Here is a 127,883-nt window from a genome sequence, read left to right as displayed (position 1 = left end):
TTTTATTCTATATACGACAGTAAAATTTTTTCCATTCACTCATCGCTCACAAAAATGCTTCCTTAATGTTTCTGCTTATATATTGGGTCAGATACGACCTATGCTAAGAATACGTGTTTTGTACAAAGAGGCACAGTAACAATTACCGTCGATATAGCTGTAAACTTAGTCATTCATCTCGGTACTGGAGCAACGTTCGATATGTATGCCCGGCCGCCGATTTCATATTTTCCTTGATGAACAGCTTTTACTAAAATACATGTGCACATGGCTTAACAAAAACAATTTAGCACTTTAACGATCGTGTCCGCACATCAGTCTTACTAAACGGAGAGTAGTATACACAGTAGCAGAATTGCGCGCCGTCTTTTACGCTGCGTGCAACTCCTGCCGCGTCGTCTGCTCCATCCTGGGCTGCGCGCGCCACTCGTCGGCAGCTTCGCGTACTAGCACGAACGGCGCCTTACAACGGCGTTTCCCGCGATTGAGCGGGCATGAAAAAAATAGAGGAGGCTATGCGCGAACCATGACGACTACAGAGGCAAGCCAGCCCGTTCACCTTCCAGTAAGTGCCCAGCCGCTGTTCTTCCATGCTCCGCGTATGCCCACGCCGTTCCATGGCGACAAATTTGAGGATGTTGAGGACTGGTTGACCAACTACGACCGGGTCGCTGCGTTTAATGCGTGGGACGAGGAGCGAAAGTTGCGGAACATTTATTTTTCACTTGAAGACGCCGCCAAGATGTGGTTCGAAAACCACGAGGCTACCATCACCACCTGGCAAGATTGCCGGCAAAAGCTGCTCAGCACATTCGGCAACGACGCAAGAAAAGAGATGGCTGAACTGGCTCTACAGTCCCGAGCGCAGCGGCCCAATGAGAGCGTCGCCATGTTTGTAGAAGAAATGACTCGGCTTTTCAACCGCGCGGATCCGTCCATGTCGGAGGCAAAGAAGGTGCGCCATCTTATGCGTGGCGTTAAAGAACAGATCTTTGTCGGCCTAGTACGTGACCCTCCATGTACTGTGGCTGATTTTAAGAAGGAGGCGATAAGTATGGAGCGTGCCCTACAACAGCGATTTGTGCAATTTGATCGTTCTGCTAACATCACTGCTGTGGACTTCCACTTGCCGATGAACGGTAGCGAGAGTGGCGCCCTTCGCGAGCTTGTCCGAAGCATCGTACGTGAAGAACTGCAAAAGATGCCCTTTCTCGAGCAACACCCGCGTGTTGGAGGCATCTCGGATGTTATACGTGAAGAGCTCCGGCAAGCAGTGCCATCAATGCCATCCCCCCAGCCGCCTGCGCCGCACGTCATGTCCTACAGCGACGCGTTGCGTACCCCTGCGCCAGCACCGCCGGCACCCTACAGGCCCGCTCCTCTCGTCCGTCCTGCACCCCGACATCCAGCTCCGGCTGATGCGCCCGACACTCGACCGCCCGTTCGCAAAGCACACGTGTGGCGTACGCCGAACAATCTACCGCTGTGCTTCCACTGCGGCGAAGCCGGACACGTACTGCGCCACTGTCCATACCGTCAGATGGGCTTGCGCGGATTCTCACCGGATGCCCCTCGGCCGCGCTATGGTGAACGACCTCGAGACATCGACCAGTACCTCAGCGCCAACGTCCCACCTGCGTCCCCACCGCGACGCCAGTCCAGGTCGCCATCGCCGCGACAGTTTTCCCCCAACCGGCGTACTTCCTTCAGGCAGTCCCCAAGTCCGCGCCGGGAAAACTGAGGACGGCGACTCTCGGAGGTAGAGCCGCCGTCGATGAGCACTACGACCAAGATCCTCCATTCGCCGATTCGATCAAACATTCCGACCTCCGACCCCCCACACCGACCAGCAGTCCGACCACTTTCCGACGATCGCCGCAGTCTTCCTCCGACGCCCCCAATCGACGCACCGAACGACCAACGAGTCCGACGACCTCCCGACGATCACAGAAGCTTACCTTCGACGCCGCACTTCGACGCACTGAACGACCCGTCAGTCCGACGATCCGTGATACGGCGCACTTCGTCGACGGTGAGCTTCTTTCCGCTGAGATACCGATCGCTGTTGACAACCACCATACGACTGCCCTTGTAGATACGGGCGCTGATTTTTGCGTTATGAGTCGTGGCCTTGCTACAATCCTACGCAAAGTCCTGACTCCTTGGCACGGCGCGCCGATAAGGACAGCCGGAGGGCATGTGCTGACGCCGCTAGGAGTGTGCTCCTCCCGAGTCGAGATTCGCCACGTAACTTTCTCTTGTTGCTTTGCTGTGCTGGCGGAGTGCTCCAAGGACCTGATCCTCGGTCTTGATTTTCTTCGAGAAAACGGCGCAATCATCGACCTCCGTGACCTCATGGTGACTTTTTCGACCCAGCGCGCAGTTTCCGACGACTACACAGCAGGTAGACCAGTTTTCCGTGTATGCGATGACCATGTCACACTACCTCCACGCACCAGCATGTTTGTTACAGTGCACTGCGGCAACCCTCCCGCCCTTCAAGGCCTCGCGGAAATTAATGTGAATTTATTGTTGAGCCTAGAAGTCTGCGTCGCTCGTGGGGTCTTTTCCTTGAGTAATAACCGAACTGAACTGCTTTTAACAAACTTTAGCGCCGAATACCGCCATTTACCGCAAGTGGCAGCCATCGCCTACTTTGATGAAGTCAGCGAGCCATCAGCCCACTGCGCCCTATCGTTGCTCAACAAGAACCCTCCCGAGAGCACTGCCCATACAGTTCGAACTGACGTGAATCCTGCTTTGCCTTTTGACCGGAAACGCCGCCTTCAAGCAATTCTTGACTCTTACCATGACTGTTTTGCTGTCACGTCCAAGGTGGGACAGACGTCAGTAGCAAAGCATCGCATTATAGTTGACCCCGCCGAACGCCCTATTCGCCAACACCCCTACCGAGTGTCGACTAAGGAACGCGAGGCTATTCGGGCGCAAGTTGATGAAATGCTTCGCGATGATGTGATCCAACCGTCCACAAGCCCATGGGCCTCACCTGTTGTGCTGGTCGCTAAAAAGGATGGAACACTCAGATTCTGCGTCGACTACAGGAGGCTCAACAAAATTACAAAAAAAGACGTCTACCCACTGCCTAGAATCGACGACTCGTTCGACCGACTCCGCCATGCCCGATACTTTTCATCGCTCGACCTACGCAGTGGCTATTGGCAGATCGAAGTCGATGAACGTGATCGTGAAAAGACGGCGTTCATTACTCCTGACGGCCTCTACGAATTTAAGGTGCTTCCCTTTGGTTTGTGCTCCGCCCCCGCGACCTTCCAAAGAATGATGGACACTGTCCTAGCCGGCCTCAAATGGCAGACGTGCCTCGTCTACCTTGATGACGTCGTCATTTTCTCTGCGACTTACGACGAGCATCTCAAGCGCTTGACGGCAGTCCTAAATGCCATCCGCGCGGCCGGCCTCTCACTAAAACCGGAAAAATGCCACTTTGCATTCCAACAGCTGAAGTTTCTGGGCCATGTCGTCAGCGCTGAGGGTATTAGCCCTGATCCAGAGAAGACGGCTGCCGTAGCTGCTTTCCCGACTCCTACTGATAAAAGTTCTGTTCGACGGTTTTTGGGCCTCTGTGCCTATTACAGACGCTTTGTCCATGACTTCTCCCGGATAGCCCAACCACTGACTCGTCTAACAAAGGACGACCAACCTTTCATCTCGGCCGACGAGCAGCAAAGGGCTTTCGAGGAGCTTCGCACACGCCTTCAAACAACCCCCATACTTGGCCACTTCGACGAGGAGGCGGATACAGCATTGCATACCGACGCCAGTAACGTTGGCCTCGGAGCAGTTCTCGTTCAGAGGCAAGATGGCGCTGAGCGGGTCATTGCTTACGCCAGTCGCACCCTCTCTCGTGCCGAAGCGAATTATTCTACTACCGAAAAGGAGTGCCTTGCAATTGTCTGGGCGGTGACAAAATTTAGGCCGTATTTGTATGGTCGGCCGTTTAGAGTGGTCAGTGATCACCACTCTCTCTGCTGGCTAGCCAACCTTACAGATCCTTCTGGCCGCTTAGCCCGTTGGAGTCTCCGCTTGCAGGAGTTCGACGTCACTATTGTGTACAAGTCCGGCAAGAAACACAGTGACGCTGACTGTCTATCCCGAGCCCCTATCCCGTGTTCTTCACCTGAAACAGATGACTCCGTTTTTCTCGGCGCTCTCACGACGCCTGATCTCGCTCAACAACAGCGAGATGACACCGAACTGCGGCGCCTCATCGATTACCTCGAGGGAGCCGCCTCATCGCCACCTCGCCTTTTTACGCGTGGCCTGTCGTCGTTCTGCTTGCGGGACGGCGTCCTTTACAAGAAAAACTACGCTTCCAAAGACACTCAGTACCTGCTGGTGGTCCCAACGCCGCTGCGTCCCGACGTTTTGCAGGCATGCCACGACGAGCTTTCTGCCGGCCATCTCGGTTTCTCACGGACCTTGGCTCGCGTACAACAAAAATACTACTGGCCCAAGCTTGCTGCTATTGTCCAGCGCTATGTTAAGACGTGCCGTGATTGCCAACGTCGGAAGACGCCGCCTGTCAAGCCGGCCGGTCTGCTGCAGCCTATTGGTCCTCCTCGAGTACCCTTTCACCAAGTCGGTATGGACTTGCTCGGGCCGTTTCCTACGTCATCTTTGGGCAACCGCTACATTATAGTCGCCACTGATTACCTCACCCGTTATTGTGAAACCAAAGCTCTTCCCAGCGGCACTTCTACTGATATTGCGAACTTTTTCATCTTTAACCTAGTCCTCCGTCATGGTGCCCCTGCGGTCGTTTTAACTGACAGAGGCACTGCATTTACTTCAGCTCTCACCCAGGAAGTTATGCGGCTCAGTGGCACTTGTCATCGCAGAACAACAGCTTACCATCCTCAGACGAATGGCCTTACTGAGCGACTGAATAAGACCATCGCCGATATGCTTTCAATGTACGTCGACGAAGACCATGAGAACTGGGACCAGGTACTACCGTATGCAACATTTGCGTATAATACCGCAGTCCAGGAAACGACCCGCTTCACCCCGTTTCGTTTGGTGTACGGTCGCGAAGCCGTTACCATGCTGGATGCAATGTTACTGCCCGATGTCGCCCTTCCATCAGTTGCCGGCGCTGACCAATTCGTCCAGCACGCTGAGGCCGCCCGTCAGCTTGCTCGAACGAGACTCCGGACGCAGCAGGTTAAAGACGCTCAACGCTATAACCTTCGTCACAGGGAGGTAATTTACAACCCTGGCGATAAAGTCTGGGTGTGGGTTCCTGTTCGCCAGCGGGGTCGCTCCTAGAAGCTTCTGCGCCGCTACTTCGGCCCGTACGAAGTGCTGCGCAAACTCAGCGACGTCACCTACGAAGTGATTCCGCAAGGAACTGTTCGTACGTCCCGACGACAAACACAATCGGAAGTCGTACACGTTGCCAGGATGAAGCCCTTCCACGCCCGCTAGGTCAAGCCTACGGTTCTGCTTGACCTCGCCACGCAGCATCGGGACGATGCTTTTTCCACCGGGAGGGGCAATGCCCCAACGCATTACTGGCGCCGCCTAGTAGTCGCGCTCAGGAGGCTGGCGCGCGCTCTTCTTCGCCCGTGAGCTCGCTCGCTAGTCGGTTAGCCGGCCGGGCCGTTTCCGCTGGCGCTTGGACGTTGTGGCAAATACAAACCTGCCTACCTGCTTCTGTGACAATATTGTGCCTTCGAAGTCGCTGCTGGTGAGGCTACGCACTCATCCATCGAAGTGCGTTCTGTGAACGCACTCCTACATTAGTGCGCACTTTGGCGAGTGCACTTATGTCACGCCGTTTAGCTGTGCTAGAGTGCACTTTTATCAAGTGACGCTCTTAGTAAGTGCACTTGATTTTACGCGCTTGATAGGAGTATTACACAGCCAAGAAAAGCTTGTCGCCGAGTTCAGTTGCACTCTGATATCGCTCACGTTTTTTGGGTGCTTGAAGGTGCCCCCTTCTTCACCGGGACTCTAGTTTGGGCTAGTTTCATGATTCACAAAGAAAACGCCGCGAAACACGGGGAGAAAAGAGAAAAATACACACGTCGCTGGACCTGCCGTGTATGTTTCTCTTTTCTCCCCGTATTTCGCGCCGTTTTTGATGATTCTTCACAGGCTTCTGTGCTCCCATTAGGCAGCGGCCGTGGCCTCCCTGGCTCTTCGTGCGGCTTTTGGGGGCTTCACGATCTGCCGCTTCTCTTATCTAAACAGCGCAATGGCTTTGCTTTACGGGTCGCTGCATTTCAGCTACCACAGATTTTCTTGCATGGGAGGCCGCTCAACGTTTCTCGCTGTATTCGCTCTTTGACGGCCGTAGCGTTCGTACGCTCTTCATCACCTTTATCAATGTGTTCGGCCGCCTATAGACAAAATGGCCTTTAGTGACATAGGCGACCCTTTCTGAAACCTCTTGACTGTACCCGGTAAAGCGCTCGGCCAGGGTGACAGAGTGGAAACGAGTGCTCAGAAACACTGAAAAAATGGAAGAAAGATGTGAAAGACGACCGTTTTCAAAGCGCAGCTCGAGAAGCTACCAGTTTTAACGAGATGGTCTGCGGGGATGGCAAAGTTGTGTAAGGCGTCAAAAACGAAGCTGCTTTTTTTTTTGCGTCGGCGCTAGTTCGAATGACTCTTACGCCTTTAAGTATGCCAGGTTTTGCAGCACCGCTGTTAACTCTTCACTTCTGGCTTGAGCGGTTTCGTGCGTAGTCTCTAGAAAGAGGATCAGAATGAAATAGATGAGGGTACCAGACATACCTGTTTTATACATAGCTCCCACAACTAATTAAAAATCAACCGGATGGTAGCCGATTTGTTACGAGCATCTCTGCACAAATGGGAGGCAGTGATTCAGAGCTGCTGCTTATTACTATAGTAGCCCAGGTTTCGCCCTCTTGTCTAGAAACAGTTGTATCTATAGCACCTTACAAACTGACAATTAGAGGAAGCTCAGGAGGCCGACGTCGTTAAGCTAAAGGAGGAAGTCCGCACTGCCTCATTTCTGACCCTAGCACTTCCCAGTTTTCAGTGCCCCACTATAACTCAACCAACTCTCCCTACGTCCTCCCAAACTAAACCTCTCTTTAAAAAAACTATTCCCTTCCCCCGGGCCGGCTATCTCTCGACAGCCCAAGTACTGACTGGGCGCGCGCATAACTGGCCCGAGGGAAGTGGGTGATGGCGGAGCATAGGAGAGAGAGTGGAAGTGGTCTGATTGGAGGTAAGGCTGCAGGGGCGTGACGGCGAGGAGCATAGATCATAGGAGAGCGTGGAGATGGGCATATTATATGCCATCCTCTTACCGACAACCATCAGCTGCATGGTAAATTCCGGTTACAGCAACGATCATAACAGTCGTCTGCATTTCTTTTTCTGCTGCCTCCATTTGGAACGGAAATGTTCGGGATGCTTTGAAAAAGTACTGCTTGATGTTTTTCTTCAGGCTCGGATGACGGCCGCCTGAGTCTGTCGAAAATGGCAGCCAAAATAATTTCGTGCGAGGTATGTTAGTGACGTGCGCCGCTGAGCGCAACCAAGGAGTCAAGACAGAACAACTGAGTTAACGTAACGGGGGCGAGGCCCCGGAAGACATGTATTTGAACCCGTTAGGAATACATTCCGCATTGCTTGAGTCTTCTCTTTGACTTAGATGGCAGGCGCAGGTCACTGAAGATCTCCACGGAGCTGGGCGTTCCATGGCTTTGACTGGACACCTCTTCAATCTGTGGGAGTGAAGTGAAAGTAAATTGCCACAAATAGGCGTTAGTGAAGTTAAGCCGTTGCAATTAACAGCGCAGAATAAAGGTTTATATACAAATTTAATAATGCGCTTACACGGCATCGCTTATTCCGCAGCGGCTGGATCATTGTTCCAAAAGCTGCATGCTGGTAAAACACTAACTACAGAATGCATCGTTATCTTGTCTAATCAAAAGACACAAAGATGTTTAGCGTCCTCCGTTGTTATTACCCATGAGCGTGGTAAAATCGATCTATGGAGCAAATTGCTCAATTAGGAGAAACTCACCATCGGTCTAAGACGAAGCACGACTAGAGATATTCAGTCGTTACATATTTCGGGCTGTGTGCAGTAGGCACACGATGCAACAAAAGCAGAGAAACAACTAAATGCACTGACTTAAGAATAGTTTTTACAAAGGCCAAGTTGGCTCGTGACCGCTGAGGGAAGATTCTCTCTTGGGAGACATCGCTCACACTGGGCTTTTGTTATATCCGTATTACAATAAAGGCTGCTAGAAGTCTTTTCCAATGAGGTGGCTAAGACTGCTCTTGTCTTGCTGCCGATGCGGCACCCAGCGCATTGCTCAAGCAAATTGGTTCGTCGACTCTCGCCGCCGTGGGTTATCTGTTACGTCTCTTCGAGTGCCTCTTTCGCTACTGATTGCTGATGTGATTGTCCATGCTGTTTATTGCCTAACAGGCTCATTCCAGGATAACTTTTTTAAATTAAAAATAGCATATCTTCAACTCATGTTCGTTCTCTAATGACGCATTCTCTTTGTCTTCCTTAATATCGTGCGCATGATTTCCTTCCCTTTTCTAAGTTGAGCCGAACGCTTAGTTCTATGCTAACTGCTCATACGTAGGTTCAAGGAAACAGTAGAAGAGGCTGTAGCCTACCTGTTTCAAGACAATGGGACGAACTCCTATTTGTGGTGCTTGACGAGCAGCAGCTTGCCGGCGACGGCACCACCGCCGAGGCCACCGCCGTAGCCTCCTCCGAGGCCGCCGCCGTAACCGCCGTAGCCGCCGTAGCCGCCGAGGCCTCCGGCTCCGAATCCAGCGCCGCCGAAGCCTCCTCCGAGACCACCGGCCCCAAAGCCTCCGAAACCAGCTCCTCCACCAACGCCTCCGAGGCCGGAGTGAGCGACAATGGCGCCTCCGCCGTGGACCTGGGACACGTGGTGCACGGTCCTAACCAGGAACGCTGGTCCAGCAACAGACTTCCTGGCACCCGCTGCACCGCCGCTCAGGAGGACAACGCTGCTGCCGACGCCGACGCGACCGGCACCGCCGCCGAGGCCGCCTCCCAGGCCTCCGCCAAAGCCTCCTCCATATCCACCCAGGCCTCCACCAAGACCCCCTCCGTAACCGCCCAGTCCTCCACCGTAGCCACCGCCAAGACCTCCGGCGCCTCCGCCTACGAATCCGCTAAGGGCGCTGCCCACCAGGGCGCTCAGGAAGACGGTGCAGACCTGTAACGACGAACGCGGCGCAGAGCTCCGGGTGAGAACGGCATAAGCGACACTATTTTGTGCTGCTCGCAGTTAGGCATTGTCTGTCAAACGTATCCCTTGACGACACGTGGAAAAATTGCGTTGAATACAGCTCGGAGACCTGGCTGGTCCATACCTGTCTGATCGTAGTTGAGCTCCTGGCCCGGTGAAAACGCAGGGATGACAGAACGGCGGTGCGATTCCTCAGTTGCAATCTTTTGACATAGTTCGCATTCAAGATTTGCATTCCTTTCAGCGTTACTAGTTCAGTAGGGGAGATAAAAGCTGGCGTGTAAAAAGCAATACGCGATACTGAAAGCCACCAGCTCCATTGATATGATGTCAAACCACCGTTTCGCATGCCATGTGTTAAAGGCGCTTTAGGCTTAGTGAGCCAAGAGAAGTTTGGGGGGGGGGTGTACTGGGGGGGAGGGTGGGGGGTTCACCTCTGAAGCTAAGAATTACATTCATAACAAAGTTATAGCTCATGCAATGCATATAGAGTATTAGGGACATTCGGACATTGTGAATGCTTAGACTTCTTCGTATGAAATAACACAGTTGCTTGAGTATATAACGAATATTTTCACGGGTGCCTACCGTGCCGTAACAAGCAACTATTTTTCGGAGTGAAGCTAGCGTGCAAAAGCCGACAACTCAGGCTTCAACGCAGCCGGAATCTCTCCACTTCAACATGTGAAGTAGAAGAAGTAGGGCTCTATTATAAAAACCGTTCGCGAGCACTGATATTTTTTCTCTATGTATTCTCACTCGTTATTCGGAAGCTACTCGCAAAAAGCCTCAAAATATAGAGAGTTGATTAAATCAATACCCACTGAAAATTCTAAAGAGAAGAAAAGTACATAATATTTTTTAAACTTTTACAAGTAATATTTTTAGATTCTTCATGGAGGCTGCATAAGATCACATCCTCTATGGTACTTGAAATGGTTATTCGCAACTGTGAGAGCATTAACTAGAGAGATCATCACCTAGCGATCAGATCCAATAAGGCCACTTTCACACATTGGTGTTTTATACTACATGCTTCTTAACTCTTATTTGTCCTAAATGATGAAGAAATTGCTCTGCATTTTCACTGGCTTCAAATACGTCTTGCCTTTGCGCAATTATACCATTGCTAACTTGTAGATTCCGTTGGAAGGTTAGTTTTCACTGCTTGTAGCATTTTCAAGTTCTAGCCACTTCCAACATGTTATTTAAAATTTCGCTACTAAAGAGGGCCATCATTGCTGTTAAATCTTAGTTGATGAGGAATGTGCAGAACTGAACCTATGCCATTGGTCTTCGAAGCTGACCCAAAACATTACATCACTTTAACAATAACTGGGAAAGGTTTGAAAGCGTTGATGAGTGCTAAAGAATCTTCCGAAACGTGTTAGGATTACTGTAGATGCAGTTGTATATGGTCTAACTCCCATACCGAATAATTCAAGTGCTGTTTGAGCTCCTAGAGCCATTCGGCTTCCTGTCGTTGTCCTGTTCTGCTCAGCCTCCCAATATGCTGTTGTCAAATACAAAGACAGTTCTAGCATGCGTAAGTTAGGCTAAAGGCAGAAGAAATTTTCAACAGTCTGAACTCGAGATAGCCACTCGAACAACTCAAAGTCGGACACATGTATCCAGCGACCGCTTGTATACTCAGTGGCAACCTTCGAGCCGCTATCCGAGGTCCTTACCAGGGCGTTCATTGCAGCTGCTGGAGTTGGTTGCTTGCTCTGACCACAAGGGAGCTTTGCTGGAGACTGTGCCTTCCGCCGGCTTCGGACAGGCTTATATACCTCGACAGGGGGCACCCCGGTGTGGCTCTCTGGCTACGTCACATACACAGGGATTGTGTGTGAGCGCGTACCACGTGGGACCAGCGCCCTCAACCTCTCCTACACCACATCACTTCCGACGGCTACCTCCTTCTCTCCTGTTCCTGGACACCCTAGGAGCCCCGTGCAGAGGACCGTCCCGCAAGCTTCCTCACGCAGCGCAAAGCGGCACCCCAGCGGTGGCCCTACAAGAAACAAAACGCGAAGCGCTCGAAAACCGCAAAAGCCCGCGCCTATCTAGATATAAAACCGTATTCAGACCATCGAGAAAGTGTAACGGCCGTACGCGAATCCTCCGCTCCGAAGACCCCCGTTGTACACTGTCGAGGTGGGAGAGGGAGCATCGTCTACAAGACCGCGCGCTGTGCTCCGCTGTTGCTCCCGCTCTGTCCTAAATCGGAATGCTCGGTCACTTTCTCTTCGCCACTTCCGACGCGGTCATAATTTCACTGCTGGCGCGCCCGTGTTTCTTTTTGTTTTCTTGTCAGAGATAGTGCTTCTTGTTCTCTTCACGTCACACGCGCCTTCTTTTCTGCGTGTAAGTTTCGCGTGCGCCGTTGTCCCGCTCGGCGCCGGAAGGAGCGAACGAGCTCGCGATATCGCGTACGTACATCTTCCGAGAGGCGCCGTCTGCATAAGCAAGTGACCGCACCGGGACAAACTCTCTCGCTGAGGAAGGGGGGAGAAGAGAAAGAAGGAAAGAGAGGAGAACGATGGATGCTCACTTCGGCGATGCCGGCGCGGTACACCGATCTCAGTCCTTCGGCTTCGGCTGTCGCGTGCACTGGCTTCCAGCTATGTCCGCCGTTTAGGGGCTGGTTTGGTTACGGCGCTGTTCTGGGAAGCAATTATTTAAGGCGCGCCAATATGGATGATATTGCAAGCGTTATTCAACAAGGATTACGGCTCCCTTCTCCAAGAGGCAGTGAAAGACATTAGTACGGAAGGAAGAAAACAGTGTGTTATCTTTAATGTCTTGATTGATGTGCTAAGAGGTGGTAATCATGAATTCAAAATGGAAGAGGATAGAAAGCGCCGAAGTGACGACCTCCATACGCCGCTTGCGCTGTGCCGTGAGTGCTACTGGTCATATTTCGCTTTTGTATAGCCGTTACGGGTTCTGCATATTTCGCTTCGTTTTTGTTGTCTAATTCGTTGGGACAGGGTACATAGGATGCATGTGGGGCACCACTGGTAACATGAGTCAAAAGGTGGGGGAAAATATGATGCATGTGGGGAAAATTATACCTCTGGAGGTATGTCCGCAGTTCCACTTTGAAAGCTACGCAGCGTTAGAAAGGAGGTAGAGATGAAAAAAGCTTCATTGCATAACATTAACTGAATAACTTCTTCTGAAGTTGCACGAAAAAGCCTGCGGATTTCGAAATGTGCATGGCAGGAGCTCGCGTCCTGAAAATCTCGCGAAATACAGTTCCTCTACCCTCAACCACCCCTTGCCGACTGGTCACTAGAAGCATAAGGTTGATGCCGCTATATAATAGACGATATCAGTAGCTGCTAATGCATTCTTCGTAATGCGCAAAAAACGTTCAGAATGGCGCTACCGCATCTCCTCGAACCTCAACCGTCCTCGAATTGGAAGCATATCCCTTAAAATTGGAATGGCAACAAAGGGAAAAAATGGTCCGCAAATTAAAAGCGGCCCAAACAGAAAAGTTAAGCGAAAACTTCAGCGACGAATTTGTTCATGCGAATACTCACCATGAATCACAGCTAAAGGTTGATTCAATGTGGTCACTAGATATTTATCACCCACTATTGTGGACCAAAACACGCGGATATCGATGCCATCAAACTTTATACGCTGCGTCTATGTACATAACAATCGCGGCGTATTTCTGTTCCTGAAAAGAGTCATTGTGGTGCCGCATCGCTGCAGAGGTATTTCATATTTTCGTCAGCCGAGTATATTCATTTCGTACACGTCGTATTCTTGAGGCTTTGGACATTAGATTAATTCTGCGCTTCTAGTAACACATCAAGCTTGAAAACCGGAGCGCCGTGAAACTGCTTCGGCAGAGGCATCGCGTTGTGGAACAAAGCGCGCGAGATATCACGCTAACGCTTCACTGAAAATAGCGAATTGGGGTAGTTAGGTTCCATTAAGAAAGGGGGTCTCAAACACACAGCGCAGGGATGCATACAGCCTGAAGATGTATGTCCTACGGTCCACTAAACCTAAACACTTTAGCCTTCGTTCTGAGAAAAGAGCGCTTCTTAACCCTCTAACGACCTACACTAAGTAAACGATTTCTCATTATCCAGTCGTGGTTGCCCAAGTGGATAGTAAACGTTTCCTGGGAAGAGCCTAGAAATTTTAAATATGAGTTTTAAAAAAAGTCAAAATATAAGAAACAAATTTTCTCTTCTTGTTTCAGGCGGGCCTCATTATTGGTTATTTTGGCACAATCGCTTGGATTTTTGGGCTTGGCTTTATATTTGCTTGGCTTTCTTACCTTTTCACGATTAAATTCTCTTTTTTTCTTGGACGCCTCCTTCATTTTCGTCTCCGGCTTTCGACTGCTGGCCTTTGAAAGACCAATTTCAGATAATGCTGCCCGCATTGCGAGATGAGCTTGAGGCAGTAGTCTTAAGGATACAGAACTCCCAACTTCTGTTATGGTCATTATGTTCTGTTCATTGCTTTGTAAATCGTAATTTTCCTGAAAAGCTAGCCAAGTGGAGATGATCTTGCGCGGTCATTTCTCAGTGTAAAGCCGAAAAAAAATTAGTGCAATTCGAGCTGCTACCTGAAACGGAAGATTGGGGCTATTTGGTGCAGCACTTTCGCATTGGAAGCGCCACCGAAAAAAAACTTCTACCTTACGCCTTCAAATAAGCAACAATAATAATCCCCCGCCCCGCAGCTCTCTTTCAGCTTTTTTGACGGGGAATGAATGCTTCGAATTATGATCCTATTTGTCCTCCTAAAGTTTCTCCTTTTAATGGCAAATCAGCGCTGCTAAACCAGAAGTAGGCGGGCTTTGCCTTTGACAAAACGAAATCTTAAGCAGTGATGACGCTTAAGTATCCGTGTCTTCATGCCCAAGCGGACCCCTAAGTGAGCCTTGAATCCGGGATTTAGTAAAAATTATCGGCTGAGATTGCACTCAATACTGAACATTTCATGTTACTGCGCCTTTTGCACGAAGACAGCTATATAAAAGCCCCGCCGCGGTGGCCCAGTGGTTAAGGCGCTCGGCTGCTGGCCCGGAAGACGCGGGTTCGATCCCGGCCGTGGCGGCCGAATTTCGATGGAGGTGAAATGCTAGAGGCCCGTGTACTGTGCGATGGCCAGTGCACGTTAAAGAACCCCAGGTGGTCGAAATTTCCGGAGCCCTCCACTACGGCGTCCCTCATAGCTTGAGTTGCTTTGGGACGTTAAACCCCAATAAACCAAACCAAACCAAGCTCTATAAAAGACATCTTTCGGGGTAGGTGGCGTCGAGTCCTAATAGTATGTCGTAGCCTAAAATTCGCGCGTCCACCTGCTTCCAGACAACAGTACTGCACAGATGGCGTTCAGCTTAAAAATAAATATGGGACATTGAGCGTGTACATTTAAGAGCTTTTTGATCGCTCCGACTGCGAAACTTCTGGCATGCCCCGCGCATGAAAATGCAATATTATCACTCGGCCAATCCAGTATTATCACTAAGCCGTTTGTCGCACAAACTCTCGGAAGCAAAAAAATAAACTGTGCGCAAACACTGCCTTCGATACGGTAGGAAGTCCTGACGTAGACGCATAAGACAAGAAAATCACTAAATAAAAAGGGCAGAAAAATTAAACAGCTGGAGAAATACTAACAGACAGTGCTGATGGCAGCAAACAGTGAGCGGTTTTATTTGCCAATTCATCCTGTTGCTTCCGGAAGTATGCCCACCTCAGCTTAGTTTCTGCATAGTAATATGCGATTGCGGTAGTACAGTTCAAGGGCTGGTATGATTAACGGCTCTGTGCGCACCAAGCAGAGCTGGGCATATTGTATACTACAGCTGGGCTGCGTACTTTCCATTGTTACCCGCAGCACCAATGAATAACTGCCAGCAAAAACATAATATAAAATCTTTGAAAATTGGAAAGCGCTGGTTTTTTTTCGGCGTTGTAAAGAGACTCCGTGGACACAATTCCATGCAGTTATTCTCAGTAAAAATTATCTGGCTCGTTCCGGCTGATTTCACGTGTGTCCAGCCGTAGAGGACGCATTTATTTCCTAGAACACTGAACTTAAAAATTCCCCCGCCAGTGGAGTGAAACTCGTGACGTCCGCACCGAAAAGTGCAGGTTTAAACTGCTTTGGAGTGAATGGCTGCGTACCATAGCCTCTGAGATTCACAATAAATTTGGTGTCCATGCAAGCATTTTAATTGCGAAATAGGCCGGTGATGGCGATATCTGTATTAAAGCGAAAGCCTTTAATGTCTCATGCTGTCGTGACCAAGCAATGTTAGCAAATGTGTCCGCGTTTCGGCGTCACTACTTAAAAGAAAACTGCGTCGAGGCTGGGAATCTAACCAGGGCCTTTGGCATTTGAAGTGGAGACGCTACCACTCCGCCACTAAGGCTCAGGGTTTGGGCATGAATAAAGGCGCATCTAGTGAATGCGTGATGGTTTTCATAAAATAAAAATAATAAAAACAAAAAAGAAAGTAATAAAAACCAAACAAAAATGAAAATAAAATAAAATAAATACAATGTGAAAAATAAATAAACACAGTGCGCCAGGAAACGCTTTCGCATTGCAGCACTCTAGAAGGCCAAAGTGCCCCCTGAATTTTTTTCGTTTTCTTCTGTCTTCAGTCCTATTAAAGCTAGAGAAAACCTGAAGAAGATGACAGTGGTCTCTTTGTGACCAGAGAGAGACTTGATCGGTATATTTTAACTTAATTTGTCCTCGGTTTTCTTCTAAGGCTGGTCGAAAACCATTTCGCGCAGAAACTTTACCGCTCCTTTCTTCATCAAAACACCGAAATGCTGACGGGCACTCAGAACAATACCGTCGATACTTTAAACCCATTTCGACGCCTATATTTCTTTGAGGCTTCGTTTCCGTCTTCAAGGATCTCAGGTGCAAGGAGAGAACCTAAGCGCATGCAGTCTACTCAATTGTAGGAATTTCTTTGAGTAGTAAGGAATTTAGGTCGTCGATGCGCGGAACCATTTTTTTTTTTTTGTTCTATGGCAAATAGAGCGTTCGGATTTGGCCGAGCTCATAAGCAAGAAGATTGGTAGTGTCGGCTGGATACTACCTGATCTCTGCTCTTGGGAAGAGCTGCCAATAACTACGGCTTAAGTTCAACGCTCTCTGTCATTTGTTAGGTCTTGAAAAGCGGAAGCTCTCTACAGTTCGCCCCCACGGTGGTTTCCTATCAGGCTCGCTCTGATGTTGTGTAACATAAGCGCGCAATTTTAAGCATGAAATGCTTTTAGCGCCCGTTGTCGGCAGTGTGGTGACGTCACGCCGAGACCGAGAGCCATCATCCGGGCTCTGAAACGAGAACATCCGGGCAACGTACGAGATTGATCGAGATTCAACGATACTCTCTAAGCCCTCCTACGGGACCGGCATACAAGCACCAGCTGCTCTCCAAACCAGTCCCAAAAAATAACTGCTGCCAGTGTCTTCTCAATGTTTATCAAGATATCAGTCGAGGTGTGCATTTGATAATGCGCGGAATTATAATATCCGATTTCTAATAACGCGTGCAAAAAGCACATACATGCCACAATACACTTCGTTGTCATACGTGATCTGTTAGGGGCTTTGATAGAAGGCCGCTTAGAGAAAGAGGGCAGCGCCAGGGCGAGAAGGGCTTTCGGCTGAAAAACTGCTTTCGCTTGCTCCCCAAGGATGGCGCTGCGGTCCTACACACGCATGTAGAAGACCGGCCGCAGGGTATTCATGCCCTTTCCCCCTCTGGCAGGCAGATGTATAGACCAGAATTTTGAGCCTCTCCTGGGCGCGGCCATTTTGCACCGACTGGCGCGCCGCGGTGCGGGCGTTTCTTTGGGGACTGCGGGGCTGCGGCAGTTCTGCGGCCGCGCCTGTATATAGCCGCGCTTCGGGCGCTAAAAAAACATTGTCGAGCATACTTCCGCTGCGTGGCTGTGTTGCACGAAGTATTTACGTTATCAAAGCGATAACATTGACGCGTTTTAATGACATTTAGTTTGACATTCAAGTCAATTGTGCCGGCGCTTAGAACGCGCTCGTGCTTATATCGAATTCCGTCTTAGTGCTCCACCGCAAAGAAACTTTTTGTTCAATATCAAGCATTAGGTGTGCGGCTAGCATGCAGTTCCAATTCCCATGCACTCTTATTCCTTCCTGCCGGCCGGCCATAAAGCCCTCCCTCCACAAACAGGGCTTTCTTGTCGCCGCGCCAGTTTATCAACAAATTACCGCTGTGAGCTCAGCTGAGTCGCAGCGCCAACAGAAAACAAATTTTGTCATGGTTTATGCACCCTGGTGCATAAAAACGTACTTTCGCTTATTTTATCAAAGCTTGAATAGATATGAGCAGCTAATCCAGCTTTCACTAGTTCTGAGGTCCGAAATCGCGTTATTTTATTCAGGAGCTCTCGCCGCGTGTGAGAGCGTTGCGTAGTCGTTTGGCTAAGTGTGGAAAATGTAATGAAATCGCGCATAGTATTTTCTTACGAATAAGGTAGATACCGCACCGCGGCGGTGGCTCAGTGGTTACGGCTCTCGGCTCTGGCCCAAAAGACGCGGGGTCGATCCCGGCCGCGGCGGCCGAATTTCGATGGAGGCGAAATTCTAGAGGCCCGTGTACTGTGCGATGTCAGTGCACGTTAAAGAACCCCAGGTGGTCGAAATTTCCGGAGCCCTTCACTACGGCGTCCCTCATAGCCTGAGTCGCTTTGGGACGTAAAACATTAATAAACCAAACCAAACTAGTGTAGGTATACCAACAGCAGAAAGATACTATAGATAAACCTTTACCCCCCAGATCCCTCTGACATGCGTGCGGAAAAAGCAGCTGAAATCGGTAGCGGTCGTGCTTACAATCCTGTGCATGAAATGTGTTTAATGGGAACAAGAGCAAGCTCAGCGCAAGGATGCCGAACACGTACTGGTGATCGAAAACACGCGCTCCGTCGGGACAACCTTCAGTCTGCAGCTCGCCCATCCAGTTACTACTCCACTGAATCAAATCAAATGATCTACAATCTGATGCATAAAAGTATCATAGAAGATATCGCACGTAAAAGGCGACAACAAACTAGACGACAGCGCAGAAATCTGCTTAGAAGTGCCGGTTTCCAGTCCGTACACTACCTGGTCGACTACCCTCGAATGTCACGTTAACGAGTAACTGCGCACAAGATAACCGCAGTACTGTCTGAAAGAGGGAAAATTTGAGTAGTGACGCACAGCACACACCCTCATACGTTAGCTGATGGAGCACAACAACGGCAGAAGCGAACCCGTAAACATGCGTTCTACGTGCGGCGCCGGCGCGACCCGCAGTCCCTCGGGCCGCGCGCGCCGACAGATGGCGACTGGCGTCGAGAGTAGGCGCGCGTCCGCAGCCTGCGTGCGAGGGTAAAAAAATCTGGTCTCCTGGGCGCGGCCATTTTCCGCCGACTGGTGCGCCGCGGTGCGGGCGTTTCTTTGGGGACTGCGGGGCTGCGGCAGCTCCGCGGCCGCGCCTGCATATAGCCGCGCTTCGGGCGCTAAAAAAACATTGCCGAGCATACTTCCGCAGTGTGGCTGTGCTGCAGGAAGTATTCACGTTATCAAATGTAGCACATTGATTTGTTTTAATGACATTTAGTTTGACATTCACGTGAATTGTGCTGACGCTTAGAACGCGCTCGTGCTTATATCGCTACCGTCTTGGTGCTCCACTGCAAAAAAAAACAGCTTTTTGTTCAATATCAAGTGTTAGGTGTACAGCTAGCATGCAGTTCCAATTCACATCATAAAGTACCACCCACAAACAGGGCTTTCTTGTCGCATGCGTGGTGCGCCAGCCTCAACAAATTACCGTTGTGAGCTTAACTGAGTCGCAGCGCCAACAAAAAACAAAATTTGTCATGGTTTATGCAACCTGGTGCATAAAAACGTACTTTCCTCAAATTATCAAAGCTTGAATAGATATTAGCAGGGAATCCAGCTTCCACGAATTCTGAGGACCGAGGTCGCGTTCATTTTATTCGGTAGCTCTTGCCGCGTGTGACAGCGTTGCGTAGGCGTTTGGCTAAGTGTGAATGAATGTATTAAAATCGCGCATATTTTCCTATGATTAAGGTAGATAGCAAAAGCAGAAAGACACTATGGTAAACCCTTTGCCCCCCCTTGATCCCTATGACATGCGTGCGGAAAGAGCAACTGAAATCGGTAGCGGTCGTTCTTACAATCCTCTGCATGAAATGTGTTTAATAGGAACTAGAGCAAGCTCAGCGCAAGGAGGTAATCGAAAACAAGCGCTTCGTCGGGACAACCTTCAGTCTGCAGCTCGCCTATCCAGTTACTACACCACTGAATCAAATCAATAAATCCACATTCCTGTGCCTAAAATTATCATAGATGATAGCGCACGTAAAAGACGGCAACAAACGACACGCCAGCGCAGAAATCTGATTAGAAGTGCCGGTTTCCAGTCCGCACACTACCTGGCCGACTACTCCGTGGGAAAACTCCTTGCTGTTTGCAATACTATTCCAGAATTTTCCGTAGCAGCGCCGCTGCACCAGCGGCTCGGTGGAGCAGCGTCGCCGCTGCGGTGCCAGCGTTTAGAATCCTGAGCCAGCAGAATATCATCATTGAAAAACGTAGCGCGAAAAACGAGACACAGAAAAGGTGAAGACAGGACACGAGCGCTAATCATCAATATCAATATCATCATGGTGGGCACAAACAACGTGACAGACGCGCACTGTCTCGCCGCACTTACTCACAACCAAATGAACGAAAAAAATCTCGGAGATGTCACGTTAACGACTAACTGCGCACAAGATAACCGTAGTACTGTCTGGTAGAGGGAAAATGTGAGTAGTGACGCACAGCACACACCCTCATACTTTAAGATGAAGCACTACAACGACAGAAGCAACACGAAAACATGCATTCTACGCGCGGCGCCGGCGCGACCCGCAGTCCATCGGGCCGCGCGCGCCGACAGATGGCGACTGGTGTCGAGAGTAGGAGCGCGCCAGCAACCTGCGTGTGAGGGTAAAAGAATCTGGTCTTATTCGAACGCGCTGCATATACATTCTTGTCAGGCCTGCGTCTCGTCGTGTCCGCGTCCGCGTACGCTTCTGCATCGTCCTGGATTTCAATGCCGCCAACGTCACAGCTGCTTAAGTCGAGGAATGTTTCGAACGCGCTGCATATTCATTCTTGTCAGGCATGCGTCTCGTCGTGTCCGCGAACGGTTCTGCATCGTCCTGGATTTCAATGCCGCCACCGTCACAGCTGTTTAAGCCGAGCAATGGAGCCTGTGTTAGGCCCGTAAACATTTCATGCTTACTCTACTCTCGGTTACGGGAGAGGCATTTTTTTTTTCTTTCCTGAACAGCACGGACGCCTTCAGAAGAGGAGCCAAAAGCTCAAAGCACATATCTAAGCTCCAGAATGTTCTCAACAACTTCTCAGAATAGCCTTTCTATGCGATACACCTGCCTTGTTACTAGAAGTTATGAAGGCGGTTCAGTAGGATGAAAATCTCGTATACGAGATATGTTCTCCCCTTTTGTGAAGCTTATCGCTCTACTAAAAAGGAGTAATCATGATCCTGTAGCCACTCACTGAACTGTGGACAGCATAATGAACGTCGTAGATGATAACCTAAGAATCTAGGTATCCGCATGTTTATAGCACTCTTTAATGTGTTTAGACAATTTTCCTAAGAACTGCTTAACACCGACTGTGGCATGCAGTGGACAGGTGACCCCTAGATCGACGTCAAAATTGTCGGCCCTTGTGGAAAATGAGCTCAGCAGAACAATTCGCCCGCTGTACTGTGAACAGATCAACAGTCTCAAAGTGCGGGACGAACGCAGCCTAACGAAGCTTCAGCCGGAGGTACAAACGCATTCGTATGAGGTGAGTGCTGTTGTCTCCGCTCCATTGTTTCGGAAACTACATGCTTGCGATTATCCCGTATCCTTTCGAGCGGCTTGTAACATATCAAGTACTAAAGTTGAACGAACATAATCGAAGCTGGGTCCTTTCAACGCAAACATGCATACACAATTAAACAGTTCAGCCAACAAGCCTTCTACTACAACCAACTTTGAATAGCGTGTGTATGAATGAGGTAAAAAAATGCTGCTCTTTTCTTTCATCAAACCTTTTATTAACTTAATTTTTTTAAATCACTTAAATCACCCCTTTTATCATTTGCAGTGCAGAACAAGCCGAAACGCACCGATTCTACCTGCCCCCCCCCCCCTCCCCTCCCGCCCAAAAAAGAAATAGACATCGGAAAACAATCGCAGATTGTCCCCAGAAGTCAGCTCCGGCAAGTAGGCGGCATAGTTGCAGTCAATGTTTGCAGTCTTTAAACAGATGAATGGCGAGACGTTGCGGCAATTTTCTGAAATATCAAGATCTTGATGACCGGCATTAAAATTCGCGAACTTCATGTTATTAGTGCAAGATGTGGTAACTGGGTATGTACATTTTTGTACTGCCCGCATAATATAAGAGAGAAACTAAAAGCGGGTGGAGCCATCACATATGGGCACACGTCACAGTACTTCCCGTGAAGAAGCAGAGTGCAAGGTTGATTCGCAGTCGATTATACTCATGTCATACGAATACATTACGTCAGTTGCTCATGGCGCGTACAAGGACTATGTCCCTTGCGTAATATCTTTCTCTTGGCGACACTGCTCAGTGAACGAGCAATGGCCAACCCTTGGTCTGGTTGGAGGACAACCGCTGCCCCTGAAAGGCGTGCCGTTGCGTGAGGCCACCGATGTAGCGGGTGATGAGTATGACGAGGATGCAGGCCAGGGTCACGACCACCATGATGGCCGCTATGCTGACCATGGCCTGCCTGGTGCCCATCTCGTGCGCCTCTTCGTCGTGAGAACAGAGGCAGTCTCCACAGGCCAGCGATGATCTCGATTCTGGCGTTGCAGGTGAATTGGCAGCTGCTGCAAAGGTGGTGAAAACAGTAGCCTGAGTGACACGGGGATCCTAACAGGTCTTGCGAACTAATTAAAACTTTAGCTTCCGGGTGAATAACGCGATAAAAAAAATGGGATGCAGCCAAAAACACTACAAAGTGAAAGCAGTGAGGACATTCGGATGTTTTCTTACTTATGTTTGCCTACCATGTTTCCGTGTTTGCCTTAATCGCGCTATTTTACTCATTGTTCCCACGTTCGGTGAGCACATTATCCTTAATTGTAGTGCTTTATTTTGTGCTGCGTATTCTTTTTTTTTTCAATTTTCCTGCTGTTATTTCCGCGTCGTTTCTTCTTCTCTATTAATTTATTGATATAATGTTTATCATGACTATATGTTTCCCTTTTGTTTCCTTTGTTTATTATTGCACTGTATAGATTTCTTTTTTTATCGTGATCGAAGGTTCCCTTTTGTTTCCTTTGGTTATTAATGCACTGTATTACATTTTTTTCGCCCTTTTACACAGTTCCCAAAGGGCCTGTAAGGTATTTCAAATAAATAAATAAAGAAATAAATAAATTTAAGTTGGTCATTAGTACGTACACGGAACCTGAAGATTCTTTGATGTTATTCAACACTCTTTAAAACCCAGTGCAATATTGGGAGAATGATGTTAAGAAAAAAACTTCATTAGACCACAATTATTTTAAAGTAGTAAATGTAGCGTGAATGTGTAATGATTGACTAACCGAACGGCGAGATTAGCAAAACTAAGATAATCTTGGCCTTTGCGGCATCGTGCTTAGAAAGGCAATCTGTATCTATCCATGCGATATCGTGACTCTGATGGCAGCGAATCTCGCCAGACAGCCGACGCCATCGTCTGATCGTCATGGAAACAGCCGAGCCTAGCTCAATAAAGGCCCTCCAAAAAGCGTGGATGTGTGCTTCATCCGTTCTGATTAAATATCGCCGCAATCACCATCGTTTGCACCAAAGCGTTGCTGTACTTTCTGTTCGTGCTAGATATCCTAATCGCTTCACATTAATTACTGATTTTTGTGAAGCAACTTGAAGCTCCCTTGCAACCTAATGTGTCTCTGTCAGTCGCATTGGCAATAGGCTATTTTCCGATAGGATGAATGGCCTTGAAGTCTTGAGGAAGCCAGAAATAGCTAGGCGCTTTATGAATTACACTGACAATAAGCGGACGGCTTTAAGCGTTCGAGGTATTCCTAGTGTACGGAAATAAATATGTGTCCTGTTTCGTCTTACTGTGCGCACTCATAAGCAGACGTCGCTTAACCCGCCATCGCAACCTATCCTTTTTTATGTGGCGTGGCAGAAACAATCATTGGACTCACCGGGTCGTTGATCGGAAAGCAAGTTCTTGTTTAAGCCACCTTTCTGTCTCTCAAAGTCTTCGTGCGGATCGGGCGGCTTAAGCAACTCGACCATGGGGTCGTTGGCCGCTGCAACCGGGTCCAGAACGCCGAGACCGTATTCAGGAGCGTCGAACAGCATGGCCAAAGTTGCAGGGTGCAGCTCTTCTTCTTCTTCATCCCCTTTACAATGGTACATACCCACTTGGGGGATTGGCTAAGGTATAGTGGTGTATAAATAAGGAAATTTCCATAGGATTACGACAAAATATCGGAGCCAAACGTGAATTTTGAAAAATGTATTCATGAAAAACGACAGGAGAATATTTGAAGTGAAATAACAACGAACATTTTCTCGCCTGACAATTAAACGTCTTCTTCCTCGCCGCAAGTCCATTCTTTCTTCCTCTTCGGTATTCATACCAACGTGCACGCAGGGAGACAAAATAAAGATGACAGAACTAAGAGTATTTTGTTTTATTCACTCTTAAAATAAAACGGTACCACTTCCTCAACACTTTTGGTTACTTTTTGTTGTGTAATGTTGCCCCGAACCGCAAAAAAAGCTAGGAACACATATAGAAAGTAAAGCATCCTAAAATTATTCGCCGCTCCTTGAAGAGAACTGGACATTGCCCGTCCCGAGTGTCCACTCAGCAAGAACAGAAATACTGAGGCCGGCATTCACCACCTCCTGCAGGTTTGCCCGGCGCTGAAGCCGACAAGAATTCCGCACCTGGCGGCAGCGGGTCTTTCGCTGAACGATCCTTATTCATATACCGCAGGGTCCACACCATCGTTCGCTCCTTGACTTCATTACATCAGCGAACCTTTTAAATTTGTTTAAGCATCCTCGCCATCCGTCATTAGATACCCTTTTATGCTTTCAGACAATAAACACTGCTTAAAAAAAAAAGAACTGGACATTATTGCTCTGCCCTACACCTCTCCAGAAAGCGCTCACACCAAACCATATCTGATGATGATGAAATGTTGTCTTTTATAATTCGAAATCCGGTACAAGAAGTTCTAGTGGAAACGGTCCTCCGGTGCCTAAACACCAAGACATTCCAAAAGAGGAAGTAAATAAAACTGAAAAATATATTGCGAACAAGCAATTTTAATGAGGAAAAGATGGGGAGAGGTCGGCCGGTAGTGACATAGCCCTGGCCTACTACTCCACAATTTGTTGTCTTTCGGGGAAGGTGAGCAAAACGCAGTGCAGATGCACTGGTTCGTTGTTTGCCAGTGATGACCCACTTTTATTACATGACATTAGGGCGCGCGATTCTTGAGACTTTAACCTAGGGAAGCATACTAAGATCATCTTGCTAAGAACACAAATATTGGCTTCGGTTTCCATTCCCCAATGAAGAGAACTTTTCCCTCGATTGTACGAATCAGCACATTTCCAATAAAGCATACAATTGCCGCAGATTGTTACCCGGTGCCAAATGTATTTGGCAGGACCCGCTCAACCAAGCGGGAACGGTACAGCGCGCTACCAGCATTCAGTTGAGCTTCCAGGAAATCCAGTCTGCGCGTGCTTGGCGGTCGCGCTGGGGCCGTCGTCGTCTTCTGCGGCCGGACCACGATGGCACGCTATACAACAATTACAACACATGCACACATATTTGCGGCACATGATGCATTCACCTGTGTACGTTTCTCCTGTACTACGTTTCTTGAAGCCGGTGCACCATGCAGGAGTTGATGCCCCGACAATAATCTTGTATTTTTAATGCTTACATAACTGAGGCTCCATCAGTGGACAAAGTTTCTCAAATGCCTAGCCAAACGTACACTGAAAGAGAAAGTTGTTTTCAGAAGGTCTAGATAACAATGATATGCCTCCAGTAGCAGGGCAAACTATCGGTATCATGCACCACATTTTCTTATGCCAACCATTTTAAACAAACACAACCTATACAAAACGATGTACACCCCTTTCGTTCCAAATAATTAAAATCTATTTATCAAATATAAATACGTACAGGTCTCCATCGGCAAATCCTTATCTTTATTGCAATGGTAATATCACTTGCGTCTCACTCTGTACGATTTTCAGCGCTGTGTACTTTGTTTCACCCAGTGCAGGTGTTAATTAGTCTTGTACCTGACCACCAGCTGTATGCCATGTCTGTGTGTGGGAATTCAGAAGCATAGAAACTGCTGCTTTGTATCTTTTCGTTGGGGTCTTTTTCTCTTGTAATAAAAAGGCAATAAAGGTTTGCACATAATTATCATTATCAATAATCGATAAAAATAAAACAGTGGCGTTTACAAGTACTCACACCGATGATGAGAGTGAAAATTGCGCGATATTGAACTGTATTATTTAGCTGGATTTTTATCTTTTGTTGGCCACCAATAGACCAGGGGCCCGGTGGAGGCCGTAGCAGTTAAACCCTCTGATATAATCTTTATGATGCATGAAGAAGGAATTCGCAAGTGGCATCCGCTATTCTATGCGTGTTAAGTGAAGGTATAACCAAGAAAAAGCATGTTAACAAAACGAAAATAATCAAACTTTCATAGAAAGTTTGAACATACCATTAGTTATTGCCGTAACCTACTCCCTGTTTCATAATAACGTGCTTGCAATACATATGTTGCGCTATTTGAAACTTTCTTACCATTGTAGAAACTGAAATCGTAGAGCAAAGCAAACAAGTTTCATTCCTATGAAAAATAGTTTTGTATAGAAAAGCCAAAAATTTAGCGGGAAAGAGATCGTTTATTTATAAAAATAACGTCAAAACCGAAGCAGGAAGTGTTTTAGATCGGTTTTATTACCCCCCCCCCCCCCCCACACACACACACCGCAATGTAGAAAGACACATATATGCAGGCGTGCAGCCGATTAAGGCCGTTGCTTCTGTTATGCACTTCGCGAGCATAATCGGAAGAGCAATTGTGCCTCATTAAAACGTTAACTAAGCTCGTGTCCAAAACACGCACCTCCTCTCAATGCCGACTCTGGCCCTATGGAGCGTCGCGTTTATAGTCTCTAGCAGAATAAGCACCACTCCAGTTTTCTAAGCAACATATAGTGAGAAATCGTCCCTCGTGGACAAAGGACACTAAATCACAAAATTTTGCAACAGTTTATACTTCAATACCTGTAGCCACCATAATTAGTGCTTTCAACAAGTAAGACGTCATCTGAACTTGTACTGCCAAGTGGATTAGTGGGCGCTGGGCATTTGGCGGATCCTTTGGATAAACACCTGTGTCGAAGAGGTAGTAGGAATTAGACAAGCTTATATTACGGCGCTTGCAAATTCCGTCAAGGGCAAACCTCGTTGATGTCCATTGCACTGCGCTGCAGAAAATGATCAGTTCGATTGTACTTTGAAGTTCCAGGACGTAACTTTTTTTGAAAAGGAGCTGGTAATATGGTTCTTTCATTGCACAGTTGAGCATTGGACCTTATAAGGACCGACTTATACTTTAGTACAGGTAAGCGATCTGCTAGAGTGTAAACTGTGGAAAATTACTGTCAAAGAGACGAATAAACATTATAATGGCATGAAACAAACCATGTAGAGACCTTATTTGCGCTCCGGTGTTTCCTTTGTAGCCCAAAAGTTGATCAAGCATGATATTGCAGCGAACTGAGGCAACAGCCGCGGATAGCGAATGAAAACGAGGCAGTAATATGCCTCTTTCTCTAGAAACAAGTTTCCGAGCAAATAAGCCTATCGCAAATCACACGCAGCAATCGGTAAAGCAATGACTGAACGAGGCCACAGAATATGCCCTGTTTTTGTGAGTGCCAAACAAATTGCAACTAGTTTCGTGAGCTGTTCGCAATGCATTGTGGTCATTTCTGTATCTGCGGGTGCCAATCTACACGCCTCATTATAAGGGACTTGTTCAAAAGGCGCCGGCTGCAAGCCAGCACCGGTTCATCCGACGGCATCAAACGTCAGGTAAGATCATCCCGTTGACTTCGCTCGAGTAAGCTTTTTAACGGCCCTAGGTTTAAGATTAAGGAGGTCCTATTTGTATCAACGGCGGTTTAATACTGTTAAACTAAATCATTTATGTACTTAAAACAGTGCGCAGGGACAGGACAAAGTCAAGAAACACACAGACACAGCACTGACTGACAACTGAGGAATTTACTGCTTTGCTTGCAATAAATACAGAAAGTATCGTCTAAAAATGCAAAGAAAGCCAAGGAATCGTCATTTTGTCACTTCTGTCGTGACAAAGTGCTACTTCCCTTGATCATAAATCATTTACTTGCAGTTTGTTATTCTGTAAATTCCCCGACTTGTGGCTTCAACCAATCTAAAGAAAATTCGATCTGCATCTGAATCTTTTCTTTGCACAATTAACCTTTATGCGCTATTCTGACTTGTCGCAACTGGTTACGGACAATGTACCGAGTTTATTCAAACTATTGATTTTCCCCCTTCACCACATGCTGAGATACCGCTGTCATCGTATGGATCAACCAGCTGGCTAGTATAAATACACAACTGAGCTGGCGTTTCAGATCTAAATCCTGTTGGAGTTATGGAGGGTTTTGCGGAAATGCTCTTACAAGTTTGCGGCGAAGCACCCTCTAGATGGGTGGAGAGAAAAAAATGACCTGATTAGACGAATACCGCACAAAAAGAGCTGGTATATTTATAAAATAAAGGCCATTGTTTTCTTTTTCTTTTTGTCGTTATTTAAGGCATTAATAGGCTCTTCAGGTGACAAAATCAATGGCATAGGGTATACGTCCTGTCCTCATCTTTCTGTGTTCTGTTTCAACGCTACGTTTGTTCGTTCAGATTATACAAGAGCGCAAAACCGAGCTCATGATCTGCGCCATCGTTAACGAGTACAGTTTAATGGCAGCTGCCGCTACAGTTGCTTTGAACATTGATGTAGCGTGCAGAACGCCGCGTATGTTGCAATGTCAGGACCAGAAGTGTCGTATACAGCTGTGCACTACCTTTCCACAGTGTCTGCTCTCGTGAGAGACCAGGAATGGACTGCTTCAAGCGATAGGTGGAATAAAACACGCGGCGTAAAAATAGGGTAGGTGTTGTGTAATGTCTTAAGCACGAAGCACGCAGTCCCGGCGTTCGGGAGACAAGCTTTGCGGAAGCTATATGAAGAGCCTAGCTCGAGGGAATCCCTAGGCAAGAGAGGCGGGAAAAACGAGTGAAGGCAAACGCGGCGAAGGCTTGACGGATGGAGAATCTAGTGGCACTTGATGCGACGTCGCAACGGGTTTTGCGGCGGAGGGCGGGTGACGTGCCCAGCAGTAGTTAGAGTGTCATGCCAGTAAGGTTACCCATGTAGACACAGAAAGTGGAACGATCACGGGCCAACGACAGAGATAATAAATAATTTATTCACATGCCCCAGGACCGAGGATCCAAAGCAGGGGTATCATTGGTATGGTGCAGCGTGCGTGAGGCCGAGTTCAAAGACGTGTCGCACCGGCTGCGCTGGTGGTCGCAGAGACAGACTAGTCTTCACACTCATCTAGAGTAGAGTAAAGACAAGGAACAAAAGATGAGAAAGAGTTGCGGGCTGTTGAGAAATGAGAGTGGTGCCGAAGGATGTGAAGGTTCTCGCCCGAAGATCCAGGCGGTTAGGCGTAAGTTCTGAGTAGTTAACAACTCAAGGGATGATATGAAAGTGCTTTTTACTGCACGTTAGACGCTGCTGTCCACGCGAGAATTGTTATAGTGCGCAGAGGGATGTAGGTTTACATGTTCCCACGCACATGATATGGAGGCGCTGGTAACGATATGTGTGCATTAGGTTATCGCCCAGAGCATGTAATTCCGTGTACTGGAAAGCAGTTCCCGGTAGGGTACCGCGGAAGCTGGCATGGGACAGCTCATTGCCACCGATATTGCAGTTAAACGGTGTTCGTCTCTTGTGTACCATGCTGTCCGCATGGGTGGACACGGTTTTTAGAAGGAAGTCGTAAATCGGTGCATCTAAAGTGAGCGGTAGGGTAATCACATCACCGATAGCTAACATTTCAACCGTGTCCCCTAATGGGCCGTTTCCACAAACGCCTTTGGTGAGAAGGAAATATTGAGACGCCACACTGTGCGATGGAGCAGGCCATGAGGAGAAGCATCGGTGTGCAGTATAGTGCACCCTCGTATCTCCACTGACAAGGACCGCGCTCGAGTGTGCCGCCTACCAGTCCGAAGGAGGTCCAGCAGGGAATAAATAGGATGGTGAGGTTAGTTATGTGAGTCCAAGGGACCCGTGTGAAGGAATAGGAGAGAGGGCTGCATGCGAGAAATCCGACACGGCTAGAAGGAGGCTCCCTATAATACAATTTTTTTAGCCATGTCTCGAGACCTTCTAAAGGCAGGTCAATAAGTTTTGGAAGGTCTCGCAATGGACAGGCTGCAATGGCCGGTGTGTTGTGCAAGCAAGGGAAGCCGATAACTTTTTTGGTCCCCTGGCGAAGGAATGTTTTCAGGAGACCTATTTGGCAGCGGGAGAGGGTGCTATAGAAATTTCGCAGAATAGAATACCCGCGAGTGTGTCATCAAGAGGGCCATGCACGTGGGATGGTATTCCTACATTCCGCGCTGGCAAGTCATCTCTCGGCGAGAGTGGTGGATGACCTGTGGTAGCTGTTTTTTGAGCTTAGTCGACCAAACTTACCGCTTGCGCTTGGCGTCTCTCATAGCCTAAGTCGCTTTGGGACGTTAAACCCCATAAACCAACCAACCAACCAACCTACTTACCTACCAGCAAAACCCAACGATACAAATACGTGACGTCAACAAATAGTAGAGCGACAGATGTGCAGACACAAGGGTTAGAGGTCCTGCTCGGCTGTGTTGGAGGGAAGGGCTGTTGCTCTCTACTACATATTCAGTTTTTCTGTGTTTTTGGGGAGCACTGCAGATCGATAGGGAGTGTGTACTGCGCAACAATAACCAGAAGAGATTGCAGTTTTTCTTCCACTGTACTGCTTGCTGCACGATTTCCACAGGGCGTTGTCCTTTGCGTTCAGTGTAAAACGCACATGGCCAACTTGGCGCAGGAGATGGAGGAAGGCCCCGGAGTTCCTGGTTAAAGATTGCCTGCGAATGAATAGAAACTTGCCGTGCCCCTATTGTGAAATATCTGAGCACGGATTGGCGCGCTTGGACAAAGAACATGAAAGTGGATTACGCATAAAGTCACTAACGTCGGAGAATAGTCGGAGGCTCAGAGTGATGAACTGAAGTACGCCTAGGAGTGGTTGGTCAGCAAAGGTATCGAAAGCTTCTTTGAGGGCTACGCCATCGACTCCGCGTAGTTGGCAAGAGCTAGAGATTCTGTATTTGACTTCACGCATGGTCAACATGGAATCTTGGGGGGGAAGGTAGCTATCAAATCGAAGGATTCGTGGTTGGAGTGACTAACGGCAACGAGCAAGGAGCGGCCAAAGTCGAGGCGACACTTGCTCGTGGTGCCTCATCTCTACTTCACTGTTGCAGGGTTGAGAAATGATCAGCACTCACTGGAGCTTTCCGCATTCACTTAGGCGAGCCTAACTGAAAACCATATAACCGCAGTCTCGTTCCCTCACCTCTTCCGAGAGGTGAGATTACTGCAATGGCCCAAAAATATAATACCCCCGCTACGAATGTTATCATTTCGCGTGACCGTTATCTGCCTCCTACCTATCAGTGAAATTGACACCAGAACAAAGCTAAACGTCTTTTGGATTTCTTAGTATAGAAGTATGCCAGTTTTCGCGCTGCTATCAATGGCGCTGAAGTTTGGAGAATACACCGGACAGAGTTGCTTCAGATCGAACCCCTTAACGGTGCGTCATGAAAACGACAGGATGCATTCACTGACCGAGTCAGGCATATTTCAGCTGAAAAATTGGAAACCATGCGGTTCTTATAAAAAGAAAAACCATGGCTTCCAAGGCATAAATAATCTTTTATTTAGTCTCTGTAAACAACAAAATTTTGTGGAATTCTTGACAACAATGCTGCGCAGACACCGCTTTGCCACGCCAACACGTGGTTCCGCTGTAATTACCCCTTTGCCAGAATCATTTTTTTGCCTGTTCCAGGGAGTGTAGCGGGAATATTTCGATTCAATAAAATCATTTTTTTTCTCATTTTAATTTCAGGCTGCAAGAATGTTCGTGCGCATAGCGGTCCTCCTCCTTTTTGCAGGTAAGTAGCCAAAGATAAAGCCGGTATAAACGTCATAGCAGAGAATCAATTACCGCCAGTGTTGGCGATGTTCCTGAACAATCCAGAGGGGACGCGTTTCACTCCAATAGTTAAAGTATATTGTGAACCCCTGCTTGTGCATTTAAACGTTTTTATCACCATGCCTGCGGTGTATTCTTGGTAACACTAAAATCCCGTCAACAAATTATGTTCTGTTGTTAAAGTTCTGGGTCTTTCGAATGTTCACGGTTCTGCATGTGGCGTGATCAACGTTATTTTTTTTCACCGTTCTGCACGCTAATTACTTCAGAGCTGCAGTCACGGCAGTCTAACTATGAAAATTGGCCCATGGTTCAGAAACAAACTGCGGCAGGCACGCGTATGTACGTACACACCAAAATTACTGGCCCCTTTTCCCCAAACACTCGAGTTTTCCATTGTCACCAAGGTCAGCACATTTGTCATTGAACTCGGTACACATACAGAGATGCCAGCGTTTAAACAAGTTTAAGCTGACCAGCTTGTAAACATCATCCATTACTCATTACTCTGCGGCATGTCTGCTCATCTAGAGCGTCGTCAACGGACGTTGCTAAGAAGGTTGAGTTTGTGGAGAAGTAAATGATCATTAAAAACAAACGTTGTACCCGCTCCACTAAAAGTGCAAAGTTCTTCGCGCCAGTTTCTGATTATTTATTTTTTGAAGGATGACATTGTAGCTGTTCTCTCTACCTACTACTGTTCTCATTCACTTTCCTTGGTGTGTACATACCGGGTGTCCCAGCTAACTTGAACCAAGGGTTTAAAAATGAAATATTGGAGTCAGGAGAGTGAAACTACATGCATATTGGTGATAGGCATTTGGCGCACCACGGGAAATTTTTTGTATCGCAATTACTTAACTAGTAATTAAGATAATTTTTTTAAATTTTTTAATATTGACTTTAGACACTAAATGTGATTCGCAAAGTTGGAGAGCACTTTCAGAAACCCGCATTCCATTATTCGCCATAAAGAAAACCTTACGTGTACCTCTTTTTCCGAGCTCGAAAGAAAGCCCGCGAAATACAAAAAAAATCACGTGACGAGCACATTTGCGCGTCGCGATCGTGCTGCTCTCAACCGTGCTTTCAGTGAACGAAATCAGCTCCGGCCTTTATTCGACGGCCCCGTTGCAGCGGCAGGCCGATATCTTGGCGGGGGTTTTTCGTCCGCGTCAGCTAGTTGGCACCCGGCGACGACGACTTAGTCCCAATCTGGTAAGATACTGAGATGGCGAGTCTGCTTTGTCACTCAGAAGCAAAAGAGAAATACAGGGAATAATGTTTCGCCGCGAGGTGTTGGCGGCTGTGTGTTGCAGTTTCCTAATGAGGATTTTGAAAGCTGGAAGCAGCGGTGAAGCACAGTTTGTCGTGTGCTCTTCTTATGCCACTCTCATGCGAGACTGAATCTTTGGTGTAGTGATTACTAGCACTGCAGACATGCCGTTTACAAATGAAGAGAAAGCAGACATGGTTCTGGCTCTAGGTGCATGTCATGGGAACAGAAGGCGCGCTGCAGACCTTATGCAACAATGGCACCCAGGCAGGCGGCCAAGTTCAGTAACGATCCTGCGTGCCTTCGAGACGCTGCGACGGATGGGCAGTTTTACGTCCACACGACACAGAGCACCTGTTTTTGACGAGGACTTCGAGACGCATATTTTATCGCTGTTCGCTCTGGAACCCCAAGCAAGCGTGCGCAGCGTGAGCGAGGATACCGGAGTCTCCAGGTCATCAGTTTGGCGAATACTGCGCAAACACCGCCTGCATCCGTACCACGTACAGCTTCATCAAAATCTGTTGCCACGGGACTTCCAAAACAGGACCGATTTTGCTAATTGGATTCTGATAAAGATGCAGGACGACCCGGATTTTTTGAACAAAGTGATATGGAGTGACGAAGCTAGTTTTTCGCGCAATTCACAGGTGAACCTGCACAATGCTCATTACTGGAGCGATTCAAATCCCTACTGGGTTTTACAGACGCAGCACCAGTACCAGTGGTCATTTAGTGTTTGGTGTGGACTTTTCGACGGTAGTTTGATCGGGCCTGTGTTTTTCGACCAGACGCTGACAGCAGATCGCTACACCAATGATATCCTCAGAGGACCCGTTGACGACTTCCTTTCGGATCTACCGCTCGCCAGGGCCACAAATGTGTGGTTTCAACACGATGGCGCCCCCGCGCACAGCAGCGCCAAGGCTCGGACCTGGCTCGACGCAGCGTTCCCGCAGAAATGGATAGGACGACTAGGTCCCGTGAACTGGCCAGCCAGGTCTCCTGATATGACACCTCTGGACTACTTTTTGTGGGGTCATATCAAGGACAAGGTGTACAGCACACCAACTTCCACACCGCAAGACCTTAAAGACAAAATAACGGAAGTCTGTTTAAACATGCCTGAGGCTGTCATACGAAATGCAACGGCTGATTTGGTTACAAGATGCCATAGCTGTATCGTCGCACAAGGTGACCTATTCGAGCACTTTTTATAATTGGTAAGAAACCGAAATGAAATGGAGTCAGGACAACCGCATGCCACGGCTGTCATCGCCGCACAGCCAAGCCATAAACCGCCACTTTTATTTTCTTTGCAACTGGCAAATAAAACTCCTCTCATTTGAAAACTTCGAGCTTGGCAGTCTTTATCGCGACTGCAAAGCGCAGCGCACTCGCTGCAATTTACACCGTCACGCGCGAACTGGCTGACACGGCCGAAGAAACCACCACCAAGATATCGGCCTGCCTCTGAAACGGGGCCGCCGAATGAATACCGGAGCTGATTTCGTTCACTGAAAGCACGGTTGAGAGCAGCACGATCGCGGCGCGCGAATGCGCTCGTCACGTGGTTTTTTTTGTATTTCGCGGGCTTTCTTTCGAGCTCGAAAAAAGAGGTACACGTAAGGTTTTCTTTATGGCGAATAATGGAATGGGGGTTTCTGAAAGTGCTCTCCAACTTTGCGAATCACACTTAGTGTCTAAAGTCAATATTAAAAATTTAAAAAAAATTATTTTAATTACTAGTTAAGTAATTGCAATACAAAAAATTTCCTGTGGTGCGCCAAATGCCTGTCACCAATATGCAGGTAGTTTCACTCTCCTGACCCCAATATTTCATTTTTAAACCCTTGGTTCAAGTTAGCTGGGACACCCGGTATAAACGCTGTTATCACTTCCGGCTTAAGAACCACGGATACTCTTTCACTTTTCCAACGGCAAAAACGCCACGCAAGAAATGGGCGTAGCTTCCACAAACAACATAGGAGCAGGCGACGATAAACGAATAAGACAAGCGTGCAGACTTTCCCCGCGATCTTCCTCCACCAACACAGCCGCTTATAGAAGTCCACTGTGGTAGCAGCGATAACAGCCTCACATTTCGGGCATTTCATATAAAGAGGTTTCTTTGTCACTAGTATGTCGTAGTCCATCCACCTACGCATACTCAGTTTTTCCTCGACTTTCGCCAGTGAATCTTCTAGTTAAGCATGAGCACATTTGAGGTGTCTTCGATCCCACCTCTTATTTCGTCTTTGCGTATCTGTCTCCGAATCCCGTCATACAAATAACGTGTTGACATCCATTCTGCTCTGTTTACCTACAACAGCTTGCACAATGGCCAGCGTGTGGCGTACCAACTACGTCATCGACCAGTTACTCAACAGCATCGGTACCCAAGAGGTTCCACTGGACAGAATCTCGTTCGACATAGACTACACGGACTGGAGCAAACCCGGTTTTATGGAGTTTCACCTGGAAAAAGGAGTGCTAGGCAACCTTCATCGAAGAGTGAGTGTTGTGTACGAGTTTGCTTTGTTTCAAAAGTTTTCAGACAGATGTGTTTTAGGATCTATGATGATATTCAGCCATCCATTATCACCCAAGAAGCACAAGTAAGCTGCCCAATATTGGACACATATTGGCAAAGACTGGTTCTATAAAGGACGGGAGTGAAACCATTCATTTTCAGTAATAGGTCGATTACCTGTTCTATTTGGGCTGTAGTGCTCGAGCAGAGTTTCCTTTACTAGCGGTAATTTTAAGTCAACAGTAGATTTTAGTATTAAAAGTCTTCAGAGAGTTGGGTGGCCTTCCGTAATGCTTCGGTTTTGTGTAGGCGCTTTCGGGAGCCTCCATCTTTCAATACAGCTTCGGTCCGTGCTATCTAAAAAGCCCAAGGCGCAAAATGAGGAATGCAAGGCAATTGGCATTATACGAAGGGTGTACTGCGCACACACTCAGCCATTACACTCTAGATTTAAGCATCGCCACCAGCCTGCCGACATAACCCGTAGCCAAACTTGTGGGATGCGAGTGGGAATTTGTGTATGCCTACCATCCACGAGCTCTGGAAAGCACTACTGTACAGAGCAAATAGTTGCTCAAAACCAAGCACTTCCACTGCTGAGCGTTGACGCGCTAAGATTCGCTTAATGCGAATCATTTGCATAATGACAACGCAAGTGGTGTCACGAACGGAACTGGCGTCGGACTGTATAGGCTGGCGTGTATGTAGTGTTTCCTTTTTTTTTCAGAACACGTTATGCGGTACACTGTTTAATCTTTTTTCAGAAGTACTGGCAATAAATTGTGACGAATGTTTAGGTCTCGTAGCGTACGAAGCGCTGTTTTTAAATCCTGACTATAAAGCTTGCGGGCTGTACTTTAGATAAGCAATGGCTCATAGGAACCAGATTTTGTCAAAGACAAAAAAAACTGCTAACGCGCCTATACCAGGTCAAGCAGGAAAGTCTTTCAAAAATATTTCGAGAAAATAGACCATATTTTTGGGCTAAAAGTATGGCTTTTGCGGAATAGTATTACCAGTGTTGGCGGACATCGGGAAAACGGTTAATTGTCTTAAATAGCAAGGGGGTCAACTAATTTCTGATAACTAACTTCTTAATTATCGCACGTAGTCAAACGGTGGCAATGAAAGATCTGTAGCCGGTCGCTAGTGATAGCGGTATCAGTTTTTGGAATTTCGAAAATGCGATCACCTCGCTGCAGTGGCTCGACGAAATTTGGATGCATCGTGCGAAAATACATCCGTTTTGGAAAGCGTGCAAGAAAAATGAACCCTGGACTGCACGTAACATGTCAAAAATCTAAATTTTGTTGAGCCACAGCGGCGTCGGTAATCTAGTTATCTCAATTACAAAAGCTATTACTAACCACCGGCCACAATTCTCTAATTGTAACTAGACGCACACCTCTACTAGTTACAAGTTCATTATTAAAACTTAGTTAGCCAGCTTACTACTTAAGGTGATACACGGGGTTCTGGTGTCCGCCAACGCTGGTAATACTATGCCGCAAAAGCCATATTTTTTACTCTAGCTAAAAAGCCTACTTTTGAAAATTTTTCACACTGTCCACTGAAACACCCGGTATGATCTTCTGTAGTCACTGTCCGCATCGCTAGATAAAGAGTGCTGAATTATAGCGCTACAAAACAGCATCACGAAGCGAAGAGCGCAATATGACACAGACGGAAGCACGAAGAACAAGACCAACACAGTGTTGTGTTCGTTTAGCTCTTGGTCCTGCTGTGTGCGTCTTTTAAAGGGAAGCTGGAACGGTTTTTTGAGAATTCAAGGTTATTCAAAAATTCGAATCTGTCAAGCTTCTAGATAAACCATGCAAAGTATTTTTGCACTACCATTTAAAATGGTGACATAATCGTCGATTAAACCTGCGACGATGTTTAGGCTTCTCGTCACTACGCTGGAGGAGTGCGAGGAAACTCGGCAGTGACGTCATTGTTGCCGAAATTTCAGATGCCCGCTGCTAACGCCTGCATGCTGCTGTGCGTCGTCAGATGGCGCCAAACAGTGCACCGAGAACTTCACCTTCTATGGCGACAACTTTCTTCCTTGGAATAACCGTTTCTTCGCTGGAAACGTAGTGCCGTCATACGTGGTGTCATTATCGGGGCCTCTGCCCGGCGCTGTGCACTTCAGAGAAGCCTGAATGCCGACGACGACTTTATTCGGCGATTACGCCAACATTTCAAATGCTAGAGCAAAACGATTTCGCAGGCTTTACCAGCACATTTCGCACATTCGGCAACCTTAAACTCATCGAATTCTAAAACCGCTTCAGTTGCCCTTTAAGGCGAAAGCCTTTAATACTTCGTTGTCGACAGAAGGTTGTCAGCAGAGGTGTCACGCTTTCGGTTGGTCGAAATGGTTATGACGACAAAGTGCGCTGATTCGCAGTAAAGAGATGACCCACGGATGCCTGACGCCCCCTTTTGGAGTAAACGACAACTAATAAAATAGTTGTCGTCCACTTCGACAGGGGGCAAAAGGCATCCGTGGGTGACCTCATTACATACCTCATTACTGCTAACAGAGCCATGGATACAACCGAACTCATCGATGCAGAGAGAGTCTTGCTAAAGAAGCAGTCAAAGTGTGTAATTGTAATGTGTTGTCAACGTGTAGTCAAATAAAGCACTAGTACAGCACAAACAGTCTCGCAGTCAATGCCAAACAGTGCGCCAGGAAAGGCTTTTGCCTTGCAGCACTTTAGAGAGCCAAAGTGCCCCCTGAATTTTTATTGCGCTGTTAGCTTCATTATACTGTACAACAAACTGGCCCTTCAAAACGACTTAACTCTAAATCGACGTTTTCCTGGTTGTCTCATAACAGCGTGTTCTGAGTAGCAGGGCACTCTGCCATTTTCGTGTCTGCGCACGAATCATCAAGAAGGGCTGTAAATGTCACCTTCATTGGTTGATCTAGCGTTTGCGGTTGGATGCCTGTCGACAGATTTGTTCGCTCTTATGAAGCGCCCATATTCAATGTGCAAAACCCCTCGCGTATCTATACATTAAAAAAATATATGAAGGTTCCAGAAATCTAAAGCTGAAAAAAAAAACAGCTTCTCCTCTTCAATAAGCAGGTCCCATTCTATCATCAGTATATGTTGTTGCTGATTGCCATTGTTCTCGTTTCTTACGTCATCCTCTCACTGCATAGGGTGTTCCACCTAAGACTTTATTTTTAAAAAGCACATTATGAGTTAGAAGAGTACATTTTTAAAGTATACCGCTGTCAGTGGTGTAGTACATTAATATACAGCTGAGGCGAGCTAACCAGCAAGCTGGCTAACTAATATTGTAACCATTAGGCTCCCCAATTATTGAAATGTGCGTAGCCCACCATAAGAAACCTCCATATCAGTTTTTATAATTTTATAAACATGGTCACCCTCGACCCTCGATGCTGTGGCCCAACAAATTTTGGCTATATCGACTTGTTAAGTGCACTGGAGAGGTCGCCTTGCCTGCAAGCGTCTCGAAAGCTGATGTAATTTGGCGCGATGCAGCCAAACTTTGTTGGGCAAAGGCGCTGAGGATAATGACGTTTTTGAATTTCTAGATACTGGTATGAATATTACTTAGGGTGGGCTACACGCCTCTCAATAATTGAGAAGCCTAACAGTAATAGTTAAAGGGTTCACTATTCAACACTGGCTAACCAGCCTGCTATGATCACATTTTATCTGTATTCGGATGTACTATAGCGCTGACAATGTTATGCCGAAAAAAAAAGGTCTTCTAACTCACAAAGCCTATTGTTAAAAATTGTGTAAAATCTAAAACAGCCTGTTTTTCAAACATGATAACCCAACAGAAACCGCTCGAGCTATCGTTTTAGTCAGTGTTTTTGCCAATCGCTAGTTTGAGTATTAAATTTCTTTCTACTCAAACTCTTTCTACTCAAACACCTTCAAGTATGTAAAATCTTGCTTTGCTTTCGCAGGTACGTCGGATGGGCGACTGCTCCTTTAAGGACTTCACATGGAGTAGCCAGCCCAAACACCTCATTTCCTGCAAACTCAGTCTGCGAGGCTTGGTCGCAAAGTACGACCTCGAGGTGACCGTCGACAGGAAGTCCAAGCATGCAGTCGTGGAAGTAGTCGTGGAGAACGGCGAACTTTTCGCCATTATGTACTCTTACATTGACAAGTGCACAAAATGTAAGTCATGCTCGCCTATGAAAGGTCAGTTACATAAAACTCCATCGCTCTTTATGAGCTAGGCAATTCTTCCTTTCCCCATACCAACATTAAGTGTGTTTATTTTCTTTAAAACTCCCCCACTTCCCTAAGTATTAAGTGCTTTGCTTCCAAATGTATGGGGAATCTTCAAAGCTGGAAGAGGCAGACCATATTCCGAAAATGTGACAAAAAAATCAGGCCACTGCGTTTCAAGAGTTCTTGTCGTTGTTTTAAAAAAATGTATTCGTTCCTTCCACAGTTTGGTAAGTCCCATATGCGAATCAAAAATTTATGTGGTGGTTTCAGGGTGATGTTAGTTGTCCTGCGTTGTCAAGTGGCATAAAAGGATTGTTTAAAATAAAACATATATTCTGTGTGCAATAAACTGAAGTTAAATATGGATCCGAAGGGCGGATACGCACGCATATAATGCCGGCTACTATCTGCGCTTGAGATAAAAAAAACGTTCAAATATATGAACAGTAAGTGTAAAGCTATGCTGCCACTTCTGCAGCCAGCAGCGGCAGGCTACCGGGCAAAAAATCTCCCGTTAAACAGTTCACAAATGCGAACTTGTCACCACAGACAACAAAGTAACATTGTGGTGGCGGTGGTTCGCCAACACTAGGCTGTCGTCGGTGACAGAATTCCGGGTGCTCCCGTCCACACTTTATACAAACTGTTTCACCTAATATTTTACACAATTTTGAAAAATAGGCTTTTTGAGTTACAAGAGTGCTTTTTTTCGGCTTTGCATTGCAAGCGGTGAAATATATCAGGATACAGCTAGCATGCTGGTTAACCAATATTAACTATTACTGGTAGGCTTCTCAATTATTGAGAGGTGTTTAGCCGACCAGAAAGTAATACTCATATTAGTTTTTAGAATTTTGAAAGCGAGGTTACCCTCGGTGCTGTGGCCCAACAAATTTGGCTACATCGCGCCAGAATACATGCGCTTTCAAGAAGCCTACAGGCAAAGCGCTCTTTCTAGTGCTTGTAACTCATTGAAATAGCCAAAATTTGTTGTTCCACACTGCAGACCGTAATCGCGTTTTCGAAATTCTAAAAGCTAATATAGATATTACTTACGCTGGTCTACACGTCTCTCCATGTGTAAGGATCCTAGCAGTAATAGCTAAAAAGTTTAGAATTCAATATTAGTTAACCATCATGCTAGATAGCACGTCTTGCCTGTATTCTGATGTACTTCGCCGCAGACAATGCTCTGCCGAAAAAAAAGCGTCCTTCTAACTCAAAAAATTCTATTTTAAAAAATGTGTAAAATCTTAGGTGAAACACCCCGTATATTGATGACCAAAAGCATTTCAGCTAGCACCCGCACAGCGCCGCAGACAGCGCTGAACGCTGGCGGAGCTGCCGCCCGTGATCCCAATACCCAAATAAGATGTAGTGGCATTCGGTCAGCACTAGAGCGATAACGCTGCTCAAACGACCAAAAGAACCCAAAAGAGCCCTGCATTGAGAGCAACAGAAAAAAAAACATAGAAAAAGTGCGTAGTAAAGAAGCTAGCATCATTATCTTCCTATTATAGAAGCATCGGCAAAGATACATTGAAAGAAAAAAATTGCTGTGGTTTAGCTCTGGTGAAACCTGGAGTGACGCGATAGCTACAGCTGGCCGAGTAGAACTCGCTCAGTCGAATTACAAAGCCAGTCTTCCGCCGCTGCGTTTCGCTGGGCGTTCCTTTTTCTTCATCTTTGGACGTGGATTCACTCTCTCACCTCTCCCCCTCCCCACTCCCCCATTGGGTTTCACCGGCTCGCCGCGCCGCCGGCAGCTGCTACGCACCACGTGACCAACCACGTGACAAGCCACGGCGCCACCACGCTGAAGGCTCGAAATGCTAGCGTAATGTAGGGTCGCGGCACAAACACCGGCTTCGTGCTCTGGCATCTATCCGCGCATGCGCTAAACTGACGATGCTGGCGGCCTCTGCTCCACCGTCGGCACAGGGCACGTGGCGCGCACACCAGCTGCGGGCTACAACCTCACTCCGCGCATGCGCACAGCTGGCGGAGCGGTGGTGCTACGGCTCAGCGCGCAGCCACGCTGAACTCGCTAAGCGGACGGCGTAGTGTAGCTATCGCTACAAAAATTGCAGCCACAAATTGCAAACAAAGAATAAAAACAAATGCACTCTTAGAGTCGTATTCCAGGCTGCAAAAGCGCAATATGGATTTTTGCGGTGTTGCGAGGCGCCCGATGAGCACTATTCCCGAAGGTACAGCCTTTGCTTCCAGGGGTTTGATTCCAAGGTGTGTAGTGTGGGCTGTTAAGCACATTTGACAATTCTAGGTTGGGAGGGTTGAGGACATAAGCTCTTTCCACCTTCGTGACATTAGGGTCCCTCAAAAAGCAACAGGAGCAGCGCTGCAAGGCTTAGAAGTAGTCCCCCTGGGCTGTTCATGGGGGAGCGGTTTATGGGAAGGACACAAAAACCAAGGGACGCCATATCGAACACAATGACTGTCAAGAGAGCGTGTTAGCGTTTTGGGAAGTTATGCTAATTTAACGCCGATTGTTACTTTTTTTTATGAGAGGAATTACTCTGAGTCTGTCTCCTATGCACGAGGTGCGGGTTTCAATCCTTAGTGCCCTCGGGTATCCACACGTGATGGATCTAATCATTCCCCTGGCTTGGTGTTCGGCTTCTAAGCGGTCGTAAAATTCTTGGAAATCGCCTTTGACTGTGTAAAAGACTGTGTAAAAGAAAAGACCAGAACGGGCTGCGCGGCACTAGATAGATTTTAGTCTCCGGGGGATAGATTTTTCATTGCGGGATATATTTTTCATATTTTTCTTTCAAGTGTTTGCGAAACGTATAATTATGTTAATCTTTGTCACCGTGCTTCATGAGCTTCCTTCTTCAACACTGCTACCTATATGGTAACGTCTAGGCCACCTGTACACGATTATATGCTCCTGCATAGGTTGTGCAGAAAAGAAATATGATGAACCTTTGCGCATATTTGCCTGTGTGGGTGGTCCTTTCGGTGCAATAAGAAGGTAAAGAAGAGCATCCTTCATTTTGCAGAAAATGGCACTTAATTTGTTGCAGCTAAGCAATATTCCTTCTTTCCGGTGTCTAACTGTACAGGTTTGTACCATATTAGACTTTACGAAAAAGGCGTCTTGCTTGTAGATTACGCGAAAAGGGGATGCTAAATGAAATGATGATTGCCGTCGTCAAATTCATAATTAAGCGAAAACATTTGATATGTTGCCTCAACGGAGACGTTTATGGTGAACTTAGGGGCAGCTGTGTTCTAAGGCTACTCCAATTCCTAAAATTGTCGTATAACACCGGTGTCCTGAAATATCTACCATCCCTTTTTGCACGGCGTACAAGTTTTTGCACTTACGACGTAGACGACTGGCGTGATACTATTCCCGGATATTACGCACCTACTTCTTACAACGCGCATTAAGTTAAGCTTGCGCTAAAGTGAAAGCCGTCAGTTATGCACAAATCGTGCTGCAAGATATCGTTGGCAGTTTAAATGGGACCTGAAGAGCTGGGTCACATCGGAACCAATTTCCCATCGATCTCTATTGCCTATCATGCTTAATAAAATAACTGAGCTAAAAATTTAAAGGCAAGTATTGCAAATCATTAGACTGCTAGAAATTTTCTAAACAACGGAATATTCTTCGTATATTATCACCGCTATATTTTAATAATATTGGTGGCAAGTGACCCCCCAAAAAGTGAAATGTTTAGTTTCGTTAACTCGCACGTTGACGACTCCGCTTACCTTCTCACTGTTTCCAGTGAGATGCTTAACCCACAAGGAAAACCGCCTTTCGTGTATTGTTCATCCCTCGTGATTTAAAAGTACAGGCCTAATTTTACACTCCGTTTATTCAGCTTGCTCTACCTCTAATCCCTGACCCAGAGAGGACAACAAATGATGGAAATCCCCCTCACCATTTTTTCCTCCGCTAAGCAATAGCACTGTGTTTACATCTCCGCAGGCACAGAACTTCAATACTTCGATGCGAAGGTGTCTGGCAGGATGTTGCCCCTCGAAACAGCCTTGGACCTTTCCCATGACGTCATCAAGCAGTTCAAGAAAGAAGTTGTTCGTAGAGCAGAGATAGCAATCGCTTTCGCACTTAACACAACCTACAAGCAGGCTTTTGTTGCAAAAACAGCCACACTGACAGTGGCTGACTTCACTGCTTAAGCCTGTGGACTTTCCTCAAGCAACTCCAAGGTATTAAAGAGCAGCCCATCATATTCGTAACTGAATAAAGGTATTTCCACTTCGGCACCGTTTCACTGCTTTCTTGCGTTCTCTAAAAACAACGGTCAATTTTGCCTTTAAGGGGTCAGTTTACAGAGTGATAAGGGTTATTCAGGCGATCAGTTCAATGAATGCGTTTCGCGTGCTCTCTCTGAAGTTACATAGTTCTCACCAAGCTATTGTGGAATTGATAAAAAAGCGCCGTTCAGTACAATATCAACAGCATGCACTGTTGTGAAGATTTTGGTTTCTCATCCTTAGTGACGGCTCTCTTGTCGACGTAAACGCAAGATTATGACAAATGGCAAACCTTAGTGACTCCCATGTGCCACTTCCCTTTCGTCATTCTGGAGATGAAATGATTTCGAAAAATATTCGAATATTTAGGACGCCTGGAGTGAAAGTGCATGGAAAGCTAATTACTATTTACGAAATATTGAAGAAATTTGAATTTCAGTTCACATAATAGCAGTATTTACTCGCTTCACCGCAGTGTTGAGACATAACCCTCATTTGGTCGTGTGTCCATGAATCACTGATGTTAACGACTGACCCATCGTCAAAGCGAACATTATTTTAATTAAAAAAAGGAATCGAAAATGCAAATGCGACCAATTTGTCAAGTGTTATGTTAAATGTTATGCAATGGCTTGGCAAAACTAGACTAGAGATCATTGAAATGTTTATCCGTCAGTTCTCGTTGAATTAAACGGTTTGCACCTGTCCTCACCACTTCACAGGTCCTAACAAGTTCGTCTGCAAATAGTAACTACCGTAATCTACGTTCGTTCACGCATAGATCTCGAGGCCCTCATCTACCCCATAGGGTTTTCTTGGGTCAATGTAAGGGTTATGCTTGCAGATTTGAAAGCCAAAAAAGATGTGGCGAATTGTGATATGACTACACTAGCAGCGTGATCGAGCATTATGGAATTTTTTAGCAGCAGTGTGAACAGGTGCCTTTTGCATAATTGTTCACTAGAAAACATTCCTGCCCATATGAACCTTTGTTGTTTGAGAGTATTAACCTATATAGGTTGTGCTTTTTACTTCCGATGAGAGTGACTCTTAAGATCATCGAGAAGCACGTATTTTCAAATATGATGTGGAAATTACTAAAGAAAACAACAACAATAATAACAATGTACGGCCCTAGCAAGAGCTTGCCGGCCCATTTGCCTCGGCCAACACTTCGACTAGCACCGTCTTGCGTCTCGGAAAATGCGGAGAGAAAAGTTTTACAACGGCCAGACGTCGGAGTATGTTGCTGCTCCCAGAGTTTCTCTATCCGTTCCCGCTTTCTTCGGCGCTTTTCGCTTCTCCCGAGTAACCGCTGCCACTTATGAGCGTTTTTCTCGAGTGGTTTTTGCCGTTTCAGACCCGCCCACGAGGGACCGCAGTTTAAACATGGGCCCTGTGGGAAGAAGACACTAATCTAATATGACTAAGACCCTTGCGTATAGAAATGTGTCCTACTGCTTCTTGAATTAGCGAGCTGCGAAGTTAGAAAGCTTCTCTTTACTGCAAGATAAAATTGTTTACCAGACTCAACGCTTCAAACCGAACGATATTCAGATCACATAATCCTTTACTCTGCAGGGAATCGCCTAACAGAACTCACAAAAGCGACTTGGACGAAATAGTCTAGAGGGTAAAAATGGCATCTGTGGGACACCAAGAAAATATAACATTCTTTCGCCCTGTAGATGGTCATTGCTGAGTTCGGGGTGTACTTAGGACCCAATGAAACCCCTAGCGACGTGGAAGAGAGGCAACGAGAGTTTGAACGCATGTTCTCAAGCACTGCAATCCAATGTCAAATAGTAAGAAATTGGAGGGGGTTTTTGAGCTCTTCTTTGGGGTATCATGCATCATCGTTAGAGGGCTAATGCCCGTATGTGCAAAACTGGTCAACTCTATTTGCACGTCGTACATATCCCTGCAAGTCCTGATACCACTCCTGTCGCAGTAGTGCAGCGGTTATGCAATGCGCAACTGATCTGCGATGGGACGGGCTGCCATCAATGGGACTCGTGCTACCAAGGCAGCTCTACGCTGGAAACCTCTTTAATCGTTAACTGCCACCTGCCAAGCTGCGAAGTTTGCTCACAGTCCGGTGGGCAGGTTGTGATAACGTCACAAGGTTACCTAACTTAGGCGGCCCATCTGCTTTCTAGGCTGCTTCTCTCGAGAATATTTACTTCCCTCGCAGCCTGTAAGTTGTCGTACCTCAGAGAGATACAGCTTTATAACGACACAACATTAAGCGTCCATAGCTAGCTATAGAATATCCTGTGCCATGGAGACCAAAGACAGCTGGTCAGAGGTTAGCCAGGCCTGCCACGTTGGCGGAGTGCGGTATGTACAATAGGTATTGAATCACAAAGGGTCTGGCGAGCAGGAGATTTTTGAGATTAGCGTGGGTTTGGGGGAAATTTGCAAATTCTGGTGTGTGTCCGAAGTGATGATGCTGTATGTGAAGCCGATCCCCCTAAGAGAGACTGAGCGCGGTAGTATTGCAGGCTACTGCCAAGGTGAAGGGCTTAAGACGTGTAGGCCTAGCTCTTCAACCAGCCATGCATTATTGCTTGAGCTCATTGTGGTACGTTCGCAAAGGATCGACCAGCATCCTATTCGGACACAAGTATCGGTCGACCTTCGTTCTCGAGTTCGTAGTGCCACTATCAAAAACGAATGCTTTCTGCATGAGTATGTGTTCAACACCTGTGGTGTTTGTAGTAGTTATCCTGGCTTGATGTTCTCATATTCTGCGCGGACGCAGCAGATAGGAGACAGCAACGATCCAATAAAGACAAGGATAATCTATTCCCCTCCCTTGCTGCCACAGAAACTTCCGGTGTACTAAAAGCGGCACGACGTGCAACTAGTAGGGCCAATTCACTGTTAAGCAGTAGGCACAGTCTTTGCAATAAATAACAAATAATGTAAAGAAATCCCCGCAGAAAAAATACAAAAAGGACAAGGGAGGAAATACATGTCAGGATTAACAAGCATCTAGCTTGACAATCATCATAAATCTCTCTTCCCTTGTCCTTTGTCTATTTCCGTGCAAATTTCTGTACAATATGCAACATCAACTAGACCAACAGCACGCTCTTCTAAAACAAAAATATGGGTGCCAAGTAGCGTCACCAAAAAATTAAATGTTTAGTTTCGTTAGCTCGCACTTTGACGACTGTGTTTACCTTCTCACTGTTTCCAGTGAGATGCATAGCCCACAAGGAAAACCGGCTTTCATGTGTTGTTCATTGCATGTGATTTAGAAGTACAGACCTACTTTTATTGCTGGAGCGGATGCTCCCGCAATAACCTCGTATTTTTACTGCTAAAATTACTGCGGCCCATCAGTTGAAAAAGTTTCTCAGATCCCTAGTCAAACGCACGCTGAAATAGAAAGTGGTTTTAAGAAGGTCTAGATAACAACGGGCTTTCTCCAGTAGGAGGGCAAACTATTGGTATCATAGACGGTATTTTCTTGTGCCAACCATTTTAAACAAATACAACCTGTACAAAACGAATGTACACCCCTTTCGTGCCTAAGAATTCAAATGTATTTATCAAAGATAAATACGTAGAGGTCTCCATCGGCAAATATTTCTCTTTATCGCAATTGCAAGGATAATTGCGTGTCACTTTTTCTGATTTTCAGCGGTGTGTACTTTGTTTCAGCCCGTGTAGGGGTAATTTGTCTTGTGCCTGACTACGAACTACGACCTGTATGCCATGTCTGTGTGTGGGACTTCAGACGCATTGAAAGCTCCTGCTTTGCAGCTTTTCTTTGGGGAATAAAGACTTACACGTAATCTTTGGGGTCTTTTTTTCTTGTAATAAAAAGGCATAAAGGTTTACATGTAATTATCATTAGCTTTAATGTATAAAAAAGAAAACAGTGGTGTTTACAAGTGCTCAGACCGACGATGATAGTGAAAATTGCGCGATCTTAATCTGTATTATTGACCAATATTTTTATCCTTTGTTGGCCCCTAGTAGACATGAGGCCCGATGGAAGCCGTAGCAGTTAAACCGTGTGATATAATCTTTATGATGCATGAAGAAGGGATTCGCAAGTGGCATCCGCCATTCTATGCGTGTTAAGTGAAGGTATAGCCATGAAAAAGTATGTAATCAAAAAGGAGAAAAAAATGAAGCTTTCATATTAAGTTCGAACACTCAATTTGTTATTGCCCTAACCTACTGCCTCCTTCGAAATGGAATGCTTGTAATACGTATATTACGCTATTTGAAATTTCCTTACTATAGTAGAAGTTCAAAGCTTAGTGCAACGCAAACAAGTCCCCTTTCTAAGAAAATTAGCTTTATATACAAAAGTCAAAAATTAAGAGGGAAAGAACTTGTTTTCTTATAAAATAACGACAAAATCGAAGCAGGAAATGTTTCACACCGATTTTACTATCCACACCCCCCCTCCCCCACACGGCAATGTATAATGACACATATATGTCAGGCGTGAGGACGAATAAGTCCCTTGCTGTTCAACGCTGCCTCTGCTTTGCACTTCCCGAAGAGAATCGGAAGATTAAATGTGCCACATTAAGACACTAGCAAAACTCGGCTCAAGCATAAACACCACTTGACGACGCCGACTCCGGCCCTATGGAGCCCGGCGTTAAATTTTCCAGTAGAAAAAGCACCGCTCCAGTTTTCTAAAAAAAAATGGTGAGAAAACGCCCCTCGTGGATGAAGGACACAATTTTACAATTCACAACCGAAAACCTTAATTGAACCTAATTATTACTTTTAAAATGTAAGACGGCACCTCAACTTGTAATGCGAAGTCGATTAGTGGGCGCTTGGTGTTTGGCGGATCCTTTGCATAATGTCCTGTGCCGAAGAGGTAGTAGGACTTTTGGCAAGAATATATCATGGCGCTTCCAAATTCCATCAGGGGCAAACCTCGATCTGGTCCATTGTGCTGCGTTAAATGCAATAATCAGTGCAACTGTACTTTCAAATTCAAGGATGTAAAAGAGCTGGTAATATGGTTCCTTCATTGCCCAGTTGGATGTTGGAGCTTAGAGCTTTACTTATACTTTGATACCGGTAAACGGTCAGCTAGAGTGTAAGCTGTGTAAACTTCCAGACAATCCGATGAATAAACATTGTATTGACGTAAAGCATACCACGTGGACACCTTATTTGCGCTCCAGTGTTTTTTTTAAATCCCGAGCGGTGATAGAACATCGCAGTGCTGCGAACTGTCGCAATAACAGCCGATAAGAAAGGAAGCCGGCGCAGTAATATGCTCCTTTCTATAGAAACAAGTTTCCGAGCAACAAGCCTATCGCTAAAGAGGCACAGCAATCGGTAAAGCAATGACTGGGCGAGGCCACAGGATATGCCGCGCTCTCGTGAGTGCCAACCATATTGCAATTAGTTTCGTGACCTGTTAGCAATGCATTGTGGTCGTTTCGGTATCTGCGGGTGCCAATCTGCACGCCTCATTATAAGTGACTTGTTCACAAGCGCTTGGTGCAAGCCAACGCCAGTTCATCCGATGACATCAAACCTCAGGTAAGATAATCCCGTTGACTTCACTCGAGTAAGCTTTTGCAGATGACTGCTAAAATAGCTCTATGTTTAAGATTAAGCTGATCCAATTTGTATCAGAGGCTGTTTGAGACTCCTAAATTAAATCATTTACTTAATGTTTGTTATTCTGGCAATTCCCCGAGCTGAGGCTTTAACCAATCTCAGAAAAAGCCGTTCTGCATCTGACACTTTAATTGGCACCAATTAACATTCGTGCGTTATCGTGACTTGCTGCAACTGGTTGACAATGCATTGATTTCATAATACTGAATTGATTCTCACCCTTCGCCACTGGCTTAGATACTTCTGTCATCTTAAGGAAAGCCAGTTAGGTAGTATTAATACACAGTGCAGTTCAATAGATTGCCTACCGGGCTCGGTTTTTATATATAGATCACGTTGGAGTTTTGGAGATTTTATATTTAAACTGTCTTACAATTTCGCGGCGAAGCGCCGTCTAAAGGGGCGGAGACAAATATATCTCTGATTCAATAAATGCCGAACAGAAATAGGTAATATATGTTTAAAAGAATGGCCATTCTTTTCTTTTCCGTTTTTAGCTTGTATGTCAAGTGAAACATTAATAGATTATTCAGGTGGCAATGAAGATCAATAAAGAGCGCAAAATCGAGCTCATGATCTACGCCATCGTTAACGTGTGTAGCCGCCGCAATATTTGCTTTGACCGTGTGCAATGAACCGTGTGCAATGAGCGTCTGTTGTAATGTCAGCACCGAAAGTTGTGTATACAGCTCTGCACTACTTTCCAGCAGGGCCTGCTCTCCTGCAGTGACGCTCTCCTGCTCTCCTGCAATGACTTTCCCGCAATGCCTGCTCTCGTGAAAGACTTGAAATGCACTTTTTTAAGCAATAGGTTTAATAAAATACGCCGCGTAAAAATAGCGTCGGTGTTGCGTAATGTCTCAAGCACAAAGCACGTAGCCCAGGCGTTCGGGAGACAAGCTTTACGGAAGCTGTATAAAGAGCCGAGGGCGAGGAAATAACAAGACAAGAGAGATGGGAAAAACCAGCGAAGGAAAACGCAGCGAAGGCTCGGCGGATGGCGCCAAGCCTTCGCGAATGGAGGGATGGCGAATGTAGGGGCACTTGCTGCGGCGTCGAGACGGGATTTGTGGCCGCCGCGGTAGCTCAGTGGTTATGGTGCTCGGCTGCTGGCCCGAAAGACGCGGGTTCGATCCCGGCCGCGGCGGTTGAATTTCGATGGAGGCGAAATTCTAGAGGCCCGTGTACTGTGCGATGTCAGTGCCCGTTAAAGAACCCCAGGCGGTCGAAATTTCCGGAGCCCTTCACTACGGCGTCCCTCATAGCCTGAGTCACTTTGGGACGTTAAACCCCATAACCAACCAACCAACGGGATTTGCGGCGGAGGGCGGGCAACGTGCCCAGCAGCAGTTAAGAGTGTCGTGCCAGTAAGGTTATCCAGGTGTGGCAGAGAGAGTGGAACGATGACGGACCAAGACACACAGAACAAACATTTATTCACACACCGAGGATCCAAAACAGGGGTATCATTGATATGCTGCAGCGTCCGAGAAGCTGAGTTCAAAGACGAGTCGCACCGGCTGCGCTGGTGGTCGCGGAGACAGACTAGTCTTCACGCACTTATCTAGAGTAGAGTAACGACAAGGAACAAAAGACGAGAAATAGTTGCGGGCTGGTGAGAAATGAGAGTGGTGCTGAAGGATGTGAAGGTCCTCGCCCGAAGAACCGGGTGGCTAGGCCTAAGTTCAGATTGGTTAACGACACAAGGGGTAAAAAGAAAGTGTTTTTCAACTGCAGTTTAGGCGCAGCTATCGACCCGTGAGGTGTTATAGTGAACACAGGGACGTAAGTTTAGATTGTTTCGACGCGCATCAAAATGGAGGCGCTGATAACGATGTGTGTTCATTAGGTTATCGGCCGGATAATTTAATTGCGTCTACTGAAAAGCGGGGCCCGATAGGGAACCGTAGAAGCTGTCGTGGGACAGCTCATTGCCAGCGATATTACAGTCAAACGGCGTTCACCTCTTGTGGACCAGGCTGTCCGCATGGGTGGACAGGCTTTTTTGAAGGAAGTCGTAAATCAGTGCATACACAATGAGCGGTGGAGTAATCGCATCAATGATAGCTAACATTTCAGCTATTTCCTCGTACGGGCCGTTTGCACAAATGACGTAGGTGAGAAGGAAATATTGAAAAGCCACAGTGTGCTGTGGGGCCGGCCATGAGGGGAAGCGTCAGCGTGCAGTAGAGGGCACCCTGGTATCTGCACTCGCAAGGAACGGTCTCGAGCGTGCTGCCTACCATTCGGAAGGAGATCCCACAGGGAATGGAGAGAATGGTGAGGTTAGTTATGTGAGTACAAGGGAGTAAAAGGGAGTAGTGTGAAGGAATAGGAGAGAGTGCTGCGAGTGAGAAAGCAACACAGCTAGAAGAGGCGCTCTATGGTAGAATTTTTTAGCCATGTGACGAAACTTTTTAGAGGTAGGTCGATGAGTTTTGGAAGGTCTGGCAATGGACAGGCTGCTATGCCCGGTGCGTTGCGTTGGGTCCTTGTGAACAGGGAAATTTTGTGCAGTTCTTGACAACAGGGCTCTACAGACGTTACTTTGGATCCGGCAACACGCTTCCTGGTTCGGCTGTATTTACACCTTTTTGAGACTAATTTTGTTCCCTGTTCCAGGGAGTGCCAGGTTTATATTTCTCATTAGTAAAGTAATTTTTTTAGTTTTAATTTCAGGCTGCAGGAATGCTCGTGCACATAGCGATCCTTCTTCTTTTTGCAGGTAAGCAATTACCGGTAAGGTGGTGGTGGTGGTGAAAACATTTATTAAGAATGAACAGGAGGTATGTTTTGATGAGCCCGTAAGAGACCGATCCTTACAAACACTAGGTGGAGGTCCCTAGTATGGGACCCCAGTGGCGATGGCCGCCGCCCGGGCGCGCCCGACTAAGGCTTGTTGGGCCTGGAAGTCGTGGCAGCCGAGCAGGGTCGCCTCCCAGTCCTCCCGGGTTAGGTTGGGGATGGGGAGAATAGCGGGGTTGGAGGGGCAGGCCCACACTATGTGATAGGTGTCAGAAGACACTGCACTACAGTGTGGGCAGCTGCCGCTAAAGGAGGGGTCAAAATGTTTTAGCGCTGCCGGGCACAGCAATGTATTGGTGAGAAGGCGGAGAAGGAGCCGCTCATCCGCCTTCTTGAGGCCTTTACATGGGCGAGGGTAAAGGCGATGACTGTTTTGATAGTAGGTTGTAATTTCTTGGAATGTATACTCCGGATTAAAATCGGATTCCTGATCGGGTGGGGAGGAGGAAACAGCCCGGTGAGAGAGCGCGCGGGCGGCTGCGTCTGCTGCCTCGTTTCCTTCCAACCCCTGATGAGCAGGGGCCCATATGAGGTAACGGTGTGCGGGGTCCGTATACCGTATGCAATTTTGGTATATTCGATAGGCTATGAAGGGAGTGCAGCCTTGTTCGACGTTCCGACAGGCCCCTCGCGAGTCGGTGATTATGTATTTTGAATCGGAATGTGAGGCCGCGAAGGCCGGCATGAATGTCATACCAGAGATTAATTACGGTCCGTATTGGCAATGTTCCTCAACAATACAGGAGGAATGCGTTTACCTCAAATGGTTAAAGTATGTTGTGAACCTACGCTATGTCTACGGTGCTTTCTTGACAACAATAAAATCCCGTTAACAATTTATGTTCGGCTCTTAAAGCGCTGGTGCTTTGAATGTTCGCGGTACTGCGTGCGGCGTGATTCCTTTTCACTATTCCGCACACTAATGACTTCAAAGTTGCAGACACGGCAATCTAGCTACAAAAATTGGCTCAAGGCAGACAACAAAACCTCGGCAGTTACGTGTATCTACGTATGTCCACCAAAATTACAGGCCGTTTTTCCCCAAATACCTCCGGTTGTCCAGTGTCGCCTATTTCCGCACATTTGCTGTCGAACTTGGTCACATACCCAGATACCAGCATTCAAGTAAGTTCAAGCTCCCCAGTGTGTAACCATCATACATTACTCATTACTCTACGGCATGTCTGCTCCTTTAGAGCGCAGTCGGCGGATATTGGTAAGAACGTTGGGTTTGTTGACAACCCAATGTGGTTTGACAACTGTAGCCATGTATTCTGAATTGTTTTTTATATGTCTTTTCACAACGCTGTATTTTGTACATTATTATTTATAGTGGGTTGTTATTCTTGTTTTACTTGTCTGTTTTCCGCCCTGCTAATCTATTTCATTCTCGTCATATAAATATTACCTATTTAAATTACCGTTGTTATTACTGCTAATTGTACCTGTCCATGATGCTGCTTGTTTTTTATTCAAGTTAGTATTAATCTACCGAAGGTCCCGTGACAGTCGCTGGACTTTGGCGCCCTCGCCTGTATGCTGAATTTATCTAACCAATATGTAGCCAATAAATTCTTATCTTAAAAAAAAAAGAAGAGCTTAAGAAAAAGGTATCGTAACTGCTGCAATCAGGTGTAAAATTCTTTGCGTTAGTATCTGTTTATTTTTCGGAAGGATGACATAGTTGGAGTTCTCTATTTCCTATTGTTCTATTAGCTTTCTTTGTTTTGTACAGATAAATGCTGTTGTACCCCCGCGGTGGCCTCGTCGTTTCAGCATCCGCTTCCCATGTTGGAGATGCGGGTTTCGATCCCCAGTGCCCCTAGGTACCCACCGGGGATACAATGGGTACAACCTGTCCCCTGCCTCGTGCTCGGCTTCTTTAGGGTGAAAATCTTGGGAAATGGGTCTTCCAACCCCCCCCCCCCCCCCTTGAGTAGAAGAAAACATCTTGTACCATGGCGTTCTTTCGCCACACACGCCCTTGCGCCATATAAATTGATCATAATCAGATAAATGCTGTTATCATTTCCTGCTTCGGAATTAGGGACACTTTACCACTTTTGCAACGACAAGTACAGTGCATGTATAAACATTGCTTGCACGCCACGCGACTGGCTTTGTGATAGTGGGAGCAGCTTCCACAGCCCACATTGGAGCACGCGATGATAAGGATATAAGATAAGCTCGCACACTTTCACCGAGATCTTTGTCCACCAACAAAGCGCCTTTTTTTTGTTCGTTGGAGCAAACCATTCATATCTCCCGTCAGGGGAAAACGGCTGTTGTCTCAGCCGTTGCGAACACGACCGACAACTCACCCTGGCCGGGCCATGCTAAAAACAGAACCTGCAAAGTTATAGCAAATCGAGGAGTATGGTTCAGTGACGTAGGTCGCGAAGGCGGGGCTCGATAACAGTCTAGAGCCAAGTGTGAGAGCAATCAACTGAAGAGTGGAACTAAGGCAGCAAAATTGGCGGCTAGGACGACAAAAGTTAGGCAAATATAATTCGTTATACACTTATATCTTTTTGACCACTTCAGACAACGCTGTAGCTGCTGGTCTTCGAAATGTTTTGACTGCGTATATTTGGTTCCAAAGTATAACGCATTTCGTGCAAAAAAAGATGGTAATGTTCTCGCTCTCTCAGAGCAGCGTGAAGCGGCTCTTATGCTATGTCAAATGAATTAGCTTCCAAGTGAAAAAATGTTGACATTGATAATTTGGCATGGTTTGCCGCTGTGGCGCAGTGGTTACGGCGCCCGACTGCTGTCCTTAAAGACGCGGTTTCGATCCCGGCCGCGGCTGTTGCATTTAGATGAAGGCGAAATTCTAGAGGCCCATGTACTATGCGATGTCAGTGCACGTTAAAGAACCCCAGATGGTCGAAATTTCCGGAGCCCTTCACTAAAGCGTCCGTCTTGGCCTGAGTCGCTTTTGGACGTTAAACCCCAACAAACCAATAAACCAAACCAATGTCGCCAATGACGCCATAAATTTAAAAAATAGTAACATTCCTCTATGATTTCCTGAGTTTCAGTGACCATTGGCTTCCTTCATGTTTTTAGCTCCACAGTTCATCTTTGCTCATGTTTATTTCTCACAATAAAACAATAAAATAAGGTTAAGTTGAGGCTGATTTATTGTGCACAAGTATGCTAGACTCTCCATCTAATTTGAATTATGCCACCGCGGTGGCTCAGTGACTATGGTGCTCGGCTGCTGACCCAAAAGACGCGGGTTCGATCCCGGCCGCGGCGGCTAGAATTTCTTTGGAGGAGAAATTCTTGAGGCCCGTGTACTATGCGATGTCAGTGCACGTTAAAGAACCCCAGATGGTCGAAATTTCCGGAGCCCTTCACTAAAGCGTCCGTCTTGGCCTGAGTCGCTTTTGGACGTTAAACCCCAACAAACCAATAAACCAAACCAATGTCGCCAATGACGCCATAAATTTAAAAAATAGTAACATTCCTCTATGATTTCCTGAGTTTCAGTGACCATTGGCTTCCTTCATGTTTTTAGCTCCACAGTTCATCTTTGCTCATGTTTATTTCTCACAATAAAACAATAAAATAAGGTTAAGTTGAGGCTGATTTATTGTGCACAAGTATGCTAGACTCTCCATCTAATTTGAATTATGCCACCGCGGTGGCTCAGTGGCTATGGTGCTCGGCTGCTGACCCAAAAGACGCGGGTTCGATCCCGGCCGCGGCGGCTAGAATTTCTTTGGAGGAGAAATTCTTGAGGCCCGTGTACTGTGCGATGTCAGTGCACGTTAAAGAACCCCAGGTGGTCGAAATTTCCGGAGCCCTCCACTACGGCGTCTCTCATAGCCTTAGTCGCTTTGGGACGTTAAACCCCATAAACCAAACCAAACCTAATTTGAATTATGTCGCACTCTTCATTTATTGCTTCCATATCCTAATGTGACGAATACTTATCAGGTGCGAATAAAATGTCTTTTTTAAGGAGCACATGCACAAAGTTCTGGTTGTATGGTGTACTCTTAGAAACGATTCATGAGGTATCAGTATGAGTTCATTACCTTGTGGTATTCAAACACCAAGGGTAAGTTTGTAAGAAATTTTCTTCTGGCATACTCTTTCCGTTTAAGTTGTGATGTGAAAGTTGAGTATAGGTCCCGTGAGGCAGGAAGACAGTGTGATACAACGGCTGCCTATTCATTTATTTAAATGCTTCCTGCTTTTATTGTGTCACGTCATCTGTTAAGAATTTTCATGCAACAGCAATTTTTCAGACATTCAAACCTAAACCGAAACATCTAACGAGAAGAAATTCAAATATAAATTACTCAGGGGTGGCACACAAATGCAGACTGGTCATTCATGACCTCGTATGCTGATGTGTTACATATCATTCCGAAGTAAAAAACCGGCAGCCTGATGTCTGGTGTCAGTACTCGAAGTGCCAGCATAGACAGCTCTATCTTGTTTTTGTTTGTAGTAAAACCAGATACTTATTCCTTCTAACGAATGGTACTGACATCTGTTGGGCAGCTAAAGAAGATGCATTGCAAGAAAAGTTTGAAGTTAAATATTAATCTTTTTTTTGCAACTCAGAATCAGTCTCATGCCGTTTATAAAGTATTCTAAGGTCTTCGGTTGACCTCGTTTTATTTTGCATGTTTAGATTAGTTTTTCTTAATTAAGCTGAAAATAAAGCTAATAAGAGCGAAGCAAATCTTGTCTAAATATCCCGGAGCCTAAACCTCTATTTTCTCGTTTATGCAACAAAAAAAAAATTGGCTAGTGCTAAACACAAACTATTGTGCCAAAGCAGTTTTTTGCACGCGGACACCGATCACGAGAGGCGTGATCGGCTGCGGCGATACCACAGCGCTCTCGTGCATTGGCCAGCGGAGCTGAGATTCCAGCCGGGACCTTATTTATTTTATTCATTTATGGTTTGTCCAAGGCTAGCTTCAAGGTAAAGCTTCACACTAACCACTAAGCCGGGTTGACCTCGCGAAGTAGCGTTCTCGCACTAAAAATCACGTCCTTGTTCTACCGCAGGTGTTAGTTATAGAAGCCCCTTGTGGCAGCCATAAATCTCTTCCTCTAATGGCTTTTCATAAAAGCAGTTTCTTTTTAACTAGAATCTCGCTGTCCATCGACCTTATGCATACTTCAGTTTTCCCTCAACTTCCGCGACTAACCTCCTAGTTTAGCATGAGCTGCAATTCATGGCAGATTTGAGGTGTGTCTTAGATACTCCCATTATATCCCTCTTGTGTACCTCTTTATGAATCCGTCCATGCAAATAAACGTGTTCACATCCCTTCTGCTCTCTTCGCCTGCAGCAGGTGCACAATGGCGAGCGTCTGGCGTGCCAACTACGTCATCGACCAGTTACTCCCCAGCGTCGGTTCGGAAGAGGTTGCACTGCCCAGAATCACGTTCGACGTGGATCACACGGAAGGGACCAACTCAGGATTTATTGAGTTTCACCTAGAAAACGGAGCCCTCGGCAACCTGCACCGAAGGGTGAGTCTCCTGTACGAGTTGACTTTGTTTCGAAAGTTTTTAGACAGATGTGCTTAAGGATCAGTAATGGTATCTAGCATGTCAAGTGTGCTCGTGCGAAGCATCCTTTACTAGTGATAACTCTAAGTAAAGAGTAGCTTTAATTATTAAACGCCTTCAGAGAGTTGGCTGCCGGGTTGGCTCACTAGATATGGCACTTAACTGCTGGCCCGAAAGATGCGTTTTCGATCGCGGTCACAGCGGTCAAATTTCAATGGAGGCGAAATTTCAGACGCCCGAGTACTGTGCGATGTCGGTGCACGTTAAAGAACTCCAGGTGGTCGATATTTACCAACCCCTTCACTATGGTGTCCCTGATAGCCTAAGTCACTTTGGGACATTAAACCCTATAAACCACCCAAACAATCTTAAGAGAGTCATGCGGCCTTCCTTAATCCTTCGGCTTTGTACAGGCACTTTCGGGAACCTTCCTCTTTCGGTACAGCTTCGCTCTCTGCTATTTAAAAAGATCAAGGCGTAAAATGTGGAATGGAAGCCATTTACATTATATGAAAGGTGTCCTGTTGACGCTATCATCACCGCGCTTTAGTTTTAAGGATCACCACAAGCCTGCCGACATAACGCGTATCCAAACTTGTGGGGAGTGAATGCGAAGTTATGTATGCGAACCATCCACGAAGAGAAAGCACCACTGGAAAGAGCAAACAGTTGCTCAAAACCAAGCACTTAAACTTACGATCCTTGACGCGACAAAATTTGCTGAATGAGGGGTACATCAGGGATGAAGAGGTGCAGTGTCATTTACAATAAGTCTGTGCAAGTGGCGGCATGAGCGGAACTGGCGTCGTACTGTATCGCCTGAGGTTCAAGTAGTATTTCTGTTCTTTCAAAATAGCTTTCTGGAGGCCGCCAACATTGGTTGGCCGCAATATGCCGCAAAAGGAATATTTTTACCCTATCTAAAAAGCTTATTTTTAAAATTTTTGAAAATGTTCACTTAATCACGCGGTATATTCTTCCGTAGTCACTGTTCGAATTACTAGATTAAGAGTTCACAATTTTAGTACTATGAAGCAGCATGACGAAGCTAAAAGCGCAATATGACACAGACGGAACGACGAAGAACAAAACCAACATAGCACTATGTTCGTATAGCTCTTCTTCCTGCTGATAAGCAAACAAGGGTAAGGGAATGAGGGGCTCGTTATAAATATGAGAGAAGCCAACAGCCACAGAAACCAAGGGGCACAGGGGAGTTTTTTTTTAATTTATTTATTTACTTTGTGCTGTTGATCAATTTAGAATATTACTGAATATGTTATCGCTTAAAGCTAATTGATTAGAAAAGCAGAAGAAAAAACAACCACATGCCGCCGGTGGGATCCGAACCCACGACCTCCGAAATACGCGTCCGGTGCTCTACCTCTGAGCTACGGTGACGGCTGTCAAACCTTCTGCTTTCGGGGGTATTAATATTTTTACAAATAACCTAACATTCAGAGTGTTCATCAGCGCCACCCACGTTCGTAAGCGGCGGACGTAGAACGTCCTGAGTTACCGCTGGTGTGATGTAGAACGTCATCGAACGGCGAGGGTGGAAGCTGTGTGAGAGCCCTCTTATGCTTCCTATGGCATCAAGACTGCCGGAACCGAGGCCCTCGCTAAGCAATTAAGCAAACAAGGGTAAGGGAATGAGGGGCTCGTTATAAATATGAGAGAAGCCAACAGCCACAGAAACCAAGTGGCACAGGGGAGTTTTTTTTTATTTATTTACTTTGTGGTGTTGATCAGTTTAGAATATTACTGAATATGGTATCGCTTAAAGCTAATTGATTAGAAAAGCAGAAGAAAAAACAACCACATGCCGCCGCTGCGATCCGAACCCACGACCTCCGAATTACGCGTCCGGTGCTCTACCTCTGAGCTACGGCGACGGCTGTCAAACCTTCTGCTTTCGGGGGTACCGGTGCTCTACCTCTGAGCTACGGCGACGGCTATCAAGCCTTCTGCTTTCGGGGGTATTTATGTTTTTACAAATAACCTAACATTGAGAGTGTTCATCAGCGCCACCCACGTTCGTAAGTGGCGGACGTAGAACGTCCAGAGTTACCGCTAGTGTGACTTAGAACGTCATCCAACAGCGAGGGTGGAAGCTGTGTGAGAACCCTCTTATGCTTCCTATGGCATCAAGACTGCCGGAACCGAGGCCCTCGCTAAGCAATTAAGCAAACAAGGGTAAGGGAATGAGGGGCTGGTTATAAATATGAGAGAAGCCAACAGCCACAGAAACCAAGGGGCACAGAGGAGTTTTTTTTTTTAATTTATTTATTTACTTTGCGGTGTTGATCAATTTAGAATATTACTGAATATGTTATCGCTTAAAGCTAATTGATTAGAAAAGCAGAAGAAAAAACAACCACATGCCGCTGGTGGGATCCGAACCCACGACCTCCGAATTACGCGTCCGGTGCTCTACCTCTGAGCTACGGCGACGGCTGTCAAACCTTCTGCTTTCGGGGGTATTTATGTTTTTACAAATAACCTAACATTGAGAGTGTTCATCAGCGCCACCCACGTTCGTAAGCGGCGGACGTAGAACGTCCTGAGTTACCGCTAGTGTGACGTAGAACGTCATCCAACGTTAGCTTCATTGCACTTCACAGCCAACTAGCCCTCCAAAACGTCCTAACTATAGATCAACATTTTCCTCGTTGCCTCATAACAGCCTGCTCTCAGTATCAGGCCAGTTTCCCGTTTCCCTGTCGGCGCACTAACTATCAAGAAGGGCTACAAATTTCACCTTCAGTGGTTTATCTAGCGCTCGTAGATGTCTGTAGCCAGATTTGGTCCCTCTTACGAAGCGTCTACATTTATGACCCGAAAACCATCGCATATTTTGTGCAATAAAAAAAGTAAAAGCTGTCATTTTCAGTTCTCGAATTCTGGACAAAAGTTTTGATTGTTGCACAATTTTAGAACCGCAAACGGTAGCTTTTACTCTTCAGTAAGTAAGTCCCATTCTTTCATCAGTAGCTGTTGTTGTTGATTGTCATTGTGCTCGTTTCCTGGGCCATCCCTTTTACGCTATAATCTCACGAAGCCTCCACTCGTTGTCTCACTTATATGAGCTTTTTAACTATGATAAACTAGCAGAAACCACCCGAGCTATCGTTTTATTCAGTGCTTTCACCAATCGCTTGGTTTCAATATTAGCTTTCTTCAAAAATAAATGCACGCGCACTATTTCTACTCAAACACCTCCAAGTGTGTAAAGCCCAGCTTTGCTTGCGCAGGTACGCCGCATCGGCGACTGCTCCTTTTCGGACTTCACATGGAGTACCCAGCCCAAATACATTATTGTCTGCAACTTAAGTCTGCGGGGCTTGGTCGCAAAGTACGACCTCGAGGTGACCGTCGACAGGAAGTCCAAGCATGCAGTCGTGGAAGTAGTCGTGGACAACGGCGAACTTTTCACCATTATGTACTCTTACATTGACAAGTGCACAAAATGTAAGTGATGTGCGCCTATGAAAGTTCAGTTACAAAAAACTCCATCGCCCTTTTTGAGCTCGGTTATCCTTCCTTTACCCATACCAACGTTAAGTGTGTTTATTTTGTTTCAAGCTCCTCCCCTTCCATAAGTTTCAAGTGCTTTCCTTCCAAATATTCGGAGAACCTTCAAAGCTGGAAAAGGCAGATAATATTCCCAAAAGGTGAAAAAAAAATCAAAGCACTGCGCTTCAAAAGTTCTTAAGAAGAAGATGTGTATCACTGGGTGTTGCTTTAAAAAAATGTATTCGTTCTTTCTATGGTTTGGTGAGTCCGGCATGCGACTCAATAATTTTATGCCCGTTGGCTTCAGGGTGATGCTAAATATCATCCGTTGTCTAGTGGCATACAAGGACTGTTTGCAATGAAAATAGTGTCTCCATGTGAAAAATCCATTCGAATACGGATTCCAAGGGCGGATACGCACGCGAATAACTCAAGCAATTATCGGCGCTTGGGATAAAAAAAGAAACTATGTAAATACGTGAACATTAAGCGTCAAAATATGCTGCCACTTCCACAGCCAGCTGCGGCAGGCTGCCGAGCAAAAAAATCTCCCGTGAAACAGTTTACAAGTGCGAACCTGTGACCACACAGACAACGAAGTAACATTGGCCATGGCGGTGGTACACCAACACTAGGCTGTCGTCGGAGACAAAATTTCGGGTGCTCTCGCCCACACTTTAAGTGCGCACGTAGCGCCCGCAAAGCCCCGCAAATAGCGCTGAACGTTGGCGAAGCTGTCGCTCGTTATCCCGAAGCCCCAAAAGAGGCATAGTCACGTTCAGTGAACACGAGAGCGATAACGCTCTTCAAATGGCCATAAGAACCCAAGAGGGCCCTGTGTCCAGCCCGACAGAAAAGATCATAGAAAAATCACACGGTACGTTAAACCCCATAAACCAACCAACATGGTTAAGAGGCTAGCGAAATTTTTCTCATAATATAGAAGCTTCGGCAAAATACATTGAAGAAAAAATTATAAACTCAAAGAAACAAAGAATGAAACCAAATGCGCTCATAGGCGCGTACTTACGGCTTCAAATGCGCAATATGTATTTATCAAGGCGCTGCGCGGCGCCCGATAAGTACCTTTTTTCCGAAGGTACAGTCTCAATCAAAAATTTAGAGCCCAAGCCATGTAGCACTTAAGCATGTTTTACAGTCCTAGACCTGGGAGGTTTGAACACTTAAGTTCCACCCGCCTTCGTGAGATTAGGGTCCCTCAGTATGCAACCGGTGCCGCGTTTCAGGGCTAGGAAGCAGACCCCCCGACTGTATAGTTTTTGAACGACTGCACATATCGTGTGCGCAATCCCCGTGATTTATGGGAAAGTGGTACGGAAGGCCCTTCAGATGAAAGTGAAGAAGCACAGTGTTCAAGACAACGTTACCAGTTCGAGGACGAAGGAACACAATCTCATGAAAGCCTAAACCAAATTCAGATGTTTGGATACCTATGCCGACAGCCGTTGCACTGTTTCTAACTGCGAGCATAATTTCACGCCGCTGTTCAGAAAGGCTTCCTTTTCTGTGCCAACGGTGCTGCATCGCGCTCTATCTACTCTAATTGGTACATATTACTTTCAGTTGGCTATGTCGTCGTCTTCCTCGTCCTTCATCCGATTGCTCAAAGTTTCAGAGAACTCAGTGGCACTAGTGATGCGGCCGTGGCTTTGGAATGATGCCGGAAGAATGAAGTAATAGAAACATTTCGTTATGTCGCCAGTGGCCGTTCTATGTAGCCGCGACCGAAGAGCGAGTGAATGCCAAGGTACCGTCTCTGCGAAAAGTAACCGGGCAACGGTGGTTTCTTTCTTAGCCGCGTAGCGAAGCACTTATGGCAGCCCTTAAAGTTAGAAACTGTGTAAAGTAAGGTGAACCACTTTCCTAACGTTTTGACACCTTCCAGTCTTTAGGGGCGCCGTAAAGGCTATCTTGTACGGTTCAGAGGCAAGAACCTTCTGCCCGGTTACTTATGGCAGATGGGGGAGGTTTAACAGCCAAAGAAACGAGCAGCGCTGAGCGTGCTACCCAGTAATGTTGAGGGAAGCAGCTGAATGTGGCGGAACGTAAATAATCGAAAGCGGCGAGGTAAGCGTTAGCATGAAGTGCACTGAAGGAGAGGCGCAGTGCATTCTTGGGTAGCTGATGGGTGCTATTACCAACACCTGGATATCTACCGGTTGCTTTTGGCGCTATCCGTGCAGCCGCCTTCAAACGGTTGTGTAAATCGAACGGGGCTGAAAGGTAAACGCTCACCAATGCGGTCGAAAGTGTCGCCAAGCCTATATAAGAGCGGGTAACAGCTAAGGAACGTTAAACAGTGGAAGAAGCAAGGGGCGCTGATAATTTTGCGCATCATAATGGAGAGAAGCGGCTGAATGCCGCGGCGCGTAATCATTAATGACCAGCTCACATGGAGTGATCACATTTGTCTTATAACTTCTTCTGCAATGAAAAAATTGGGGTATTTAAGACGTAAGTTAAGGGGAACACCAAGCAATTTGAAGAAATTAGCTTATGAATCCATTGTTAGGCCGAAACTCGAGTACGCTGCCGTAGGGGAGGACCCTCACACGAAAAAAGACATTGCACAGATAGAAACAGTTCAAAGGCGTGCGATGTGCTTCATCTACAATCAATATGAAACCTTTGAATCTTCATCTCTTCTTATGGAAACAAACCAGATAAAACCTCTCAGCATCCGAAGAAAGATAGCAAGATTAGAATTTTTGTGCTACTTGATTCAGGGAATATTTGGCATCTCGGCAACTTCTTATGTTACTCCATCATCAGCTCGAAAAACGCGACATACACACATCTACAGCTCAACTCCTCACTTCGCAAAACAAATTCCCATAAGTTTTCATTTTTTTCCTAAAACAATCAGTGATTGCAATTCACTACCTGAAGAGGTTTTTACGTGTGCTAACTTCAAAGAGGCCATTACCAATGTCTTTTAACCACTGAAAATGCCCTTCTGAAACTAGCATTCGTAATTATTTTAGATCGGACGAAGATGTATCTCGGAGTGCTTTTAAATCTACATGCATCAATTTTAAACATATGTATATGTACGTAAGCTGCGATTTGTTCAATGCACTGTAATCATTTCTTCTAATTTGCTTTTGCCCTCCCTGCTTGGACCAGAAAGGTCTGCAGTATCATGTAAATGAATAAAAAGAAAATAAAGCATCACAAGCGGCGAGGGCGGACGAGCGCACACCTCATTTGAAAGAGAAGTTACCCATAGAGGAGTCTCCTCAAGCTACGAAAGCAACCAGTAAAACAAAGTCGACTGCCCAGGTAACGAATGGACCGATCACAACGCCGATCACAACGAGAGTAGCATGAGGCGCTTGCAGGCGGTCATCCCCTGACCGTTCTGTTGATCACGTTGGTAGCCAATCTTTGAAACTGGCTTCCCGGTAAGCACGAACAGATTCACTGCGAGCGATACATATATCCACGGAAACCGCCCATCTTGCCGCCTCTGAACAGCATGTGTTAACGATTCATCATTTTCCCTAAACTGCCGCTTATGCAGTTGCTTAAACTCGTATGTCATGCGTGGACACTGCAAACCAAGGGAACGTGTTAGTGTTTTGGAAAACTAGGCCAATGTAACGCCGATCGTTTCTTTCTGACGAGAGGAATTACTGCAGCAGAGGCTATCACTTTGAGCATTTGTCTCGTATGCATAAGATGCGGGGTGGACACCTTAGTGCCGCTGTGTACTCACCAGTGGATACAAAGGAGGCAAGCTTTCTCCTGGCTTTGCGCCTGGCTTCTCAGGAGTGAAATGCTTGCAAATGAACCTTTGACCCCCCCCCCCCCCCTCTGTATAAAACAAAAAGAACCACAGTGGGCTTTGCAGCACTAGGTAGATGTCAGTCTCTGGGGGACATATTTCTCATTGCGGGAGGGGATTAGGTGACCAAAGGCTTTTTCCCAAGCATTTCGCCTCAGCCGCCGCGGTGGCTGAGTGGTTATGGTGCTCGGCTGCTGACCCAAAAGACGCGGGTTCGATCCCGGCCGTGGCGGCTGGAATTTCCTTGGAGGAGAAATTCTAGAGGACCGTGTACTGTGCGATGTCAGTGCACGTAAAAGAACCCCAGGTGGTCGAAATTTCCGGAGCCCTCCACTACGGCGTCTCTCATAGCCTTAGTCGCTTTGGGACGTTAAACCCCGTAAAAACAAACCAAACCAACCATTTCGCCTCAGATGGGCCAAGCACATGGCCACCTGAAATCTTTTCTCCAGATAAAAATTATCTCCATGCATCTCCAGAAACAGTTTATATCCAGCTAAAATACGTATATTTTATGCCTCTTTCATGTGCTTGCCAGCGTATAGATATGATAATCTTCATCATTGCTCTTCATAAGCTTTTTCCTTAAACACTGCTGTCGATATGGCAACCTATAAGCCGCCAGTACGCGATTATATGGTCATGCGTAGGCGATTGTGAACAGATGCACAGAAAAAAACATGGCAGAATCTTTGCGCATACTTGCCTGTGTGGGTTTTTCATTCGGTGCATTAAGAAGCATGAAGAAGGGCATCATTCATTTTGCAGCCAAGCGATATTTCTTTATTCCGGCGTCTAACCGTACAGGCTGTAAAATATTAGACTTTACGAAAAAGGCGTCTTGCTTGTATATTACGCGAATAGGGAGACGCTAAATAAAACAATAATTACCATTGTAAGAATCGTAACCAGGCAAAAACAGTTAGGAAACATTTCATTTTCTGCCGTAACGGAGTCGTTTATAGTGAACTTAGAGGCAGCTTAGAGGCTCGAAGACTACTCCGCTTCCCAAAATTTTTACTGGTATAACACTGGTGTCCTGAGATATCTGTTATCACTTTTTTCACGACATACAACTTTTTGCAATAAAGACGTCGATGACTGGCGTGATACTATTCCCGGATATAACGCAGCTACTTCTTACACCTTGTATTCAATTAAGCCTGCCCTAAATTAAAAGCCGTCAGTTATGCCCAGAGCGCGCTGCACGACATAGTTGGCAGCTTAAATGGGATATGAAGAGCTGTGTCACGTCGGAACCAAATTTCCATCGATCTCCATTGTCTTTCATGTTTAATTAGAAGTAGTGAGTTAAAAATTTAAAAGCAAATATTACAGATCATAAAACTCATACGAATATTATCTGTCGTGGAATAGTCTTGGAATACTGTCGCCTTTCTATTTTTAAAACATGTGTAACAAGTGCCGGCAGCAAAAGATTACATTTTTAGTTTCGTTAGCTTGCACGTTGACGACTTCGTTTACCTTCTCACTGTTTTCAGTGAGATGCATAACCCACAAGGAAAACCGGCTTTCGTGTATTCTTCATCGTTCGTGATTTAAAAGCACAGACCTAATTTTCAATTCCGTGTATTCAGCCTGCTGTACCTCTAATCCCTAACGCAGACCGAAAAAAAATTAACAGGAAATTTCGCCGAAGTTTTCTTTCCTCCCCTAAGCAGTATAACGCTGTGTTTACGTCTGCGCAGGCACAGAACTTCAGTTTTTCAGTGCGAAGGTGTCTGCGAAGATTATTCCACTCGAAACACTCTTGGACCTTCCCCGTGCTGTCATCAAGCAGTTCGAGAAAGAATTTGTTCGTCGAGCAGTAATGAGAATCGCTTTCGCCCTTAACACAACTTACAAGCAGGCTTTTGAGGCAAAAACGGCCACACTTACACTGGCGGACTTCACTGCTTAAGCCTGGGGATTTTCCTCAAGCAACTCCAACGTGTTAAAGAGCAGGCTCATCACAGTCATAAGTGAATAAAGGTAGTTTTCACTTCTGCACTGTTTCACCGTTTTTTCTGTTCTTTTTATCAAAAAAAAACCTGACAGATTTCAGTTTCAGAAGTCGGTTCGCGCAATCGATTCAACGAGTTCATCCGGTGTGCTCTCTACAGTGTGATAGTCCACACTAAGCCGCAGTGGAACTGATAAAAAAGTGGTTTATGGTTATGGTTTATGGTTTATGGGGTTTAACGTCCCAAAGCGACTGAGGCTATGAGAGACGCCGTAGTGGAGGGCTCCGGAAATTTCGACCACCTGGGGTTCTTTAACGTGCACTAACATCGCACAGTACACGGGCCTCTAGAATTCCTCCTCCAAAGAAATTCTAGCCGCCGCGGCCGGGATCGAACCCGCGTCTTTTGGGTCAGCAGCCGAGCACCATAACCGCTGAGCCACCGCGGCGGCTGATAAAAAAGTGGCGTTCAGTATATTATCATCAGCACGCACTCTCATGAAGTGTTGGGTTTCTCATTCTTAGTGACTCCTCTTTTGTCGACGTAAATGCACGATGGTAACTCATGGCAAAGCTGCGTGACTCCCTAGTCCCACTTGCCTTTGGTCGTTCAGGAGATGGAATGGTTTCGAAAAATATTCGAGTATTTAGGACGGCTGGAGTGCAAAGGCGAGGAAAGCAAATTACGATTAACGAAATATCCAAGAAATTTGAATTTGAATTCAAATAAGAGCAGTATTTACTTTGTTCACCGCAGTGTTCAGACATAAGTCTCACGCGTTCGTAAGCCCATGAATCACTGATGTTAGCTACTGACCCATCGTCGAACCGATCATTATCTTAACGAAAAGAAAATCTGAAATTCAAATGCGACCAATAGGTTAAGTGTTACGTTAAATATCATGCATTCAGTTGGCAAACTAGACTGGAGATCGTTTAAATTATTTATCGGTCAGTTTTGAGTTGCATTAAACGGATTTCGCCTTTTCTCAGCACTTCACAGGTCTTAAAAAATTTGTCTGCAAATATAATTAACGAAATGTACGTTCGTTCACACATAGACCTCAAGGCCCTTGACTGCATCATCAAGTTTTTCTTGAATGAACGTAAGGGCTGTGCTTGCGAATTTGAAAGCCAGAAAAAAAAAGATAGTGAATTCTGGTACGACTACACTATATACGTGCTCCAGCACTATCAATATTTTTAGCAATGTGTGCAGGTGCGTTTTACAGAATTCTGTACTCGAAAACATTCCTGCCAATATGGACCTCTGTTGTTTGAAGGTACCAGCCTATACAGGTTGTGCTTTTTACTTGCAATTAGAGTGACGATTAAGCTCATCGAGATGCAGGTATTTTCAACGAAGATATTGAAACCAATAAAGTAAATAATAATAATAATAATAATAATAATAATAATAATGTACGGTCCTAGCAAGAAGTCTCCCGCCCATTTGCCTCGGCCAACACCTCGACTAGCACTGTCTTGCTTCTCGGAAAATGCGGAGAGAAAAGTTTTTCAGTGGCCAGATGCCGGAGTATGTTGCTGCTCCTAGAGTTGCTCTATGTGTTCCCGCTTTCCTTGATGCTTTTCGCTTTTCTTGAGACCCATAAACAAAATCATTTACTTACAGTTTGTTATTTTGGTAATTCCCCGAGTTGGGGCTTTAATGAATCCCAGAAAAAGTAGCTCGTGATCTGACCCCTTTATCTGCAATATTAACCTTTGTGCGTCATACTGACTTCATGCAACTAGCTACGATAATGCACCGATTTATTCAAACTGAATTGATTGTCACCATTCGCCACTGGCTTAGATACCTCTGTCATTATCACGATCAGGCAGCGGGGTAGTATTAATACACACCGGAGTTCACTACGTTGCATACCGGTGTTTTTTTTTTTTTTTATAAGATAAGAATTTATTGAGTACAAATCGGTTACATAAATTCAGTATACAGGCGAGGGTCCCAAAGTCAAGCGACTGTCACGGGACCCCCGGTAGATTAATACTAACTTGATTAAAAAACAAGCAGCATCACAGACAGGTACAATTAGCAGTAAGAACAATGGTATTTTAAATAAGTAACAATTATATAACGAGAATGAAATAGATTAGCAGGGCAAAAACAAACAGACAAGCAAAACCAGAATAACAACCCACTGTAAATAATATTGAACAAAATACAGCGTTGTGAAAAGACATATAAAGAAATAAATGAGAATACAAGGATACAGTTGTCAAGAAACAAAAAAAACAAAGTAGAAATTTCTAGCAAATAATTAAGTACAAGAATTTTCTAATGGGAATAGAAGCAGTTCACTCCACATTTTGCTGCAAAAGAAAACTTTTTAAATACGATTTAAACATAGACAAAGACATAGGCGATTTTAAACTCGGGGGTAAATTATTCCACAGGGAAATGCATGAGAAATGAGAATGACGTTTTCCATAATTAGTAAAAACTTGGGGAAGCAAAAAATTTTTTTGAGCCGCAAATCTCGTAGGGTTACAATTTTCCAAAAAACATTTGTCGATAAATTCAAAAGAAAGTGCATTGTTCATTAATCTAAAAAACATGATGGCTAGGTTGTAATCAAATAAATTTCCAACGGATAAGATATTATATTGACGAAGCAAAGGGATAGCAGTAACAAGGTATGAACTGCGGGTAATGATACGAATAGCCTGATTTTGAATGTGCTGGATAGAGTGTAAATGACAGTTATAAGTGTTCCCCCATACTACAATGCCGTAATTAAAGTGAGCGTGAATAAAAGCAAAGTAAAGTGATAAGAGTGCTGATGATGGGAAAAAATGGCGAGCCTTTAATAATGCACGAATTCCAAATGCAGTTTTTTTCTTCACATGGTCCAAATGATGATGAAATTTCAGTTGAGAATCGAGTTGAATACCAAGGAAAGTCACGTTGTCGCAAGGGGAAATAGAAGTATGACCAAGCGATAATGAAGGCAAGTGTGCTGTGATTTTTTGTTTTGTTCTAAAAAGCATAAACTTAGTTTTAACGGGGTTTATAATTAGGTGATTATCATGGCACCAGGACATAATGCTAACCAAAGAGGCATTTAATTTGGCAGATAGCGAGATTATACATTTATCACAAGAAGAAATTGTAGTGTCATCCGCGTATAATACACAATGAGTGTTAGTAAGAGCGTCAGGCAGATCATTAATGTAGATTAAAAAGAGCAAAGGGCCAAGAATCGATCCTTGAGGGACACCTATGTTAGTAACCTTAAAATCAGAAAATGCATTAGCCACGAACACCACGTTAAGTCTATCTAATAAATAAGTTTTTAAAAAGGCTAGGGCGGGACCAGTTATGCCATAAGCTTCAAGTTTGGTAAATAAAATATTGTGATTAATCGTATCGAAAGCTTTAGTGAAATCTAAAAATACTGAGCCAACAAGTTTACCACTGTCCAGTGATTTTTTAATATAGTCAGTTAGGCAAAGCAATGCAAGATTGGTAGAACTTCCCGACCGAAAACCGAATTGACAATTTTTTAGTAAGTTAAACTTACTTAAGTAGTTATTTATTCTTAGGGTAAACAACTTTTCAATAACTTTACTAAGCGATGAGAGTATGGAGATGGGTCGATAATTATTTACAAGCTCTTTGTCACCTTTTTTAAACACTGGAATGATTTTAGCTTTTTTGAGAATATCAGGAAAAATTCCAGTCTTGAAGACCAGGTTGATTATATAGCTGATTACATTAGATAGAAGAGGGGCTGCTAATTTCAAATGGCGCACACAAATGCCGTCCAAGCCAGGGCTCGTATTTTTTAGTTCAGAAATAGTTCGGTGTACTTCCTCAGGGGTAACTGGAAAGAGATAGAATGAATGCGGTGTACGGGGCATGCTTATCTCTGAAGTTGGGTGTGGGTGATTGTAGGATGATAAAAAGTGATTGCAGAAAGCATTCGCAATATCTTTAGGTTGGTTGTATGATATGCCATTGAAAGTAATTTTAGATATAGGGGCATTCAGAGAACGCCTGTTCAAAATTCGTTGAATAGTTTCCACTGTTTCTTGGAATCATTTTTGTTTAAGTTGAACGCTCGCTCATAATAACGTTTTTTTGCAAGGCTTAATAGAGAGTTCAAAATGTTGCGGTATTTTCTATAGCGGGCTGCAAGCGCAAGGTTAAACGGCTGTTTTTTAGTTTTTTTATACAGATTATCTTTTTTGCGAATGCTTTCCAGAAGTGCACTAGTCATCCAAGGGTTAAATGTGAATTTGTATTTCTTTTTACATTTGACAGTAGAAGTGCTAGAGGAAACGGCCTGAAGGAAAGACGTGCAAAAGTACTGAAGTGCCAGCCCAGGGTCGCGAAGATTGTAAACAACTGACCAATCGGTAGCAGATAGCGATTCAATAAAAGTTGAGTCATTAAATACCGACGTAAAGTACGAACGGTTGGGGCAGGATGCTGTGGATTTAATAGATACGAAAATAGGAAAATGGTCAGTAATTTCGACGTTTACTACTCCCGAAATGAGGGGAAGCGATAAATTTGAAAGTGCATGGTCGATGAGCGAATGAGTGCCATGAGAGGCAATTCTTGTAGGGGACTCAATTAGGCATTCAAAACCGTAACCAGAAAAACAATCCGTATAAGCTTTATATGTTGAGGAGCTGGTGTCGAGAAGATTGATATTTATGTCTCCCATAATTAATACTTGTTTATTTTCGCTGGATAGCTTACGGAGGATTGCATCAAGTGAATCAAGAAAATCGGACTCAGAAGATGAAGGAGATCGATAAATGCAGCCTATGACTAGTTTATTGTTATGATTACCAGGAAATGATGAATCAGTTTCAATCCAGACAGCTTCGCAGTAGGCAGCATTAATTAGTAAGTCATGCCTACGAGTATATGTGACACGAGGTGAAATGAAAATGGCAGAGCCACCATGACTGTTATTGGGGCGATGACAATATTGTTACGTGGCAGGAGACGTTCACACCCCGCAGAACACTGGTGCAGTCACACTGAACACAACACAAGCACAGGGCGCACCGGACGCCAAGACACAAGCCACCGCGCAGGATTCAGCGCCCGAGCACGCGCCAAGCGCCCTCTCACTTCGTCTGCCTCATCTTCTCTGAGTCGACCCGTAGCATGACCCCCGGGCGTGAAAGCACCGTCGCGGTGCGGCTCAGCGAGTGTCAGAAGAGGGTAGGTGGTAGGGCTTAAGGCGCGACACGTGCACAATATCGGAGGGTGGAGTACGGGAATTGCACTCGGTGAAGGCAGGCTCAATCTCGTATGTGACGGCTGTGACTTGGCGCAGCACGCGATACGGGCCCACATATCGAGAAAGAAGCTTTTCCGAGAGCCCTACACGGCGAGAAGGCACCCAGAGCAATACAAGGGACCCAGGCAAGAAGGCACTGTCCAGGTGGCGGCGGTTATAGTGCTCTTGCTGAGAAGCTTGGGAGGCTTGCAAGCGGGAACGGGCGACTTGGCGAGCATGGTCAGCATGGGCAATGGCTTCACGGGCGTATTCAGAATGTGCGGGAGGAGACGTTCGATACAACGTATCAAGCGGCAGTTGAGGCTCACGGCCGTACAAGAGGTAAAACGGAGAGTATCCGGCAGTGTCGTGGCGGGAGGAGGTATATGCAAATGTAACGTATGGGAGTGCGACGTCCCAGTCTCGGTGATCAGAGGAGACGTACATAGCGAGCATGTCGGTGAGCGTCCGATTGAGGCGCTCAGTGAGGCCATTAGTTTGGGGGTGGTAAGCGGTCGTCAACTTGTGCTTAGTTGAGCACGCGCGAAGAATGTCGTTTACCACTGCGGAAAGGAAGGTGCGGCCACGGTCAGTGAGCAGTTGGTGGGGTGCTCCATGATGAAGAATGACGTCCTGAAGAAGAAAGTCGGCGACATCAGCGGCAGTACTCGTGGGGAGCGCACGCGTTATCGCGTACCGGGTGGCATAATCTGTGGCGACTGCAACCCATCTGTTCCCAGAAGTGGACTCAGGAAATGGGCCGAGAAGGTCCAAGCCGATACGGTAGAACGGCTCCGGAGGGATGTCAATGGGCTGAAGAAAGCCAGCGGGAGCAGAGGCAGGGCGCTTGCGACGCTGACACTCATCGCAAGCACCAACGTAACGGCGCACTGAGCGGTAGAGGCCAGGCCAGAAGAACCGACGGCGGATGCGGTCGTACGTGCGAGTAACGCCTAGATGGCCAGCAGTCGGGAGGTCATGAAGTTCGTGGAGAACGACTGTTCGTAAGTGCTTCGGGACGACGAGGAGAAGGTCAGGACCAGTTGGTTGAAGATTCCGGCGGTATAAAATACCATCAACGAGAGCAAAGCGGTTCAGTGAAGGGTCGGTTGGGGCGGACGTTAGGCGATCGATGATGGAGAGAAGCTCCGCATCCCGACGCTGTTCTTCGCCGATAGTTGTAAACGGAGTTACAGAGAACAGGTCAATGGTGCTTGCGCTCGTCACAGTATTAGAGTGGGCAACAGGGTAACGAGAGAGACAGTCGGCATCTTTGTGCAACCGGCCAGACTTGTAGATCACAGCGTAGTCATATTCTTGGAGTCGTAGCGCCCAACGACCGAGGCGACCGATAGGATCCTTCAGAGAAGAAAGCCAGCACAGTGCGTGATGATCTGTCACAACTGTGAATGGCCTGCCATATAAGTAGGGACGAAATTTGCCAACAGCCCAGACGAGGGCCAAACACTCTCTTTCGGTAATGGAGTAGTTCTTCTCGGAAGGGGATAGGAGACGGCTAGCATAGGCAATTACACGATGTGTGCCGCATTGACGCTGGGAAAGGATTGCACCGATGCCATGGCCACTAGCATCAGTACGGACTTCCGTAGGAGCGGACACATCGAAATGTGCTAAGACCGGTGCAGTGGTAAGCTTTCTTATAAGGTGGGCAAAGGCTTGGTCTTGGGAGGACCCCCAGGAAAAACTAACATCCTTTTTAAGAAGATCGGTGAGCGGCTGAGCAATGTCGGCAAAATCTTGAATGAATCTACGAAAGTAAGAACAAAGGCCCAAAAAACTTCGGACGTCATTGCTCGAACGGGTACTGGGAAGTCTTTTACTGCTCGGATCTTGTCCGGATCGGGACGAACCCCCGTAGCATCGACGACATGGCCTAATATATTGAGCTGGCGACGCGCGAAACGGCATTTTGAAGAGTTGAGCTGCAGCCCGGCATGGCGAAAGAGGGAAAGAACTTGTGAAAGGTGGCCCATGTGGGACGAAAACGAAGGCGAAAACACAATTACATCGTCTAAATAGCACAGGCAAGTGGACCACTTAAATCCTTGCAGCAAGGAGTCCATCATGCGCTCGAAAGTGGCTGGGGCGTTACATAAGCCGAAAGGCATAACCTTAAACTGATATAAGCCATCAGGAGTAACAAACGCAGTCTTCTCCCGGTCCTGGTCATCCACAGCAATTTGCCAATAGCCAGATCGGAGGTCTATGGAGGAGAAGAATTTGGCTCCGTAGAGGCAGTCTAAGGCATCGTCGATTCGAGGAAGCGGATAGACATCTTTTTTAGTGATCTTATTCAAGTGACGGTAATCCACACAAAAGCGCCACGAGCCATCTTTCTTCTTGACCAAGACGACGGGCGAAGCCCAAGGACTGTGAGAGGGCTCAATGATGTTCTTCTCCAGCATCTTTGCCACTTCCGCCTGGATGACCTGGCGTTCTGCATGGGAGACCCGGTATGGTCGGCGGCGGATAGGAGGAGCATCGCCGGTGTCGATGCGGTGCGTAACGGTAAGAGCTTGGCCGAGGGCGCTGTTATGGAGGTCGAAGATGTCGGAATAGGACTCGAGAAGCGCACGCAGCTGACAAGATTGGGCAGGGAGCAAATCGGAGGGCATCATTGCCGTGATCGCGTCAGTCGAAGTAGGATCGTGAGCAGGGGCTGCAGGAGCTGATGCATGGGCAGTGTCCAATGGGGCAACTTGGCAGGAGCCAATAGGTGAGAACGTTGCCACGCATATGCCAGGTGGAAGGACTTGGGCTGAATAGCTGAAATTGATTAACGGAAGTGACACACTGTTTCCCCTGATTGTAGCGACAGTATGGGGCAGTGCAACGTTGCGGTGCAGCAAGACATCTGAAATAGGGGCGACTAAGTAGTCACCATCGGCGACTGATGAGGTAGGACGTAGGGTAACGAATAAGGCGGCTAGGGAGGGCAGAGAAACTTGGTCGGGCGAATACAGTCTGGGAGAAGGCAAGGGTTCAGGATCGATGGCTGGGAGATCGAGGTGGAGGATGCCGTGCGAGCAGTCTATCAGGGCGGAGTGTTCTGATAGGAAATCGAGGCCGAGGATGAGGTCATGAGAACAAGGGGTCAAAACATTGAACTGCACCGGAAGGTCATGGCCAGCAACACTAACGCGTGCAGTGCAGAGTCCGTCAACACTAACTGTTCCGCCGTCCGCGACACGCACTCGAGACCGAGCTGGCGTGAGAACTTTACGTAAACGACGACGAAGTTGTGCACTCATGACAGAGATATGCGCTCCAGTGTCGACAAGCGCACGCACGGGAACACCATCAACACAAACGTCTAGTTGGTTTAAGTGGGAGGTCTGTAGAGGATTTGTGGGCCTGGTCGTGGATGCAGCGTCACCTCCGGGAGCTGCATCAGCTAGTTTTCCAAGTCAGAGCGGTCGTATGAGGCTGCAGCCGATGAGCGAAGGGACTGCGGGGATCGGAAGCGACGGCCTCGTGGAGATGGAGAGCGGGAAGAACGACGGGGTCGGGAGCTGGTGAGATCGTTGGCCGAATCTGATTGGTCATGAGGTGGTCGGGGCGGAAAACGGCGGGGAATATCTGAACGGTTGTCGTAGGAGAGCTCGGTGCGAGGAGTCGGAAACCATCTATTGCGGCAGTGCCGGGAAATGTGACCGACACAGGAACAGTTGAAACATATGGGACGATCATCAGGCGTGCGCCACTCTGCTGGATTTCGGTAGCGACGAAAGTTCGGAGCCCTGGGACGGTAAGCATTCCTGGTTGGTGGCCGGACGCTAGAGTTCCCGATGGAACAGATGGCAGGTGAGAGATTCAAATTTGCGAGTTCCTCTCGTACGACGGCTTGAATAAGGGACACATCGGGCAAGGGGTGACTGGGGATGGTAGGTTGGAGGGCCGCAGGTGCACAGGCCTCCATTTCGCGGCGAACGATCCGGGTGACTGTGTCGTTGATGTTGAGAGGCGAAGTGGGAGGTGGGCTAGTTGGCGGCTGCTGCAAAACACACGAAGATGTGGCGGCCGTATGGGGAAGTCTTTGAAATTGTGGAAAGATGCGCCGGCTCTTTACTTGCTCAAAGAGACGGCACTCCTTAATAAGGGCATCCACGGTATCACTGCCTTTGCAGAGAAGTAAATGAAAAGCGTCGTCCGCGATCCCTTTTAGGATGTGGCCCACCTTTTTCGATTCCGACATGGAGTTGTCAACCTGGTGACATAAGGCAAGGACGTCTTGAATATACGTGATGTAACTTTCACAGGTGGACTGAGCACGCGAGTCGAGATGTTTTTGGGCTGCGAGCTTCGAAGCATCTGGAGGTCCGAAGAGAGCGCGAAGCTTTTCTTTAAAGGTGTCCCAACTCGTTAATTCGTCTTCATGGGTTTCGTACCATTGCCTCGCTGTGCCAGACAAATAGAAAATGACGTTGGCCAGCATGACGGTGGGGTCCCACCTGTTATGGGCTGCGTCATTGTAGCGGTCCCGGTGTAGCGACCGCTGCGAAGCTCCGTGATGGAATAGGCCAGAACGAGAGGAAGGGGAAAGTCCTCACCTCCACCAAGATGTTACGTGGCAGGAGACGTTCACACCCCCCAGAACACTGGTGCAGTCACACTGAACACAACACAAGCACAGGGCGCACCGGACGCCAAGACACAAGCCACCGCGCAGGATTCAGCGCCCGAGCACGCGCCAAGCGCCCTCTCACTTCGTCTGCCTCATCTTCTCTGAGTCGACCCGTAGCAATATTCAGCTTGATAAGAATGAAAACCGTATAAATTGGAGTCATCAATTGCAAGCCAAGTTTCAGATATGCAAATGAAAGAAAACGAGTGATGCAGCGAAGCAATAAAGTTACTAATGCCATCGTTATTTTTGCGGAGGCTCCGCGCATTGAAATGAATCAGCGAAAGTTGATTTTTATCTAGTAAACTTTTCAGCTCAGGAGGAGAGAGCATTGTGACCGGGAAAAATGGGTAGATAGAAAAGGGCGGCAAGAAAAAGAGAAGAAACTTAGGTGAAGATGCTTAGGTCAGACTCCGAAGATATGCGATAAACCGTGCTGTCGACAGTTTGCCTTGCCCTGATGGTGCAGTGGTCAGTCCACAAAAACTGCCAGCCATGTTCTTTCTTTAGCTATACCCCATGTTGCTTTCAGATGTAAATCGTGCTAGAGCTGTGTAGCTTTTATATGAAAATGCTCTTACAAGTTTGTCGCGAAGTACCGCCTAGATGGGTGGAGAGAAAAGTGCTTTGATTAGACAAATGCCGCACAGAGAGCGGTGCTATATTTTTAAAATAAATGCCATTGTTTTCTTTTTCTTTTTAGCGTGCATGCCAAGTATGACAATAATAGGGTATTCAGGGGAAACTTCAGAGCACTGTCATAGTGCATGTCAAAGCAAAAAACTAAGCTCATGATCTGTGTCATCGTTAATGCTTCCAATTTCATGGCAGCCGCTTCAATAGCTGCTTTGAACGCTGACGCAACGTGGGCAACTCGGCGTACGTTGTACGGTCAGGATTGAAAGTGGTGTACACAGCCCTGCACCACTTTTCCGCAATGCCCACTCTCGACACAACTCTAGGAAGGCACTGTCTTACAGCGACACCAGAAATAAAACACATAACGCAAAAATGGCGTCAGTGGTGAGTAAAGTCTGGTGCCCTAAATACGCAGCCCGGAAGTTTGGGATGCGATAGCTTTGCGCACGCAAGAAACGCATTTTTTTTTTTTTGCGACAAATTAAGCGCCAAGCAAGTCTTTGGCCTGCTGTACCACGGCTAGCTGGTCGGCCAGTTTCCCCGACCGCAGCCAGACACGCCAGGTGGCGGATGGGGGATGCAGGTGGATTACCATGCGAAGGGGCAATGGAAGCGGCGGGGCTCTAGGTGGCATATGGACGAAGGGCCGTGCGTAGTGAGGGGGGGGGGGGGGGGGGGGAAGGGGTGTGAACGCGCCTGAAAGAGGAATAGCCGAGCTGAAGAGAGGGGTGTGTTCATATGAATATTTAGGAGAAGGTGGGTCTGGACAATGGAGCGATTCGGATGAGGGGAAGGGTCTGCAGGGATTCATGCCAATGAGAGCCGTGTTGAGGGATTTGCTCCATGTAAAAGAAGGCTCGACCCACTAACTGCCGGCCTAGGCCTACGTCCAGAGTGGTTAATGGTACAAGGGAGACAAGAAAGTCTTTGTGATCTCCGCGTCATGCGCCGCTATCGGCACGAAAAGAGCTATAGTGAGCAGAGGGATATATGTTTAGATTGTGCCCGCACATATGAAAACGAAAGCGTTGATAACTCTGTGCGCCCAACGGTCACCGACGGGGGAATATATTCCGTCCGCTGGAAAGCAGGGTCCGTGAGAGCAGCGCAGCATCTGCCATAAGGCAGCTTATTTCCGGCGATATTGCAGTAAAATGGCATCCATTCGACGTGGACCTTGCTGTCGGCATTGGTGGGCATGTTTTGTTGAAGCAAGTCTTAAATCGTACTGGCTTAAATCATTACGAAGGAGCGTAAAAAAGGCAGCTTCACCCACCACTGGTGCAGATGTCCGCAGCTGAAGTGAGCTGTAGAGCAATCGCATCAACGATAGCAAACTTTTCAGCGGTGTCCCGATATAAATCGTTTCCACAAATGCCTTCGGTGACAGCACGGTTCAAAAAGCCAGTATGCGCGGTGGGAATGCCGTGAGAGGGGCGTCCGCGGTATCTCGACTGTCAAGGAACAGGCTCGAGCGTACCGCCTACAAGTGTGATAAGAAGGAGAATTACTGCAGAGAATGGAGAGGACGATAAGTCAGGTATGTGAGTGCAAGGGCGGAGCGAGGAAGGAATAGGAGGGATTTCTGCGACTGAATAACCAAACACAGCAAGAAGCACGTACTCTAAGAAATAATTTTTTTTATCCTTGTACCTTGACCTATTGAGGGAAGGTCAGTAAGTTGTGGAATATCTGGCAAAGGAAAGGCTGTTATACCCCATTTGTTGGGGGAGCGCTTTACTCCAATAACTGTTTCGGTGCTTTGGCGCAGGTATGCTTCCAGGCGGCCTTTTTGGGAGCGGGATAGAGCGCTCTAAAGGATCTCGTAGAAGACCCGCGAATATGCCAGAAAAAGGGATGTGAGATGATGTTGCTTCATTTCGTGCAGGTAACTGGTGTCTCGGCGAAAGAGGCGTAAGACCTGCAGTAGCTGTTAAGCTTGATCGGACAAATGTATCCTTACCATTTCCCTACAAGCAAACGGCAACGATACGAATGCGTGATGTCGATGGGCAAAAATGCGACAGATATTGAGGTACAAGAGTTGTAGGTCCTTTTCGGGTCTGCTGGAGGGGCCGTGGCTCTCTACGATTCATTCAGTTTTTTTTTTTTTTGCCCAGCACTTCAGGCCGAAAGGAACAATGTCCGGAGCAGGTCCCAGTTTGTCTACCACTGTAGTGCTGCAAGATGATCATAGGGCGATGTCCTATGCGTAAATGGTAAACCGCACACGGCTCACTTGCCACAGAAGAGCAGGAAGGCGCCGGAGTTCCTAGTTAAAGATTGCAGGCCAACGGATAGAAAGTTGCAGTGTTCTCATTTCGAATTAGCCCAGTATGAATTGATGCAGTCACATCAGGGACAGGATAGTACGATGATCGAGAAAGTCACGGATGCATGAAAACAGGTCTCAGACTCAGACTGATGAAGTGAAGGCCGTCTAGGAGTGCTCGCTAACGATTCGGCGTAGCTGGGAGGAAACAGAGATGTTATAATCGACTTCACAGGTAACCAGCATTGCATCTTGGGTCTGAAGGTTGCAACGCAATAAAAAGGACCGAGAATGAAAGGGAATTTGGCCATGTGGAAAGATCTGTCAAAGCCGAGGATAAGCTTTGTCGTCGTGCCTTAGCTCATACTTTACTGCTGCAGGGTTGAGAAACCATCAGCATTGACTGGAGGCTTACACATCTTTTAATTGGAGCATACCTGAAAATGATGTAAACGCAATCGTTACCAGGCACCTCTGCAGAGAGCTGCTGGTGAGATTCCTAAAAAGGTTTTTCAGCAATGGCCTGCAAATAGGATTTTTCCAGCTGCGGACGTCGTAATTTCGCATGACCACTCTATGCCGCCTACCTATCAGTGAAATTCCCATTAGAACACAGTTTAAACTACAGCCAAACGGGCGAGTTAGTGGTACATATTGAAGGCAAACAGCGCAACGACGCTGACAGAGTAGAAGAAAACACAGGACAAGCGCTGCTTAAAGTTTTAAAGTTAACAGTTTAAAGTTTTGTTCATTTCTTTGTATAAAAGCATGCCTGTTTGTGCATTTCGATCAGTGGCGTTCATGTTTGATGAAAACATCGGACTGTGCTGCATCCGGTACGAACCAAAGAAAAGTGCGCAACGAAAACGACTAAGCGCCATCACTGACAAACTCAGGCTTTCTGATACTTACCAATCAAAAACCATGTAGTTCTTAATTACGGAACAAACATGACCTCCAAAACAATAATTCTATACTCTTTTGGTTTCTCTTTCTGAACAGAAAAATTTTCTGGAACTTTTGACCGCAGTGCTCGATATATACACTTTTGGTAGCCGCCAAAACGCTTCCTGGTTCTGCTATGTACTCACGTTGACCGGACTCATTTTTCGCGTATTCCAGGGAGTCTTGCGGAAGTATTTCTGTAGAGGAGAGTAATTTGTTAATTCTAATTTCAGACTTCAAGAATGGTGGTGCGCATAACGGTGCTCTTTCATTTCGCAGGTAAGCAATTACCGATAAGTCCCCTATGATTGTCACACCGGATAATAAACTAGCGCCGGTATTATCGATGTTCCTGAATAATGCAGAGTGAATGTGTTCACTCCTATAGTTAAATTTACGCCTGTGTGTTTAAACTCTATTTATCACCATGTTTCCGGTGTATTCTTGGTAACACTAAAATCCAGTTAGCAAATTATGTTCGCTTTAATATCTTAGTTTGCTGGGGCTCAAATATTCACGTGACTGCATATGGCGTTATAAAGGTGGTTCCTATTCATGGCTCTGCCCGCTAATAACTTCAGTGGTATAGCCACGGCCCCCACAAAATGAAAATTGGCCCGCTCTTCGAAAAAAAACTTCGGCAGATATGCGTAACTACGTACCCACTAAATTCAGTCCTCTGCGTTTTTTTCGCCAAATATTTTGAGTTATCCAGTGTTGCCTAGGTCCACACCTTTGTAGTTGAATTTGGTCACATACCCAGATGCCAGCATTGAAATAGATTCAAGCTGACCAGAGTGCCACGATCATACATTTGTTATTACTCTATTGCATGTCTGCTCACCTAGAGCGCAGTCAACGGATGTTGGTAAAAACACTGGATTTGTGGACAACTAAACAACAGTTTGGAAATCAAAACATCAAAACCTCTGTACGAAAAGTAGAAAATTGTTCGCGTCAGTTTCTCTTTATTCCTTTTCGGAAGGATGACATTGTTGCAGTTCTACCTAACTACGACTGTTCTCAACCTCTTTCCTTGTTTTGTACAGATAAACGCTGGTATCATTTCCTGCTTCAGAATCATGGACACTTTATCACTTTTACAACGACAGGTGCAGTGCATATACACATGGCTTCCACGCCACGGAACCGGCTCCGCGATTGTGGGCGTAGCTTCCACAGCCGACATGGAAGCAGGCGCCGATAAGCGAATAAGATAAGCGTGCACACTGCCTCGCGGCCTTGGTCCACCAAGAAGCCACTTTTCTTTTCTCTTCGTCGTTGCAAGCTATCCGTATCTCCCGTCACAGGGTAACGGCTGCTGGCGCAGGTGTTGCGAACACGATTGTCACCTCACCCTATCTATCACACATGGACGGCTGCAGGGCCATGCTAAAAACATAATTTTAGAAAGCTCCTCTTAGCCGTTCGTTCCTGGCTTGCGCGTCGTCGGCGTAACCTCCAGAGTGACAGCAAAGCGAGGAGTATTGTTCAGTCACGCAGATTGCGAAGGTAGAGCTCCATAGCAGTCAAGAACCAACTGTCAGAGGAATCGACTGGGTAGTGGAACTAAAGCGGCAGAATTGTTGGCGAGGAGGGCACAAATAATGGGAATATAATTTGTTAAATATCTTAGGTCTTTTTACCATTTAAGGCAAACTGTAGTTGCTGGTCTTAAAAATGTTTAACTGCGTAGATTTGGTTGCAAAGTATAACGCATTTAATACAAAACATAAAAATAATAAACATAAAGCATGAAAAAAAAATATTTATGTTCCCGTCCCGCACAGCAACGGGAAGCGGCTCCTGTGCTATCCACTATCAAATGATTTATCTCCCAGGTAAAAAATGTTTACTTCACTAAGTTCTCATCGACAAACACAATAAACTAAAAAATGTAATAATGTTTTTCTATGATTTCATCAGAGACGTCGCCTCAGTAGGGTCTCCATCTAGAGAGCCATCTTTGCCGCCGTCGTCGACCAGCGTCTGCGCTTGGGAGTAAATGCAACCGGCAATGGCCATGCACCGCCACCGGAGCCCACCGTACAGCGCCACCAACGAAAGCGCGGGAAATTTGGAGACTACGTTAAGGCGCGTGTGTGCAAATCAACCTGCGGGAAGCCACGTCGACGGCAGTCATAATGCAGTAGCGTTAAGGGCCCCGTTTAGCAGGAAGCCCAGTGGCGTTGTTGTCGTCGCATGCGTGAGCTAAAAATCTCCAGAGGGGCACCTTAGGTAGGCCAGCAAGCGGGCTGGCGAGTCACTTAGGTCACGTGACCTGGTGACGTCACCACAACGTGCCCACAGGATTGTCAGCAAATATCCCAGCGTAGCAAGTGGCAGTTATAGTATGCGTGGGTAGAGAGATGTGGGTCTCACACGCCCCACTGGTGGCTTCGGTTGAAACAGCCACCTGCCAGTGAAGTGACGCACTGCTTAACTGCTGCACCACTGCGCAGGTAGTGATATAATGGCTCTCACTGACCTATGAGCATCAAGTAGAGAACAACTAATTCCGAATATTTGGGCGTTCACTCATTAACTCTGCAGTGTCATACCCTTAAGGCGGAGCTTGAGTGTTTAGAAAAATTTTATTTACATATGTACACATGCCAAGGTTACCAGATACATTGACATTTAGAAGAACACATCACAGTAAGCATGTAAGGCGAGCCAATTAAAGAGGTAGCATAAACATCTATAACTAACAGGAATTGCTCGTGGGCGATGTAAAACAGGATAGCATACCTATTGAGTCAAGGGTGAAAAGGCAATAATTTGACATTGAAACACTGAAAAGGAGACCTTAGCGCCAGTTTGTTCTAAAAACCAGGACAAGACGACCCTTATTTACAGAAATGAATGGGCATGACCATTGCCGGAGAAACTCTTCCTCACCCAAGAAAAAGAGTCCCTCGGACAAAAATCTGATCAGTGTTCCCTCCAATTTTAATGAGAGCAATACGAGTAAGGAGGTACGTGTTTTGGTTGGTTGGTTGCGACTGAGAGAAGGAGGAAAAGGAAAGTGCACGGGCCTGCCGACTGGCTCGAGCCGAGTCACCACCGCTGCCACGTGCAGATAGAGGAGAGTTGAAAGATATGAGGGAAGATAAAAAAAGAGATAAAAAGACCCGATAAGCGGCCGAAGCCACGCTCGAGGTGTTTTCGCTGCAAAAAAAAAAATGTCGACAGGATTATTAGTCAACATAATAGAGACAAAAATGTCGAAAAAACTTCGAAATAGCTCGGACGTCGATATAGTAAGTCGACGGGATAACAGCCATGGACGGCAAAATAGAGCGAAAATAGGCAAAGGAGTGAAAATAAACTTTTAAATGAACAGAATTGTATTTCATGAGTGATAATTAATCAAACAAAAAGTTTCATTGACATCGATTAATTAGTTAATTAATTTTTAGCAAAAACCATTGAACGTTTGAATAAGCTGGACAGCGATTGAAGTGCGGAGAAAGCAACCACGGAAAAAGATTTCAAAAACCAAAATGGTTGATTGAGATAAAAAAGGTATGATCAGAGCAAATAAATCGATCTTTATTTAAAGCGTCGGATAATTAGGAAAATTCAGTACTTAAATTAGCGAACAAAAGAAAATGATGGCAAAGAGAGGAAAAGAGAGGCGACGAGTGCCGAGGAATCGTCAGTGCTTCTGCATGCTCCCGATGCGGGTCACCGCAGCGCTAATTTTTTGCGTTGGTATGATTTGAAAATTTACTTTATTAAGGCGAAAGCCTTTTGTCGTCCGTTAACAAAGCATGTTACACGCGTTTAACTCGGGAACTAAAAAAGATAGAAGAAAACCACTGGTTGCTTCAGATAGACGCGGAAAAAAATGAACCTAGAAGCCAAGTTTGGTGACCCTTGGTTAATGAGTTAATTAATTATGGGCAAAAATGCCTAAATTGCGTCAAAATAGCGTGGACGTCGATATAGCCACGAGGACGGGGTGACGTCACATCCACCGGAAGTCGTCACGGCACAGTGAAAATTGTCACAGAACGGTCGGAAAAACATCGGATTTGTGTCAAATTAGGTGGGGAAATGTGTAATTAGGCGTAATTTACATTTAAGATCCCCAAACAATGTATTTCGGTATCGACATAACTACGGCTACGTTGTGACGTCGCATCCACCGGAAGTCGTCACGGCATAGTGTCCTCGGTTTCCACCTATCAACACTTTAGTTGCCAAATTGCCCACGTAATTTTTTACAAAGGATACGAATGTGGACACAAAAACAAATGTTTTAGATGGTCTCTGAAAGCACATTTGATTTCCTACAATTTACGGTTTAGCAAACCAGCGCTTGCAATATCACCCTTCAATTAATGAAGAGTATGGGTGAAAATCATAACTGCCAGATATGCTACCGCTTAGTAGCCTTCTAGGTCGTCCGTCACCCAGATTATTTACTTACCCTCATGTATTGCTTGCTGTTTGCTGGGAAGCAATGAAAATCTGGCACAAAAGCTCTGGAAACTTCCGCGAACAATGCACAATCTTAGACAAAGGAGACACCGATAAAACAAACGATAGTACGTCGTCACCAGTTCCTCATTTCTTCTGATCATTTCGATAGAAAAATGAGGCCATCGGAAGTGGCAGAACAAAGAAAACGACTCGATTGTGCTTTAAAGCATGCCCCTTTGTTATAATTGAGTTGCAGCCGCAGAACAACCTATTGATGTAGCACGGAGCAATCTGCAGTGAAGATATCGAGCAGGAACAGATTCTTCACGTAGTGTGAATAAATTTCTCGCAATATGCCATTGCTGAGTGGCAGAGATAAACATGGGCGCGTACGGTAAGTAAACAAAAATCAGTCAGTGAGTCGCCTCTTCGCAACACGTGGTAGGCGTTTCCCTATATCTCTGGGCAGCAATATAAGCGACTTCTTCGCAACCTCTTCCATCCAGTAAGCGCCGACTGAACAAACGACCTGGAATCTCCGGTAAGACGGCATCGAAGTTTTCGCCCCCATTGTCATTCGCAGACGCCTATGAAACTTAGTAACCCTTTACTTAAAGATAACTAATTGATGAAGGAAATGTCTATACAATGTGCTGCTGAACTGACTCATCTAAAAGTAATTGTCAGAATTTTCTCAACGCTGCTGAAATTCGAAAAACCGGAATGTCCAGAATTCGCGACCGTGGAAATTCGGCCTACTTCATACAACTAGCGCCAGTTCTGTGGAAGGCAAGCTCCGAGGCTCTTATTCGCAACAAATGTCCGACAAATACTTATATGAAGACAACGATTTCCGGTCTGTTTTTGCTGGTGGGTCAGTACAGTAAACTATTCCGTGTGTTTGTCCACATCGGCTGAACGTCGTAAAAGCAGCGCCATTTCTCAACGAGCTAGTCATTTTAGTCACTAGAGGGTGGCGCAACATTTTTTGGGACTAAACGTTGAAGTTTATTCGCTTGTCTTGCCTGCTAGGTTGCGGCAGCGTCTTTTGTAAACATCCGTTGATGGTTATACACGATGGGGACGATGACACAAAATTACAAATCGCCCGTCTTTTCCTGGACGTATAGCTGAATTTGAGCACGAACGCACATACTCGAAGACAATCCCAACTTACGAGCAAGTGCTGTCCTGCCTGAAAAATGCTGGCCCACCTTTGTTGGCCTGAACAGTTAAGGACAGGATTTTTAACAGACGCCTTCCTCATTACCATATGTTATATGATGCCATATTTATTGCGTCGGTTGTCACGATAGAAGAAAAAAACGAAGATATTCGAGTATTTGGAGTACTGCGTATGCTATACATTTCGATACCATAAGTGAACAGGATTTGGACCGATATTTCGCTTTTCTAAACACACTAAATTCTTACACCATTTTGCCTTAAACTTCATTGACATGTTGGGAAGGTTTTCGAGGCAGGCTCCGAGGATTGGAGGCAAGTGGTATTAAAGCTTACAACAATCAGCAGGTCATTCTTTTTAATGCAACCCGTTTTTACTCACTCTTCCTCGGCTTTGTACAGCCTTTGTCAAAAGTTTAGAGCCCAGGGGGTTTGCTTCTAAGCACTTTTGTGGCGCTCCTGTAGCACTAATGGAAGTCCTACGCATCTGAGGTAGCAGGACCAAAAATCTTCTTACCTTCAGGAGATTTGGGACGCTGAGGACTCATTACGAGCAAAGCAATGTGTCCCAGAAGCAAACCCCCTGGGCTCTAAACTTTTGACAAAGGCTGTACATATGGCAGTATTGCCTTACAGCGAAATATGAACTGCAATTGAAAAAACTATCCTAAAGACGCTTTTATTAGCTGCTGAAACTTGCTGATGGGACACTGGAGCAGTCGTCTTCAAGAAAGAGATGACTACGCAGGCACAAACAGTAATCATTAAAGACTGCCTCCTCTCTTCACCGACTCCTATGGTTGCGATTGGTGCAAGACACGGGGTCTGAGGTTGCATGTCTCATACCACGAGGCAAATCATGCTGAACCGACGTCACTGTATACAACGCTCACATCTTCGTGACCGCTACTGCCAGGCTTCCACAAACTATTCAGATAACCACATAAAATGCGCTTCTTTTACGCGTTTGTTGTGCCTGCTGTGATGTCTTGAAAGCATGGCGATAGCTTAGCGTCTTACGCAGGGTGCTGCAGGAACAATTTCACTGAGTGAAATCAATGTTCTGTTGATTTCAGACTGCCGTTATGTTTGGGCGTGTGGCAGTACTCCTTCTGCTTGCAGGTAAGCTTTGGTATTTTCGTTCATTCCTTTATGAATGCGAGCAGACTTACCGATCCTAAAGACATCTAGCAGGCTTTTTTTACTTTGGCCCAACACCACTCTGATAACCCTGTACACTTCCGGCTTTGTTCGCAAAATAATAAACACTCCTACTCCTAGATTACAAGATATACGCCTTGTGTTAACAGCGCTTACGCTCCGGTGGTATCACGCATGGACAGATTTTTACTATTTTAGTACATCGTACCCTTTATAGCGACAATCGGCAAGATAACCGATCGTCCTTAGGATTATTGCACTGGACACCAAAAGAAGGCATGCGTAGCAGGGGCGGCAGAACGTCAGGCGAGCGGATGAGATAAGAAGGTTTTCAAGGATAAGGTAGTGGACATAGTCAGGCCCCTCTATGATGATGATGATCGTAAGAGACTGAAATTTCTGGGTAGTTTTAATTTTAATTATTGAAACTCACTCGCAGAGTAGCGTATAGGCTGACCATTCTCGTGGCGTGTTGAATCCAGTAGAGTGTTCCCGGCCTTGCTACTGGAAGCGGGATGGCAGCCCAAACGACCCCAAGAGTCTCAAGGACTGCGAAGAGTAGCTGGCACCAGCATGAACAACAATAATTATATTCATGCACAAAAAATGGAGGGGACACTTCACCTCCGCTTTAAGCGTGTGACGCAGTAGAGTAATTGCTAAATTCCCATATATGCGAAAGTTCCGTCTCTGCTTTATATACATAGATCCCTTGCAGTCTTTTACTCATCCTGGCGCAGTGGTGCAGCGGTTACGCGATGCGCCTGTGCCCTGCGATGGCAGCTGTTCCCAGCTGTGAGCCTTGTGCGTCCAAGATTGCTCTTCCCGAACGACCAATCATCAAATTGGCTGCCACCTATCACGATGGGCTGTTTGCTCACTATCCTCCGGGCAGGTTCTGATGACGCCGCAAGGTCGCAAGACCTAGGTTGCTCGCCTGCCTCCTGGGTTGCTCTCTACGGACAACCTGCAGAGCCATGCCCGTCATTTTTCACTCACAACGCTGACGCTAACCTTGACAGCGGATTTTCTGGAGAACGAGGTCTTTAACGCTGTCTCATTAACATGAAGAAAAAAAAGGCGAACGTGTGGTGTTTAAAGATATTCACACGTGCGAGGCAGACAGATCAAAAGGGGCTCTAGCATCAGAAATTGACAATGCCAGAAAACACCACCCGCGTGGAAGTTCGGAGCAATTGCTGTAGCCAGGTGTGCTCTCACGTATTCGTGTGTACTATACATATGAACACGGGGAGCAGATTTGGATACTTTCTTCTCTCGCTTATTCATTTATTTGAATGTTCCAGAGGGAATTTTACAGTTCTTATCTACGTGCGCATCATTACCTTTTCCACCATGCAATGGAATGTCTTCACATTATCCCTTCCTTTCACACTTGCAGCAGTTGTCGCCTGGGCAAGCCAATGGCGTGCAAACTTCGTCGTCGACCGGTTATTGCCAACCGTCGGTTTGAGGCAGATTTCGCTCCACGACATCTCCTTCGACGTGGACCACACAGACGGAACTTTCTCAGGTTTCGCTGAGTTCCACCTCGTAAAAGGAACCTTGGGCAACTTGCATCAAAGGGTGAGTAACCCCTAAACCTGTAGATAGTTTTAGCAGTTCTCCGACCAGCTGGGTTGGGACCAGTAAATATAGCTATTCTTTTAGCTCTTATCAGTGAACTCTTCCAAACACCGTCCGAGCACCATAGTGAACCGGAGACCGAATATGAACCCGAACTTATCCGAGAGTTTCCGAGCTTTTCTATCTGAATGGTAGTCAGCACGAACAAGAAATGTCACTAAGTAGCCCGCAGCATAATTGGCACCAACTGAGCTGCAAACAGAGAACTTTCATTTTCGGCCACCTCAAACACCTCCACCATAACCACGGCCTTTCACCCTGCGTGCTCTAAACGGCAGGCTATCGTCTTACATGTTTTAAATCTTTGGCTTCGTAATTTTTCATCCTCTCGTTCTTCGATTTGCAAATGCTCGCACCGGTTGCGGTTAAACCGTAACCATGCAATAAAAAGAGAGAAACGCTAAACAGTGTCACAGATGGTAGCTTTATGCAGTACCCCAAAAAGGTGTGAAGGCAGCGAAGGTAGCTGGAATCGTTACAGTGAAGAACAGGCGAACACAGTGAAGTACAGGCGAACGCGGTCCTGCTGGGAAACTCTCCAGGCACACTGTAGCCCGGCGCGGTGGCTCAGTGGTTAAGGCACTCGGCTACTGATCCGGAGTACCCGAGTTCGAACCCGACCGCGGCGGCAGTGTTTTGATGAACGAGAAACGCAAAAGGCGCCCGAGTACTGTGCGATCTCAGTACACGCTAAAGATTCCCAGGTGGTCGAAATGATTCCGGAGACCTCCACTACGGCACATTTTCCTTTCTGTCTTCTATCAGTCCCTCCTTTAGCCCTTCCCTTACGGCACGGTTCGGTTCTCCACCAAGTTATGTGGGACAGATACTGCGCCATTTCCTTTCCAAAAAACAAAATTTTCATTCATTTTCATTTACGCTGAACCCTCTTCCCATTACGAAGAAGAGAAAAGCGCGACTCACGGCCACGAGAGAAGAAGACTTCTCCAAGGAAGCGACAGACAATATTACGTGGCAAAGCCTTCTCAAGTTAGTGCTTCAAAATTAACTACACGACGCTCCGTGGTATAGAGCCAGCCCAAATAGCGTCTTATGGCAAGTGGTTGAAATAAAAGGAACAGCAGTATGCGGCGGCATGTAACGCACCAAAAGAGGTGAATGGTACTCATCACATTTTCCTCTTAAGGAAATTATTCGACACATGATGGAGGCTTCTTAAGCCGCCATGACATCTAGGGAGAAGAGAGAGAGAGAAACAACTTTATTGCCATAAATTGGCGGGATTTAGGGCAGGTGGGCTTGGTGTGGCCCCCAGGTGGGGGCGACTTCCTGGGCCCACGAAATGAGTGCCAGTTGGATGCTCTTGTCTGGCCTTTTGAGGAGTTCGTTCCATCCGTATTCGGAGGGAGCTGGCAGTAAGGTTCGAGGGGGCGGATTTCCCGCGCAACCCCAGAGGATGTGAGCCTGGGTGGCGATTTCTCCCTGGTAACAATTTTGGCAGACGGGGTCGTATTCCCCGTCTGTGATGAGTGAAAGTCTAGAATGGCTAAGGATGGAGTGTGTCTGCAACCTGCGGAGCAAGGTGGCTTGCGCTCGATTCAAGTCGGGGTGTGGAGGCGGGAACTGGCGTCTCATCTCTCTGTAGAGGTTGGTAATTTTGGCAAAGGTCTGGGGAGCCTCGGCAAGAGCGTCTGGGTCCGTGGGGCCGGCCGCCCGGTTGGTTAGTCCTCGGGCTAGTCGGTCGACCCCTTCGTTTCCAGAGTTTCCCGAGTGGGCGGGTACCCAGACCAGGTTGATCTAGGGAGAACATGGGTGTTCCTTCCAGTCGAATACATGGACACATTCAGCCGTTTATGCTGGTCTGCCGCTAAGACTATCTATGAGCCGCTCTTGGATGCGCTACGATATACATGAAATGCAGTTCATGCTTATGAATATGGTAGACGACGAAATAGACTCCAAGTATTTAGGTAGTCCTGAAAAACTTTGGGCCTTAAAGTTGTTTTAGACACTCACTCTTTCATTCCTCGGCTCTATATACTTACGTCGAGGCTACCTTTCTTTTTTGTAGCACCTTTTCTCTGTAAAATGCTTCTAACGCGCCAAAAGTTAGTGAAAGTCCATCACATTAAGCGGAAGATAGTCGGCTCACACGTGTAGACATGTAGTAAGTGCTGGAGGGGCCCACAGAGAGGCGTTGTGGAGGCCAGTGTTGAGGTCGCCCAGGAGGCGACCACGGCCACGTTTATTGAGGCTGCCTGAGAAGAGGTAGCGACAGAGCAGCGGCGGCAGCGTCCGGCCAGGCCGAAGACCAGAGCGTTCTCTTCTGCGCGAGCCGGCGTTCTCCTGCGCGTGCCCACCGCTTCGTCGTCTTCCGCGTGCCGAAGCGGTGGCGCTACAGTTTAATTATTAGGCACACGGTGAAATAAACCATTTGTTTTTGGGTTTGATTTATGAGTCTCAACGCCCCAGAGCAACTCGGGCTATGATGGACGCCGTAGTGAAGGGCTCCGGAAATTTCGACCACATAGGGCTCTTTAGCGTGCACTGAAATCGCACAGTACACGGACCTCTAGAATTTCCCCGCCATCGAAATCCCGCCGCCGTGACCGGGAGCGAACCCGCGTCTTTCGGGTCAGCAGCCGAGCGCCATAACCACTCAGCCACCGCGGCGGCCGTAATTAATTATTAGGGATCAGCAGTACAAATTATTTGTTCGACACGATACCCGTTTTGGAGTTAGGGTAATGTAAAGAAATAGAATGGCTATATCTTGAAGTGTTTTGAATGAAGATATTTGCTTGTTCTATGCTATTAAATAACAATAAGGTATGAAGAATTTACCAGTCACAAACTCTGATTTACTGTCTATCGCGACGGCTCGCTTCACTTTCGGAAGTTATTGAGATCGCGCTAGTCTGAAAGGAAAGAAAATAGTCTGTGAAGAACTGAATAAACAATTCCTGCGGACATGTCGTGAGTACGTAATGTAAGAAAAATAACCAAAAACAATACAATCAGCCTCGTAGTTTTTTTGACGGCAGAAGGCGGTCGTGATCAGTCATTCGCTGCTAGTTGCTAGATATAGCCTTTAATCAGCTGAGAACTGGCCAGCCGGTAAAGGTATTTGGGTCGTGCGCCTAATTATTGTACAAATTCTGCTATCGTAATCTTCCTCTATCTCCTACTACCAAGTAATTTCCTTGACACTTAATTCGTGACCAGAATTTCGCACAGCAGAAAAAATTTAAAGGAAACTCTTAAAGCCCACTTTAAGGCATCGCACGATAGCGTTAAAGAGTTAATGCCCATATATGAGGAATCGGTCGTTCTCGACTTCCTCTCAGTCTTCGCGGATGCTCCAGTGGGCGAGGAGAACTTCTTTTTGGCGCCAAATTGACTTTTAACAACAACAGCAGGGTCGACATCACCAGCTGCGGTCTCTAAGCTACTCAAAGCATTAGAAACCCCAACACATATGCGTATTCTCAATGCAAAATATTACGGGGGTTAGCGCTGCAGCAGGCGCGACAGGCCGCCGCGGGGTCCCGGACTAAGGCCTCCACCTATGTAAAGGGCCATTTTTGGTCTGCAAACTCTCCTTTTGTTTATTAAAAAGTTTTCACCACCACCACCTGTCAGAAGGCACACCAATACCAAGCCACCCCAATCCCTAGCTGCAGCGTCCATGTCATCGTCAACTGCCCAGCGTAAAAACGACGTCCGTCTTCAAGACAGGACAGCCAACACAAGGCATGGTGGTCCGTAACTACGCAGAAGTGCCTCCTATAAAATTAAGTGCAGAATTTCTTCAATTCCGAAAAAAGCGCAAGACACACCCTCTCCGTAATGGAATAGTTACGTTTGGAATGAGAGAGTAGGCGGCTGGCTTAGGCAATCACACGAAAGTGCTCGTGTTGGCGCGGCGCAACGATGGCGCCAATACCATGACCACTGGCGTCTGTGCGATGTTCCGTAGGCGCAGATGGGTTGAAATGGGCCAGCATAGGTTGGTTTATCGGTTTATTGCGGTTTAACGTCCCAAAGCTACTCAGACTAAGAGGGACGCCGTAGTGAAGGGCTCCGGAAATTTCGTTCACCTGGGCTTCTTTAACGTGCACTGACATCGCACAGTACACGGGCCTCTAGAATTTCGCCTCCATCGAAATGCGACCGCCATGGCCCTCATAGGTGGAGCCGTGAGGGCCGCAAGAAGTGCCGTGAAGGAGCGAGCTTGGTCAAGGCCACATCAGAAAGGCGCATCCTTATTCAGGAGGGTGGTAAGGGGACGGGCCGTGTCAACGAAGTTCGGGATAAAAAGCCGGAAATAAGAGCAGAGCTCAAGGAAACTTCGCATATCGCTTGAGGAATGGAGAGCGGGGAGCTAACGAATGGCACGAACTTTGTCAGGGTCGGGCTTTACACCAGAAGCATCAACCAATTGGCTCAGAACCTTAATTTGGCGCTGGCCGAAGCTGCACTTCTTGGAATTCAAGTGGAGACCAGCGCGACGGAAGACAGGAAGGATGGTAGAAAGACGGTGTATGCGGCTTTCGAACGTGGGGGAGAACACGAAAAGGGCATCTAGATAGCACAAGCACATCGTCCATTTGAAGCAACCTCCATTACACGCTCGAAGGTGACAGGAGCGTTGCATAAGCCGAAACGCACGACTATTGAATTAGTACCGTCTCTCGGGGGCGAACAAAGGCAGTCATCTCACGACCCCGTTCGTCAACAGCAATTTGCCAGCAGCCTGAGCGGAGGTAAATTGAAGAAAAATATCTGGCATCATGTAGACAGTCAAAGAGACAGTTGCGTAGGCAAAGTCTCCTAGAACTGGGTTTTTGTCTCATGGTTTGGGACCAGCCGCTGTGATCGTTTTGCGCACGCACGTAGTGCCGCCGGCCGACGCCTTGGAAGGTCGTCGCGGCCTATGTACATACGTGGAGAATGTGATGTGTTGGTTATTGCTGTGGCACACCTGAGTGGTCCAGCCGGGTCCAGAAGCGGACTAGACGCGATTATGTTCGTACCCAACTCTAGATCGGGCTGCCAGAGTTGTTCGAAATCAATGTCACTTTTTAAAGCTCCTTCAGAGCCTGCCGACTAAAATTTGGCGCCAGGCAGTCCCCAGAGCAGATAGGATATTGGAACCGAGCGAGCACGTCTGCTCGAAGCACTTTCCCGAGCATACGATATAAAATCGTACTACGCCGAATTCAATGGCAAGGCTCTTTTAAATGCACCCGAAAAAGTGGTGGTTTTGATGAATGGTGTTCCCAATATTTTTTTCGGATGTCCCAAATATCTGATAAAACAGGCAAGTTCATGAAAGCTTCCTAGAAAACAACAGTCTGCAGCCACGTGTGCTAAGCAGGCAAGCCAGCGGTCTGCCCTCGCCGCTGCAGCACTGCCCTCGGGGACGGCCTGCGAAAAACGAAAAGACGCCGATCTGTCATGGAACCCTCAAAAAGAATTGCCGTCAGGTGGCTGGAGTACATCAGGCGTGTCAGCTGATCAAGGAACATGCTCTTCATCCACTGCAGGCGCCTCCTCACTTAAGTACAACCCCAGTCTTCATTGACATTCGTGGTGCTAAGGTTTGTTCCCCTGTGCACTGCTTCCGGTACTAATATTCTAGGTGGTCAGCATTCTCTGTACACGGCATGGCCGTGGAGCAGTTAATTTCGGTCGGCGGTGTCGTGGCCAGTTTCCACCCACTGTCCATTTTGGTGTCATAAAACATAGTGAGACATGCCGGTAAACTGTATAGCAAAAGGTAGCTGCATAATTTGCCGGACACTGGCCTTTCGTGGCCAACAATATTGAGGTGAACAAGTCGATTTACTATTCCAACTGCAATTATTCTTAATTGACATCGGCCAGTCCCAGTTTAGAAGAGCGAAAGGATTTTATCTCTGCGCCGCGTGCACGCCAGTCTTTCCTTGGGGGAGACAACACCTCAGCGTCGTTGGTGTAGGCGTAAAAGATGACCTTGCGAGGAGCAATGCAAGGGGAATTTCCACTAACCGTTTTCGCGTTTGCGTAGCTAAATGTACGCTGCACTAGCCATTAAAACGTCGTAAATGCACTCTTAAATTCTTTTCAGTCCTTGTGCTCGTTCGTACAGCTGTGGAGGCGTTCCGCAACGCAGTACAAGAGGGCGGGGTCTATTTGTTGCTGCGGAGGCAATATTGTTACGTGACGGCCAGCCGAAGAATGAGGCGCGGTGAGCCATGAGCAAGAGATGATTTAATGGCCGCTGGCCTAGCGCGAGCGCTCCGCCCCGCGCCACTGCCAGCTTCGTCGTCTTCGTCACACTTCCCGCGGCCACCGAGCAGTCGTCCCGATCGGTGAAACAGACGTGCAAAATGGTGATGAGCTTCAGAGGATGGTGAGACGGAAAGGAGAAAGTGGTGAGGTGCTGGCCGCCACGATGAAGGAGATGGCTGAATGATTCCTAGTCTGCGAAGCTTCCGGGCCGCATGTCTCCAGGAGCTGACGGCCGAGGCCCCAGGACGCGCCGAACGGCATAGGCAGGGGAACGGTGTCTTCACGTGTGGGCAGCGTCTCGGGTCGGTGGGGTCTTCAGGTCGGGTCCGTGCGTCAGGTTCAGTTCGTCGTATAGAGTGGTGTGGGCGAGGGACGGGGTGGGGGAAACACGGCGAGATTGGTTCGGGTCTGGACGGCTGGGGAAGATCCGGGCGACGCATGCCAAGAACTCACGGCCGACGACCACGGCTGACGCTTACGCTGGAGCTCCAGGACCAGGATGGGGATGAACTCCGCACCTCACACCAAATGTTACGTGACGGCCAGCCGAAGAATGAGGCGCGATGAACCATGAACAAGAGACGATTTAATGGCCGCTGGCCTAGCGCGAGCGCTCCGTCTCGCGCCCCTGCCAGCTTCGACGTCTTCGTCACAATATTTCTGACGCAAGTGATATTCGGAAATGCCCTTGAGAACCCCAGATGGCCGAGGTTAACCGTGTTCTCTACGCGGTGGTCCTCATATCACAGCGTTGGCGCATTACACTCCTCAAGAGATCTCTGATTGCACGCGTAGGTAGGCACTTTGTCCCAAATGTGGAAGCATGCGCGTTGCGGCCAGCCTTTTATATTTGAGAGTCGGTATAGCTAACTATTCTCTCAGCATTTGTGCTGATAAATGAAAAAAAAAAACTTCGCAGTGAACTTTCGCATTTCGATAACGAGCCCGGAAGGATCGCAGGGCAACGACCTCGATGCTCCTCCACCCATTCTGCAGTCCCAGCAAAGGAGAACACGAAGTCGCCCAAGGTTATTCGGTGTCGACAACAGTTTCAATCCTTTTGCTAGGTGCCTTGCCGCACTTAACAACGCGCATATACACGCCGCGGCACGGAACGATCGCGCGACACCTGCATTGCGGCCGCAGCGGCTCGGCGACTAGACAAGCCCCCATGGTATGACGCCGTCTGTCTGCGTTCGAGAGAAGCGCGAGGAGTAGCTAAAAAGTTCTGGTCGCGCGGCCGGGCGCAAGTGTCAGGACCTAAATATATTTTTATGCCGTGGTGAGAACTCAGCACGGGAACACATCTGGCGTGGTCCGTAGTCGGCACGACGATCATAACTAGAGCCAGAGGTCCGTAGTCGGCACTATGGTCGTAAGTAGAGCGAAGTTAAGATGGTGAAAACCAACGGCTGTGCCAGTGGCGGGAAATGTTGCCGACACGCGAACATGTGAAGCAGTCTGGCCGGTCGTCCGAGGTGCACCGATCCGCAGGATTCCGGTAGCAGTAACGCGGCGATATGGTCGGAGTCGGTAAAGCAGCAGCAATCAGTGGAGCGGTGGTTGACGAACAGAGCGATGCAGAGGGCAGGCCGGAACCAAGGCCCACCTTTGCACTCCTGGTGAGAGACTGCCTGGATCAGCGCAATCGTAGCGCCGATCGGCTGAGGAGCGGAGGCGTCGGGAGTCATAACCTCCAGTTCTCTGCGCACAGTTCGGGTCAAATTGGCGGGATGGGACGGCTTTCGCAGTGTTGGCAAGTCTTCGCAGGAGGATGTCTCCGCCGTGTTCGGAAGGCGATCGAAACGAGGAGCAACATGGTGGTGTTTTGCTTGCTCAAACTGTCGGCATACCTAGAGGATGGAGTTGACCGTTGCGCAATCTTTGCGCAGGACAAGGTTGAAAGCGTCATCAGCGAACCCCTTTAGGATGCGGCCCACCTTGTCGGTCTCTGACATGGCGCTGTTTATTTTACGGCATAGAATGAGGGCGTCCTAGATGTAGCAGAGGTACGACTCTGTAGACGACTGAGCTCGAGAAGCAAGGTCTTTTTTCTGCCCAGCTTGCAAATCAGCCTCGGAGATTTTGTTTACAAGCGTCCCAGGAGCTGAGGTAGTTTGATTCGTTTAAAACCAGACACGCGCCGTGCCCGCCAAGTAGAAAATCACGTTAGCAAGCATGACCATCGCGTCCCAACGGCTGTGCTTACTGACACGCTCATACATGCCGAGCCAGTCTTCAATATCGACGTCATCGGTGCCGCAAAAGGTGCCCGAATTGCGAGGCTGCACCACGACAACGGTCGGTGCTGATGGTGATGCTGCGGTCGGAGGTGTGTCGGGCGGCATAGTGATGGCTTCAAGCTGACGACCGCTGCCGAGGTCCAAGGTGGGGTTCTGGTGTGATACCCAGCACGACCTGCGCCAGATATTACGGGGGTAAGCTCAGCAGCACGCGCGTGAGGCCGCAGTCAGAAGGCACACCTAAAACAGGTTGTTTTGTGGTTGTTGTAGACTTAGTGGCCTGGCACATATCCACGTCGGTGGATAGGCTAGGATACAGTGAGGAGAGCCAAAAGAAGGTAAATTGCTGCCAAGTTGATGGTTTAACATTGATTGCCAACCTAATGGTTTAACTTCGGGTAAGAATTCAGAGTAATTAAAGAGGAAATTAGAAGATGAAAAATTAAAAACGAAATAGAAAAATAAACGGGTGAAAAGATTAAAGAATTAAATACAAGAAAAATTGCTGAGATATTTTTTTAATGCGGAAAGTTGGGATACCATTACCAAGGGAATCTGCCGGTAGCAAATATCTAATTGTGGAGGTATTCCGAAATTTGATGCAATGCAAAGCCTCTGGCGCTAGCACCGAAGGAGAAAAGAAGCAGAACCGACAAAGTGAGTCCCGACCTAGCGGTTGGAATTTCTAAATACGTCCTTTTCTGATGTGCAAAGCTCCGGCAAGAGAGTAGGAAATGCTCCAATGTTTTCACGTCTCCACAAATCATGCAAAGGTTTGAGCGACTGAGCCCGCATTTGCATCAGTAAAGATTTAAGTGCAACATTCTCCACCGCATGAGTGTCATCGCTACCTCACACTGCCGGGATTTACACGCACGAACCTGCCATGGGTACGTGAGATTTTGGTAGTCAACGGTAGAGAGCAAGGAATCGCTGCACACGGTGGTAATATACTGAAAGCGCTGAACGCGAGACAATCCGAAAAGGATGAGAATAGGGACGCAACAGGCCACTGGTGCGTTGAGAGCTGATTTTGCTAAGTCCGCTGCGTTGTTTTGAAAAATACCGCAGTGACTTCGGATCCAAACGAAGCGCACCTCTTACACCCATCCAGGAATAAAAGACTTTAGTGAGCAGCTCAAAAGAGCGTCCCGTGCGGACTCCAGCGCCAACAAAACAGAGAGGCAATCTGAGAGGAATAGGACCTCAAGAAAGATACCTCAAGCACGAACTGCGCCTTTCTCGTCGTCGTCAACTGTCCAGCGTGGTGGTGGTGAAAACATTTATTGAAGGGACAGGAGGTATGTTTGTATCAGCCCGTAAGGGACCGTTCCTTATAAACACTAGATGGAGGTCCCTGGTACGGGACCCCAGTGGCGATGGCCGCCGCCCGGGCGCGCCCGACTAAGGCTTGTTGGGCCTCTAAGTCGTGGCAGCCGAGCAGGGTCGCCTCCCAGTCCTCCCCGGTTGGGTAGAGGATGGGGGGGAATGGCCGGGTTGGAGGGGCAGGCCCACACTATGTGGTAGGTGTCCGAAGACACCGCACTACAGTGCGGACAGCTACCGCAAAAGGAGGGGTCAAAATGTTTTAGTGCTGCCGGGCACAGCGATGTATTGGTTAGAAGGCGGAGAAGGAGCCGCTTATCGCCTTCTTGAGGCCTTTACATGGGCTAAGGCTAAGGCAATGCCTATCCTGTTAGTAGGCTGTAATATCTTTGAACGTGCAGACCGGATTAAAATTGTTTTCCTGATCGGGTGGAGAGGAGAAAACAGCCCGGTGAGAGAGAGCGCGGGCGGCTGCGTCTGCTGCCTCGTTTCCTGCCAATCCCTGATGAGCTAGAGCCCATTAAGGTAACGGTGTGCGGGGTCCGTACGTATGCAATTTTGGTAGATTAGATAGGCTAGGAAGGGAGTACAGCCTTGTTCGACGTTCCGACAGGCCCCTCGCGAGTGGGTGGTTATGTGTTCTGAATCGGAATGTCAAGCCGCGGGAGCAATCGCAACCTCTTCTGCTTGTGTTCCACTGTGGGCTCTGAAAGTGAAGCCGTTAACTGTGTTGCTGTTGTGAACTACCGCGGCCGTGTACCATTCCCCGTGGTGAGTGCCGGAGGCGCCCATGTAATATACACTGTTCTGTTGCCTTAATGTCGGCCTAGGGCTTGCGCTCGTGTCAGGCGCCGACCATTATGGTCTTCGTGTGACATGTTAGCTGGAAGAGGTCGCAGATGGAGGGCGCGTCTCCACAGTTCTGGGATGTGAATCCTGTCTTCCATGATAGTGGTGTGTTGGATATGGAGTCGAGCACGAAGGCGTCAAAATCCTCTTCACCTCTCGACTGTGCACCATGACAATGTGTTTACTATTCTTCTCTACAACTGAATCAAAGGCATTTTTCTTGCGCATAAAAAGAATAGAGGCCGCTGGAGCTCTGAGATCCAGCCAGTGTTTGTGCACGCAGTGTCATATCAAAAGAAGATATTCATAGGAAATAACCATTGCGCATTCTTGGCGTGCGCATTTCCTTATGTGTGTCATTTCTGTGTTTCCTTGCGCAGGTGAGACGAGCGCGCAACTGCTTCTTCGCCGACAAGAGAAAAGAAACAAATCCTCAAGTCTATTTCTGCTGCGAATTTTCACTACGGGGATTGGTCGCCAAGTATGACGTCGAGGTCATCGTCGACAGAAAGTCCAAGTGGGTGGTTGCCGAAGTGCTCGTCGACGGCGGAGAGATTTACACCTGCCTGAAACCGCACCTTAAGGACTCGAGTATGAACATTCGCTTCTGCTTTCTGCTTCTCAATACGCAGTCGCTTCTCACTGCTCCTTTCCTTTTATTGCTATCCTTTCATTTGCTTTTTATGTCATATGCTCCAAAGGTCCCGTGATCTAAGCTAGGTGAAACTCTCACACTTATGGACCCTTTGAAAAACTCTTGAAGTTAGCTTCCCCACACTGGGAAACAACTTTAAAATGGCACTTCGGCATGTTTTTAGGCTGGAAATTAATTGAAGCACTGGAGGTTTCCCTCTGATTTCAGGTAAGAATTGCGTATTGGGTGCCTTGTCGATACCGTTTTGATTCCCAGCGCACAATTGACGTAGGCTGACAGAAAACGCACCACGGCGCTCTATGTTGTGTTTTATGTCACTCTATGTCCCCAGCTTCAACGAAACTCGCACAATGATCATCACACTTCGAACATTCCTAAGTGTTTTATCCATAAACGTGATGCCACCGCTCTTGGAACAACCGACGCGACAGCTGGAAGGAAATAAAAGGAAGTCACTATCAGGCATATACATATTAATGAAGTATGTGTTTGGCGGCTGGATGCGTTACGATCGTAACGACGTCAGCTTATTTTTTGCGTTGCTCACGCTAATCTCGTCATATGGCGCACGCAAGACAGCGGGACAACGTCTGCTCGCGCTCAGGCAGCGAAAAAAAAATTGTTAGGATTTAACGCAGTTAAATCGAGTAGATATGCGAAAGCATGTATTTAGCCTTGTTGGTATATGGTTTTGCTTTCCTGGGTCGTGGGCGTGTCTGGCGATGATTTCAGACGCAGGTTAAGCCCTGAGCGAGGTTAAGCTGATCTGATCTGCTCGCACAGCAAATGGAAGTTGGTGAAGACGAGGATGTCAAATGCCAGCGCGAGAGTGTGTTTCAGTCTAACACGAGGCGGTAATAGCACAGTGCTCTCGTGCAGTGGCAGCGACGCTGATCTGTTCACGCCGCCGCGGGTTCAAAACTTATTCGCAGCTATATTTATTTTATTTCTCCATGTTGGCCAAGGTCACGCTCAAGGTCAAGCTTCAGAGACTTTTCTTGGTTGGGTTTCACGCGTGAAGTAGTGCTAAAAACCCTCTATCTCGTGGTCGAGAATGAAACGCTTTGTAGTACCGTCGCAGCATACTTTAGAGAGTGAATCTCGTTGCAGTGCAAGGTCTGGCCTCCATCAGACCCAGCCATCTGTCCGCAGCGCCATAGGGCGCCATAGTGAACGACGGGTTACGCGGTGCACAGAATGATCGCGGCATGGCTCCGCCCGAGACCGCGCCCGCGCGGTTTGCGCAACACGCGCGGCGCTGATGTTTCACTCCCACGCCCCGAGTATTCAGCGTGAGCCTGTCGGGCTGTAGGCCAGACCGTAGGCTTCTTCCCGTCGAGTGCTGGCTTAGCCTACCACTGGGCTACCTTCACCAATTGACACTAGTTGAGTTTCCCCTTTAAGTGGCGACGAGAGGGAACACTTGATGATGATGAAATCAGGTTTCTTGATGGATTGACGGTCCAGACTCGCAAACAATCACGTTACTCGATGGCAGGAAAAGAAGGCTAACTATTTATTTACACATAAATAAACAAGAAGAAACGAGTAAGGAAAGAACTATTTCCAACATGACTGAATCGTTGATTACACGAAATCAGCCGCCGCTTAACCGAGAGCGCTGAGTTTTAAAGGGCGGAGACAGCAACCAGTAATAAGACAGGCGACACTTCTCACCATTCGATGATTAGAGAAAGGAAAATCAAGTCCGTCAGCTAATCACAGACTGGGGGAAAGGATTCCGGGGAAAGAAGAGGGACTAGGGAAAGGAGAGGTTCCGAGCACGCGTACAAACAGCACTGAACTCGCTGCATTCCGAACCTCTGCCTTCCTCTTCGTTTCCCTTTCCGCGCACGTGCATACAGGACACACATATGTCACGGAAACAATCACTGAAGGTTCCTTATAAAAAAAATGAAAGCTGCCGCTGAGGGTTCCAGCGCCCAGTGGCAACTATAGCTCAACTATGGGCCTCTTCTGAGTATCCGAAGCTTATAGACCCATCAGCGCCACATCGCGTACCGATCGGCCACCGTACACCTGCGTCCTCACAGTAATCCGCAAGGAAGCGAGAAGGTTGTAAAAAAAAACATCCACTGGCCACAAACACGACGACTGCTGTCATTCAAACGCTGCACTGTAGAAAGCTGCGCGCTAGAAAGTATCTGTGGAGGGGAGGAAAGACGAAGACAGAACGAGCGTTCTGGCGACGATGCCGCCAGCAAGAATAGAGCAGCCACCAAGTCTCCGTCGTGCGTCCGCGGTTCCACGAATTCGGTAACCCTTCGACCGGGGAAAGGTGCGCATGTCAAAGTCTCGCTGCGTGCACTGTGCTGGAGGCTGAACGGCGCCTCGGAAAGTTCAGCGAACGTCACAACGCTCTTAAGATATCAGTGCTCCTATGGCAGCGCAGCACATAGGCATCAGGGGGCAGACGGAAAGATTCGCAAAAGTTTGGTTTATTCGGTTTATTTGACGTTTAACGTCCCAAAGAGACTCAGGCTATGAGGTACGCCGTAGTGGACGGCTCCGGAAATTTCTACCACCTGGGGTACTTTAACGTGCGCTGATATTGCAGAGTACAAGGCCTCTTGAATTTCGCCTCCATCGAAATGCGACCGCCGCGGCCAGGATCGAACCCGCGTCTTTCGGGTCAGCAGCAGAGCGCCGTAACCACTGAGCCACCGTTTAGGATCGCCTTCGTGTTCCATCTCCGGCTCGCCTCTGATTTAGCGCCATCTTCCACCTCCACTTTGGCGCCCAGGTCACCTGCGGCGCGCCGACATCGGGAGCTAAAAATATTTCAGGCTTAAAATTACGCGCCTCCTTGCTGATCTGGTGCTGAAAATTACATCCACAGGTCGTTAAAATGGGCTTCAATCAAAATTCTTATCTACGGGATCACATTATGTGAGCAATTTTTTAGTGTAGTCCTTCGTTTTGAGTGGCCGTTGGATATTGTTGCGAGCCATTGAAAAAGAAAACTTTACATGTACAATCATATTTATGAATATTCTTCAGTTTTCCGGATAAAGCCTTGTCTATAAAGTAGTGACAAATTTTTAAACTCGCTGCAAAGTGGGCCGGCACCATCTGCATGAACAGCGATAAGTCATATTTCCAAGTAATGTGTTTGGAAATTGTTATTAGCTTGTGCGTAGGGCTTGAATTTAAGTTTGTTGTTGCTACCCTGAACTGAGTGCACGAAAGAGCATGAAAATGCTCGCAGGGTAATGTTCAGAAAGCCCTTGCTTCATCTTCATCCGTACTGTTATCATTATTATAACATTAAGTCGCACTATGGCTGTATGCTTGTGCTTGGTTCATTGTGAACTCACGCGAACTGAAAATATCTACACTTTTTACCATACTATTCCTTGTGGGTTTCACTGTAAAAGAGAAAGGAAATCAGCCAGCAGAACTCTCATTTCGGCTGCGATTGAGACGTAATTTATTTGAGCAAATTTATTTTTGTTGCCTCCTGCGCCGACTTACTATGTTCGTCCTTTTGCAACCCTATACATGGACCATGTATAAAGAACTGAAAACCCTATCATTTTTTTTTCTGAGCAACACCGTCATTTTTACATCTATGCAGGCACTCAGATTTCCAGATACTATGTGAAATACGTGTCTGCCAGGATGATGCCCCTCGCCGTGTCCATGGACCTACCCGCCGACGTCACCAGAGAGTTCGAGAAAGAAATAACTTCTCGAACAGAGATCGAGGTCGCTCGAGCGCTGAACACAACTTACAAGGACGCATACGCGGCTAAAGCGGCCGGAATTAAGCTTACTGACGTTGTTGACTAAATTCCGGGGTCGCGGCGTAACTTGCAGGTTTTACAAAAACTGCCAACCTGAGTCGTTGCCTAATAAAAGTATTTGCCAAATGCAAACCGTTTCCTTGTTTCCATTTCTTTTTTTTAAACAGTTGGCCGGGTGTTGGCCTGATCGGAATTGACCAGCGAATTTTGCGATTTCATCAAGTGAAAAGTAACCTACATAATCTGTCCGCGGTGGAATCGCTCGGGTTAGTATCTTGCGAAAGCAGTGAAACTGTGGAGCTCCTAAGATTGCCATCAACATTATATGTAGTCACACCAACGCCGAGTTTTCCCAGCATGAATGCCTGGTGATTCAGTTCTTGCCAGTGCAAGTTCATACTAATGCGAGCACTTCTTGAGCAGCTGGTGCCGCTTGCGTATCGTAGTTGGAATAACTGAAGGTCAGTTAAATTACCTTGAAGTATGTAGTAGAGTAGAACCTGAGTTTAATCAACTACTCCAAAAGTACGCAATTTTTTTTTTTAAATTGGAAGAAACGAGGACATATTGGTTGAAATTCTTTACAACGCTGATGCTTAATTTTGGCCCCAAGTTTATGTAGTAACCTATCAAAAGGAACTATATGATGATTAAAACCTTTCCTGTTTACCAAATTGTTAAAGGCAGCCAGAATGTTGACCAAGCGCCAACGTGAAAAAAAGTTTTTGTAGCTATTTGAGGTAGCCTGCTGTCTTCTTTAAGTGTCACGCGATGCCATGTTGGAAGTAAACTGGCAATCAATTCAGCTTTTGTTCTAAATTTTCCCAAAGTTTTCGACTGGTCATTAAAACCCATTCAAAGGGCTTCTCATCAATTCATTCTTTCTTATTCGTTGTATACTGCATATGGCTTTTATGTACATAATCTAGGCCTGGCACAGATTTCTCTTGATGGGGTTCGGATTCAGATCAAACTAAGAAAAAGCAGGAATAACAAAAGAAGGAAACGTCATGTAGCCTGCTTTGATTACATGTATTCTAAGTGCTTAAGTGCAGCAAATTCGATGAATAATATTAGCCTCGCTGGTGTACAGAATTCGTGCGCCTGTCATTGTCTGTTCACATGAACCTTTTATTTCGTCTCGCTAACAAAAGGCTTTGCTGGTTCATTTGTTAATCTCATTTCCCCAAAGTCTCATATCGAGACATTACATGAGGGAGTGGGCGTTACAAAGCAAAAAAAAATTCAATAAAAACAAACATGAAAATTCAACAAGATACTCTTAAATTTTATAGTGAAGAATATACTTACAGTACATGACGCATATGCGCTTCGTAACGCATCCACGGCGGGAAATCTAATGCCCGCTTAGCACGGCAAGCAACAACAACCCGTGTCTTTCCAACAAAGCCGTGGTGTACTTTCCACTCCAGCCGCTAGAGGCTGCCGTATGCTGCTTGGTTCGAACTTTATATTTCAGAATTGGCACGAAGGTACACAAATACATACGAATGTCTTGGTTTACGGATAAATTATGGGTGGTATTTCACACGAGACGTATTTGCCACGCTTCGTGCTTTGTTACCGGGGCCATCGTCATCGTGAAGAAAAGAAAATGAGGCTTTTTTATCCCGAGGATGGAGCAGGCCGTCGCTTACCTGAGGGACCAAGGCGTGAGTGTTACTCCTCATGTTTGTCGTGACCAAGAAAAAAAGGGCGGTGGTTTTTGCGATTCTTGCATCGTTCAAGTCCTTTGGCTAGAGTGGTGTATGCCCACCTCTTGCCAGTTTTTGCTTCTCAACTTTCATTCAAACTAAAAAAGCTGCGGCTCTGTCAAACACGAAGAGAATTAACAGAGTGCTTAGGAGCTGCAAAGTACCCGGAAGGTCGATACGTTATATTTCTCGGTGGGCAGACTTCATTACACTTTATTTATGCTTGACCCTTGAAAGGAGCGAAACCTTCATTCCAATTTTACTTCATTCAAGTTAAATCCTAATTTTTTAAATATTTCTATAAGTGGCTTGAATTTCATGCTTATTCTTCTGGATGCTGGGAAATATACATTACCCTGAAATCGCTCTACAGAACTCGCACATGGAACTTCCGCTGTATAATAAGCCTTTGTGCTCCATAATAAAGAATGAGACCGCATCCGTCATACATAGACACCCATTGCGGTTGGTTGCATTCTGATGCGCTCCATGGACACTCTCTCCTCTAAAGGTGAAGAAGTTTGTTCCAGGTGTGAATGCAAAGAGCCGCATGCCACAGGCAGCGCTTCTGCAAACTACTCTCGCCTACTTAACGGAGGAATATAGGCAGCACACCCATATCTTCACCGATGGTTCAACTACTAAAGAAACCTCTTCATGTGGCCTTTATGTGCCTTCAACAGGCCATGCCCTTTCTTACCGGCTGCAGCGGAGGACATCCTCTACGACAGCTGAGCTTCACGGCATTAAGGAAGCTGTTTCTTACATCCTACGCCGAACCGCCGACCGTTGGGTTATCTTCACCGATTCGAAAGCATCTCTCCAGATCCTGGCCAACCTGCTGAAGAAAACGAATCACCAGCCAGTTTCCCTGGACATCGGATATCTACATCATTTAGCTATTGCCGCAGGCCACTGCATAACATTTCAGTGGGTACCTGCTCACTGTGGCATTCAGGCTAATGAAAAAGCAGACGAAGCGGCCCGTAAGGGCCATCAGCATCGGAGATACATTAGAACTTTTTTTACGAAATCTGATGCGTCCCAGGTGTCCAAAAGTTTTGCTTCCGAAGAAATGTATCGGCTTTGGAGTTTGCCGACATATCAGTACCAATTTCTTCACTCAATCGACCCACATCTTAGATCAAGACTCTCACCCAGGATTCCTCGACATCTGGAAACACTTTATCATCGACTTCGTCTTAATGCTGCATATAGAAACAGCTTACGATACCGTTTTAGACAAATGGACAGTCCGCACTGTGACAACTGTGCCGCGATAGAAACTGTGGAGCATATCTTGCTTGAGTGCCCTGCATATGCTAACGAGCGTGCGTACTATGAACATTGCATGCAGAAGCTCTGCTCAGTGCCCCTTACAATGGACAAAATTTTAGGTCCCTTAGCCTGCCTTAGGCAACAAAGACTTGCAATGACTTTTCTATTCACATATTTAAAAGACATTGGACATCTCGATAAGCTTTAAATTCACTTGCACGTCACCTTCATGCATTCTTCATGCAGTGAACTTCGTCAGCCCATTTGACGGACTATGCACTCCATCACTCCATAGGTTACATCAATACTCGCCATTGCATCCTTAGTACCCATTTCATGGCCGCATTTTATCTTCGTTTTTTTTTACCTCTTCCACTCTGCTCTCCTTCTGTCTTTCTCCCAAATTCCCCTCCCTACGCAGAGTAGCATGCCAGCGATTTTTAAACGCCGGCTAAATTCTCTGCTCTTCATTAAAGAGTCTCTCTCTCTCTCTCTCTGATGCCGCTACTCCAAATGCCAAGTTTTTACCACTTCTACGAGAGCTCGTTTCAACCAGTTCCCCGGCACTGAAACGTTCACTTTACTTGCAAAGGGTCGAAATCGCTAGACTCACCGGTCCATCCTTATCGCGCCAAGTCCCGCCATGTGGGAGAGAACCTCAATGAGATTTCAAGACTGAGCGGAAGAAATCAGCCAAACTGTGCAAAATTAACCAGTACGTTTATTCAGTTGATTCCCTGAGGAGCCCTTGTGTAATCGGTCAGGTGAGGTTACTCAGTGTGAGGTTAATCAGCGAAGTCAGCCCCTTTAAGCAAGGCCACTCTATGCGATAATGCGTACTTGTAAGTGCGGTTGAGGGCATAGACGATTTCTGCCTTTGCTCGAGAAACAACTTCTTGCTCGAACTGCTTGATGACGTTGGCTGGAAAGTCCACGGGCATATGGAAGGGCATCAGGCTGGCGGCCATGTAACCTCCCACGTCGAAGCGAAATAAGTGAGTACCTGCGAAGACATACGCGTGGAAGTGCGCGTCAGAAAAAAAAAAAATGTCCTCAAATTCTGCCTTTCTACTTCTTTGTGGATTAGAGGAAGAAAAAACTTCAATATATGACCTCAATAGAGAGAACACGGTAAAGGGTCTCTGAAGACAGTGTTCGAACTTGGCTGTGGAATGTTTGCATTATGTAAAGTACAGGCCGCCGAGCCATCATGCCTCGAACAAGACCTCAAATGCTAGGCGATAATTTGCAATATGTTATTCAAAATTCCCTCTTCCGTGCCTCGGGTCGACCTGCGATGGCGTGTTTTTGCCGAATAAACCCGCAACGCGTCATGTAGCTCTCGTTACGTCAACAGCGGCGGGCTCTCAATGATTCGCCGCGCCAAGTCTTGCAGGTGTCCCGCTGCTTCTATGCATACGGCCACTTAGCCGGGTCACTCCTGTCAGTCAGCAAGATCTGTACCCAGAAGAGCCGCCACAGTGGCTCAGTGATTATAGCGCTCGGCTGATGATCCGAAAGACGCGGGTTGGATCCCGGCCGCGGCGGTCGAATTTCTGTGGAGGCAAAACTGTGGAGGCCCGTGTACTGGGGGATGTGAGTGCGCATTAAAGAACCCCAGGTGGTCAAAATTTTCGGAGCCCTTCACTACACCGTCCCTCATAGCCTGAATCGTTTTGGGACGTTAAACCCCCTAAGCCATAACTCGTGTCGGCAGCCGGCAGTGGGGCCTAATGCGTGGGGCCGGCCGAGCACAACCGATATTTCAGCGAGAGGAAAAGGAAAGAGACGAAGAGACGGAAATTTTAATGCTTTCTGCAGATAAGTCATCTTAATGAAATGCATTAAGAATTCTTGCTAGATAATATACATGAAGCGGCTCCCTTAAGCATTTCAGGCATGACGCAGCTTTAGTGAGAGACAGATAGCTCCTTTAATTTACTGTGGAGTGTACGTCTCATACGCTCAAAGTGAATGTGGTGGCGAAGCATTTATTTTACTCGCGATAGTGAACCAATCACACAACAATTTCTTGGCACTTAACTGTGCCTTTCTTAATAACCCCGAAAGATGCGGGTTCGATCCCAGCCGCGGTGGTCGAATTTCTGTGGAGGCAAAATTCAACACGCTTGTCTACTGTTCGATGCCAAGGCAGGTTAAAGAACACCAGGCGGTCAAAATTTCCGGACCCCCTTCACTACGGCGTCCGTCATAGCTTGAGTCGCTTTGGACGTTAAACCCCCATAAACCAAGCCAATAAACCGATTTTGACAATACCATCGTGTCAGTGGGGCTTCGATTAAATATTATTAAGAGTACTAAACCAGTCATCGCAGAGAGGTCAATGAGAGAAATGTTTATAGAGCACATATCTATCTTTCACCAGCTGCTTACAAGAAAGCTATGGGAAGGGCACCTTTTTGGTGTATATTCAACTCTATCTGTTAAGGTACTTCATGTGATCAAGGCAATTTTTTTCGTGAACAAGACTACCCTTGTGCAAGCTACTTTGCCCTTAATATGCAGTTTTCATAACTGGCATATAATCCAGTAACGACCTTACTTCATCAAATAAAACGACCAACGGCTATCTGTGGCGGTCATCTCCTGAGATTCTTGGTTATGAGCCCGCGTGATTCCTGATGTTACGGCACGATAAAGGTCCCCAGGTGGTCAGTACATTGAAGAAGACTTTGCTTCGTCAGATCACATGGAGTGAACGTGACGCGTAATGCTCCATCTCAGTTGTGTTGGCTTCTCATACACACTGGAGCACGAGGGCTGCCAAAGTTGGTCAACACCTGAAAAAAAGCAGATTTGGTTTGATTTATTGGGGTTATTGATTTGATTTATTATCGTCCCGAAGCAACTCAGGCTATGAGGGACGCCGTAGTGAAGGGCTCCAGAAATTTCGACCACCTGGGGTTCTTTAACCTGCACTGACATCGCACAGCACACGGGCCTCTAGAATTTCGCCTTCATCGAAATTCGGCCGCTGCGGCCGGGATCGAACCCGCGTCTTTCGGGTCAGCAGGCGAGCGCCGTAACCACTGAGCCACCGCGGCGGGAAAAGCAGATTTTCATTAAAACCGCAATTCTAATAAGCCACAAATATACCAACTATTCTGTTCTTGAATAATATGCAACCAGTTCGCACCTTTGTCGGAGGCGGCCATAAGAATCATAGACCAAGTAGCATTGAAGATGAAACAGAAAGAACAAGGAGAATATCGCTGCCTTTGAGGTTACAGGCAGCTCAAGTCAATACGATTGAGATTATTACTCTACGCCGGATGTCAAAACGGCCTCTTTTGGACAATTTATTTACGTTCAGATGGAGTGTAAAGATAACTTACGAAACTCCAAAGTTATACTGGGACTGCTGATTATTAAGCTTCCAAAGAAAAAAGTATATATATCCAAGGCTTTTAGTGAAAATGACGTCAAGATCTAAAACCACGACCTAAATTAGGGTTGTCGTTAACGCCCGTAACTTAGCGAGGAATGCTATACAGGCTGAGCAAGCATCGGAGACATTAGGTTTAGGTTTATTGGGGTTTTACATCCCAAAGCAACTCAGGCTTGGTTTATATGAACCATTGGTTTATATGAACACAGGTGTAAGAATTATACAACTGGGATCAAAATGCGAAAGAAAGAACTCGAAGAGGTAAATAACCATTTCAAATGTCTGCATGCTAACAAGTCAGGGAGGCGCTTAAGTCAGCCAAAACACCTTTCGTTGAACGAGAATATCCCGTTAAACATGCAATTGAACACAAAAGATTATTAAATCTGACAATGTGAACTTCCAGTATGGGATCGAGGTTATCTTTTTCTGCTCTATGGTTCGATCGTTCTTGAAGACTTGCTACAAACTGTTTCCTGTCAAAAAAAAGGGCTTGATATAATCGAGAATTTCAATTTCAAATGTGAGCTGCAAAAATCAACAGGCTGAAAATCTCCTTGATAGGCTTTCTAGGGAAGTACTCAGCATTTCTAAAAATAAAGTTTCATACCGAAAGGATTGGTTTTCGTTGCAATGCTTTTGGATTAATGGGCGACGGCGTGTGAAGGTTTCCATTCGTATTAAGGGCAAAATCTAGAGTCCGAAAAAAGAATGTCCGACAGAGGGGCTAACAACGTGTGAAGATGACCCTGGCGAAGTTGTTTCAATGCTAGTGCTTTGCGATTCTCACCACTTGTGCGTTCAGTACCCAGAGATGAGCGTAGTTTTTGCCGATAGGAATCAGGCTACAAGCTTTGTTCCTTAGCCTCGTAGTCGAGCACCTCTCCATACTGAAAGAAGCTGTATGATGCAATAACCTCATTTAGGCTTTGTCATTTAAATGTCATACAGTTTCTATGGTATTGTAGGACATTTTTATAACAAATGTACGACCTCGTAAGAACGAATGACACTTGCATGTCATTTTATGATAACTTTATGGCGTTTATATCACAATTCGTAGAGGTTATTGCATCATGCAGATTTTTTTCATCTCTAAATCAGTGTTAAGTACACAGAATCCTTGACATCAGCTTTGAGACCTATTGGTACTTAGGGGTGCAGTAAGCCCTAAACACTACGGCTGAGAAGAAAACCTCGTTGCCTCTTTATTTAAGAGACACAATGTAGTATTTTCCTGCAATTATAGCGGTAAAAAAAGAAGCCCGATGATTTTTCTACTTGGTATTATGTTGACTGAATGCGAAGAGATATTTTTATAGAGACAGTAACCACATGTTATAATTCCCACTAGGTTCGCAGGCGTGTGCGGCAATTTTCACGCGCTGCTTAAGAAGACCACAATCAACTTTAAAATAGAGTAAAACAAAGATTGACGCAATCTTTCTCTTTTAAAGGACCTCTCAAGCTCCGGTTAAGGTAAGTCCAGCCCTGCAAATACCACGCTCCTCCTTCTCCTCCTCTTTAGCGGATACTTCGGGACTGACAGTCTTGTATGTGTATACGCGGTCGCAATGTTTTCTTTCTTTTTTTTTTGGTCTGAACGGAATTTTTCTCTTGTCCCCTACTCGCTACTTGGCATAGCACCAGGACGCTTGACTATCCCTCTAGAAACGTCTTTTTGCATTCAATGACCATAAGCGCGAGCTAAGAAATACTTTCGATGTTGTTTTTACAGTGAATATTCCAAGTAAATATTGACATAACGCTCTTGCCAAAGGTCGCCAGGAGAATGAGTTCGCTTATCAGCAGTACAGTCCAGCTCAGAGAACAGATATCAAACTTAAGTGAATCGTGATAAAATCATGGCGCTGCCCATGCAACTGCAGAACACCTACCTCTTGCTCGTGGCTAAACAAACTCCTAGTCAAGTGTTCTGATTGTAGTTGCCCAGAAACCGAGCGATTTCATGTATCGTACATTTTACGTGCACGACATGCATCTTGTTTCTAGACTTGAAGATAAAATCTGATGATGTAGTATACGGAATATATGGCAAAAAGTCGACAAACTGCATGGAAGGAAATAAAAGAAAAGAAAAAGCCGGAAAAGGCTGGTTTCCTGAAGTTGAAAGGCAGAACGGAGCATTTTTACCAAAGTATGATATTACACGTATGTGTAACGTACATTTTCTGCAGTTACCGACATGAGAATCCATATGTGTGGAAAGCCAGCCGTCGTCTACAAGCACTTCTGCGACCACCCGGTTTGAGCTTCTGTCGGCGACGACCTCGACGTCGTACTTGGCGACCAAGCCCCGCAGGAGAAAGTCGCAACGAATGTGGTAGTGGGACGGCCTCCATTTAGTGTAATCAGAAATTTTGCAGTCGCCCATTCGTCGCACCTGCGCAAGAAAACGCGGGCAGCGAAGACATAAAGAGAGGAGCGCAGAAACGGTGTCTACACATTGTTTTTCGGAAATATTCGTTTGCCAACAGCACATATCGAACGAATAGTGGATAAATCGATAGCGGCAATGGCTTAAAGGTGTTGAACTGAAGAAAGTAACTCCGTTCTTTCTTGTAGTAGTAGAAGAAGCTAAATGAAAGCACCGTGACACCATGCAGATGGATCTGGCTTCCATTTTTTTCGGTTGTGATTTTGCTATTAAAGGTGCACGCTCAAACTGACTTATCCTCCAGGAGTGGGTATGCGTACAGTAGGCAACAAGAATGTATTTATTTTGCCAATGGCTTTCATAGCGGGGTGAAATATTTTAGAGCATGAACACAATCAAATGAGAGCAGAAAGGTGACAAAGGCATGTTTTTAATCAAATGCAACTAAGCGGGAATGAAAGAAAGAAATGTGTTGCGATTTCACAATTTTATAAGGTGAACATATTGGCGATGAAGGATTAACTATTCTAGAAGCCTACAGGTTTGGCCTCTAACTATTCAAAGTACCTATTTACTGCCTTTTTACTGATTATAACGCTACTGTTAAGCTTTCATTATGCACTCTTCTGTCTCACGAAGCTGTCCCCATAATACCTTCTATAAATCGGAAGAAATGGTTTGAAGGTTGCCGCACAAGTTTCCATTTATTTTTTTACTTGATATTCGCCGCTATTTAGGACATTATTGGCGAGAGTGGCCTAAGGCTGAAATTGGCAAAAATGGTGGCTAAAGCCAGATTTTATTGACCCCATTCAAAAGGGAAGTGGTTTATAAAGGTTCCCAACGCAGTATGGGTGTACTATTCACACACCTTTTGGTGCAAGTTGCCCAGTGTTCCATTTCTCAGGTACAACTCGATCAATCCGGAGGAGGTGTGGTCCCTGTAGTGCACGTCGAACGAGATATCGCGGAGCCGAATCTCCTCCAAGCCAATGTCGGCCAGGCACCGATCGATGATGAAGTTTGTACGAGGCACGCTGGACCAGGCGCAAGCTGCTGCACCCAAGAAGAAGAAGAGTGAAGTTAACTCTCCTTAATGCGGCAACTAAGAAAGAAAACCAATTATCAACCTAAAAAATATTACGATTCCTTACAGCTCATGCGGCGGACTATAACTCCAAGAGCAAGTAGTTTGTCTCATCTGTGTTTTTATCAGCCCCACATACTACTCAGTGTGATTATATTTCTCAATAGTAATAACGCTTAACTGTTGTTTGTTGATTGGCACTTCCTCATCTACCAGCATCACTCAGCACTATACCTCAGCACTAAAGTGTCGAGCGAAACGTTCAGCACAAGTCACCGATAGTCTGTGCGGCAAAAAGGCAAAAAAAAAATAGTATTCTCTGCAAGGAGTTAATTTTCGCTTAACCTCCCGCCATGGGGTGTAGTGGGGAAGGCCAGGCGCTACCGTCATCGATAATATCGTCAACTGCGGTGGTCCGAGTCACAATTACTTGGCTCTTGTGATCAGCCACATGTGAAAGCCTCTTTTACTCCAGGCTGAAAGTGCTGCTAGGCTTGCTTGAAACTGTTGGGCTCAAAATTCCATAAGCGTGAATGAAACGCATAATTCTGCACAAGCGCAAAGTACAGGAACGAAGCTCTGAAGAGTGGCTTATTTATTCAAAGCACCTATACCGGGTGTCCCAGCTAAATGAAACCCTGGTTTTAAAATCTCGGAATGCCAAGCGAACTCAAACCAACTGAGCGTTCTTGATAGGCACTTGATCTCGAGGGTGATGTTTTCGTTCTCCAAAGTCAAATAATTTGTTGTCTAATTAGCTAAGTTTTAAAATACAGATTTCAGGATTAAGGTGCAAGAGAGAAAAAAGTTTCAGATAGTGTTGGAAAAACAGTCAGCTGAAACGTTTGCACCAAGGCACAATTTACGCACCTCGACTTACCGGCTTTAACAGAAAAGTGCCACAGACAGCCACTGGCGAATACCTCTTGCCCAGTCGGGAACAGTCCCGACGGGGACGGCCCATCATTGAGGAGCGACTCTTTGAGCGAGGCTTGTTTTTGGACTGGGAAACTACACGACTGTCACTTGGAAGTATTTGTATTTTATGAGTCATGTTTTAAGGTCAACAAAGAAAGCTGCTTTATGTAGCTTATGAACATTTCAAACAGTAAGAGCATTTCCGGCAGCTTTCGTGCAAGGCAATCTAAAACTTTTGCGCTTCAGGCTTTCTTCTTGACACCCAGTAATAAAAACTTAGCTCCCTTGTCGTTATTATTTATCTATCTTAGAATAACGAAACTCATGCTTAAGAATAGGCCACTAGATTCTCAAAAGCCCTGAGGTGGCTTCTCTACGCTAGGACACACTGTTTAACATCTTTGTCATCCAGCTACGGCACCTTGTATATTACATCTATACTCATGTGTAGACTACGGCAAAAGGTCAGATCGCAAATCTTCCGAAGACTAAAAAAACAAATAACCAAGACATAAGTTATTCTCGCCTTAGACCATTGTTTTGAGCTCATAAAATCATATTCCCAAATCTTGAAAGAAGATGCTTCTTCGAGCCCAATTTCAGTTTTGTATGATATGTCGATAACAATTTATTTCATAAGTTTCAACTTGCTGGTTATCGTTACATGTAAACGCGCAGGCCTGTACGAGCCACAATTTGCGCCTCTTATTCAAGTTACGATAACTGCCACCCTCTCGCTAACACTTTTAAATTCTTCTACGCTGCTCGCCATGTAATTATTGACCTCGAATCGCACTCCTGCTTTTCCTCTGTCCACTTAACAACGATAGCACAGTACGTGTCTGTGATTTAGGACTGTGTGCGCTTCCTCTCGCCTCCTGACCTCGGAAAGCCTTATGACATCCCATACCCACTAGTTATTCGAACTGTACTGCTAGAAAAGCCTCACAAGATATGTTCTAAAATTGAACATTCCCTAGTTCAGCTTTCAATGGCGGCCAGTCCGGAGCCAGAGATGCTTAGCACCCTCTACAACATCACAGGTCTTACCACATTCTTGGTCACCTGAGGATTTGGGGTTAATTGATTTATTTATATAGGGATTGTGCGTGAGCACTGCAGAGCAAGTCGGGGATCTCTGAGGCTATGCTTCGAATGGAGCAGACGTACTCTGCAGCCGGCTCAGAAGCCTCAGCCTCAGCCTCACTGTGTAGCAGCTTCTTGCGAGCATCAGTGAATCAAATATGCGATGTAAACAATACGGCACCCAAACCAAAGCTCTTTCCTTCCTAGCTCACCTCGCTTTGCAAAAAAAAGGGGATAAAGGAAGCAAGCATACTTGCAAGAAGGAGGACTGTTGCACGAACAAGCATTCTTGCAGTCTGAAATCATACGAAGAAACATTATATTCAGTGAAACATCAGTGCTACACTAGCGCTGGAATATATTGGACTGGTTAGAAATTCAGGAAGAAGGTGAAGAAAAGAGCAGATAATTTTATTGATTCATTTATATAATAGCGGACCTCATGCGGCCGCAGCAGGAAAGGCAGACGAAACATACTTTTATTAAAGTAATGCAACTGCTGCAGCAAACATAAACTATAGTGAAAGTTGCAACACAACAGATTAAAAAGAACAAATAAGGATTAACTCAGAGCACACTTAATTGGTTTTGAGATAAAATAGTAGCAGACTTTTCAATAGTATACCTTAGTGCGATGACATGATGCCATAAAATTTCACTTCTTTAGGGCTGTTAGTAAGTAAGGGTATTTGAGAAATTTTTCTTTAAATATGACCTTACGGTGCGGATATATTAGTGACCGGTTTTCTTCGTGTCATTAAAGGTGTGATAGCAAATCAAGAACGGATTCTAAACTTCCCGTGAAGGAGTCAATACAGAAAAACTAATCGAACATTTTCTCGCCACATATCAACTGGTTTTCAGTGGTAGGTCATTAAAGCGCATAGGCAAAAGTCTTTCTAAATTTATTTCAATTGAATTTGAACGCAATGAAATAGTTAAGACATAAACACCTGCACATTGCACAAACTAAAAAGCAATGACTACAGGAGTTGCGAACTCGTGCAGTTCTCCAACCAAACAAGTAGTGCATAGTAAATATTACTTACAGAGCACCCAGCGCTAACCGTAAGTAAATAAATTGGCTTACGCTTGCACATAACACCCCTTTGAGCACACATAAGCCAGCTGCTAGAAAACAGATGTGGAAGAACCTACGATAGAAAGGGCACAGATCATCATCGCCGCCACCACCCATATGTGTGCTCGGTACTGTCTACCAGGATAACGCAAAGGGGAAGTGCAGAATTCATTTTCGCCATTTTCATCCGTTACCATTTATGTCTTGTTCGTTCATTCTGCGTTCGCACCCACTTCGGCTCCAGAAATGCAGCTGCCAAACAATGCAGTGCGATAAGTCAAGAGCTACAAAGCCTATTCTATGTACTAATTGCTATTAAGGTTTGACGTAGGAGGAGAAAAAAGCTGTTTTTTCGCCAACGCCACTTTCATACGCCCGCACAGTAACCTTTCATGGCGCCAAACACACCCCAAGGACTCGTTAAGGGCGATTAAAAGCGTTCAAAATGATGGGGTGCGAAAAAGAAACTAAAACGGCCAGCGAAACTGATCGCGATAACGAACTCGAAGACGAGAAGCCGTTCATGGCGGCAGCAAGTCAAGCAGAAAACGCAGCGAGTGACACTAGCTTCGATATTGAGCTGATGGCAGGAGCTGACGGCAGTGCAGCTTCAAGATGCAAACAGGGAGACGAAGCGAGCCGCTCAGCTAGAACAGGAGTGGACGAAGCCGTTGGCAGGTAGAGCAGCCTAGAGTCCTTGCCGTGAAACATTAAAAGAATGAGACTTGCGCCATCTCAGATCAGTCCTAGAATCATCTAGGTCGGTCCCGAGAAGAACTTCAAGCTTAGACATCCCTCGACAGCATGATACAACGTAAATTTTAAAGCAGTTTCATAACTTTAGAGAGTAAGTAAAAGGCGTAGTTCAGATGAGGTTAAAAAACTTAAAACCCCCAGGCAAGTGGAAATCAGTAAACTACCTGAGACTGTGCGATAATTTATGCCCATATAATATGAAGAAATATTTGCCTTTCTCTTTTCCTCTCATCTTCGTAGTTTTAAAGAGACTATAATAGGACAGACAAGCCGACTAAGCTCTGCCAGCTACGCGAGTGAATTTGAGGTGGCGGCTGCGGGAAGCATACTCACTAAGGAAAAGATGGAGAGTCCAGCAATAGACAAAGAAATAACGGGTGAAAATAAAGGTATCGTGGCTGTTTTTTTTATCTGCAAACTCCTAGATGTGCTTATTGGAACGCAGACTTAGATGGCGTCTTACCTTGCGTTTCAGGTCGTCGGTTGAATCGGTGTTCACTCCCTGAAAGCTGCCGTGATTGAGTCGCTTCTAATGTGGACTGAATTCGCTGCCTCTGATATGGAGAGAGCCACAATGGTTCGCGTAGAGGCCAACAATATGTCTGTATTCTTTTTTTCGCAGAACTCAGTCTAGATTTTATCTCCGACAGTGGGGAAATGTGAAAGCTATCACAAGAAGATAACTGATAGGCATGTTTTTTGTCTGCCACTAAAATTCGAAAAGAGGAACGCGCTGTTACGTACATTCCATTCTTTTTATTGGTTTCTGCCACAATGTGATGTATTAGTGTTTTTTGAGGAGGATCAGGAACTAGCACGAAGTGAATACCTTCACATATTATCAGTCATATCATCAGGTACTTCATTCGTCGCCGTGCGGGGGGAGCTTCCAGTGTTTAGTGCTGCACGTTGGCTTGCCTCAAATAAGCTGCTAGTAGTCCTACAGCCGAAGGCATGCTGCTCGCTGACGGTCGAATCACACGTCCGCTAGGCAGACAAACAATCGCCAACTATACTTTTAGAACAAAAGATGTCAGGTAAAAAAGCTCCATAAGTGAGGGTTTACTTTTTAAGACATTCAGCGCTGTAGTTGAATATAGGTAGTAATGTGGAAAATGAGGCGAGTACAATCTTTTTCACGATGTAGTTAGCGCCGAAAATGAGGACCAAAGTGAGAGAAAGACACAACACGAGCGCTTGTGTTATGTCTTCCTCCCACCTTGATCCTCGTTTTTGGCGCTAACTACATCATGGATATCGGTGCTTCGGGGCGCCCTCAGAAACATTTCAGAAGCACACCCCTTTTTTATGCGAAGCATATTACTAGAGGTACACTACAGCCCTTCGCCGTGGTTACGCGCCGTGCACACCACGTGTTATACCACGTGACGCATGACGTCACGACAGAGGAAGACAGGGGTCCACCTCGCGCCGTCGCTGTGGTTGCACGCCGTGCACACCACGTCGTACAGTGACGTCACACCACGTGACATACCACGTGACACATGACGTCACGACAGAGGAAGACGGGGGTCCACTCGCGCCGTCGCTGTGGTTGCACGCCGTGCAGACCACGTGGTACAGTGACGTCACACCACGTGACACAATGACGTCACGACAGATCGGCGTCACGCGCTGGGAGAGGGAGAACGATGCCATCGCACAGGCGCCGGAATGTCCTCGAGCGGCATTCCCGCGCATTTCGAACGCGCGTTCACACTCGGTGTAGGTGAAACGCTCGCTCCACCGGGCAGGCGGACGCGGCTTCCGTGGCAATCCAGGCGCTCACCCAAAGCGCGTCTCGGGGTTAGTCGGCGTTCCGCTGTAGCCATGCCGTTGTCTTCCCCCACGACGAAGGCTTCTAGTGGTTGTATTAAAATGACCAAGTATTCAACCAAGGAAAGCCATGTATTACCAAGCCTAGCTATCAATATGCTTCGCATCTGACTAGGCTTAACCTTAGCTAAGCCTCAGCCATTTTTTTTCGAAACACGTTCTTAGGTGAATACATCGCAATAGGCGTTACATGTCGATGAAATTACCAGAACCCTTCAGTCTACAGTACCCGGTTCATTTCATTATGACTGTGCTCCACTTATCAAAAATAAAGAAAGAAAGTACTTCCTTTCTCAGGTCCCTAGCAGGGCTGTAGTAGTACTTCGGAGAGTGTTAAGGTTCGTAAAAGTGAAAGTGAGTTCTTATATTGGATGCATTTTCAGCGCTGACAATGCATAATTAGCCGCACAGTAATGCAAAGAAAGCAGCCGCATAGTCTCTACATTCACGCCAGAGACTGCCCACTGACAGCATCCAGTATGCGACACCATTTTATGTACACGCAACGGGCGAAAGCCAATTCAGCGAGCTTTGAAGTGCGTAATTTTTAAATTCGATATTTCCAGTCACATTTCCGATAAGAAAAATTTAAAAATAGGCTGACCTTCAATGTTGGCGAACTTCAATTCTGCACTGTAGCCTTGCCCCTAAATTTAAAAATAAAGGTTAGAAGTTAATGTTCCAGCCTATAACGAAACAGGATGTGAAGAAAGCTTAGGAGCAATGCAAAGCGGGAAAGCAGCTGGTAAGGATCAGGTAACAGAAGATCTCTTGAAGGACGGAGGGAAGGTTGTGCTAGAAAAAGTAGCCACCCTGTATACGCAATGCCTTATGACATCGAGTGTACAAGAAGCTTTGAAGAACGCCAACATTACCTTAATTCATAAGAAAAGAGATATCAAAGACATGAAAAATTCCAAACCAATCAGCTTACTGTCTGTTGCCTACAAGGTATTTACCAAGGTAATCGCAAATAGAATCAGGACAACCTGATACTTCGATCGGCCAAACGATCAGACAGGTTTTCGTAAAGAATATTCGTCAATACACCATATTCACACTATCAACACGGTGTTAGAGGAATGCTCACAATGCCACCGACCCCCGCGAGGAAGCATTTGACTCAGTTAAAACCTCAGCAGTCATGCAGGCAATGCGGAATCAGGGTGTAGACGAGTCATGGGAAAATACTGAAAGATATCTACGACGACTGCAAAACTACCGTAGTACTTCATAAAGTCAGCAATAAAATTCCAGTCACGAAGGTGTCGGGCAGGGAGACACGATCTCGCCAAAGCTATTCATCGCCTGTTTACAGGAGGTGGTCCGAGGCCTGGATTGCGTACACTTGGGGGTAAGAGTTAAGGTAGAATACCTAAGCAATTTGCGATTCGTTGATGATATTGCCTTGCTAAGTCACTCAGTACATGAGCTGCAAAGCATGGACAATGAGTAGAGAGGCACAGCAGAACGGTAGGTCTTAAAATTAACATGCAGAAAACCAAAGTAATGTTCAACAGTCTCCCAAGGAAACAGCAGTTCACAGCTGGTGGCGATGTGCTGGAAATAGTAAGGAAATGCGTCTAAATAACTAGAGGAATAAGAATGGGGTGCAGCACATATGGCAGGTTCTCTCAGATCAAGAATGCAGTTCACCAATATCTCTAAAGAGAAAAGTAGACAACAGCTGTATCCTATCGGTGCTCACCTACGGGGCTGAAGCGTGAAGGCTAACTAAAAGGGCTCAGCTTATGTTAAGGACAACGCAGCGAGATACGGAAAAAAAATGATAGATGTAACGTTAAGAGACCCGAAGTGAACAGAGTGGGTGAGGAAACAAACGCGAGTTAATGACATCATAGCCGAAATCAAGGGGTAGAAATGCGCTTTCGCAGATTATGTAATCCGAATACAAGATAACCGCTGGTCCTAAAGGGTAACGCAGTGGATTCCAAGAGAAGGAAAATGTAGCAGGGGGCGGCAGAACGTTAGGTGGCGGATGAGATGAAGAAGTTTGTAGGGATACGGGAGGCCGCAGCTGGCAAAGGACAGGGTCAAAAGACATGGGGCAGGCCTTTGCCCTACAGTTTACGTAGTCAGGCTGATGATGATGATGATGATGGCGATGATCAAGTTAATGTACATAGTAAATCATTTGCATATATAATGAGCTATGCAGAGTACATGGCGCCCGGTTTGCTGTAGAATCCACTAGCAGACACCAAAGCTTTAAAATGAATATCCTTTAACGTAAAACACCTTGCCCTGCATATGCTGACGTATTTTCTCCGCAACCTTCGGCCGTCGGTTAAGCTTTCCCTGCAGTCTTCGTACCCACCCGAGCACAAAAAGGTGAGTTTTTATACAACATTCAGCTGACGTGCTGAGTGTTTTAGCTTGTCAATGTAGACTTTGATACAATTAATTGGGTATTAATATTCTGCGATTGAGTAATCTACAAGAAATTCATGAATTCTGTTACCAAGTCACCTAGGTGGATCTCTCAGTTCAGTAAGAATCTTGTGCTGATAAGAATTATTATTGTACAAAAACTTCCTGCTTGGAAGCAATGTAAGTAGAGAGGGACGCCCGCTAGCAGATAGGGAAGCCACTCACTTCTGATCTCGTGTCTCATGTCTATTCTCGCGTGCTTTATCTTCACCATTCATATCACGATAAGAGCCCATCACAGGCGTCAATTCTGTTGTCTGATAGTGTGCGCAGAACCGTGCTCTGCCCACATGTCAGTCGCAATTAGGTGAACTACGTGCATACGGAGAGGGTTTCTTTTTTGTTGGGGTATTATTTTTATTTGATCCATCTTTCACTTCACCCACAGCCACGTTTTTGGTTCCATTCATAGTAGGAGGTGAGGGCGGATAATTATAACAAATGCTGTACGACAAAGTTCCTGGCAAAAAGAGAAAATTTACTGAAAATACAAATCATCATAATATGATAGCATCAAAAAAGCATAAAAATCACAAAAGCGATGCAAAGTATTTGTTAGCTATGGCGGAGAATGGCTGCTTAAGCCCATATTTCATTTGTCTGTTTGTTTTTTTTTTGAACAATAACATGTTCAGTCAGAACCACTCATCTTATTTTTTTTTTCACTTTGAATACGTTTAATTCTTGGTGATATGTGGTCTGGTCGAAAGAAATATTGGCCACAAAGAAAGCCAGTTTAAATTGAAAAAAAAAACTATTGAATAATTTAAGCCACTGATCTGCACTAGGGGGCTGTATGGCGCATCTAGCGCCCGAAAGTGTAGCCACCCAATTAAGCAGCCTTGTCCCTGAAGTCAGCCTTTGGCAGTGCCCGAAATTGTACCTCAGCACGGTTTTTCAGTTTCAGTTTTCTTTTTCTACTTAGCATTTCGTCTTTTCGCCGTTCTCGTCGTTTTCCACCACAGTGCCTACCTGTTGCGCCGTCAACTGAGAGAGGATACCAGCAAAGTCTTCAGGAAAGACGTTTCAAAAATAAGGGTCCATTTCATCGCAGTGGGACGACACTAGCAGACGACAGGACGTCGCTATACGCAGCAAGTATGGAGCCTCGTCTGCTCAGCTCTGTGTCGTCCCGTAGCGCTAGCGTCGCCAACTGTGCTCTTTACTGTGCTGCTCATTCCCGCACTCAAGCCAATATTATGCTATCAATGGGGAATAAATTTAAGAAAGAATACGTGGAAACCTGCACCAGGCAGCCGACTTTGCAGTGACCATTTTAGGGCCGATTCACACGACGGTCCGTTCGCCCGCGGCCCGCGCACGACGTGTTCATATGCGTCAGCACATTGAGAAGCGCGCTGTCGGCCCGCGGCCTGGTCAGCGTGCCTGTCATTGTGCTGACGCATGAACACGTGATGCGCGGGCCGTCGTGTGAATCGGCCATTACCGAATTATGTTTAGACAGAACCGGAGCGAAGGCTAGGCTACTATCTGATGAAGTGCATGCCGACGGTATTCAGTTGGTTCACAATAGCGCCTCCAAAAGGAATGCTACCGCTTTTTCGACGGAGCGTGTCAGGTACTGTTTCGTGCTGTAGCAAGTTAAGCCTGAATGGGATTTTATTCGTGGTGCTTGGCGCAGTTGACTTCTAACAGCGCTCCTCACGTGCGCTGCTGCATTCGTCTTTCTTGAAAGTCGTTTCTCTCGCGATGTGCACCTAAAACGTGGCTTCGCTTTGGAGTTAGGTTAAAAGCACGTATGGAAGGTATATGACACCCTGAAGCGATAAACATAATCTGCAATCGATGAGAAGAGTCATCATCCGCCACAAACTCTACACTGAAACTGCAGCAGCTGTAGAACGAATGGCTCTACGAGAGCAAGGATTTCCGCGCCATCGTTCGAGTTCTCATTGCTACGAAAATTCGGTTTCAAGATGGCCTAGCCTCATCGTCATTCCAGTACACCTCTTATAGGTTCGGAAGACAAGAACCAGACAAGAGTATAGTTCTTAATGCACGTACTCCTTTGCCGAGGCAGGGTAACCTTGCACGCTTGTTTTCTTCGGTTTCTCAAAAATTACAGGGTTCTGCACACAATGCTCACATTTCTCGCGTTCAGCTTGCTCGTTGCTTTCATACAACAGCAGACATTACACGAGAACAACGCAAACAACTGAGAAAAAAAGGCGAAAAACGCGGCTTTTTGCATTGAAATACACAGCAGACACCCGACTTCCGTGACAAGCCGTCCAGCTTCCGGTGACTTCACTCACGCTCGTCTCGGAAAACGGGAATACGGCATCCAGGCGCCTAGTGGAGATCAGTGATTTAAAGGGTCCCTGAAACGGTGTCCATGTAGGCAAAGAGAAGTCGAAGTATTGATAGACGTTGAACGATCCATCATTCTACCGCAAAAATTTTTGATCTACCTTGTGTGGAACCAGAGATAATGGCTATTAAAAATGACCACCAGCCTTTTCCCCCTCAACTCGTACACCGGAGCGAACCATAAAAAAATAAAGATTACAGGCCGCGACCATGCTCCGCCCCCAAATACGTCATCGACGAGATCGGTTTGTTTACTTCCGGTTGACGCGTTCTTTAGCTCGCTCGCTCGCCCGCTGTCTGCTGTGTTCACCTGTGTCTCGCAACCGTCGCTGCGGCTTTTCTCGTACTATGGACCCCGAGCTGAAGGAACGACTTTTGCGGATGAGTGCCGAAATGGGATTTCAGCCTTAAGGCGGGGACACATGTGCGAAAAGTGTGTGCGATTCGCTGCGGCGCGCCGTTGTGAACGACGTCGTAACGACCGATCGCAGCTCGTCGCCTGCGTCCAACCTGCTGGATGTCAACAACGAGCCGCGCGCTGAAAACGCAACGACTGGAAGCGGGAGCCAATACGAGCGCGGAGAGCGGCAGCGTTATGACGCCGTACAGCGCGCTGCTCAGGGCGCTCGGGGCCGAGTCACGCCGGACCGGCCTGCCAGCCTTGATGCCGGCCGCCGGCGACTGAAAAACGCGCTAGTATTGTTTATTCTCGTCCATAGCCAGCCCTAGGATAGATGCATGTCAAAAATGCATAATTTCTGACGATCGTTGGCCAATACCGAGTTGCTGGTAAAAGTGATGATGCGATACAAGCAAATTTCATCCCACAGCCGCTTTGGTGCTGCTCTACTTGGTGCGGTTCGCCTACCGTCTGCTAGCTCCGTTGCAGAAGGCATCGTGGAAATCGAACATATCTTTTATTATAGGACGAGTTCGCAGTAAAGCGATGTGAATAGTAGGCCTTTTATTATAGCGCAGGCGACTTCCGAAGCGCCGTCAGCTGCGGTTTCCATGCGAAACCAGATAGGCCTAGCGACGACTAGGGCAGCCTGGGACCAGCGCGCAGTTCGTCGCGCGGCGTTGACGCAGGCGGTGTCGTTGCCGAAAGATCCACTTTTGCACAGACATATTTTAGTTGCTCGAATCTAGGAAGCATCTTCTCTGGTATCATGGCTGTTTTGCATTTTCTTGTGCGAACGTGATGTCCGCCGAGCATGCCGGCCGGCCGGCCAGCCTGGATCCCGTCTGCCGGCGTCATCAAAACGAGCTGAAGTGTGTTCTTGACGTAAATAATAAACCCTGGGATAAGAAATGTGAAAAATATGTCATTTTTGAGGATCGCTGACTAATACTGAGCTGCTTGTAAAGGTAACGACTGTTATACGAGCAAATTTCTTGCCACAACCGTCTCGCAGCTGCCGCTGGCCCGAAGTGGGGTCCGGCTCGCCTGGCGCCCGCTCCTTTCGCTGCTGAAGGAGTCGCGGAAAGTGACCATACTATTATTTTATTGTCAGATGATGCTGTTGACTGCAAAGCGATGTGTAGAGTAAGCCTTTTATTATAGCTCAGGTGACTTCCGAAGCGCCGGCCGCTGCAGCTTCGATGCCAGAGGCAATAGGCCTAGCGACGACCACGGCAGCCAGGCAGCAGCAGAGCTCGTCGCCCGGAGCTCCCGCGAGCGCTGCCGTTGCCGGAAGCTCGCAACATAAGCAGGCATGCTTTGTCGCTGTTCGAGAAGTATTGATAACAAGGCGATCTTGCCTTGTGATATTTGTACACCATCCCAAGCAGCGCTCAGGCATTGCTGCACGGCGGCGAAGTGCGACCCCGGTTGTGAGCGCAGCTTGGGTAAAGCGGGGCAGGGATGCTCACCGCTCCGTATGTCCCTGCTTGTAGTGGGGCGGCAGTTCGCAAGCGACGATCGGTGCGGCGCGTCGGCCAAGTTTTTAAGGGCACGCCGTTCAGAAATCGGGCGCTGAATCCTGACGACGACGACAGCTCGCTCACTTCCATCTTTCGGCTGACAGTGCCGAAGGGCAACATCTTGCCAAACCCTGGCTTTGCAACCAACGACACAGCACGGTCGGTCCATTTTGATTGCGCATGCAACGGAGGTCGCGACAGAAATCAGTAGTGCGGTGACTCCAAATCGCACCTCGATTCTCGATTCGGTTCGACGGCGGCGCCGGCGGAGTGACACAAGCGGCACAAGCAGACGAAAACATTGTAAACCGGAAGTGCAGTACTAATTTCTGGCACCCAACACACAATAACCGCGTAAACATGCAAATAAACGACAACTCTCCTTGCTGAAATGCGAAATGGTTCCGTAAAGAGCAAGAATGTGAAGTATCTAGAGCTTTTAGTTTGTTAAATATGCGATTTCACGTTGGCACCGCGAACCAATGATAGCCCTGCGCTGGTGACGTAAAGAGTACTAAAATGACGTAATGAGTACAGATTCGGGCGGAAGTTCACCGCCGCTGGTCGCCGCAAAGCTCGGGAGCAGCAGTTTTTGAAAATGTATTATAAATTATCTACTCGCTTTTGGTGTATTGTACGCGGCATGAACGTTCAGTAGCCTACGCTCTACATAATGCAAGTATTTTTTTGCCAACCTCAGACACCCCTTTCAGGGACCCTTTAAGCCTAAGAACGTATTTGAGTTTCGGAAGTGTGTCTCTATGTAAAGAATTTTTCGCAGATGACCCACTGGAAATTCTTTTGTGCTTATTCAAACAAAAAATGCAGACAGGCAAGTTTACGGGTTTTTTCTAATTTTTTCAATATCAGCCAGTCTTATATCAGTATCAGAGAGATAAACCTGGTGAAGAGGTTCATAGGTTCTATTTACGGGCAGCGTTTGTCTCTTGTCCCGGTGTTTTGCGCTGTTCCGTCAAA

At 46.7% G+C, this 127,883-nt stretch overlaps 6 protein-coding genes across 7 annotated transcripts; 3 read left to right on the top strand and 3 right to left on the bottom strand.

The window, feature by feature from the left end:
* Window positions 1-8,690: 8,690 nt before the first annotated feature.
* Window positions 8,691-10,972, bottom strand: LOC149329059 (uncharacterized). Its single transcript, XM_089562062.1, has 2 exons — window positions 10,961-10,972; window positions 8,691-9,239 (listed from the first exon to the last, which is right to left on the bottom strand). The coding sequence occupies exons 1-2, from the start codon at window positions 10,970-10,972 to the stop codon at window positions 8,691-8,693; spliced, it is 561 nt and encodes a 186-aa protein (XP_089418188.1).
* A 189-nt stretch (window positions 10,973-11,161) lies between these two features.
* LOC149329058 (uncharacterized) lies at window positions 11,162-23,753 on the bottom strand. Its single transcript, XM_089559168.1, has 3 exons — window positions 23,594-23,753; window positions 22,013-22,255; window positions 11,162-11,286 (listed from the first exon to the last, which is right to left on the bottom strand). The coding sequence occupies exons 1-3, from the start codon at window positions 23,751-23,753 to the stop codon at window positions 11,162-11,164; spliced, it is 528 nt and encodes a 175-aa protein (XP_089415294.1).
* Window positions 23,754-27,507: 3,754 nt separating this feature from the next.
* LOC149329057 (uncharacterized) lies at window positions 27,508-44,072 on the top strand. Its single transcript, XM_089559637.1, has 5 exons — window positions 27,508-27,546; window positions 31,731-31,776; window positions 35,426-35,607; window positions 39,591-39,807; window positions 43,829-44,072. Exons 2-5 carry the CDS (start codon window positions 31,740-31,742, stop codon window positions 44,038-44,040), a joined length of 648 nt encoding a protein of 215 aa, XP_089415763.1. The 5' UTR covers window positions 27,508-27,546; window positions 31,731-31,739; the 3' UTR covers window positions 44,041-44,072.
* Window positions 44,073-52,422: 8,350 nt separating this feature from the next.
* On the top strand, window positions 52,423-67,328 carry LOC149329056 (uncharacterized). Its single transcript, XM_089560945.1, has 4 exons — window positions 52,423-52,463; window positions 57,864-58,044; window positions 61,338-61,554; window positions 67,117-67,328. Exons 1-4 carry the CDS (start codon window positions 52,423-52,425, stop codon window positions 67,326-67,328), a joined length of 651 nt encoding a protein of 216 aa, XP_089417071.1.
* An 18,678-nt stretch (window positions 67,329-86,006) lies between these two features.
* Window positions 86,007-104,768, top strand: LOC149329055 (uncharacterized). Of its 2 annotated transcripts, none has more exons than XM_089562061.1 (5): window positions 86,007-86,107; window positions 87,828-87,873; window positions 89,318-89,499; window positions 100,595-100,805; window positions 104,468-104,768. In XM_089562061.1, the coding sequence occupies exons 2-5, from the start codon at window positions 87,837-87,839 to the stop codon at window positions 104,680-104,682; spliced, it is 645 nt and encodes a 214-aa protein (XP_089418187.1). In that variant the 5' UTR covers window positions 86,007-86,107; window positions 87,828-87,836; the 3' UTR covers window positions 104,683-104,768. The 2 variants fall into 2 exon arrangements, with proteins under 2 accessions (XP_089418187.1, XP_089418186.1); XM_089562060.1 differs by having other exon boundaries at window positions 89,315-89,499.
* A 3,646-nt stretch (window positions 104,769-108,414) lies between these two features.
* On the bottom strand, window positions 108,415-118,878 carry LOC149329054 (uncharacterized). Its single transcript, XM_089562059.1, has 5 exons — window positions 118,828-118,878; window positions 116,781-116,823; window positions 114,308-114,492; window positions 113,226-113,442; window positions 108,415-108,632 (listed from the first exon to the last, which is right to left on the bottom strand). Exons 2-5 carry the CDS (start codon window positions 116,812-116,814, stop codon window positions 108,415-108,417), a joined length of 654 nt encoding a protein of 217 aa, XP_089418185.1. The 5' UTR covers window positions 116,815-116,823; window positions 118,828-118,878.
* Window positions 118,879-127,883: the final 9,005 nt, after the last annotated feature.

The sequence above is a fragment of the Amblyomma mixtum genome, chromosome 9 (genome assembly GCF_055824585.1).
Source record: "Amblyomma mixtum isolate Tamu chromosome 9, ASM5582458v1, whole genome shotgun sequence".
Lineage (NCBI taxonomy): Eukaryota > Metazoa > Arthropoda > Arachnida > Ixodida > Ixodidae > Amblyomma > Amblyomma mixtum.
Note: the sequence above shows the minus strand (reverse complement) of the source record. Positions and strands in the feature narration are given on the sequence as shown.

What these genes read in the sequence shown, in the direction of transcription:
- LOC149329058 (XM_089559168.1), bottom strand. Translation starts at nt 23,753, where the DNA reads ATGCTGTTCGACGCTCCTGAATACGGTCTCGGCGTTCTGGACCCGGTT. An exon ending in GCTTTCCGATCAACGACCCG is followed by an intron (nt 22,256 to 23,593) that starts GTGAGTCCAATG and finishes CCACCTTTGCAG; the next exon opens with CAGCTGCCAATTCACCTGCA. An exon ending in GTCCTCCAACCAGACCAAGG is followed by an intron (nt 11,287 to 22,012) that starts GTTGGCCATTGC and finishes TGTTTCTTGTAG; the next exon opens with GGCCACCGCTGGGGTGCCGC.
- LOC149329056 (XM_089560945.1), top strand. Translation starts at nt 52,423, where the DNA reads ATGCTCGTGCACATAGCGATCCTTCTTCTTTTTGCAGGTAA. An exon ending in CTTCTTCTTTTTGCAGGTAA is followed by an intron (nt 52,464 to 57,863) that starts GCAATTACCGGT and finishes CGCCTGCAGCAG; the next exon opens with GTGCACAATGGCGAGCGTCT. An exon ending in TCGGCAACCTGCACCGAAGG is followed by an intron (nt 58,045 to 61,337) that starts GTGAGTCTCCTG and finishes TTGCTTGCGCAG; the next exon opens with GTACGCCGCATCGGCGACTG.
- LOC149329054 (XM_089562059.1), bottom strand. Translation starts at nt 116,814, where the DNA reads ATGCTTGTTCGTGCAACAGTCCTCCTTCTTGCAA. An exon ending in AACAGTCCTCCTTCTTGCAA is followed by an intron (nt 114,493 to 116,780) that starts GTATGCTTGCTT and finishes TCTTGGGTGCAG; the next exon opens with CAGCTTGCGCCTGGTCCAGC. An exon ending in TGTCGGTAACTGCAGAAAAT is followed by an intron (nt 108,633 to 113,225) that starts GTACGTTACACA and finishes ATGTCTTCGCAG; the next exon opens with GTACTCACTTATTTCGCTTC.
- LOC149329055 (XM_089562060.1), top strand. Translation starts at nt 87,837, where the DNA reads ATGTTTGGGCGTGTGGCAGTACTCCTTCTGCTTGCAG. An exon ending in TGGGCAACTTGCATCAAAGG is followed by an intron (nt 89,500 to 100,594) that starts GTGAGTAACCCC and finishes TTCCTTGCGCAG; the next exon opens with GTGAGACGAGCGCGCAACTG. An exon ending in ACCGCACCTTAAGGACTCGA is followed by an intron (nt 100,806 to 104,467) that starts GTATGAACATTC and finishes ACATCTATGCAG; the next exon opens with GCACTCAGATTTCCAGATAC.
- LOC149329057 (XM_089559637.1), top strand. Translation starts at nt 31,740, where the DNA reads ATGTTCGTGCGCATAGCGGTCCTCCTCCTTTTTGCAG. An exon ending in GGTCCTCCTCCTTTTTGCAG is followed by an intron (nt 31,777 to 35,425) that starts GTAAGTAGCCAA and finishes TACCTACAACAG; the next exon opens with CTTGCACAATGGCCAGCGTG. An exon ending in TAGGCAACCTTCATCGAAGA is followed by an intron (nt 35,608 to 39,590) that starts GTGAGTGTTGTG and finishes TTGCTTTCGCAG; the next exon opens with GTACGTCGGATGGGCGACTG.